The 144179-nt window shown below is 42.4% G+C and overlaps 1 protein-coding gene across 1 annotated transcript; it reads left to right on the top strand.

Annotated features, from left to right (window-relative positions):
• The first annotated feature begins 41096 nt into the window (after nt 1-41096).
• LOC126188015 (facilitated trehalose transporter Tret1-like) lies at nt 41097-137815 on the top strand. Its single transcript, XM_049929432.1, has 5 exons — nt 41097-41182; nt 75881-76266; nt 101838-102047; nt 119086-119544; nt 136066-137815. Exons 1-5 carry the CDS (start codon nt 41113-41115, stop codon nt 136411-136413), a joined length of 1473 nt encoding a protein of 490 aa, XP_049785389.1. The 5' UTR covers nt 41097-41112; the 3' UTR covers nt 136414-137815.
• Nucleotides 137816-144179: the final 6364 nt, after the last annotated feature.

The raw sequence follows: 144179 nt of genomic DNA, 5'->3' as shown, positions 1-144179 counted from the left end.
GACCGCTACGGTCGCAGGTTCGAATCCTGCCTCGTCCATAGATGTGTGTGATGTCCTTAGGTTAGTTAGGTTTAAGTAGTTCTAAGTTCTAGGGGACTGATGACCTCAGAAGTTAAGTCCCATAGTGCTCAGAGCCATTTGAACCATTTTTTTCCCCTTTAACCTTCACATGAGCTATATTATAATAAACAATACAAACAATATTGTCTACAACCTCCTTTTAACATGATCGAATCACATTACTCTATAACGGTTGTTTTCGCCTTTTCCAACGATGGTGAATCTACACTTTCTAGCTCTCGTTTGGCTCTTTTGTCTCGCTTTCGTAGTAATAAACATAGGCGTCTAAAGAGGTCGTCTGTATCGGCCTGACACACCTGCGACATTTCCGATGCTCTCTGGTGTTCGACGGGCTTTTTGAATGAGTCGATATATCTTGAAAGGTGGCTACACTGAGCCACAGCGCCAAAAAATCGCGCCAGAGAATATTGTTCCGCCGCCTCCACCGGCAGTGATTATTGAGACGCAGCGACAGGCAGTTGTTGCCGAGAAGTTGTGGTGGACACTGCTTGTAGCTGAAGTTGGAGTGAGATGGGGTAGTAGTGAGTGTTTGTTCCATGTTTTATGCAGCTATTTGATGGGAGAGATAGCAGATGTTATTCTAATGGAGACATTGTAATGATCAGAGTGCATTTCGTCAATATAAATTAAGGTAACAAACTACTTTTATTTTTCTTTCTCATTATTTCAGTGACCTAAATAATGCATCATTACAGGTTCAGTCAACAAAGCATCTGATTTGTGTTCTTGTATTAGAGTGTAATTTTGGTTTTCTTGCACAATTATAGTATTTCTAATTTTCTTTTATCACGTCAGTATAATTGGTATTTAAAAATTCTTGTCTTGTTGATGAAGAACCGTGCCAGATGTGCGTTGAGTCATACTACCACATACATAACAGCTACACTTGTGCTTGTTGTTTCGTAGGTTTTATAGTTGCTGGGGACTTAATTAATTAATTGTATTAACTGAAATTTTCATTTCATTCTTTGTGGTTGTTACATGCAGTCAGATTGCGTACGAAAACTAGTCAGGGCCAGCCGTTTACGAAACAGCGTAATCGGACATACAGCGACAGAAAATTAAAAAGTATTTGCATTGTATTCTTATATCTTTATTATAATTAAGCCCCCATGCACGTGGCGACCCTGCCAGGATTCGAACCTGGAATCTTCTGATTGTAAAAATAGTAGACAGTAGTATTGTTGTAGTAATCTGTAGTTCAGTAATTGTAGTCTATTTTGCATGTGTAGATTGGTAATTGTCATTCTTCTATTGTTCGTTAATCGTGTTTGAAGGAAGCATTTCGTGTGATTGATATTGTTGGTGATAAAGTGTCATTGTGTGTAATTTTCATATAGTGACGAGTTTTGTATATTTTGTAAATGATTACGCGATCAATGAAAAAGGCAAAAATGATGAATAGTGAGAATTACGAAATTGTTGACATGGCGAACTCGCCAACACAGGACAACAGTCTGATGGATAATGAAGTGGAAAACAATGTAATAAGTCGGGAAAATAGTCCGAAACCATTTCAAAATTTTTCGCAATCAGATAATTCACAGAATCCGAGATTAACGATAGAAGATTCTGAAATAGTATCGAACACAGATAGCTTTATGGCTACGCAGAAGGAAGTTAGTTTTGTGGGAAATGTTAGGGGCGAAAAGAATTTCGAACCGGCTGATATGGAGCAGTTGATGGGTGCTATATTAAATTTGGGAGCACGAATGGAAACACAGTTTAGATCTGAATTAAAAACACAGATGGGAACAATGGAAATACGGTTAGACTCACTGGGATCACAGTTACGGTCTGAATTAAAAACAGACAGGGAAACAATGGAAACACGGTTAGACTCACTGGGATCACAGTTAGGATCTGAATTGAAAACAATGGAAACACGGTTAGATTCACGAATAGGGACATGTTTCAAAAACATGAAAGATGAATTAAAGAAAGAAATTAGAGAAGAAGTACAACCGATTTTGAATTCTCACAATAATAGATTAGTTGCAGTAGAGATTAGACAAAGGGAACAGGATAGAGAACAGGAAGAAAGAGATCGCGTGGTAGTACAGAAATTTTCAGAGTTAAATTTACAACGTGCAAAAGATAAGGAAGAAATATTTGAGAGAATCGAGGAATCCGTACCAAATGACAGATTAAATAACTTAACACAACAATATGAACAGTTAACTACCAAATGTGTCAATACTGAAACCCGAGTCGCGACACTTACGGAAGACGTAAATAAACAGAAAGAACAAATAGGTGATATATCGGAAAGAGTTGAGGAAATTTCAGACAAATTGACAAATCTTAGTTTAAATGGGGACAGAGATTCAGATGATACAGCACCATTGCCATTTGCAGAAACCGAAGAGTACCAGAACATAAATAAGCATGTTGAAAATCAGGGAAAATTTAATGAACGCGTTAAAAGGGAAGTTGAGGCATTACGAAAGCAAGTCAAGCAAATTGAAGGCGAAATCGTAGGAAAGGATAGCAGAAGAAATTTAGAATCACAGGTAGCAGAGGGGTTTGAAGAAAGTAATTTGTTTCGTGTACGGGATGCAACAAGAGAGCGCCAGGCGCGTGAATTTAACAATAATCGACATTCGGACTGGGACAGACGCGGTAGGTCTTTGTCGCCACGAGGCGAAAACTTTGACTATAAACACTTTTTGACTGTTCGGAAATTTAAGATCTTCCGCAATTCTAAGAATGACATACATCCATGTTCATGGTTAGATCAATTTATGTACGCACTCCCACCAAATTGGCCACTAAGTCACAAACTGGAATTTATGTGTGGATATTTAGAAAACGAACCGGCGACGCGGATGCGCGCACTCATTAGAGATTGTAATAATCTGAATGATTTTTATCATGCATTTCTATCGGCATATTGGTCCGAAAACACGCAAGACAGAGTCAAACACAGTCTTATTATGCAGCGTAATTTCAAACAGTCTGAGTTCCGCACGCCAGCGGAATATTTTGAAGACATGATTCGAAAGAATCAGTTCCTTTCCAACCCTTACAGCCCGACTGAATTAATTCGCATTTGTTTAACTAAGCTGCCACAATCCATAAGACAAATTGCTTTAGCCGGACGATGTAAAGACGACATTGAGATTTTTAAGACTTTGTTGCAAGAACTTGAGTATGACAACGACGACGGGACTTCTTGTAACTTTTTCAGTAACAGTAATTACAATCGATTTTCAGAGAAAAGGGATAGTGATCGGAACGGGCGTTATATGGGTAATGTTGAGAATGACAGACGTAACAGACAGGACAATAGATACCAGCCCTATGACAATAACAGACGTTCTAACAGAAATTACACAGACAATTATAATTGCGGTAATTCGTACCGGGATGATCAATCATATGGAAACAGTAATCGGTATCATCAGGACAGAAATTATTCATACAGTAATAGAAATTCTTACTACAGAAATAACCAGGGAAGTAGATACAACAATAATTTCAGAAGTGACAGTCGAAATTACACAAGAAGTAGTTATGCAGACAGACAGGAAAATAGAAATTTTAATAACAGACACAACCAAGAATTTGCATCTAACAGACAGGAAGGACCTAATTGGCATCCTCCACGTGACAGAACTTCAGAGAGACAAGTGCAAATCGTAGAAATTGATCCGCGAAATGACGGGAACAATCAAAGACGTGACGCAAACAATCGACAATGACTTGCAGCGTCGGCTTCTGGCAGCAATATAGACGGTTCAGAAAGTAATGACACTATGGCTTTACACTACGTACGCCTGGAAGACATGAGAGACATTTTGTTAGACGAAAAGGAAAATAATGTAGACGCATTTTTACATCCTGTTATTGAAGTATGTGTGGGTAAGAATAAGTTCACTGCAGTTTTAGATTCTGGGAGCCCATTGAACGTCATTAGTGAATCAGTTTTTCGTATATGTGAAAGGACTATTGCCTGTCCTGTGTTACCTATTTCTAAAACTACAATTCGAGGAGCGATTTCTGGAAAAGGTGTAGAAGTTAAACAACAGACCAACCTAAATTTCAATTGTCAAGGATACGAATTTTCTGCTAATTTTATTATTGTTCCATTACTCAGTACACAAATTATATTAGGTATGGAGTTTCTTAACGCACATAAAGCAATTTTGAACTTTAAAGAAGGGAGTGTGAATTTGACTGTTGCCGGAATGCCGATATGTTTGAAATTTTTCGAGTGTTTAACAAGATCTGAACCAGATACAAAATGTTTAAGGTTTCTTACTTCTGATGTTTTCGTTGAGCATTATGACGACAATGTGTTTATTCATGACAATGACAACAGATACAGAGACGCGATGGATGATATAATTAATAGCGAAGAACTAATTAATGAAAAGGTTAAGAAAGCGGAAGTGCCAGATGACGTTGCAAGAGAAGAGCTACACCACATTTTGATTTCACATGCTACAGTATTTAGACATCACACAGGAACTATACAAGGCTTACAATATTTATTTAAAGTAAAAGAACACACACCATTTCGGGGGAAAACGTACGCTATTCCTTTGGCTTACAGAGACAAGGTTAAGAATGAACTTCAGTACATGTTAGATCAGGGCATTATTGAGCCTGCAGTCAGTCCTTATACTAGCCCATTACACGTTGTTCTTAAAAAGGATGGATCAATTCGTTTGGTTCTGGATTCCAGACAGATAAATAATATCATCATTCCTGAAACTGACCGTCCACAAAATTTAGATGAACTTCTTCAACATTTTCATGGAATTAAAGCTTTATCCACGATTGATATGCGCGCAAGTTTTTGGCAAATAGAACTCCACCCTGATTGTAGAAAATATACTGCCTTTTTAGCCTTTGGTAACTGTTACCAGTTCCGGAAATTACCGTTTGGAGTTAATGTATCTTCAGCAGCATTCATTCGTAGCTTAAATGAAATTTTACCTGTTTATCTTCGTGACAATATTACTTCATATGTTGACGATATTCTTATTGCTAAACATTCTTGGAGTGAGCACAACAAAATTTTGGATTCATTATTACGTATTTTTGCAAGAGTTGGCATTACGGTGAACTTAGAAAAATCCGAATTTGGTCGTTCTCAGGTGAAATTTCTCGGTCACATTATTTCTACAGAAGGTATTCTTCCTGATCCAGAAAAATTAGACGCTATTCGTAATTATGCTGTTCCTACTACAAAACGTGATGTTCGTAGTTTTCTTGGTGTCTGTAATTTTCTTAGACGCTTTGTTAGATTGGACGATTTGGCCACACCTCGTTTATGTGAACTATCCGGAAAGAAATCTAATTGGTGTTGGGATGAGGAAGCTCAGTCAGAATTTGAACAACTTCGTGATGCTTTAGTTGCTGCTCCACTTCTTTCACACCCGGATTTATCTAAAGATTTTTGTTTGGCGACGGACTCATCATACAAAGGCCTAGGTGCACATTTATTTCAAGAGATAGAAGAAAACGGAGTTGTAGTACAAAAGACTATTGCATTTGGAAGTCGTGTTCTCTCGAAATCAGAAAAGAATTATTCGATTACGGAACTTGAAGCTTTGGCTGTTGTTTGGGCTTTTACAAAATTTCGGACATTCTTGTTTGGCAGACATACTAAGGTTTACACCGATCATCGAGCTCTGGAATTTCTTATGTCAACAAAATTAACTCACGGCAGATTGTCACGATGGGCGTTGTACCTACAGGAATTTGATTTTAGTATTGTTTACATACAGGGTTCTTCAAATATTGTTGCTGATGCTTTATCACGTGCACCTATGGGTTTGAAACAAAGTGCTGAAGAGGACTGCAAGGAAAACAATTATTGTTTGATGTATATTCAAGGTGTTGCGTTTGAGAACTTTATTTCGTCTTCGCTCCAGGACATTGCTAAGGAGCAAAATAAGGATCCAATCTGGAAGGACATTAAGGAGAAGTGGAAGAGAAAGGAAAGCGTAGCGATTAGACAGCATTATTTAGTTCGCAATGACATTCTTTTTAAACGAAAATCGGTCGACAACTCTGTTTGGTTAGTTTGTATTCCTGATGAGTGGGTTAATAAGCTGATTTGGTATACGCATTTCAGTTATGCACACTTTGGTCCCAGAAAATGCTTTCATAAATTACGAGAAAATTGCTACTTCAATAATATGGAAAAACGTATTCGATTTGTTCTTGCCAAATGCAAATTATGTCAAAAGGCTAAGCCGCCGACAGTTTCTCACAGAGCACCGTTGTTTCCTATCATTCCAGCAAAATTAAAGGACATGGCTGCAGTTGATTTGTTCGGTCCAGTGGTTCGATCTACTAATGGTTTTGCGTACATTTTCGTAGCAGTGGAGTTGACATCAAAATATGTGTGTTTTACACCGTTACGCAAAGCAACAGCTCGTTCAGTATCTAATGCTTTCATTAACCATTTTCTTAAAGAAGTGGGTCATGTTGATAAGGTTATATCAGATAATGGATCACAGTTTCGTTCTAAAATTTGGCTTCGTACTCTACGGCGTAGTAAAATTAAACCAATTTTCATTTCACTTTTTCACCCTCAATCTAACGCTTCAGAGAGATGGATGAAGGAAATCAATAAATTGTGTCGTCTTTATTGTCATCAGAATCACAGAACTTGGGATCAGTATCTTCATATTTTTCAAAACATTCTGAATGAACTTCCTAACGACTCAACTTCTTTACCACCTATACTGATATTAAAAAACAAAGCACCGACAAATCGCATTTCTGAAATCGTTCCTTTTCCGCCTACACGGAAACTGCGGCATTCTGAAGTTGTGAATCTGGCTCTACAAAATATTGCATCTGCGGCTGCTAGAAGAGAGAAATCAGCTAAGCGTCCTGGTCGTTCAAAAATCTTGTCAGTTGGTCAGAAGGTGTTAATTAAGTCTCATCGTTTGTCTCACAAAGGAAAAGGCTTGTGTCGCAAATTTTTTCTGCTTTATAACGGCCCATATAGAATTCGCAAAATTATTCATGATAACACTGTAGAAGTAGAAACTCTTAAATCACGACGCTCTAAGGGAATACATCATATATCTAACGTTAAAATTTTTGTGGAATGATATACTTTTGAAAAATTTTTGTAGAATGACATACTTGTGAGAAACTAACAGCTACATGTAAACATGCGGAGAGTACAAGGATACCGCGCTGTGTTTTGGCGGCGGCATATACTCAAAGCAACAGTCAAGTCTGCGCGCCGCACAAGGCAGTCGTTGACCGCAAACAATCACTTCCTACGTCACGCGCCTACAGCTGATCGAGCGCTCAGTGCGAATGCACTGACAGCCGTAAATAAATACACAGTCTAATTTCTCCGACTAAATTCAGTATAAAGCTATAGTGACTTGATGAATTCTGTTATTAACATTCAGTATTTTTCAGGATACGGTTCAATAAAATATTTAAGAACTTCAGGTAAATTCTGTGCGTGTCCGACGTTAAGACGACTTGCTATCGAGAAAATTTCAGGAAAAATGTCATTTCGAAGAAGAAAGTAATAAACTAAAAAGGTAATTATTAATTGAGTTTATTTTTCAGGTAACATATTTCCACTTAGGTACGTACTTTAGACGTAATTTGCTGCTCGCGATTACGTGATTCATACTTTGTGCTAATTACATGTTCAATGAAATTACTTGTGAAGCGACGTGCTTGCGTACGTTAACTGATTTTGACAATGATTATTAATGAACTAGATTGTTACTTGTGTATATTATGCATCGCTTGGCTGCACTGCTTTTTCACTGATGTCATATTTTTAATTATGTGCCTGCTGTGCCTATTTATTTAAATTATAATTTTCACCTGATTAATTGTGCTGATGTGGTTAGGTATGTAAGTTATACTTTGTGATTTATCTGCTTGCGCCTTCATGTTTACTTATTAAGATACGATGCTAATGACCTGTTTAGTACGTAAGATATATGTTTACTGCTATGCGTATGGATTGCACATTTACACATTTCTGCTTGTTGTCATAACTATACTTTAATTTGGTATATAGCAATGCTGATGTACAGTGTACGGACATGGAGTGTGGGTTACGATGTGGTATGGGTTACGGATTGTTCGCTTGACGAAGCCTCGTTATAGAAATTGTGCTGCATCCACTTGTTGACATTCTGTTCACTACTGGTATATTTACTCGCTGTTGCTTGTTTTGCTTACGCTCAGTGCCTTATATTTTTAAGATAAGAAAATGAACTGCTATAATTCGACGAACGACATTAGTACAAGAAACTTCATAGAAGTCACATGAGCTGGAGGTTTTATGAAAGCTGTATAAATGTATGCCAATAGGAAGGAAGCTAACGACATGACATAACAACACAGTTATTACACTGCATTTTTCGTGAGCAATTGAAATAGGAAGTGACACTTGACACAAGAAATACTCCACATGTTTGCTTCTGTTTGCCATAATTCTTGAAGTGGTGCACACACTGTGAAATATTAGGATCATTCACACTCCGTAATCGTACTTAATTACTGAGAGTTATTCGAACTAAGTCTGTTGGAGGTCATGTATGCATTCTTTGTTTATAATTCATAATGAGTAGAAGATTTTGGTCAGATAGAATTACACAGAGGTTGTGTGTTGACAGTGTGTCTTCGGATTGTATGGGATGAGGAGGTTTGCGTTAGGATTTTACCTGTACTCGATCAAGGAGACTGACTAGAGGAAAGAGTTGTTATGGAAGTGAATTAATACTGGCAATAAGGTTTATATGTATCGACGTATTGAAGAGGTATTATGGAGGTATTGAGATTATATGAAGTTGATTGGAGTTATGGTGTATAAGAGGTAAAATAAGTGAGGTGCATATTTTTTTTTTTTTGTTGGTCTATATGGAACAAGGAGGATGAAGATAGCAGACTAGAACACTAAAATGGAAGGAAGATTGTCTACACACACTTTGTTAAATCACTAAGCAGTATGTACTTTTTTTGGAGAGAGGAAGTTGCATATCTTGGCACACTGACAGTTGTTCAGCAACCGTACATTTTGATCTGGCTTGGCAAACATTGGTCTTGACATGATGACTATGACGTTGACTTAACTATTATTGACTGTTATACATTGCTGTCACTACTACTTGATACACATGATGAACATGAAATTTTGACAGAAGTGGATTCACACAGTTAACACTATTCAATTACACAGTAGTACTTAATGTGGATGAAAGATGAGTGAGTGTGTTTTGTGTGTTTTCCTTTCCTAATCCTACCCACCTATCTCCTAAATATTATTTTATTTGTTTGTAGTGGCTTGCACTGACACCCATAAATATTATAGGTTTACTGATGTTTGTGTATTTGTAATAGTAATATGACAATTATCTGATATCATTTGTGTGTTTGTTATGATTTGTATGTTTAGTGTAAGAGCATTGTAAAAGCATTTGTATGTGCATTCAAACTATTGTTCATGCTTAAACTGTCTGATTAGTGATGGTGAAATTATGGACTGTTACTTGTACTTTTTCTACATGATTGGTGCCACTAGGACATATTTAATTTCTGCTGATGAACTGTGTGAGCAGTGATAGTGAATATTATGGACTGCTGTCTGCACCTACTCAACATTGCTGGGTGCCACTGATGGACTGCTTCTACTGAAATGATGTGACCTGTTGGAGTCTGCACCTGTTCCACAATGCTGGGTGCCACTGGTGGACTGCTTCTACTGAAATGATGTCACCTGTTGGAGTCTGCACCTACTCCACAATGCTGGGTGCCACAGATGGAGCTACTTCTATGGAAATGATGTCATTTGTCGGTGTCTGCACCTACTCAACAATGCTGGGTGCCATTGATGAACTGCTTCTACTGAGAAATGTGACTTGTTGCTGTGTGTACCTCTTCAACATTGCTGGGTACCACAAATGGAACTGCTTCTACTGAAATGATGTTACTTCTTGCTGTCTGCACCTACTCAACACTGCTGGGTGCCACTGATGGACTGATTCTACTGAGATGATGTCACCTGTTGCTGTTTGCACCTACTCAACATTGCTGTGTGCCATTGATGAACTGCTTCTACTGAGAAATGTGACTTGTTGCTGTGTGTACCTCTTCAACATAGCTGGGTACCACAAATGGAACTGCTTCTACTGAAATGATGTTACTTCTTGCTGTGTGTACCTCTTCAACATTGCTGGGTACCACAAATGGAACTGCTTCTACTGAAATGATGTTACTTCTTGCTGTGTGTACCTCTTCAACATTGCTGGGTACCACAAATGGAACTGCTTCTACTGAAATGATGTCACCTGTTGGAGTCTGCACCTACTCAACATTACTGGGTGCCACTGATGGACTGATTCTACTGAAATGATGTCACCTGTTGGAGTCTGAACCTACTCCACAATGCTGGGTGCCACTGATGAACTGCTTCTACTGAAATGATGTCACCTGTTGGAGTCTGCACCTACTCAACATTACTGGGTGCCACTGATGGACTGCTTCTACTGAAATGATGTCACCTGTTGGAGTCTGCACCTGTTCCACAATGCTGGGTGCCACTGATGGACAGCTTCTACTGAAATGATGTCACCTGTTGGAGTCTGCACCTGTTCCACAATGCTGGGTGCCATTGATGGACTGCTTCTACTGAAATGATGTCACCTGTTGGAGTCTGCACCTACTCAACATTGCTGGGTGCTACTGCTGGAACTGTCAACCACTTGTTGTGTAAACATTTTATGTGAATATTTGTATAAACTGATTTTTTGTGTATTACTGTTTGTGAAAAGTTATGAGACTCTTACCTGTACATATTCGTCATTGCTGACGCTATTGATTGAACTGTTTAACCACATAATACTTGTGTAAACTATTATGTAAAGTCACATGTATGAAAGAATTTGTATTGCTTAGTGTATTTTATATATTAGGCTATTGAAAGGTCAGTGCAAAGCCAAAATTTTATCTAGTTATATGATATTTACGTATTAATATTATCTTTTATTTTTGTCTGTATTTTTTTGGCGAATTTGGTGGTATTTTCACCACCAATGCTGGCAAAAATACCATCAAATTCTAGCCCGTGGAGGAAGGGCATATGAAAGGTGGCTACACTGAGCCACAGCGCCAAAAAATCGCGCCAGAGAGTATTGTTCCGCCGCCTCCACTACTATTTTTTGTGAATGTTGCGCCAACCTTTGTTTGCCATCACCACCACCCTCATATGTTCATCATTTTACAGTTAGTAAGCCGGATACGTTGCATTGCGTAGAATATTAAAATCTGCAAAGATTGGCTACCTACATGCTGCCTGGATTATTGTTACTCAGTAACCTTTTTTTTAATTACTTGAATCTCTGTCGATGTGCATGTGGCCTTGGTTCGAGTTTCCTCCATCACCCGGTGCGTTCGCCCTTCAATCAGATTGCTCTTAATAGTCAGTATTTGATGAAGTTGTCCACCACATATTAGCTGCTGAGTGTGGGTGTTATTTACATATTACTATCATTCAGTGGTGATTAGTAATGTTCATCTCCCATCATACTTTGTGTATCTAGCTTATTTTAGTCCAGTTGGATATTAGGGTATCAGCCGTTCTAGTATGATCTAATGCTTCCGTTTTTGTGGCGAATGTATTGAATGTGTTCCAAATCGTTGCCGCCATTTCCTTGGGTTTAATGAAATAAATATCTGCCATAAACGAGAAAGCAATGCTCTTTGTTATGTAAATCTATCACCCAAGTCGTTGTCCAATACATCCAGACACTTTTACCCCAAAAGATCAGTTGTCTGCAGAGCTGAGCCTGAATAGAACTGGAGTAACGAATGGAAAGAGGAATGTGTAGTACGATAAGAACTTGAGTGGCTTACGAAACTTTGTCTTCTCTGACTTGCTACGGTCAGATAGCTTTATCGTTGTGCTAAGAACTAATGTAATTCCTATATTGGGTCAGGTTAGTCCTATATCGTGACGTGCCTTCTACTCAGCGAATGTTACGTGTTCGGAAGCTCACTTCCAACCTTTACAAAAGACATTAGAACTACTAGCTTAGAATCAGTGTTCAGGAACTTTTCTTTTACGCCCGGCCGATGTGGCCGAGCGGTTCTAGGCGCTTCAGTCTGGAACCGCGTGACCGCTACGGTCGCAGGTTCGAATCCTGCCTCGTCCATAGATGTGTGTGATGTCCTTAGGTTAGTTAGGTTTAAGTAGTTCTAAGTTCTAGGGGACTGATGACCTCAGAAGTTAAGTCCCATAGTGCTCAGAGCCATTTGAACCATTTTTTTCCCCTTTAACCTTCACATGAGCTATATTATAATAAACAATACAAACAATATTGTCTACAACCTCCTTTTAACATGATCGAATCACATTACTCTATAACGGTTGTTTTCGCCTTTTCCAACGATGGTGAATCTACACTTTCTAGCTCTCGTTTGGCTCTTTTGTCTCGCTTTCGTAGTAATAAACATAGGCGTCTAAAGAGGTCGTCTGTATCGGCCTGACACACCTGCGACATTTCCGATGCTCTCTGGTGTTCGACGGGCTTTTTGAATGAGTCGATATATCTTGAAAGGTGGCTACACTGAGCCACAGCGCCAAAAAATCGCGCCAGAGAATATTGTTCCGCCGCCTCCACCGGCAGTGATTATTGAGACGCAGCGACAGGCAGTTGTTGCCGAGAAGTTGTGGTGGACACTGCTTGTAGCTGAAGTTGGAGTGAGATGGGGTAGTAGTGAGTGTTTGTTCCATGTTTTATGCAGCTATTTGATGGGAGAGATAGCAGATGTTATTCTAATGGAGACATTGTAATGATCAGAGTGCATTTCGTCAATATAAATTAAGGTAACAAACTACTTTTATTTTTCTTTCTCATTATTTCAGTGACCTAAACAATGCATCATTACAGGTTCAGTCAACAAAGCATCTGGCTTGTGTTCTTGTATTAGAGTGTAATTTTGGTTTTCTTGCACAATTATAGTATTTCTAATTTTCTTTTATCACGTCAGTATAATTGGTATTTAAAAATTCTTGTCTTGTTGATGAAGAACCGTGCCAGATGTGCGTTGAGTCATACTACCACATACAGAACAGCTACACTTGTGCTTGTTGTTTCGTAGGTTTTATAGTTGCTGGGGACTTAATTAATTAATTGTATTAACTGAAATTTTCATTTCATTCTTTGTGGTTGTTACATGCAGTCAGATTGCGTACGAAAACTAGTCAGGGCCAGCCGTTTACGAAACAGCGTAATCGGACATACAGCGACAGAAAATTAAAAAGTATTTGCATTGTATTCTTATATCTTTATTATAATTAAGCCCCCATGCAATCTGCAACGCTGAGACTGATAACAGTAATCATTGGGGAGAGCATTGTGTAATATGATCGCAGAACCCGACGGGTAGCGACTTACGCCAAGTTCAAAATACCGTGGAAGATGTTGAAAACTGATCCATTATTGATTTCCGCTTTTTGGAGTCTCGCCTCGACTGTGATAGACCGATGTTTCAAGCACCAGGACCGCCACTTCCCTATATTCCCGTTCCTTCACAGAGAATCGTTCGCCGTCATTCAGACTTAAGGTACGTTGTCCAAGACGCGACGCACACTAGCGACTGCGACGGGTCGCTACGTGACGTCAGAAGTTGCTTGCTGGCGCATGCGCAGTTCGAGTTTGGGATGCGACGCGCGGCTGTTGCGACAGCTGCCGCAGCACTGCACCGGTGAGCAGTGTTGCGACGGGAGTCGCACGACACAAAGACGTACGGCTGCCACAAAGATGTCGAGCCAGTCAAGGAAAACTGAAATGAGCCACCCACAGGATGTGATGCTCTGTGAGCTGGTCTCGCGACATCCTTGCCTTTACGATTTGAAGAACCCTAAATATAGAGACACTATGTTCAGAGACAGAATTTGCGAAGAAATTGGTGCACTGTTGAAACTGGCAGGTGAGTGAAATATATAATATTTTCCCATTAATGCAAATTTTTCAGGCCTGTTATGAAAATCAGTATAATCCATGCAGATGTAGAATTAGAATGATGAAAATGAACTTGAAGGTCAATTTTCGCATTACTCTTTTTTGTGACGATAAAAATTGAAAACGTCAAGTACATTATAAAATGAACAATCTAAAGAACGAGAAAGTTACATTTTACAATACCTTCACTTTGAAAGTAAACGGTAGATTGGTTTCTTGATGATACCTTCTAGTTGTGAAAATCCACCACCAGATTGTTGTACAGCTTTCTGTAATCAATAGATGCTCGTTTTTGAGGAAGGCGTTTCTCAACAGATTGCGCAAACAGTATGCTGCAATAAGTAACTTGTCACATTCGCTTCAATTCATTGGTAGAAGATGGTGCTCAAAAAAATTTTGCCAAAAGTGCACTACTGTTTTACAAGGCCCTTCTGGTCTGACACAGTTCACAATTGAAATTCGTCTTTTGTAAATCCTGGAGTCATCTTTTGAGTGCAGCTTGGCAAGATTAAATGTTCATGTCATCCATAACGATGTATGCTGTCAGAATATAAGAATATGGAAGTTCATTTGGATGGGAATAAAGAGTCAGTCGGCTATGAAAGTTGCCTTAGCTTGTTCCAAAAGTTTCTGCATGGGAGAAACTGACAAGTATAATCTGGGGAAATTTTGTGAACAAGCACGGACATTATTTCTTCCACATTTCTGCCAGTGTATACTGTAGACGTTCAGAATGAAAATTCTAGAGATGTTTAAGGTGTAACCCTATCTTGTTGCCAGGAACTTGAAACAATGCAATGACGCAAGCGTGCGGTTATTGTTAATAAACTTATCTTTCATTGGAATTTTAGGTGAAATGTGCAAAAACAGATGGAGGAATATTCGGGACTCGTATCAGAGAAATAAACGAGAAAGAAAGCTTGGAACAGGTTCAGATGCCTCAGCAAAACCACGAAAATGGGTTCTGCTTGATCACTTGGGTTTAAGAAACCTACATTTCGTGGCATTTTAAATGAAATTGTCAAGAGCATATGGAGAAATATTAGTAACTCATACCGGAGAAATATGACATAAAATGGTTTCATTAGGTCCAAATGTGTCAGCGAAACAAAACAAATGCATTATCTATCGTGTGATGACCACACGATTCTCGTTGCGCGTCGATAGAACTGGCGGCTAGTCGCGACGCTCCCGGAGATATATGAGCCCAAATCTCGGTAACGAAGTTCGATATCATTCTGATCTCAACTTTAAAAATAATTTCAATATGTTAGCTTCTTTTCATCGGCAACGATGTATGACCTAACGTAAACCATACGTAAAGTAGCCAGCGATCACATTTTTCACTGTACACAATTCAAATTTTATGCAGTAGGTTACTTGTAAATTAAGTATCGGGATAACTGTGACGAATATCGGAAAAATAGACACCTCATTATCAAGCTGTGATGTGAAACTGTAAGATACGCAAACATCAATTTTTTGTGCCTTTTACTTTCCTCACAATTGATAGAGAAGTAATATACAGCGAAAAAAACACGCAAAACCGGAAGAGATACTTTTCAATTTTTTAAAGTAAAAGGAGAATCTGTATCGAAAAACTAACTCTGGGAGCCGATGTAACTTTGTTGCATTAACATACAGTATTTTTTACAGCAAGAAAATCGGAATTCTTATTTTTCTTATGTATTTGAATCCGCCGCCGCCGGCCGCAGCTTGGGAAATGGCGACGACTCCAGTCGTCTTGCGGCCGTGCCGCCGTCTGCCAGGGTGGGAAAAGAGGAGGGGGCAGCGTCGCAGTCGCAGCCAACTGTCGCGTCTTGCACAACGTAACTTTATCTGACCTCATTGGAAGCGTCTGCGACACCTAGCCACTCTGTCATACGATGATGCATTGTTGGCGTAGACTTCCACCTACGCATGGATTGTTGCACCATTGTTTCCCTACGAGTGCTGAAAATAAATTGCCGCACCTTTATGTTTTGGCTCATCTAGAGGCATGCATCGGTACTATGACGCGGGGATTTCATTAACGAAACTAGACATGATGGTCTTATTGGGATTGCCGCGATCGTTCTTTAAATAAAAATAGGGCATTTCAGTCTTTGATCGCTATTTTTTATTTTCAATGACCGGATTCAGGCTAGCTGCCCAGCTTCAGATCTGTAAGATAAAGTTAAAAATACAATTAACAAGAGAGATATAGTTACTGGTAGAACTATCTTAGTTTCCAAAAAGAAATTTTGGAATGTATTAAATGCCAACATACCATGTACTGCAGTTACGGAGTAACCTGTCAGTACAGAACTACTGGTTCGCTGTCATAACTAAAGTAATTTCTAATCTGTTGAAATCTTATATCACAGTTTGGAGAAACCTGATTGATAAAAGTAAAAAGAGCCCTCTATCTGTAAGAATTGTACATATGTACTAAGATGTTATTTTTTCACCATACATATTAATGGCGAATATACTTTTTAAAAATAAGACAATTTTTAAAGAAATAACATATGAATAATCTTTTTTGAGTGGACCATGAACTGAAATAATTTACACTAATTTAAAAGTTTTTATAAAGAAACTTAAAAATATGATTAAAACATATACATATTCTTTCGAAAATGTGCGTCTCCTCTTCTTTGTATTTGGAGGTGGAGAGGATTTCCCTACGTCAGAACGTACACAGCGCCACACCAAGTCCTCTTCCGCCGCGCCCGATTCACCTCGCCCCCAGTACACTGAGGGCCGCCCGCTGCAGCTGCTTCTTACTGGAGCGTGCTGTTGCATTCAAGAGAAAGCCTAAAACATGTCTTTAAAAATCTCATAATAACTGCATAAATCACTTTGCTCATTAAGTAGTAGGTCTCGGTTTTTCCTTTGATGAGCGTATATTTCAGTCTCTTCGAGCACGTTGAGATAGACTTTTTGGAGCTTTATGTAGCACCTCCATTTGTTCATTTATATTGTTCACTTCCTGTTTACTATCCTTTACATGCGCTCCAAATGCTGTCCGATTGCTATGACTGCAGTGTTTCCTGTATCGAATTTTAAAATTCCTCCATGTCTGCCCTGTATAATAACTGTCACATTCAGCACATTTGATCTTATATACTCCGGAATTGTTGTATTTCATTTGTTTTGTCGTTGCTGGTTTATGTCTTAGTCTACGTGCCATATGCCCTTCATTCTGGAATGCCACAGCGATGTTTTTTGGAAAGCATTTAGCAACTCTTTCCGACACACACCCTTTGTATGTCAGATAGACAAACTTCTTAACTTTAATTTTCCTAGAATCATTACTGATACCCACGGATTTGTTTTTCAAAATGGTTCAAATGGCTCTGAGCACTATGGGACTTAACAGCTATGGTCAGCAGTCCCCTAGAACTTATAACTACTTAAACCTAACGACAGCACACAACGCCCAGTCATCACGAGGCAGAGAAAATCCCTGACCCCGCCGGGAATCGAACCCGGGAAACCGTGCGTGGGAAGCGAGAACGCTACCGCACGACCACGAGCTGCGGACAGGATTTGTTTTCGATCTAGTTAAACATACGTGTAACATCTTGTGCCTGTACCTATCAGCTACTGCTACTTGCTTAATAATTCATAGTTCTTTCTGCAACTTATTGTCCTTTAGTGGCAATCTCAGGACTCTGTTGCACATTACATGACAGTACGCTCTTTTATGCTGTGCCGGGTGGTGCGACGCCGCTGCTATGATGTTGTCGGAACATGCGTACCCCCTCCTTTCTGACAGTCAAATCTAAATAGTTAATCGCCCGATGGTTCTCCATTTCTAGCGTGAATTGAGTTTTTGGATGCTGCTCGTTTAAAAATTTAGACATTTCCTCTACTCTTTTTTCCTTTGAATAATAAAATAGTCTCAACATACTGTCTGTAATAAATTAACTTCTCCTTAATTTCTGGAAAAGAGCAGAAAACTCTGTTCTCAAAGTCATTCATAAAAATTTCCGCTAAAATTCCTGATACCGTTTCCCATAGCTAAACCTTCATCTTGAATAAAAACCTTGTCTTTAAAGACGAAACTATTAAAACTCAATGTGAACTCTAGCATATCCACGATTTCGACGATTTCACCCATGCTCATTGACCTATTTTTTGTCAGGTTTTTCCTTATAATTTGCAAAGTTTCTGCAATTGGTATATTAATGTAGAGGTTCACGACGTCCAACGAGGCTAGGAAGGCGTCCTCTGGAATTGCAACGTCCTTCACTTCGTTAGCGAAACACACTATTTTTTACGTTGTAAACTTGATGGTATTTATGTGCAGATTTAAACTTACGGTACAAAACCTTATTCAAGAGCTCATTAACGGCATCCTTCCCATTACAAATAACATGCATTGGTTTGTTCTTCTTGTGCAATTTTATCTGCGCTCTGGCTTCAGGTGTTCTTGGATTCATCTTTGCTAATCTAGCCTTTTTACTTGGAGTGAATAAAAATTGTATTGCTTCTACGTTAGCCTTTAACTCTATCTGAAACTTCTTCGTCAGATCTTTTTTGATTTAATTCCATTTTCTTGAAAAAACTGCATTCTTATCTACATAATCTTTTTCGTAAATCACAACTGAGGTACTGCCCTTATCTGACTTAATCACGATTTCGTTGTTAGAATCCAGTTTCAAGTTAATTTCTTTCACTAACCTCAGCTTGCTACATTTACCGCTACGTAATTGAATGCCTCTTTGGCTTTGATGGCGGTACATGTCTCCTAGAATTAAGTTAACTTAGCGTCCCTACAGGCCACCTTCACTTCTGCGATCATTCTCTTGACGTCTCGATCTTGCAAGTTAGTTCGCGAATTATGCTTAAGCCCCTTATCCAAAAGCTTCTGCTCTTCATTAGAAAAGACTATATCTGTTAGGTTAACGGTTATGTCATAACATTTTATGACATTTCATTTGTATCTGGACTGCAGATATGTACTTGCAAATATAAGTTCATGTTTTCGAAGTAAAAATTAAAATTTTATTGCTACCCCTCGTAGCTAACGCGTCAAAATGCAGCTTTGAGTTTTTCTGTTCATTCTGCTTTTGTTGCGCTTTCAAACGTTTGACAGTACACTAAGCCTTACAGCTTGTAGAGGTGGAATAAAAGAATAACAGGAACCTAGAAACGCGCTAGATTTTCATGCGAACCCAGTGAGGTGGTGCAGTGTTCAAAGCAATGGAACTGCATCAGGAGTGATACCCAAATCCCCGTCCAGACACCTATGAAAGGTTTCCCGTAGTTTCATAAAACAGCTTCCTTTAACTAGGACATGGCCATTTTCCTTACCCATCCTCGTCCAGCCCAAAGTTGTGGTCGATCCCTGATCATTTAACCGTCGACGAAACATGAAACTTCAGTCTTCCTTCTTCTTTTACTTTACTGGCCCATCAGAGTAATATTGAGGGGTCTCTGCATGAGCCTCTTCATGATTTTGCCATACCACACAGCTTCATCTGTTTGCCTCTGGCATCTCAATTGTTGGTGCAAATGGTCTGTTACCCTAGACGTAAAGAAGGAAAGGGAAAAGACTGAGCAGCTGAGAGTGTTTGTGGTGGCCACAGTATACTATCCATATTTAGTATTAACATTTCATTAATTATTGGTACTTGTCGGAGGCCCACACGCATGTTTGATGCATTTGTCATACTTCAATGATCTTTTCTTCCTCTTCTTGTCTGATCAGTTGAATGTATGAATGAGTGTGCAAGGATTTCAGTGTGTAGATCTGTGGGAGTGTAGTAGTCTGCCACTGTCAGAACAGCCAACTGTAGGAAACACTTACCAGGTGGCAAAGAGGTTTGTATGATTGGACGAACGTTTCGTATAGGTTGGCACCACAATAGGGGTTCCTATGGCCACTTCCGTAGGTACGGGGAGCGGTTTTGGTTGGAGAGGGAATGCTCGTGGGGTGTTCCGTGGGACGCGAGACGGGTGAGACCTACCGGCAGCAAATGTGCCTTTTCGATGAGAAGTTAATGCTGTGTTTTATGTAAGTTTTTCAAAGTTAGTCAAAGTAAATGATTCCTTTCATCGTTCATAGTTTATCGTGTTTGACAAATTTTACTTGCTAATTCGCGAGTGTTAAATGCGTCGGCCTTGACCAGTGACGTAAGACTGTTGTGGTGTGTGGCGTCATGACGGCGCGGAGTTTGGTTTTTGAGTGTGGCGTGTTTGTGGGTGTCGTTGTGTTGCGGTTCGTCGTGCCCTCTGGTAGTGTGTTTAGAGGTTTCGTGTTGTGTGCTGTAATGGGTTCAGTTTGGTCTTACTGATTATAGTGGCTGGTTCGCGTTTTGGCTGTCTCGAGCGGAATTGGTTTCAGTGAGTTAACGATTTAGTGGTTTTGTGTGAAAGTTATTGTAGTGCTGTTCGCTGTAGGTCGTATGCTAATGTGAGTAAATAAATTTGTTGTTGGTCTTGTTAGATATGGATATGACCGATAAAATAAATAGTGTGCGACTCCATGCTATGATGGGCGCGACTCAGTTGGAGCTGATCACATTTCTACAGCTTTTTGCGTTGATTGCGGAGGTGGTAAAGTGTGCTGACTGTCGGAAGAAAATTACATTGGCAAAAGTTTCGGCGTCTCGGACCAGGAACGGTCATATGTGGCGGTGCCGTAGGGATAACCAATGAACCAATGGCGCTCCATACGTCGCGGTTCCTGGTTCGAGAAGTCTAGGTTGGGCATGTGCGAGATTGTGTTGTTGACGTATTAGTTTTGTTATAGATCCTCTCGAAGATTTTGCGCGCATGAGACTGGCGTGAGTGAGAGGAGTGTGCTTGACTGGTTTTCGTTTTGCCGTGAAGTATGTTCCAAGTTTTTTAAGTACATGGGTAATTTAGGTGGGCCTGTGGTTGAGGTGGACGAGTCGCAGTTTGGGAAAAGGAAATATGGCAGGGGTAAGTCTGTGGTTGGTATCTGGGTGTGTGGGGGGGGGAGCTGTTGTATAGGGGGAGGGGGGTGTTCCGAATGTGTTTTCAGTGTTTTGGGGGTAATTGAGGAGTTTATAGAACCGGGTTCCACTGTAGTTTCAGATGCTTTTTCTTCTTAAAGGTGGTTGGGTGAGAGGGGGTATAATCATTTAGTTGTTAACCATAGTTTAGAGATTAAAAATTGAGAGGGGCTTGTACGAATACTATAGAGGGGATGTGGGGGGCCGTTAAGTCAGTTATTGGGAGGGGGAAGAGGCGCTCTTCCAACCTTCAGTCTTATTTAGATGAGTACTGTTGGCGGAAGGGCGTCCCTAAGGGCTATCGTTTTCTTTCGGATTTCTTTAACGGCTATTAGTGAAATGTACATGCCGAAGGTGGTTAGTTATGCTGAAGGTGGGTGGGTGGCTGCGGCTCGGGGGAAGAGGGGTGGTTTAGTTATTGGTACTGTTTGTGAGGGGGGGGGGAGTGTGTTGGTTTGTGATTTAGTTGTGGAGGATCTATTTTGTTGCAGTTTTTGAGTTGTATTGTGTGATCGAGATTTTTTATTTTGCGTTTGGTTTTTGTTTATGGGTATTTTATTTTGGGCTGAGGGGGAGGTTGGGTTGGGGGAGGGGGTGTGGGTGGGTTGGGTTTTTCTTTTGGTTGTGTATTTTTACGTTGGTTTGTTGTGCCTGTGTGAGATAGTGGTAGCCGACTCAGGTTGCGGCGCCACAACTTTGTTGTAAGTTTTTATTTTTCTTGTTCTTAGTGTACTTGTTGTGTGTTGGGGTCGAGGGAAGTGTTCCATTACAATGTGTGGTTGAGGCTGTGGTGTTCCGGTATCGAGAGTTGCTGTTGAACTATAAAGGTCAAGGGAAGTGTTAGATTTTAATTTGTGGTTCAAATGGCTCTGAGCACTATGGGACTCAACTGCTGAGGTCATTAGTCCCCTAGAACTTAGAACTAGTTAAACCTAACTAACCTAAGGACATCACAAACATCCATGCCCGAGGCAGGATTCGAACCTGCAACCGTAGTGGTCTTGCGGGTCCAGGCTGCAGCGCCTTTAACCGCACGGCCACTTCGGCCGGCTTTTTAATTTGTGGTTGTGGCTGTTGTTCTGGTACCCGGTGTTGCAGTTGAGCTATATAGGTCAAGGGAAGTGTTGGATTCCAATTTGTGGTTGTGGCTGTTCAGGTATTGGGAGTTGCTGTTGAGCTATATAGGTCTAGGGAAGTATTAGATTCCAATTTATGGTTGTTATGGCTGTGTGTGGTCCGGTATTGGGACTTGCTGTTCAGCTATATAAGTCAGGGGAAATGTTCGATTCCAATTTGTGGGATCGAGAGCCGCTGTTGAGCTATATAGATCAAGGGAAGTGCCAGATTCCAGAGGATATTGTGTTTAATGGAATTTGGGGAGTTTTGTGTTGTCGGTTTTTTTCGTCGTTTTGTGTGGTTTTGTGTGTCTAAATTTGTTTATATTTACTTTGTGCCCACCCAGAACCCCAAATTTCCCACTCTTGTCCCGTTAGTGTCATTAGGTTTCTTGTGGAACGTGTGTTTTGGTTTTTCGATGTATTTTCATGTTTATCATGTTTACGTAGTGACGTCATAGGCGCCATATTGGAGTCGTGGTGTATGGTCGTTTCCGCCATATTTGCGACGTCATGGGTTAAAGCAGACGGTTGGAATCGGACGCTTCTGTATTTCCGGCTATTGTTCAGTTGAACTGTTAATCAAACTCGTTGAGCTGTGTTGAGTTTATTGTTTCAGTTCATTTTGTTTAGTATCCTTTTCGCGAGAGCATGTATGTTGTGTATGATTTCCGTAATTTTATGACTGAATTTTGTGCAATTCGTCTCACTTGATAACTTCCTTTGTGCACACTTTTGTTTGTGAAGACCACGTGGTCGTGATCTAATGAGAAAGTTTACAGTGCCAAAGCCGTAGTGATCTTCAGCTGTAGAATATCTGAATTAATTATGATTCTTAATTATGCTTCATTTTTATAGCAATTCGCTTCAAATAGAAACTTTATTCATTTATCTCGTTTGTTAAAATCAAGGGAACAGCCTCTCTTGCTACCCACGTCTGCTGTGGTGAATGCTTTTAGTTCTTTTCCTTCCTGTTAGTCTTTCAAGTGCGTGTGAATGTAAGTGTTCATGATTAAAATATCCTTTGATCATAGACCTTGCAGGGACTTGCTGATCTACTATAGAAATGTCTTGTCATGCATCATATCTGCTTTACTTCTACTATTAATCATGTTATCTGCTATTTTGCTCGCTTTCTTGTCACAAATTACTTATTTAGCCGAGAAGTAGCGCTGTCTACCAAAACGCAGTGTTAGCGCAATCAGTAACAGTAACCTGGTATTAAAAGCTTTCCACTCGCTCATATATGCAAAACTGGTCAGTGACTCGACTGAATGGTTATTATTTCACTTGGCCTATCTACATCTACACTGATACTCCCCAAGCCACCGTACGGTGCGTGGCGGACAGTACCCATTTCACTACGTCATTTCCATTCCAGTTCCTCTCGCGAGGGAAAAACGACTGTTTGTACACCTCCGTGTGAACCCCAATTTCTCGTATCTTACCTCCATTGTCCTTACGCGCAATGTATAATGGCGGCAGTCGAATCGTTCGGCAGTCTGTTTCAATAGCCGGTTCTCTAAATTTTTTCACTACTATTTCTCGACAAGAACGCCGCCTTCCATCGACGGATTTCCATTTGAGCTCCAGAAGCACCTCCGTAACACATGTTGTTCGAAAGTACCGGTAACAAATCTAGCAGCCCGCCTCTGAATTCCCGCTTCCTTCAATCCGATCTGGTACAGATCCCAGACTCTCGAGCAGTAGTTAAGAATAGGTCGCACCAGCGTCCTATACGTGGCCTTCTTTACAGGTGAGACACTCTTTCCTACAATTCTCCCAATAAACCGAAGCTGACGATTCGATTTCTCTACTATAGTTCTCACATGTTCCTTCCATTTCATACCGCTTTGCAACTTTACGCCCAGATGTTTATATGACTGGACTCTCTCAGGCAGGACAGTAGTAATAATGTAACCGAAAACTGTTCTTCCTACTCATCCGCATTAACTTTTATTTTTCCACATTTAGAGGTAGCTGTCATTCATCACACTTGCTACAAATTTTGTCTAAGTCGTCTTGTATCTGTGGTGTCACCGCCAGACACCACACTTGCTAGGTGGTGGCCTTTAAATCGGCCGCGGTCCGTTAGTATGTAAGTAGGCTGTTTAGGTTTTTATATTGGTAACGCCACGTAGCGCTCTGTATGAAAATCACTGGCTGTGCTGTGTGCAGTCTGTGGCTAGTTTGCATTGTTGTCTGCCGTTGTAGTGTTGGGCAGCTGGATGTTTACAGCGCATAGCGTTGCGCAGTTGGAGGTGAGCCGCCAGCAGTGGTGGATGTGAGGAGAGAGATGGCGGAGTTTTGAAATTTGTAATACTGGATATCATGAACTGCTATATACATTATGACTATTAAGGTAAATACATTGTTTGTTCTCTATTAAAATCTTTCATTTGCTAACTATGCCTATCAGTAGTTAGTGCCTTCCGTAGTTTGAATCTTTTATTTAGCTGGCAGTAGTGGCGCTCGCTATATTGCAGTAGTTCGAGTAACGGAGATTTTTAGTGAGGTAAGTGATTTGTGAAAGGTATAGATTAATGTTAGTCAGGGCCATTCTTTTGCAGGGATTTTTGAAAGTCAGACTGCGTTGCACTAAAATATATTGTGTGTTAGTTTAAGCACAGTCATGTATAATTGTTCAAAGGGGACGTTTCAAGTACACGTCGGACCCGCGTGTCGCCACTATCAGTGATTGCAGACCGAGCGCCGCCACACGGCAGGTCTAGAGAGACTTCCTAGCACTCGCCCCAGTTGTACAGCCGACTTTGCTAGCAATGGTTCACTGACAAACTACGCTCTCATTTGCGCGAGACGATAGTTAGCATAGGCTTCAGCTACGTCATTTTCTACGACCTAGCAAGGCGCCATTACCAGTTACTATTGATGCTGTAAAAGATGTACCGTCTAGAGCGATGTTCACCAATTATGGATTAAAGTTAAGTATTCTACCAGTTACCTTCTTTTTTGCTAGTCTCATTTCCTTGTCCTGTTCCAGACCTCACGCCAGCCTGCGTGAGCTTAAACGCGTGCCTTTCGGCTTCCTTTCATAGTGGGTTGGCTATCTTGCCAATCCACAACAGTATCTTGCTACAGTCAGCCAACTACGACACTTTGCAGTACACAACAGCATCATCAGCAAACAACTGCGGACTGCCGCCCACCCTGTCCTTCAAACAATTTTGTGTATATAGAGAGCGACAGCGGTCCTATCACACTCCCATGCGTCACTCCTGGCGATACCCTTGTATGACGTACAATGTGCTCTTAGTCCGATTCGTGAACAGACTCGCAGAAGTACAATGAAAGAAAGGAATAATAATGTTAGTAAGGATGTGTAATCGCATCTACGTGGTTACTCTACAATTCACACTTAAGTGCCTGGCAGAGGGTTCATCGAACCATTTTCTTACTACTTCTCTACCATTCCACTCTCGAATGGCGCGTGGGAAAAAGAACACACAAATCTTTCCGTTCGAGCTCTGATTTCTCTTATTTTATTATGATGATCATTTCTCCCTACGTAGGTGGGTGTCAACAAAATATTTTCGCATTCGGAAGAGAAAGTTAGCGATTAAAATTTCGTAAATAGATCTCGCCGCAAAGAAAACTGCCATTGTTTCAGTGACTGCCACCCTAACTCGCGCATCATATCAGTGACACTCTTACCCCTATTGCGCGATAACACGAGAGGAGCTGCCCTTCTTTGCACTTTTTCGATGTCCTCCGTCAATCCTACCTGGTAAGGATCCCATACCGCCCAGCAATATTCCAGCAGAAGACGGACGAGTGTAATGTAGGCTGTCTCTTTAGCGGGTTTGTCGCATCTTCTAAGTGTTCTGCCAACAAAGCGCAGTCGACGATGAAATCATTAGAGGGGGAGCAAGTACTGGGATGGGAGAAGAATGATAAAAGTATAAGCTGTGTGTTTTGTAAGTAGCCCTCAGCTGTTTACTGACATCACGGAAAAACTAAATATGGATGGCTGGAAAGGGGTCTCAACAGCGGTAGCATATCGTCCGTGTAGCATAAGATCATATTATGCACTCATCACAACAAGCAGATAAGAAAGAGCTTCAGCAAGCCGCTCCTGTGCCGTGAGTCTATATATTTCAAGTCGGAGGAGAAATGATCACTCCATGTGCTAAATTGTTTGCAGATATAGCCAATCGTCTATAAAATGATCACTTCTTAAGTGATATTATTAGCTTTTTGGATTCAGTAATTATCAATTGCAGCGCGCTAAGAATGGTCTCAAGTAAGTCATTTACGAAAATGTGCCAAATAACATTTCCATGTGGAAGTTACCTACAGATAAACTACACAGGTATCTAATTCAGGGACCTTTGATGGATGTAAAGTGGCCTCAAAGTCCTTAGGGAACAAGGAATTTGATTTTTGACACTCTTCAATTCTATCCCTATGTTATTTTTTCCAAACTGTGCATCATAATTGTAGTTACTTCCTTTTACAGTAATATGAAAATTTAGTGTCGGATGTTTATGAGGACACTGAGGGCTATAGTCGAGTACAGTCAATTAGAGGTAACAAACTTCAGATTGTCTCGTTTTCTATACGAACATCAAAAAATGTAAAATCGTGTGGCATAACTGACGTCTCCAAAGCGCAGGTTCAGACGCGTAATTGGTAAGGCTTTTACTGTCGTAGCGTGTAGCCATGATTGTGTTAGGTACTGATGAGAGATGGGTGACAGTAACACCCTGTGCCAACTCCTCTCAAATAGCTCCACGGAGGCCGTTTAGCTTAAAGTCCCCATCCGAAGACCAACAAATGCCTGAATAATCCCTGTATGCCACAATTTTTAAGAAATTAATCACACTTATAGTTCAGCTTAGCCAAAAATTATGGCATGAATCAAATACTGAACATTCTATCTGAAATAACTAATGCGATACTGAGCCATGATGCGCAGATCAACACGCCCACATGTCATGAATGCTACCAACCAACTATAGATACCAACAGCAACTAACGCAAATGTTACGCCCAGCGCGAACGGCAATGACAGATCACAAACATTGCGGGCAGGAAAAGAATACTTCCTATCACAGGGCACAGACTAATCAGCTGTTGCTACATAGCTTCCCATACGTGGCGCGTCGACTTGCAGGTGCAAGAAAAAACGAACTTTATAAAAGAAATTTGACATGTGACATACAGATTTTTCAGTCTTCTTGAAAAGAATGATCTTCCATACCAACAAGGCTCAAATCGATAGACAGGAATAACTGTAGCACAGGCAGTTTTAGCCATTTAAGATAGCCAGGCTAGAACCAGTAAACTCTTTACATATGAACGGGGTTGTCTCAGATCTAACACATTTAACATAGACAGTATAAAGAGCCCTACGGCACAGTCGATAGTGTTTAGGTTCTTCAAATGGCCTAAATATTTGTAATGATCCTTATTCTCGCTGTCCCCGTGCAGCAAATATATTTTGGGGGAGGATGATTATGCATATGTCAGTAAGCTGACAAAATTAAAAGCTATACTATCAATTTTTATGTACCACTACTTTTTCACCGATCTCGGTGCTTGGCGATAAAGACGTCTGTAATTGCGCGATCCCAGTGTTGTTTTAAAAGTTATAGAATGAGGAAGTCTCAAGTTTTCATTCACCTACCGAGCTACATCCTTATCTCCACATCCCCATGCGACGACGACTTGCGCTTTCAAATGGACCTTTTCGAAGAAGTCAACGAAGGGAGAATAGCCGGCGCAGCCACGCCGGCAATGTTATACATCGTTAGGGAGACAAGGTACATATCAAGTCGTTGAGTTTAGAAGGAATTAATCTTGAATAAATGCCCCATGACTGCCAGAACGTTTCTTAACCTGCACGCATCCATGACTTCGTGCATTTCTGCACTTGCAGTTTCGGGTGCGGCTAAACGTCCATTAGCATAACTACGACAGCTCTGAACAATTCACATTATCTCTCTCCCTAATCACTATAACAACTCTTTGTACAGCCTACACAGTAAGCTGATAACCAAACAAGTCTAGCAAGCATCGATGTCCACGTCTCAGTACTCCCACCTTGCCTGTGAATTCTATAGACACAAACAGCAGAGCAATTTCCAACGCCGTCTTCAAGCAGATTCGAGAAACGTGCTTCCTGGGCATGCACGGTAGTCATAATAGAGAATAACACACCCACTCAACGAGATATTAAACTTCAAATCATCGCGTCCATATGCTATATGAGTGACACCATCTATCTTTGGATGCCATTCTGTAGTTACCGGTAAAAAAACCAATAGCGTGCTCTTGATACGTGCACGCGTGAACTCGAGTGACTTCTTTGTCGTTTTGAGCCTGTGTGTAGGTACAAGCTAAATTATAGCTTTATTTAAAGGGTAATCAGTTAGGTGCAGTTCCTTGAGGCAAATACGTGGGGGAGGGGAGGGGGGATGCTGAATGAAGACAGCAGGTGGAGTTGGCTGCCGGTTGTCTACGGCGGGCGTTGTTGTTCAATGGTCCGCGGAACTTAATATTTCTGCCTTAGTTGTGGGTGGACTGCACCGACGTGTTAAAGTTGAACAAAATCCCGTGATGCGTCAGTTCTGCAGAAGCCAGATGCGGCGTAGTGCTTTTATTCCCATGTGTCAGCAGGTTGCTATTCGAAGCATCGCCGAACCCGAGGGTGGCGTTGCAGGTACCACGCTTTCGTAACATTACAGAGGATCTTTGAGCCAAATTTCAAATTTCTACGCCGCAATGGGAGACAATTACAGCGCTGCGGAAAAGTGATGCTTTGCGTTGCGCAGTGTAGTTCAAGTAGCACAGTATGACACCTCTGTGTCATCCAAGGGTATTTCCACGCGACGCCCAATTGGGTTAGAGCCGTTGTTGCTGCCAAAAGCGGCGCTTCTGCACTTGTAACGATCACAAGTATACTTTCGCAAGTTCATGCAAGTTGTCCAAAGCAGTTACTGTTTTCATTATTTTTCTTTAGCTTGTGAAAACCAGTGTAATTGGTAAAGGAGATTAGTCATGCATAGGCAGTACAAAGCTGTAAGGTATGTACGAAGTGTGATCAAAAAGCAACGGGGATGTTGTTTTTCTTAAAGAATCTATTCATCAGTTTTTTTTCACTTCAAAGTAATCCCCTCATATATAATACACTCGTGCCAGTGCTTTCCTCATCCTGCTCCCTTAGCGATTCTGTTTTTCAGTCTCGGGAGTAATAAGAAGTCGCAGGAGGCCATGACCAACAAACGCAGTGCGGAGGCAACATAACGGTTTTGTTTTTGAAAAAAAAAAAAACACGAACAATCACTGATGTGTGAGCGGAAGCATTATCGTGATGCAATTTCCACGAGTGGTTTTGTGACAATTCTGATCGTTACCTTTGGATTGCTTCACGCATCTTCCAAGTAGTATTCCTTATTGAGCATATGACCATAAGACAAGAACTCATGATGCACCATCCCATTGTAATCGACCGAAATTGCCGAATTTTTGTCGTTGTTGGCTCTTCATGCAGTTTCCATTGAGACGATTGGGCTTTTGTTACCACTTCACACCTGTATACCCATATTTCGTCAGTATTATAACCTTCATAAATTCTGCATCGTCGCAGGCTTCGTTCAGCAGTTACTGAGCGATTTCTGCGAGTTGCCGTTTTTGGTGGAAATTCATCAGTTTACCAACAAATTCTGCTGCTACACGTTTCATACTCAAAACAGAAGAAAACTGGCACGAGCCAAAGGATATGTCGATATCATTAGCTGCCTCTCTCTGATGATCATCCGATGATTTTTCTAGAACCAGTTTCTTTACTTCTTGCACACTGTCAGTAATTGATGTGCTCGGGCGACCAGGGCGGTGATCGTCTTCAACATTTTCTCGAGCCTCTTTGAAATGTGTAAACCACACCTAAACTTTTGTCTGACTGATAGCAGATTTACCAAAAACCATAGTCAACATTTCGAATTCGGAGATGCACTTTATTCCATTTTTAAAGAGAAATTTACTGTAAATGCTTTGATCCATCATTTTCAAAAGTAAAAATCAAGAACACGTATACCAAGAAGATAAATTTTGAAAGTCGTATGTATAAAGCCTGCAAAATTAACAAAAAATCGCCTTACTTTTCGATCACACCTCGTCTACGTTGTAAGGTGAATACTATTTTAGGTTATTGGACTACCAACGCAAGCAGTATTCTGTTATAAACAAATTCATGACCAGTGATCAATTTCGTAACGCTTTAAAGATGAATAAGAAATTAGCCCAGTAGCTTACACTTCCAAGAAATCTCGCAGCTAATAAAATGCAGGCGTAGATTGTATTGCTGAACATCAACCGCTGTGAAAATAATTTGTAAAATCCAATTAGTATATTGTAATGGAGACCAGCTTACAGTTCAAGGCTATTGAATGGGTATCTTATCACCTGTTTGTAATCACCATACTTAAATATGGAAATAACTCACCACTGATAGTACGTCAGCTGTATTACATCTACAAGTTATTTGAATTCACATGAATTAATACGTAAACCTAAACACAACAGCAGTATGCTATGGAACATGAAATGACACTGTAGAAAATCTGCAACAGCAATTCTGCACTCGGCAATCAATGACAAAACTTACTTTCACAACTGAAAACTTGCGTACAGAGAGCAGGATATTTGTTACTATAAATTAAGGAAAACTGCGTGAAGTACTTCATTTACACTATTTGAAGTCATTAGTAGAGAAAAAAGGGTACCTTTTATCATATGTGCACAAGATAGCTTCAGACAAAAGCTGCAACAAAGTATATGAAAATCTTCGATAAATGATTGAGGAAAGTATAAATTAGTAACTGAAAACTCAATTAAATATTCTGTGTTGAGTAAGCAAAACACAAGTCACTTAGCTTTCAGAATATATGGGGAGCATAAGTCGAGAATTTTAGTAATCACACATATTCAAATTTGTATGTACAACTTCTAGCAAAACAAAGAATGACCTAAATTGTAGGAAATAATGACGAAATTGAATGCATAACGCTTCGCAGTAAATGAGCAGAACATGATCCTGCAAACAGCTTCAAGCTCACGAAAAACACAGACACTGAACTTCCGTAGCCCCTCGTGCCTAAATATCAGCTCGCCTTCGCAGTTCATCATAAGTTAATCATGCGAAATTAGAGAAAAATAAATCGTGCGATACAAGTACCACACGAATGAACTGACTGCAACACCCTGACTATTAGCAAATTACTTATAATAAATGGATCGTTATCACCTGATCCCCTGCATGCTGGTGCTTGTGACCTGCACCTACCCATCAAACATTCCCTGGAACCAAGTGTCTTTCAAACACATACATGAGCGAGCCCCAACTAAGACACACCCACCCGACTAGTTGGGAGAACGAGTTCGCGTGCGTAAACCACCACACGTAACAAAGTCTCAGAGAGACACAAATCAAAAAACCAGCCCTGCATATCTATACTAGTTACAGAACAGCCCGAGAGTAAATTAAAGAAACTTCCAACGTGTCTCCTTCACCACCAGAAGCGGCAATACACGCAGCCAATCTGGTATGGCACGACTGTTTCACACGTGCTAGCATTTCAGCGGAGATGTCAGAGCAGGTTGCAGTAATACGTCGTTCCATATCATCGGGTGCAGTTGGTATGCCATTGTAGATAGCGTCTTTCAGCTTTCCTCGCAGGGAGAAGTCTACAGGCATCAAATCCAGAGAACAGGCTGGCCAGGGTACAGGTCCTCTGCGTCCAATCCAACGCTTTGGAAACAACTTGTGAAGACATGCTGTAGTACTTCATGCACTATGGTCTGGACAGCCATCATTTTGGTATCACAGGTTCCTCCTAGTATGCAGAGGGACGTTTTCTAGCACCCGTGGAAGATTGTCTCTTAGAAGGCTGTGATACTTGTGCGCATTCAGTGTTTCATCTATAAAGAACAGGTCTACGACCTGATGGTTCAATATCCCACTCCACACGTTTACATTCCATGAACACTGATGCTTCAACTGACGAAGACAACTGGGATTCTCAACAGACTGATACTGAAACTTCCTGGCAGATTAAAACTGTGTTCCGGACCGAGACTCGAACTCGGGACCCGGCACACAGTTTTTATCTGCCAGGAAGTTTCATATCAGCGCACCCTCCACTACAAAGTGAATAATCTCATGCTGGAGACCAACAGTGCATGTTTCGGCTATTTAGCTGGCCATGATTGGTAAACGTAACTTCATTCGTAAACAAGATACATTATGCATCTGCACAAACGTGTGGTTTCTGAAGAGGGGCAGCCGCCTTTTCAGTAGTTGCAAGGGCAACAGTCTGGATGATTGACTGATCTGGCCTTGTAACACTAACCAAAACGGCCTTGAAGTGCTGCTGCGAACGGCTGAAAGCAAGGGGAAACTACACCCGACATTTTTCCCGACGGCATGCAGCTTTACTTTATGATTAAATCAAGATGGCGTCCTCTTGGGTAAAATATTCCGGAGGTAAAATAGTCCCCCATTCGGATCTTCGGGCGGCGACTACTCAAGAGGATGTCGTTATCAGGAGAAAGAAAACTGGCGTTCTACGGATCTGAGCGTGGAATGTCAGATCCCTTAATCGGGCAGGTAGGTTAGAAAATTAAAAAATGGAAATGGATAGATTAAAGTTATAGTGGGAATTAGTGAAGTTCGGTGGCAGGAGGGACAAGACTTTTGGTCAGGCGAATACAGGGTTATAAATACAAAATCAAATAGGGGTAATGCAGGAGTAGGTTTAATAATGAATAGGAAAAATAAGAGTGCGGGTAAGCTACTACAAACAGCATAGTGAACGCATTATTGTGGCCAAGATAGACAGGAAGCCCACGCCTACTACAGTAGTACAAGTTTATATGCCAACTAGCTCTGCAGATGACGAAGAAATTGAAGAAATGTATGATGAAATAAAAGAAATTATTCAGATAGTGAAGGGAGACGAAAATTTAATAGTCATGGGTGACTGGAATTCGGCAGTAGGAAAAGGGAGAGAAGGAAACATAGTAGGTGAATATGGATTGGGGGTAAGAAACGAGAGCAAGCCGCCTGGTAGAATTTTGCACAGAGCGTAACTTAATCATACCTAACACTTGGTTCCAGAATCATAAAAGAAGGTTGTATACATGGAAGCAGCCTGGAGATACTTTAAGATTATATAATGGTAAGACAGAGATTTAGCAACCAGGTTTTAAACTGTAAGACATTTCCAGGGGCAGATGTGGACTCTGACCACAATCTATTGGTTATGAACTGTAGATTGAAACTGAAGAAACTGCAAAAAGGTGGGAATTTTAGGAGATGAGACCTGGATAAACTGAAAGAACCAGAGGTTGTACAGAGTTTCAGGGAGAGCATAAGGGAACAAATTATAGGAATGGGGGAAAGAAATACAGTAGAAGAAAAATGGGTAGCTTTGAGGGATGAAGTACTGAAGGCAGCAGAGGATAAAGTAGGTAAAAAGACGAGGGCTAGTAGAAATCTTTCGGTAACAGAAGAAATATTGAATGTAATTGAGGAAAGGAGAAATTACAAAAATGCATTAAATGAAGCAGGCAAAAAGGAATACAAACGCCTCAAAAATGAGATCGAAAGGAAGTGCAAAATGGCTAAGCAGGGAAGGCTAGAGGACAAATGTAAGGATGTAGAGGCTTATCTCACTAGGGGTAAGATACACTCCTGGAAATTGAAATAAGAACACCGTGAATTCATTGTCCCAGGAAGGGGAAACTTTATTGACACATTCCTGGGGTCAGATACATCACATGATCACACTGACAGAACCACAGGCACATAGACACAGGCAACAGAGCATGCACAATGTCGGCACTAGTACAGTGTACATCCACCTTTCGCAGCAATGCAGCCTGCTATTCTCACATGGAGACGATCGTAGAGATGCTGGATGTAGTCCTGTGGAACGGCTTGCCATGCCATTTCCACCTGGCGCCTCAGTTGGACCAGCGTTCGTGCTGGACGTGCAGACCGCGTGAGACGACGCTTCATCCAGTCCCAAACATGCTCAATGGGGGACAGATCCGGAGATCTTGCTGGCCAGGGTAGTTGACTTACACCTTCTAGAGCACGTTGGGTGGCACGGGATACATGCGGACGTGCATTGTCCTGTTGGAACAGCAAGTTCCCTTGCCGGTCTAGGAATGGTAGAACGATGGGTTCGATGACGGTTTGGATGTACCGTGCACTATTCAGTGTCCTCTCGACGATCACCAGTGGTGTACGGCCAGTGTAGGAGATCGCTCCCCACACCATGATGCTGGGTGTTGGCCCTGTGTGCCTCGGTCGTATGCAGTCCTGATTGTGGCGCTCACCTGCACGGCGCCAAACACGCATACGACCATCATTGGCACCAAGGCAGAAGCGACTCTCATCGCTGAAGACGACACGTCTCCATTCGTCCCTCCATTCACTCCTGTCGCGACACCACTGGAGGCGGGCTGCACGATGTTGGGGCGTGAGCGGAAGACGGCCTAACGGTGTGCGGGACCGTAGCCCAGCTTCATGGAGACGGTTGCGAATGGTCCTCGCCGATACCCCAGGAGCAACAGTGTCCCTAATTTGCTGGGAAGTGGCGGTGCGGTCCCCTACGGCACTGCGTAGGATCCTACGGTCTTGGCGTGCATCCGTGCGTCGCTGCGGTCCGGTCCCAGGTCGACGGGCACGTACACCTTCCGCCGACCACTGGCGACAACATCGATGTACTGTGGAGACCTCACGCCCCACGTGTTGAGCAATTCGGCGGTACGTCCACCCGGCCTCCCGCATGCCCACTATACCCCCTCGCTCGAAGTCCGTCAACTGCACATACGGTTCACGTCCACGCTGTCGCGGCATGCTACCAGTGTTAAAGACTGCGATGGAGCTCCGTATGCCACGGCAAACTGGCTGACACTGACGGCGGCGGGGCACAAATGCTGCGCAGCTAGCGCCATTCGATGGCCAACACCGCGGTTCCTGGTGTGTCCGCTGTGCCGTGCGTGTGATCATTGCTTGTACAGCCCTCTCGCAGTGTCCTGAGCAAGTATTGTGGGTCTGACACACCGGTGTCAATGTGTTCTTTTTTCCATTTCCAGGAGTGTATTATGGAAATGGAAGAGGATGTAGATGAAGATGAAATGGGAGATATGATACTGCGTGAAGAGTTTGACAGAGCACTGAAAGATCTAAGTCGAAACAAGGCCCCAGGAGTAGACAACATTCCATTAGAACTACTGACAGCCTTGGGAGAGGCGGTCCTGACAAAACTCACCATCTGATGAGTAAGATGTATGAGACAGGCGAAATACCCTCAGACTTCAAGAACAATATAATAATTCAAATCCCAAAGAAAGCAGGTGTTGACAGATGTGAAAATTACCGAACTATCAGTTTAATAAGTCACGGCTGCAAAATACTATCACGAATTCTTTACAGACGAATGGAAAAACTAGTAGAAGCCGACCTCAGGGAAGATCAGTTTGGATTCCGTAGAAATATTGGGACACTTGAGGCAATACTGACCTTACGACTTAACTTAGAAGATAGAATAAGGAAAGGCAAACCTACATTTCTAGCATTTGCAGACTTAGAGAAAGCTTTTGACAATGTTGACTGGAATACTATCATTGAAATTCTGAAGGTGGCAGGGGTAAAATACAGGGAGCGAAAGGCTATTTACAATTTGTATAGGAACCAGATGGCAGATAAGAGTCGAGGGAACATGAAAGGAAAGCAGTGGTTGGGAAGGGACTGAGACAGGGTTGTAGCCTCTCCCCGATGTTGTTCAATCTGTCAAGGGACTGAGACAGGGTTGTAGCCTCTCCCCGATGTTGTTCAATCTGTATATTGAGCAAGCAGTAAAGGAAACAAAAGAAAAATTTGGAGTAGGTATTAAAATCGATGGAGAAGAAATAAAAACTTCGAGGTTCGCCGATGGCATTGTAATTCTGTCAGACAGTAAAGGACTGGGAAGAGCAGTTGAACGGAATGGATAGTGTCTTGAAAGGAGGATATAAGATGAACATCAACTAAAGCAAAACGAGGATAATGGAATGTAGTCGAATGAAGTCGGGTGATGCTGAGGGAATTAGACTAGGAAATGAGACACTTAAATTAGAAAAGGAATTTTGCTATTTGGGGAGCAAAATAACTGATGATGGTCGAAGTAGAGAGGATATAAAATGTAGACTGGCAATGGCAATGAAAGCGTTTCTAAAGAAGAGAAATTTAACATCGAGTATAGATTTAAGTGTCAGGGTTTCTGAACGTATTTGTATGGAGTGTAGCCATGCATGGAAGTGAAACATGGACGATAAATAGTTTGGACAAGAAGAGAATAGCTTTCGAAATGTGGTGCTACAGAAAAATGCTAAAGATTAGATGGGTAGATCACATAACTAATGAGGAGGTTGTTGTTGTTGTTGTTGTTGTTGTTGTGGTCTTCAGTCCTGAGACTGGTTTGATGCAGCTCTCCATGCTACTCTATCCTGTGCAAGCTTCTTCATCTCCCAGTACCTACTGCAACCTACATCCTTCTGAATCTGCTTAGTGTATTCATCTCTTTGTCTCCCTCTACGATTTTTACCCTCCACGCTGCCCTCCAATACTAAATTGGTGATCCCTTGATGCCTCAGAACATGTCCTACCAACCGATCCCTTCTTCTGGTCAAGTTGTGCCATAAACTTCTCTTCTCCCCAATCCTATTCAATACTTCCTCATTAGTTATGTGATCTACCCATCTAATCTTCAGCATTCTGCTGTAGCACCACATTTCGAAAGCTTCTATTCTCTTCTTGTCCAAACTATTTGCCGTCCATGTTTCCATACATGGCTACACTCCATAAAAATACTTTCAGAAATGACTTCCTGACGCTTAAATCTATACTCGATGTGAACAAATTTCTCTTTTTCAGAAACGCTTTCCTTGCCATTGCCAGTCTACATTTTATATCCTCTCTACTTCGACCATCATCAGTTATTTTGTTCCCCAAATAGCAAAACTCCTTTACTACTTTAAGTGCCTCATTTCCTAATCTAATTCCCTCAACATCACCCGACTTAATTCCACTACATTCCATTATCCTCGTTTTGCTTTAGTTGATGTTCATCTTATATCCTCACTTCAAGACACCATCCATTCCGTTCAACTGCTCTTCCAAGTCCTTTGCTGTCTCTGACAGAATTAGAATATCATCGGCGAACCTCAAAGTTTTTATTTCTTCTCCATCGATTTTAATACCTACTCCGAATTTTTCTTTTGTTTCCTTTACTGCTTGCTCAATATACAGATTGAATAACATCGGGGAGAGGCTACAACCCTGTCTTACTCCCTTCCCAACCACTGCTTCCCTTTCATGTCTCTCGACTCTTATAACTGCCATCTGGTTTCTGTACAAATTGTAAATAGCCTTTCGCTCCCTGTATTTTACCCCTGCCACCTTTAGAATTTGAAAGAGAGTATTCCAGCCAACATTGTCAAAAGCTTTCTCTAAGTCTACAAATGTTAGAAATGTAGGTTTGCCTTTCCTTAATCTTTCTCCTAAGATAAGTCGTAAGGTCAGTATTGCCTCACGTGTTCCAGTATTTCTACGGAATCCAAACTGATCTTCCCCGAGGTCGGCTTCTACTAGTTTTTCCATTCGTCTGTAAAGAATTCGTGTTAGTATTTTGCAACTGTGGCTTATTAAACTGATTGTTCGGTAATTTTCACATCTGTCAACACCTGCTTTCTTTGGGATTGGAATTATTATATTCTTCTTGAAGTCTGAGGGTATTTCGCCTGTTTCATACATCTTGCTCCCCAGATGGTAGAGTTTCGTCAGGACTGGCTCTCCCAAGGCCGTCAGCAGTTCCAATGGAATGTTGTCTACTTCGGGGGCCTTGTTTCGACTCAGGTCTTTCAGTGCTCTGTCAAACTCTTCACGCACTATCGTATCTCCCATTTCATCTTCATCTACATCCTCTTCCATTTCCATAATATTTTCCTCAAGTATATCGCCCTTGTGTAGACCCTCTATATACTCCTTCCACCTTTCTGCTTTCCCTTCTTTACTTAGAACTGGGTTTCCATCTGAGCTCTTGATATTCATACAAGTGGCTCTCATTTCTCCAAAGGTCTCTTTAATTTTCCTGTAGGTAGTATCTATCTTACCCCTAGTGAGATAAGCCTCTACATCCTTACATTTGTCCTCTAGCCATCCCTGCTTAGCCATTTTGCACTTATTGTCGATCTCATGTTTGAGACGTTTGTATTCATTTTTGCCTGCTTCATTTACTGCATTTTTATATTTTCTCCTTTCATCAATTAAATTCAATATTTCTTCTGTTACCCAGGGATTTCTACTAGCCCTCGTCTTTTTCCCTACTTGATCCTCTGCTGCCTTCAGTACTTCATCCCTCAAAGCTACCCATTCTTCTTCTACTGTATTTCTTTCCCCCATTCCTGTCAATTGTTCCCTTATGCTCTCCCTGAAACTCTGTACAACCTCTGGTTCTTTCAGTTTATCCAGGTCCCATCTCCTTAAATTCCCACCTTTTTGCAGTTTCTTCAGTTTTAATCTACAAGTCATAACCAATAGATTGTGGTCAGAGTCCACATCTGCCCCTGGAGATGTCTTACAATTTAAAACCTGGTTCCTAAATCTCTGTCTTACCATTACATAATCTATCTGATATCTTTTAGTATCTCCAGGGTTCTTCCATGTATACAACCTTCTATCATGATTCTTAAACCAAGTGTTAGCTATGATTAAGCTGTGCTCTGTGCAAAATTCTACCAGGAGGCTTCCTCTTTCATTTCTTAGCCCCAATCCATATTCACCTACTACGTTTCCTTCTCTCCCTTTTCCTACACTCGAATTCCAGTCACCCATGACTATTAAATTTTCGTCTCCCTTCACTATCTGAATAATTTCTTTTATATCATCATACATTTCTTCAATTTCTTCGTCATCTGCAGAGCTAGTTGGCATATAAACTTGTACTACTGTAGTAGGCGTGGGCTTCGTATCTATCTTGGCCACAATAATGTGTGAGGAGGTATGAGGAGGCATGAGGAGGTATTGAATAGAATTGGGGAGAAGAGGAGTTTGTGGCACAACTTGACTAGAAGAAGGGATCGGTTGGTAGGACATTTTCTGAGGTATCAAGGGATCACCAGTTTAGTATTGGAGGGCAGCGTGGAAGGTAAAAATCGTAGAAGGAGACCAAGAGATGAATACACTCAGCAGATTCAGAGGGATGTAGGTTGCAGAGAGTACTGGGAGATGAAGAAGCTTGAACAGGATAGAGTAGCATGGAGAGCTGCATCAAACCAGTCTCTGGACCGAAGACCACAACAACAAGTTACCTGTCTTGCCCAAGTACAGAAGTTATCACGATTCTCATAATCGTTACCATGCAGGTCTTGAAGGAGAAAGATGTGATACGGATGGAACATATGTTTATGGAGATTGCGTAGGACCCTTACCTGTCTCATGCTACTTCCTCGTACGATGGCGCAGAAGCTAATGTGCGGACGAACTGCAACGGCAGCAAAAACATTAGTTTTCCCCTCTTCTACCGTCACTTACTTCCTTCTGTTACGTGGTCTAGTTGTTACTCTACAACTTTCACGTAACTGGTTAAGGGCGATAAACAACTGCCAAGATGGTTGACGTCTATTGGGATATCTTGCCGCATACGTCGTACAATAACGAATTGTTATCTTTCTACATGCACCATGAGCATGTTAGCTTTTTCCGCATTGGTAAATACCATCGTCCATTTACGACCTACAGTTTGGACTGCCACACACTGCGATGCACTCAACGAACACAAAAGTACACTGTAATAAAACAGAACAATATCGTGCCCAGTAACTACGCACGCTGAATGGCACAAACAAGTGTCGGCGTCACAACTTTTAAAAATACGATATCTCGTAAACATTTCGCACGAGATTTATGCAACAAACACCACTAGCATTCTAATTTACCCTACTTTCAGTTTGCTAAAGTCTGTAGGCATTGTTCCATTTAAAAAGTATTCGTTTCCACAAAAATACGCTTTCTATGTAATATTACAGTCTGTTTATTATCTAACAATACGAGCCGCTGACTACCAACCCATTCTGTGAAAACCAAACGTCAATAGCATTTTCCATTTCCGCAATATTTGCTGTGCAAAGTTTAGGTGATTCACTCTGTATATGGAATAGAAATGGACCGAAAATTCAGCCCTGTGGGACTCCCTTTGTGATTTCTCCCCAGTCACTAAAATCTTCTATTCTTTCAATATTCTAGAATGTGATTTTCACTCTGCAGCGTAGTTTGCGCTGATATGAAACTTCCAAACAGATTAAAAATGTGTGCCACACTGAGACTCGAACTCGGGATCTTTGCCTTTCGCGGGCAAGTGCTCTACTACCTGAGCTACGCAAGCTCGACTCACGATCCCCCCCTCACAGCTTCAGTTTTTGCAGTACATCGTCTCCTACTTTACAAACTTCACAGAAACTTGGAGAACCAGCACTCCTGGAAGAAAGGATATTGCGGAGACATGGCCTAGCCCGCGAAAGGCAAAGGTCCCGAGTTCAAGTCTCGGTCCGGCACGCAGTTTTAATCTGGCAGGAAGTTTCTTTCAATATTGTTTGAATTATTCAGCCCAGCGTTATTGTATTCTATTTAAGTATGCTCCAAACTAGCTGTGTAAAGCCAATGATTCCACAAAAAGTATGTGGGTGTTGTGTCCACAGGAGAGAGGCGAGTGAGCGGAAGCGATGTTTCATACTGTTGCACAACTGTTCGCGTCCGCTTAGCCATTCGGCGATATCCCCCGCGGTGCGCTCGTGCTCAGCTGCGCGATGACCGGCGAGCTCCGGCAGGCGATAACGAGCCGCCGATGTCACTGAAGGCCGGCCGCGCCGAGGATTTGCCAGTCGCGCAGCGGGCGCCGGCGCGGCAGCATGGAGCAGCAGCAGAAGCGGCAAGCGCCCAGGGGCTCCCGGCGTCTCCAGTACGCCGCAGCCTTCTCCGGTAGGTGGCGCCGCCTTATATGCTGTCTCACTTCGTTTCGTCATTCATGTTAGATGCGCACTATTTGTGAATTGTATTTGGCACACGCAAACTTTTTAACACTGACACCTTCTATCTACCTCTACGTCTCGTAAATACTACAGACCATTGCAGAATGGATGGCAGAGGGTACGTTTACGGTGTATTAAACCTTCCCCTCGTTGCATCTACGAACGGAAGTTGAACAATGGTTGCATTTACGCTAACGTGTGTCATCGTTTTTGCAGTAAACGTGATTCAAGTGTGCATGGAATGTGCGCTTTTTGTTTGACTCGTACTTGGTTGTCAAAACACTTGCATCTGTACCTCTTTCCATCCAATCACATCCGTCTGTACCCAGATGTTTTTCGATTGCCTGTGTACATCTTTTCCACGTTGAAGAAAATGCTTCGGTTACCCCACGTGTACGTACAATAATGTCTGTATCACAGAAGTAGAATATTAGAGTAGGTTTCGAGCAAAAATTAGCGAGTGAGGTGAAGACGGCAGTTCAAATCGTCGTCTAGTAGGCCGAGGTTAGTTTCTCTGATTCGTTTAAATCACTTGAGGTGATAGGATGGTTCCTATGAAACAGCACGGATGATTTCCGTGCCCATCAAGACATTGTGCTCTGTCTCTAACGACCTCCTCGCAAAACTCTATTCTTTCCTTCCCGCGCAAAAATTAAGCAATCGTCGCGAAGAATGATTTCGGACATCGCTAATATTTAGATGTTCGAAACCAAGCAAAAATGAGTTGTCAAAGATCACATCATTCTTGATTAAGTTATCGTGGTAACACTGTGTGATAACATGAACTAGATAAGGTGTCACGTCACCACAGGGAAGACTTTTTCCTGCAACTGCATCTGATAATCGCATTAGAAGCTACTCATCCAGTCACACTGACAAAGATATGAAATAGAGACGATGGAATTTGTTCTCCAGTGACACGGTGATATCGAAGCATGTTTCCTTATTAAGCCCATTAATTTCTAACTCAGTTATCATCGTGCAAAAGTGGCAACAATGACGACACTATCATTAGTTTAATCATGCTTACAGACAGTGACCCATTATCATATCGTGGCATTTTTGATTGACCATTGTTTGAGATGTAACAAGCTTATTTTATAACTTTTTCTTATAACCAGTCAAACCATTACAGAGTGAAGAGTAATCATAACTCTGCAAATAACGAAATAAAAGTTTGTGTTGCACTAGGACTCGAATCAAGATTCCCTGCTTCCACCAACATTCACCATAACCATCACGCTAACCCGTCACAACTCCCAGTTCGACCCAAACATTCCTATCAACAATATTTTCCCACTAACATTCTGAAGAATCAGTCTGACCATCTCCATTTCGAAATTGCGCCATCAGACTAATGTACACTATCTGATCAGAAGTATCCGGACACTCCTATGCACTGTAGAATTGAGCACTAGATGTCACTAGAGGCGAGACCCAGCAGTATAAGAGGAGTCGCGGAATACTGTGTTGTCAGTAGAAAAGCAGTGACAGTAGAATGAGTCAGTTATAAGAGGTAGGTGACTTTGAACGTGGCTCAGTTGTGTGATATCATTTGAGTAACAAATCCATCAGGGACATTTCAACCATTTCGACGTCGACTGTCGACTGTTGCAGTGGAAACGTGAAGGAGCAAGCAAAGCTAAACCAGCACCACGCAGACTTCAAGTACTGATGACACGGACTATTGTTCCTTGCTGAGGGTGGTTGTAAAAATAATGTAAAATCAACTGAAGGAATGACTCTTGAGTTCCAAAGTGTTAACAGCAGTCTAGCTAGCACAATGACTATTCGTAGTAAGTTGAAAAGATCAGTAAACAATGTTCCAGTAGCTCCTCATACACTGAGGACAAGTGAAAAGGTTTCCAGCGTGATTATAGGCGCACGACGGGAATCAGGAGGCTTTGACCGCGAATTAGTAATTGGAGCTGGGACATTCCTTTTCGAAAATCGTTAGGGAATTCAGTATTCCGAGATCCACAATGTCAAGAGTGTGCCGAGAATACCACACTTTAGGTATTTACGTCTCATCACGGCCTTCAATCAAAGACCGAGAGCAGCGGCGTTTGCTTAGAGTTGTCAGAGCTAACAGAAAATTAGAAGTGCGTGAAACAATAGCAGAAATCAATGTGGGGTGTACGATGAACGTAGCTGGTAGGACAGTGCGGCGAAATTTGGCGCCAATGGCCAATGACAGCAGACGAGCAACTGAGTGCCTTTGCTAACAGCACGACATCGCCTGCAGCGCCTCTCCAAGGCTCGTCAACATATCGGTTGGGCACTAGACCACTGTAAAACCGTGACCTGGTCAGATGAGTCCCAGTTTCACTTGTTAAGAGCCGATGGTAGGGTTCGAGAGTGGCGCAGACCCCACGAAGCCATGGACACCAGTCGTCAACAAGGCATTGTGCAAGATGATGGTGGCTCCATAATGGTGTGGACTGTATTTACATGGAATTGAATGTGTCCTCTGATCCACCTAAACCGATCATTGACTGTAAATGGTTATGTTCCGCTACTTGGAGATAAGTTGTCGATATTCATGGACTTCGCATTCCCAAACAAGATGGATTTTTTATGGATCACAATGTGCCGTGTCACCTGGCCACAGTTACCCGCGGTTGGTCTGAAGAATTCTGACAATTCGAGCCAATGATTTGGCCACCTAGATTGCCAAACACGAACCCCATAAGACATATATGGGACATAAGCGATAGGAAACTTCGTACAAAATAACCTGCACCAGCAGCACTTTCGCAATTGTGGACGGCTGTAGCATGGCTCTCTATTCCTCCAGGGGACTTCCAACGACTTGCTGAGTCCATGCTACGTCGAGTTACTGACTCCGCCAGGAAAAATAAAGTGCGACGCGCTACTGGGAGGTATCCCATAACTTTTTCGCTTCAGTGTAAGGCGCACATTTCTGTAATCAATGCTTAGCGACACTTGAGATGGAGTAAAGTGTGTCACTCATGAACAGTGTATGACTAGAAACAAAGGATTTGCAGTGATTAATCATGCTACACTTTATGGAAATCCGATGGCATGTTTTTGGTTTGCGAAATGCCTGGAGCACTTTACCTGTGATCATGTGTAGAGCCAACACTGAAATACGAACCAAGTGGTATTACGGTGTTCAGATGCTTCTCGTGGTAGGATTTGGTCCTTTTATTGCGCTTCTGAAAACGCTACATGCAGAAGGGTATGAATGCATTTTACAGCACTGTGTATTGCATACAGTAGAGGAACAGTTAGGCCTAGGTGACGAAGATTATTTGCATCAGCATGGCAATGCACACTGCCATGAAGTACCATGTGTGAGGCGAAGGATAAGGTTTGTGGACAGTAACACTGCTGGACTGCCCAGAGTCCCAACATGAACCCAATCGAACATATTTCAGATGAGTTACGACGTCGATTGCGCTCCGCACCCCAGTGTCACTACCTTCTACAGCTTTTGGCCCTAGAGAAAGAATGGGCTTCCATTCATCAACAGACACCTCACTAATAGTGTCGCAATCAGTGATGGAGCCATCATAAAGGCCAAAGGTGGCCATACTCTATATTAATGTCGACTGTTAGGAGTTCATATGCTTTTCGTCAGCTAGTGTACCGCAAGACATTTCCCAATGGCAGGACATGGCACGTACCTCCATCAAATCTGTTCCCCCAGTGGTATTATTCCCATAAATCCTGTGAGAAACCTCTCTCAAATAGGTTTCATTAGTTTCTATAGCTCATAACGTTGTATATTCCTTGTTGCCGACAACATAACGATAATATTGTCATCATCACTGATTGCAGCTTGGCGTGTTTCGTCCTGTGCATTACACTGAGTAAAACACCTAACCACATCATTTTTCTGACATCCAAATAGCGTGCTAATGGTCCTTCTATCAAACGCACTGCATATCGCCGCACTGACTGGAGGACTGGGATCTAGCGAGACCTACCTGCTTATAGTCTTCGAAAGTCACTATCACGGAATATACTCTTTCCGTGACAGTTAAATGCGGGAAAAACAGCTACTTTAGTTAGGGATGCGTTTCCTTCGATGGATCAATCAGAGCAAAAGAAACATTTACTTGGAAGCATGGTCGTTTCTTGAAACAGTACATATAAGAAAGCTCTTCCCCAGTCTACACTGTGTCTGTCTTCACATAGACCTGAGGCGCGGGTCTTGCACGTTTTCTCACGACTCGCAAATGTAGGAGCATTTCACGTTAGTTATCGTAGAAACCAGATGGCAGTTAGGAGTCTAGGGGCATGAAAGGGAAGCAGTGGTTGGGAAGGGAGTGAGACAGGGTTGTAGCCTATCCCCGATGTTATTCAATCTGTATATTGAGCAAGCAGTAAAGGAAACAAAAGAAAAAATCGGAGTAGGAATTAAAATTCATGGAGAAGAAATAAAAATTTTGAGGTTCGACGATGACATTGTAATTCTGTCAGAGACAGCAAAGGACCTGGAAGAGCAGCTGAACGGAATGGACAGTGTCTTGAAAGTAGGATATAAGATGAACATCAACAAAAGCGAAACGAGGATAATAGAATGTAGTCGAATTAAATCGGGTGATGCTGAGGGTATTAACTTTGGAAATGAAAAGCTTGAAGTAGTAAATGAGTTTTGCTATTTGGGGAGCAAAATAACTTATGATGGTCGGAGTAGAGAGGATATAAAATGTAGACTGGCAATGGCAAGGAAAGTGTTTCTGAAGAAGAGAAATTTGTTAACATTGAGTATAATTTGTGTCAGGAAGTCGTTTCTGGAAGTATTTGTATGGAGTGTAGCTATGTATGGAAGTGAAATGTGGACGATAGTTTTGACAAAAAGAGAAGAGAAGCTTTCGAAATGTGGTGCTACAGAAGAATGCTGAAGACTAGATGGGTAGATCACATAACTAATGAGGTATTGAATAGAATTGGGGAGAAGAGAAATTTGTGGCACAACTTGACTAGAAGAAGGGATCGGTTGGTAGTTCTGAGGCATCAAGGGATATCCAATTTAGTACTGGAGGGCAGCGCGGAGGGTAAAAATCGTAGAGGGAGACCAAGAGATGAATACACTAAGCAGATTCAGAGGGATGTAGGTTGCAGTAAATGGTTCAAATGGCTCTGAGCACTATGGGACTCAACATCTTAGGTCATAAGTCCCCTAGAACTTTGAACTACTTAAACCTAACTAACCTAAGGACATCACACACACCCATGCCCGAGGCAGGATTCGAACCTGCGACCGTAGCAGTCCCGCGGTTCCGGACTGCAGCGCCAGAACCGCTAGACCACCGCGGCCGGCTGGGTTGCAGTAAGTACTGGGAGATGAAGAAGCTTGCACAGGATAGAGTAGCATGGAGAGCTGCTTCCAACCAGTCTCTGGACTGAAGACAACAACAACAGTCGTGACCCAGCCGCCCTCAGCGATTTCGGTTACCATCAGTAACACGCAAACATGAGCCGCTAGCTCATGAAAGCCTTAATTGAGACATAGGCTACGCTGCGCAGCGGCTTCGGCATCGTTAATAGTCCAGTCAACAGAGGAAAATTAGGAGTAAAAGTTTGTGTAGTCGCAAAGTTTTGTATAGTAGTAGGAGGGAGTGCCATGAATCACGTACTATAATTCCTTTCCTTTGCAGTGCGAACGTGGGAAGTGGGGAAAGGGGGGGTAGGGGAGTCAGAAGTCCTTTTTTGTGTTTTTCTTGACTAACTTGAAAACTACGGTTTCTAGCGAAAATGTTTCCCGATTGAACTGTATTAAATTACCTAAGAAAAATTTAGATTTATTTTCTCTAGAGCTAAGAGTTTCTGTGTTTCAGGGGACGGAAGAAACGCAGATTATTAAAAAGTGTTTTAATGGTATAAAATTAACGTTTGTTACTAAATTAAATGGATTCAGAACAAATATTAGATGTGTACCACATGTAACTGCAGTAGCGCGGTGTTAAGGGATAAATTGTCTTCTGTGGGTGTAACAAGCTAGAGGAGGGGTGGGGGGCGGTGGAGGGTAGGTAAGGGAATGTATTGTTAGTTCCCGGATTATGATCATATACTTGCTCCTTCATAGGTCGGCAAACTGAAGAGCGAGCAGGCGATTCCCCACTTACTCTTGTCCACTACGTCACAAGAAGCAACTACAGGGTGTTTCAAGAAGTTATCCTGACCCTTCCGCAGCCATTCTTATGAATCACTAGCGACGCAGTGAGTAGACGTGCCTGTGGGATAACACCTACGTGTTATGGAACTCCAAATATATCAACATAGGTCAACCAACAAATTACAGCAGATTAACGCTGTAGACTCAAACATAATCATTTCCATTGCATTTGTTCACACAGGTATGTTGTGTATTTTGGATAACTGTTTCCACTCAGCTACCAGCAAGATTTAATAATGATAGAAGTAACTTTCTGGCCATTAATTCATCACCAAGTGACAACAACACTGTTAAAAGTTTTACAATAAGCTGTGAGCGATAGACAGTAGCAAGGTACCATATTCACCAATCAAATCCATTTCCACCACGACTGCATCAGGCACTGACAACATCTCACCTAAAAATTAAACATTTATTAGCCGTTGTGTCTATGAATGTTGTTGTTGTTGTTTTGTGGTCTTAAGTCCGAAGACTGGTTTGATGCAGCTCTCCATGCTACTCTATCCTGTGCGAGCCTGTTCGTTTTCGAAAAACTACTGCAACCTTCAACTTTCTGAATCTGCTTACTGTATCGTTCTCTTGGTCTCCCTCTACAATTTTTACTCCCACCCCCCCACCCCCCCACCCCCCCACACACACACTTCCCTCAAATACTAAATACTAAATTGGTGATTCCTTGATATCTCAGAATGTGTCCTATCAATCGGTCCCTTCTTTTGGTCAAATTGTCACAAATCTCTTGTCTCCCCAATTCTGTTCAGTACTTCCTTATTATTTACGTGATCTACCCTTCTAATCCTCAGCATTATTCCGTACCACCACATTTCAAAAGCTTCTACTCTTTTTATCTAACCTGTTTATCGTCCACGTTGCACTTCCATACATTGCAACACTCCAGACAAATACCTTCATAAAAGACTTCCTAACGCTTAAATCTATATTCGATGTTAAGAAATTCACTTCTGCAGAAATTCTGCTCTTGCCATTGCCGGTCTACATTTTGTATGATCTCTACTTCGGCCATCGTGAGTTATTTTCTGCCCAAACAGCAAAACGCACCTACTATTTTAAGTGTCTCGTTTCCTAATCTAATTCCCTTAGCATACACTAATTCAGTTCAACTACATTTCATTATTCTTATTTCTTTTTTGTTTATGATCATCTTATACAAGGGTTGGAACTTTAATAGTGGCAACTATTTATTTACAGTTCGTGCAAAATAGCTAAATGTTTCAAAGTTTTACTGACCTTCAAAGTAATCACCAGCATTGTGTATAACCCGTTGCCAGCGATGTGGAAGTCGTAGGATACTCTTAGCAGTGCCAATTGGTTGACAGTTCGAGCAGCGCGGTCTATTGCCCGACGAATTTGTAGCAGTTCTGAAGCGAATGCCGTGAAGTGTTTCCTTCAGTTTAGAAATTGAGCTGAACTCACTAGGGCTCAAGTCAGGGGATTGCAGTAGTAGTGTAGCACTTAGCAGCACCGTCAGTCAAACATATCAGTAACAGCTTGCACTGTACGTGGTTGAGCATTGTCCTGCAAAATGGTCAGGTCCTGCAGAAAGTGTCATCACTTCATTTGTGGAACACAACCTACGACCAGCTTAGAGACAGAAGTGATGACACTTTCTGCAGGACCTGATCATTTTGCAGGACAATGCTCAACCACGTATAGTGCAAGCTGTTCACTGATTTGTTTGACTGATGGTCCCGCTAAGTGCTACATCACCTAGTGCACTCCCCTGACTTAAGCCCTCGTGAGTTCAACTCGATTTCTAAACTGAAGGAAACACTTCACGGCATTCGCTTCAGAACTGCTAAAATTCGTCGGGCAATAGACCGCGCTGCTCGAACTGTCAACCAATTGGCACTGCTAAGAGTATCCTACGACTTCCACATTGCTGGCAACGGGTTATACACAATGCTGGTGACTACTTTGAAGGTCAGTAAAACTTTGGAACACATACCTATTTTGTAAGAGCCATAAATAAATAGTTGGCACTATGAAAGTTCCAAACCTCATATTCTACTTTAAAGACATAGTCCAATGTTATTTTATGTGAAAGCTCACTGAACTGCAAATAAGTACTCGATAAACTGAAAAAATAATTCCACTACATAAACACGAGCTCGGCGAAGTTATTTTGTATGCTCACACAAGAGACCTGAACTGTAAACGCTTTGAAGGTATAAAGTCTGTCTGTAAATTGGAAAAACGAACAGCTCTCACCGGGGAGGAAGTCGCCCTTCCTGGGAGAACGCTACAGCTGCCGTACAGGTTGACTAAGAATCAATTTCCACTCTAACACTGTAGAACAGTGTGGGGTGACTTACCTACAATCAGTCCAGATGCATTTCTTACTTAGGTATTATCACTAATATCTATAGTCCATGTAATGTTAACGCACTTTGTGGAAAACAAACACCGCCCTCATGTCTCTGCACTGCATCGTCAGTGATAAGGTGAGTTGTGGAACGCTCGCTATAGCTTCATTGGTAAGACGGTCTTCGGAAGGGTCAATACAACTTCTTGAAACACTCTGTAGTCGCTGCTTGTGACGTAGTGAGGCAGAGGATGTGGAGGAATGGCCTGCTCACTCTTGAGTTTGCAGACCTACAAAGGAGGGAAGCGCATGACCACAATCCACCGACCTACCTTCCTTTACGCGTCTACGCTGCACTATTCTCTCCTCCAGTCCAGCACGTCTACAGAATACGTTTTACCACTTATACGGTTCAACTGCACTTAGACGTTACACACACATTGAATGCTTCCTCTTAACGCACTTCATTTAACAGTAAACATTAACATTGTACCATTAAAATACTATTTCAAGAACGTATATTTTCATCAACTGCTCCACGGAGACTACTGGTTCTAGAGAAATAATGAATACAATCTTTTTTGTAGGAAATTTAATGTATATACATCAATAAGTGTCTTGCATCACCCCGATTCCCAGAACTCCTGAAGATAGACGTGAATATTGTCACAGATACAGGCCATTTCTCTGTTCAGAGATGTCACTAAACGCGGTCAAAGATGTAAACAACCGTGGACGAGCAACGCTTATTATACGGAGGGGTCCGACAGCCGATCAGTTCGTCATTCCACCAGGAAGGAGGTACACGGCTTGTGTTGTCTGTAGTTCAACCATGCCGAGACGGTCAATACCGCGGTTCGGTCGCGTCCGCATTGTTACTTTGTGCCAGGAAGGGCTCTCAACAAGGGAAGTATCCAGACGTCTCGGAGTGAACCAAAGCGATGTTGTTCGGACATGGAGAAGATACAGAGAGACAGGAACTGTCGGTGACATGCCTCGCTCATGCCGCCCAAGGGCTACTACTGAAGTGGATGACCGCTACGGCTCGGAGGTACCCTGACAGCAACGCCACCGTGTTGGACAATGCTTTTCGTACAGCCACGCGACGTCGTGTTACGACTCACTGTGCGCAGTAGGCTGCATGATGCGCAACTTCTCACCCGACGTCCATGGCGAGGTTCATCTTTGCAACCATGACACCATGCAGCGTGTTACAGATGGGCCCAACAACATGCCGATTAGTGTCGCACATGCCTTCAACCAGGCAATCGTCGGAGACGTGTTTGGAGGCAACCCGGTAAGGCTGAAAACCTTAGACACATTATTCAGTGAGTGCAGCAAAGTGGAGGTTCCCTGATGTTTTGGGGTGGCATTATGTCAGGCCGACGTACGCTGCTGGTGTTCCTATAAGGCGCCGTAACAGCTGTACGGTAAGTGAATGCCATCCTCCGACCGATAGTGCAAGCATATCGGCGGCATTTGGCGAGGCATTCGTCTACATGGACGACAATTCGCGCTCACATCGTGCACATCTTGTGAATGACATTCTTTAGGATAACGACGTCGCTCGACTAGTGGCCAGCATATTCTCCAAACATGAACCCTTTAGAACATGCCTGGGATTGACTGAAAATGTCTGTTTATGGACGACGTGAACCAACCAACCACTATGAGGAATCGCCATTGAGGAGTGTGACAATATTGACCAACAATGCCTTGATGAATTGGTGGATAGTATGCCACTGTGAATAGAATAGTCATGCATCAATGCAAGAGGACGTGCTGCTGGGTATTAGTTACCAGTGTGTACAGCAATCTGGACAACCACCTCTGAAGATATCGCTGTATGGTGGTACAAAGTGCACTACGTGGTTTTCAAGAGCAATAAAAAGGGTGGAAATGATGTTTATGTTGATCCCTATTCCAATTTTCTGTACAGTTTCCGGAACGCTCAGAACCGAGGCGGTGCAAAACTTTTTTGATGTGTGTAGTTTACATTTTCGCTAGGAGCCGCAGGTTTCCAGTTATCGAAGAAAAACATAAAAAGTGACATAAATCGCCCTCACATCACCCAACAGACCCAAGAAACCATTGAAAAAATGTGTTGGGAGATACTACCTCATCCTCTCTACGGTTCAGATTTGGCTCCCTTGGATTTTCATTTGTTTGGTCCACTCCAGGAGGCATTACGTGGAATAAACTTCAGCAACAACCTGAAGGTCAAAAGATTTGCGGAAAAGTGGATCAGACAACAAGACAAAAATTTCTTTACATCAGACATAAAGAAACTAGTTGATATTTGGGACATGTGTTAATATTGCCGGGGATTATGTTGACAAGTAGAAAAACACATTTTGTAAAAATATGGTTTTTTGCCTACACCAATTTGTCTCTTTAATTATCGGATGTCCCTCGTATTTCACGTCATAGCATTTATTTTGTCCTAATTGATTACGTACATTTCATGCCAGTGACTGCAATTCACCTCATTTACAGATTTCTCCTAGTAATGATGGAAACCGGAAATTTGGTTTTGCGTGTGGTTTGAAGTACGAAAATCGAAAATCATAAACTGTGATCCTCTTAATTTTTCTCCGAAGTAAATGAGATATATTTATCACAGCAGGCGTAACGAGTATTAGAAATGTAGCGCCTGTGACAGAGCGAACAGAGCATGAGTCTGAAGTGCACTTAGGCACAATACACATTTCACTTTTATTTGTGACTGCAAATAAATCACGACGCTTTAAATTCTTTTGGTCTACTTAGGCACCAGTTGTCACCTAGAAGCTTTTATTTATTGCATGCTTGTTATTAGACGACTTAACCAGATGGGGAAATGTCATATGTTTTGATTACCACAGTCTAGTCATCATTAGTCGAACTACTGAGTCAAAATAACGCAACAAAGTTTGCGGCGTAGTCAAACATCACCAGAAACGAGGCATGTTATAGCATCGCTTCTTGAAAAAAAAAAAAGGAATATAAAATATAATAATCGATATTAAACGAAAATGAAAGCGATATATGCTCTCTGAGAATTATAATAAGCATGATCTTTGTCAAGCAGTATAAAAGAAAGGAACTTTGTTTCTTTGTTCTCTCTCCTGTTCTTTCGTCTCCTTGGTTCTGAAGTCCTACTGAAGGTCCTCATAGATCACGGTCTGTAATTAATGTACTCATATGAATGTATTTAGAATTTCTGCTAAATATGTATGTCAGTATCTAATGCAGTATGTGGTTTTGTTAGTAGCAAGGAAGTACTTTCCCTGTCCCCTTTATTTAATTACGTAACAATTAAATGTTGCTCTGGCCATTTGTAATTGCATTGTTGAAACTACGCCATTGCTGTTAAAATTGACAAAAACTTCTCAATAGTCGTTTAATTATGAAAGTAATGAAAGGATTTAATCTTATTAAATGGAGAACGGCGTCTCATAATCATTTCCATTCCATTTTAGGCCAGAGGTACAGTTTTTTTTTAAAGAATTGTTTTAATTGTGCACGTTGCCATTGCACATAGTCAGCTATACTGGAGCATCAAGCCTCACAGAGAAAAATAATTATTTGAGTATTATATTTAATTTGCTTACCGCTTAACACTAAAGGAAGATATTTTACCCATCGTGAGAAAGACGGATGTCTTGACGTTGGAATACGTGTGATGTTTCTGGCGATAGCGCCCTGAGAAATATAATTTAGCGGTGGCTTTTAATGAATTTAAAAGAGATTTTCTTTAACAAAACATTTTCATTCAAAATTAATGGAACATTTTTCTCTTTTCAAAAATTTACACGATAATGTTTAATTTGCTAGTCATCTTCCGCAGTTGGTGTGATATATCTATTACAGTACTATGGGGTTTATTTTTTCTTTGTCTTTAGCGTAATATAGTTTAAAAGAGTGGTTTACCAGACACACTTCACTTTTTTACGAGGCATCATCAGTAATCGTTGTGTAAATATACCACATAAAACACATTTCTACACTTTTTCCTTTTGTGACATTTTCGTTTATTGCATTTCAATGCTGCAAATCTTCACACAGTGTAATTTCTACAAAGACAACTTGTGTAAAGTTTTACAAAAGTGAAGCAAGGTGCTAAGAACGCAAATGAAACCAAAGGTAAAGCGGGTCCCTGTGAAACGTCCCCTTAGAAAAATTATATATGACTGCCCTTAAACTGACACACAATATTTTTAGCGCAACGGAATCTGACTTTCAATAATCCCTACAAACGAATGGCGCTGACTAACATTAAACTATACCTTTCACAAATCACTTACCTCACAAAAATCTTCGTTACTCAAGCTATTGCAATACAGCGAGCACCACTACTGCCAGCTAAATAAAAGATTCAAACTACTGAAGGCACTACTGATAGGCATAGTTAGCAAATGAAAGATTTTGATAGAGAAAAAACAATGTATTTACCTTGCATCCACCACTGCTGGCGGCTCACCTCCAACTGCGCAACGCTATGCACTGTTCACATCCAGCTGCCCAACACTACAATGGCAGACAACAATGCAAACTAGCCACAGACTGCACACAGCACAGCCAGTGATTTTCATACAAAGCGCTACGTGACGTTACCAATGTAAGAACCTCAACAGCCTACTTACATAGCCCCCATGCTCCACACAAAAAATTTTACAAACTGTTTTGGGCACTGGCGAATACATATTTGTTAAAATTTTTTCACAATTACAATAACAAAGAAATGAAATGCACACACTTATTGATACAATGTTGGTCAAAAGATAAAATTTTCTCACAGTCCATAAAGACAGTCCCGATCGTTCATCGCAGTAAAATAGCAGTGTTTTTCTCAAAGTCTGAGCCATAAAAGAAAATGCACACAGAAGTAGTGGATTTCCATGCAGTCTTGAAGAAGTAGTGTTGTCCTTCCAACGGAAAGACAGTGCTGACTCTTGACATGCAGACAGGTAATAGGCCACAAGAGAGGAAACCCACCGCAGAGTCAGTCTAAGTTTTGAAGAATATTGGTAGGTAGGTCATCACAGAACAGACCCACTGTAGTCCTGGTAGAGATTATGGTATTGGTGGGCCACCAGAGGTGCAGACCCACTGCAGTCCTTGTAGAAATTATGGTATTGGTGAGTCATCAAAGGTGTAGACCCACTGCAGTCCTTGTAGAGATGGCTAGCAGCCATCCGTTGCGACTGTGCAGGTGCACAATCACCATAGAAGAGTCTTGTGGACAATATAGCAAGTCCATGAACCACCACTTGTGCACTCACAAACTTCTTTTTTTTTTAATGTCCTTAGAACCAGCAATGTTGTTATCCAGACCCTTGCTGAATTATTAACACACATGCAAACACTATCAGTCCCTACTTCTCACATATTGTCCATATACTATGACCTAAAGAAACGTGTGCAGTAAAATGTAACTTACAAGTTACTTAATTTGATGAACTGGTGTCAATTACAATTTGATAACATAAGAATACAATAACAAAGGTACAAAATACATCATTAAAGAACATAACAATACAGATAACATTTGTAGTAATACAGGCTTTACAAAAGAATAGAAATATACATATACATCAGTGTTACAGGAATTATGACATAATTACATACATAAAAGATCAGAATAACTTTTGAAACATCAACTTCACACATGAGCATTAAAACAAAACAGAATAAATAATGTCTAAACATCTTTACAAGGTAAATAACATATTATCAGAAAAATTCTACAACATAAATCTTATTAGCTAGACACATACAGACAGGAAAAACACAAATTCACATAGTGTAATAACACAAAAATACAGGACAGGGTTTGTTTTAAGTGTAACATTTGTTACTGCACTCCAACCCAAAACTTCATTCCATAGATCTTTCGTCTTATTTCAACATTTGTTTCCACCAAAAAGATCCTATCCAAGCATGCTCTCTGTATTTATATGTTCACATATTTCTTACCTCATTATTTATTTTCCATTATCTTACCTCATCATTTATTTCCAAGAAAATCCTACCTTAACCTGTTGTCCCTAAACCCTACTTTTTTGTTCATATCCTCTTTTAAATACTTTTTTGGCCAAACCATTTTCTTATAGCTTCTCAATGCATTTCTTTCCACTCATCACAACTCGTTCTCTTATATAGCCTACCCCATCTTACACTAACTTAAATCTACTGAGCTCAGATGCTAAACTAAGGGATGAGGTAATGCAGCAGCAGTGCAAAACAATAAACACAAACAGCAACGATAAAAAATGCAAATTGGCAAAGCAAGCAGCATAAATTAGCAAAGCAAATGCAATATTACAACTAATATAAGGCAATGCACAGCAAACAAGAAAAATAAATCCATAGTAAAACTGGCTTAACAGAGTCAAATTCAGTAACATTATGCCTGGCAAACAGCAGGAGCAAATGCAATAACTTATACCTAAACATGACAAAGCTCAAGCAGAAAAAATATTACAGTAAAAATGGCCATGTTTAATACCTATGTCACATCTTAACCTCAAACGTACTTCAAAAATCATGATCCCTTCCCAAATACATCATTCAAAGCTCTCATAGTATCACAATGGTTCCAAAAAAATATGAACAGTTCACAAAGTACAGACAAGATACAATTTCAGAAGTGTGAAGTTACCCAACTGTGTAATTGCATAAACATGTGTCACTGATGTAGTAAAAAAATTTTGTTTCTCTGTTAAATAATCAGATAGCTGTGTAATTCTGTGTTAGAGAAATATGGTACCGATGTGTAAAGTCGTATAAGCAAATACCATATTAGCTAGGGCTCCTTGTGCTTGCCAAACACATGGTACACAAAGTAAGCATGTACCCCCCTGAAGATTAATGTAATTATACCCTCAGATGTTACAGATTACAGCAATGGAATGAAATTTATCACGGAAAAATTTCTTTGTAATTCAAAAATCTTAAAAAATAAATGGTTTAAGTACAAAATTAATCTCTCAAATGCGTGTCCTGTAGCGCTAAATGTGCGTCTTGCTGTAGGATAATTTTGTGGAAGTGTCGTAGTTATCGTCCTCTGTAAGCAAAGTTCTGCTGAAATCAATGTACTTACCTCATCATAAACGAAAATGAAATGCTTTGCGTATAGATGTTGTAGTTATTATGTACAGTACCGTATCAAGGAAGTACTATACTGTAACGTATTGTTGTGCTACGAAAAAGGCTGTCTCATTGTAGCTATACCACAAAAGTTACTACTAAAAAAGTTTTCCTTTCCAGAAGAATTCAGAAAAACTGTGCAGATATGAAACAGATACACCGCAAAAGCAACATGGTCACTCATTAGTAGCATCGTGATAAAATCGTGTAGCTGTCACATAAACTAACCACTGTGTCATCTGGTATCTCACAGAAAGTACTTTAAATCCAGAATGTATTTTCAAGTAAACCAAAATGTTGCATTAAAATCTCATTAGCAGTGCCAGTGTATGTTCTAAGTATGTGAGCCTTATAGTCGTTGCATAATCGTGCAACTAACAAGCAAGAATGTACACACAAAATAACACTGTGTCTTCTGTTCACTATAACAACGCACTCGTAAATACTGTCTAAATATGTTCCCTAGGTTCTAGACTGGATAGTTAACTTTAAAACATAGTTGCATGTTAACAGTTTCCAAGATTGAAAAAGAGTGCTAGTAACGTGAAGTGAAAAATTTTGTAGCAAAGACTAAGTTAAAAAGCAGATTATCTCTCAATAAATTGTTTTACATGTGAAATGTGGTGTAACCCTTTGCTCTTCCTAGTACGCAGAGTTTCAACTTTAACGCAATTATCATGTGGTATACATCGGTAAAGAATACTGGAATTTTTCTCTAGGTTAGCGTCTATGTTATTTTTCCCTGAGCCAGCAGGCGCACGTGGCTGCCTGCGGTGCGAGTCATTGTGTGTTTCTTTGTTGGCGTGCGTCGTTACTGGGATTAGGAGACCTAACTTCCACAAATTCACCTTGTCGAGAGGGCCCAGCCCTGTTAGAATCCCGCCAGTTCTGATGAAATTCAGGTCTGTCGTTATGATTATATCCTCTGTCGTCATGTTGGTAGTTCCTGTAGTTTCTTTCTTGTCGGTTAAGTGGTGGAGAATTTCTCCCTGAATTATCACTGCGGACCATTGCGTCTGAAGTTATTCTGTCTCCCATGATAATAATAGTTCTGGTTGCCAAATTGTCTGTTTCTATGATTATTACTGTCATATTCATTACTACATAAATGTGATCTATCTCTGTAACTATTACTCTGCCAGTGGTTGTCATACGGGTGGTGTCTGTTTTGGTCACGATTTACGTTGTAAGAATGGTCTTGTCGTGTCCAGTTATTATTTCTTTCATCATGGAATCGTGACGGATGTGACCTGTAATTGTTATGTTCCTGTTTTCGCGTCCCGCGATTGTCAGTGTCGATTTCCAATTCTTGTAAGAGTCCCTGAAAAGCTTCAATGTCATCTTTGCAACGTCCTGCCAAAATAATATGTCGTAAATGTTCAGGTAGTTTGATTAAGCAAATGTGGATGAGTTCTGAGGGGCTGTATAGGTTTGACAGGTACTGATTCTTGTGCAACATGTCTTCAAAATATTTCACAAGACTGGAAAATTCAGATTGTTCGAAATGTTTCATCATTATGATGCTATGTTTTACTCGGTGTTGTGTAGCTTGAGACCAATATGCTGAGAGGAAGGCATGATAAAATTCTCCTTCACTGTGACAATCGTGAATGACTGATCGCATTCTTTCAGCTGGTTCATTCTCTAAGTAGCCGTACATAAATTCTAATCTGTGCTCTAGTGACCAGTTGGGAGGAAAACAATGAGAGAATTGATGGAGCCACGCTTGTGGATGAATGTCGTTGCCAGAATTCGTAAATGTTTTGAATTTACATGTAGTAATGAACAGCTTATAGTCAAAATCATCCTGTCGGCGAGTAGCATATCGGTCATTATTACGTCGTGTCGGCGGTTCCATTTCAAAATTCGGTGCACCTTGCCAATTTCTTTCATAATTTCCGAAATGCCCTGTGTTATTATTTTGTGGCTTTTCCGTATTTCTAAGTCCCTCTTCCCGTGTTGGAGCGCGAGTGTCCTCTGAAATATGTAATTTTTGTATTACTTGTGCCAACTGATTTTGTACTTCCCGGATTTCTCTTTCGTACTGCGTATTAATTTGATTCTGATTTTGTTTGAATTTCTTAATTTGTTCATACTCTTCTGTCAGTGATGGCTACAGGTCTTGTGTCATTCAGATCATGTACCTTTGCAGATAAGTTAGTTAACGGATCTGAAAGTTCGGCTACTTTCTCCGACAGTGTACTTATTTCCTCAGTGTGTTTTTCTGAACCAAGTTTCAGAGTGTCCATTTTTGTTGAAAACGTATCTGCTGTGTCCTTTAAGTTTTCCTGAGTTTTTGCAAGTAGCGTAACCGAATCGGTAGATGCAACTGAGTCAATTTTAGCCCACAAGGTCTCATGATTTTCATGATCAATGGTTTGCAGTTCTTTTATGGCTGCTTCGTGATTCTGTAATACATTTTCATGCCGCGAAAAAATAGGTTGAAAATGCTCACAAATTTGTGTTTTTACGTCATTACAGACTTTTTGACATTTCGATTCAATGTTATGTAACTCAGTAGTTAAATCTTCACGTGTTTGTTCAAGTGTGGTCTCTAACTTTTGAAGCTTTTGCTGTGTTTGTCTCTGGTGTTGTTCCATTGTGTCTAACTTTTGAAGATTTTGTTCCATTGTGTCTAACTTTTGAAGCATTTGTTGCATTAATTGTAATAACAATGCTCTGGTGTCTGAAACATGTTTCTCAGTGCTATTCGGCAATGCATTTGAACCGGCAATATTCGCATTTTGAAAAGCAGGAAATGTGTCTTGACTTACTTGAGAAAACTGCAAGGACGCAAAACCTGAATCTACAGTATTTGCAGGATTGTGTCCTGTCATTTCGGATTCCTGAGGCAAGCTGTTGCCGACCGATCGATCGATAATGCTTCCCTGTTCACTAATTATTTCACTGCCTGCACCATTATTTGCAGCCCGCTCCATTTCCCTATGCACAATTGCCAAATTACTACTTTGAACATTAGTTAATTCATTACACAGTGGCGCTAACATACTGCTTTCGTCTTCACTGTCATTTCTCAGTTTGCTTTGGAGCCTAGTATTACGTTTTTCACACGCCATTATTGTCACAATATTTCCACGACAACACAGAAAAACTCAATTTGAAGAGCAAAATAAGAAAACACATTAACATAACATTGAAAATAATATCTCGTTAATTGCAAGTGCAGCTGCGAAATACTTGGTGCAAATCTACATGCATGCCACAACTGTTTTACTGTACAAGAATGAAAAACTACAACTACAAAGGAGATTCTCTCTATAATTACGCGCTGGCAATAAACAAAAGCTACACTAATTACCCAAACTACAAGAAAAAATCAGATTCCAGTGAGGTATCCTAGGCTAAGGGTCGACATATGAAACGTCCCCTTAAAAAAATTATATATGACTGTGCTTAAACTGACACACAATATTTTTAGTGCAACAGAATCTGACTTTCAATAATCCCTACAAAAGAATGGCCCTGAGTAACATTAAACTATACCTTTCACAAATCACTTACCTCACAAAAATCTTCGTTACTCAAGCTACAGCAATACAGCGAGCACCACTACTGCCAGCTAAATAAAAGATTCAAACTACTGAAGGCACTACTGATAGGCATAGTTAGCAAATGAAAGATTTTGATAGAGAAAAAACAATGTATTTACCTTAATATTGTTCAAAAGTCATATTATATATAGCAGTTCATGACATCCAGTCTTACAAAGTTACTGTCTCTGTCCAGATCATCCGTTCTCACAACTCCGCCATCTCTCTCCCCACATCCACCACTGCTGGCGGCTCACCTCCAACTGCGCAACGCTACGCGCTGTTCACATCCAGCTGCCCAACACTACAATGGCAGACAACAATGCAAACTAGCCACAGACTGCACACAGCACAGCCAGTGATTTTCATACAAAGCGCTACGTGGCGTTACCAATATAAGAACCTAAACAGCCTACTTATACCTGGAAGCCTGAAAATCGACAATGGTAAAATTCCAACCGAGAGTCTTTCGGCTGCAGTCTCTGCTAGCAACGAGGGAAAAACAAGTCGATTTTAAACATGCTGCAAGGAGTAATAAATTCCCTAAGTGAGATTCATAAGGAAAAACAATTTTTTTTCGCGCGGATGCACTGGTGGTGCTGATGTCTTGGATGTGTGCTTTCTTTCTCCTTAAAATATGTTGCGTTGGTGATATTTCCTTGTTAGGGGAACGCTCACCAAGTCTGACATTCGTCGAAAACGAAAACTATAAAAAAATCAGTTCTATATAAGCAATCAGTTCGAGCCTACTGCCCCCCCCCCCCTCCCTTTCTTCCATCGAACTGCAAGTTCAGTGGAAAGTTTACAACACTGCACTGGTGCCTGCTTTCTGGTCGCACTTTGTTTGTGGATCCCTTTGGTAAACAGTGTTCGTTATAATAGGACAGACTGATAATAAACAACAGTGTCGTAAACTATTGTATTGTCTCGCACCAGACACCATGCAAATAGATAATGAAACTGCGAGCCCACACGTGAAGCAATGTTTCCGCATTCGCAAAGCGCGTATCAGTTTGAGCTGCGTCACGTTGTCGTCTAACTAGTTAGTAAAAGGCACAAAAAAATCAACTCTGCTATAGAAATTCCAGTGAGGAAACGCAGGCAATTACTGTGTGAAACAACAAGTTTACTCTCAGTAGTCACTTTTTTCCATTATGCGTTTCAACCTTCGTCATCGTGTGGATGTATGTGTTGCGTTTATTACTTTGAGGTAACATGTGACAGCACCTAGCAAAAGCTAAAAACAAAACACTATTTCATTACATTGCTCATAGTTTTGTTAAGGTCTTTGATTGCAAAGTTGAACAAGAATATAAATTTAAAGGTAAAAATAGCTCTAGAGGTCACAGGATTTCTGTCGTACTACATCAAGTAAAATATCATAAACACTTTTGTTTTTTACAATTGCTTACTTTGGTGTTAAGAAAATGCATGTAATGTTGGGTGTGATGTAACGCGAAAGGAAGGAACCCTGTGACCACTGAAAGTATTTTTCCTTTACGTTTATATTTCTGTTCATTTCTTCAATCAAAGACCTCCACAAAATTATTAGCCATGTCCTGTAATAGTGTTTCGCTTTTGTCTTCTGCTACCAGACAGCGTCACAGGATACCCTAAAGTCGTAAACACAACATACGAATTCACCTGATCATGAAGGTTTAAACGTACGAAACCTGTAATCGAAACAAAATAAATTGTGACAGGTTAAGAGTAAACTTGATGATTCAATTGGCATCAATAACAGTAGAGCCAAAGCCTAACTTAAAACGTTCGCTCTAAAACTGGAAGCTACCTTAATGGCCGCTGGACTGTAGCATCTATCAGCCTTGATGTGGTCTGTGCGATGATTTTCGCACCCATTTTCCCACATGATCTTCGTTTAAAAGAAAACCATGCACACACAAACAAAGTACACACTTACATACATTCTCTCTCTCTTCTTCTCCTCCTCCTTCGCCTTCTCCTCCTCCTCTCTCTCTCTCCCTCTACCTCTCTCTCTCTCACGTAAGATTATTAAGTACAATAGATGAGTATTGCATTTGTAGGCGATACTAACAAATTGCTCCCGTCTTGTCCAAGGCACACAGCTGAGCTACAAGCACATATGCTCTCAGTTTGGAGATGTAAATTCAGCCGTTTGTTACAGCTTGTCAGGTTAGCCTAAATCAGTTAAATATGCCCTGGACTGATATTCCCCCTCACACATAAAGTTTTGGCCCACGAATTCATGTAATAACGGGTATGACTGCAGCGTTAACGAAGTACGACCGACAACTGGAGACACTTACTCTGCTCGAGAAACTCCTAATGTAAATAGCAAATAACTAATTGATTTGCGTGAACCCAGCAAGTTGTAATAAACAGTTGAATTTACGTACGCAATGTATAAGCAACTGTATTTTTAGTTAATTTTTGGGGATGTTGGATCTGGTTTGGTACCATAGCCTACAAAAGCAAGATGTAAATTAACCACGCATTATACACACATCAAAAAAAGTTACTTCATTTTCATGCTAATAATTATAGCTATTGTGAGTAATTTGTTTTTAATAGTTAGTACTTCCAAGCGCACATAGCACAAGTAATCCATCAACGTTTATTTTTCCATGGGTAGCAGGTCAAGTATTGCAGTGTGAACGAGTGGCCGCAAAATGGTTAGTTCATGCTGATAGCCATACTCCATGTCGCGGTGTAGTTATAACTGTGCAGAAAACATCGCGTAGTAAATTGTGCGGCGTGCCCGCAGGTAGACAGATAAAGAAAAGAAAAGAACTGACACGCTAAAGGTAGCACATATTAAGTCCCCCAATGATCACTATATATATGAGGTCGATTTTGATCCGGTGACGGCGTATACCACCTGCTGCATAGCAGATGTAATAATGGTTTCAACAGATGGTATTGTGGGATAGCTATCAGAGCGCCATCTGTATCTACCCTTTAACAGGTAATGCCCTCAGCCAGAAGGCTCAGTGTGGTTCAGACGTTTGGAGCAAGTAGCCGCCCATGCCACGAGACGCAGTTGTGCTTCCTACAGCCAACTGAACGAGAATAAATGTCTTTATTTCACGTCTATGACCACAAATATTGCAGGTCTTCAGACTACCGGTTTCGCTCAGCAATTATCTTCAGATCTTCTGGAATACCCAAATGCAGCTAGAGGATATCTACAGCTATTTGTTTTGTCGTTTTTATATTATTCTGTGTACTCCATAAGCTGGTTATTATTTATGCCTTTATATTTTCATCTAAAATTCGCCATTAGCGCATATCAGAATTATTGTCACTAAACTTTTTCCTTTTTAACAATCGAACATTTGTTGTGTCTTAATTTATAGAATTTTATTACTGTAATGCCTTTACACCTGGTAAGCCTACTACAGACTTTACCAATTTTATTCTTTTTATCTTGCATCGTATAATTAAATCGTTGAAGAATATGTGTATGCCTACAGTAGCGGCATCTGGCGAGCTTGCGACACAAACATTTCGTGGCTACTGTGTGGCAGTTTTTGAGCAGTAGCACTGTTAACAAGATGACTTTAGTGTGTTTAGCATTTGACGATGTCATTATGGCGTCAGCATATTATGAAACAGGTATGCCTTGTCATATTGAAAGGGCGTGGTTTTCACATGTATGTCAGTAATACTTTTCTTCACGGCTTATTTTTTAAGCTGCAGACATCCACTAGTTCTATTTGCGCTTTGCTGCAGATCTGAAGATGGTCATTGCTGATCGAAACCATTAGTCTGAGAACTTACAATATTTGTGATAATAGACGTGGAATAAAGAAATTTAGTCTAAATTTTCGGATCACTGCTCCATTCGCGACTACGCCGCAGCTTGTGCAGCTGAGGGAATTTGAAAGGGTCTATTTGTGGCCTTCCGAGTGATGTAATGGCCCTTTCGCAGAATCGTCACAGAAGCTGGACGTGCTGAGTCACTTGGGCGACGACGCTGGTATCTTTGGCAACGTGAACAGTCTCACAACCGTGAACGAGTTTCTAGATGACCATACAGCACAGACGCCTGCCAGGATCGTCGAATTATAAGAGCAGCAGTGGCAGATCATACAGCTACCAGAGCACAGAGAAGAAGGCTTGTAAGCCCAGACGTGTCAACACAACTGTTGCGAACAACTTGTTTGCAAAAGGACTATAGGCATGCACAACTCTAGCCAATCTCCCACTCACGCTACAGCATCGACGTGCAAGGCTCTACGGATGCAGTCATAGGATCACTTGGAAGATGGAATGGCACACCATGGTCTTACAGATGCAAAGCAGGTACTACCGGCACACAAGTGATGGTCGTTTGCGCTTATTATGTAGACCTGGAAAGTGCTGTCCCGCAGAGCGCATTCTTCCAAGACACACTGGCCCCACCTCAGTACGCTAATCTAAGATTCTCGTTGACGTTTGGTGTTTCTGGAGGAGATACTAACCAGCGCTCATTACGTACAGGCTGTTAGACTTGTTCTTGCAAGAGGAAGATGACGTGTCGTTCCTATGGGATAGTGCTCGCCCACACACTGTCCGTGAAACTCAATGTGGTCCGCAAGACGTGCAGCAACTTCCCTAGCCAGGACGAGCTCCGAACTTGTCTCCAATATGATGGGACGAGAAGTGACTCGTCGACTAACAACTCCTACAGAAATACGTGAACGGGTCGATCAGGCGTTGCATAACGTATCCCAGGAAAGTATTCGCCATCTGTGCGGTCGACTGTATGCCAGAGTCAGCGCCAGCATTGTCGCCTGTGGAAGCTGCGCCACGTACTGGTGTTTGTGTTTCAGCAGGGGTCGATACCTGGTACCTCAGAACCGCTTGAGCTATTGATCTGTAAAGGTAATCATTTCATGTACTCCATGTTCCCTGTTGCAACTCTAAATCTTGACTGAAATGGAACCTCGGAAAGGGTGCACAATTTTGTTCTGGGAGGATATACCGGGTGATCAAAAAGTCAGTATAAATTTGAAAACTGAACAAATCACAGAATAATGTAGATAGAGAGCTACAAAATGACACACATGCTTGGAATGACATGGGGTTTTATTAGAAGCAAAAAAATACAAACGTTCAAAAAATGTCAGACAGATGGCGCTTCATCTGATCAGAATAGCAATAATTAGCATAACAAAGTAAGACAAAGCAAAGATGATGTTCTTTACAGGAAATGCTCAATATGTCCACCGTCATTCCTCAACAATAGCTGTAGTCGAGGAATAATGATGTGAACAGAACTGTAAAGCATATCTGGAGTTATGGTGAGGCATTGGCGTCGGACGTTGTCTTTCAGCATCCCTAGAGATGTCGGTCGATCGCGATACACTTGCGACTTCAGGTAACCCCAAAGCCAATAATCGCACGGACTTAGGTCTGGGGACCTGGGAGGCCGAGTATGACGAAAGTGGCGGCTGAGCACACGATCATCACCAAACGACGCGCGTAAGAGATATTTCACGCGTCTAGCAATATGGGGTGGAGCGCCATCCTGCATAAACATCGTACGTTCCAGCAGGTGTTTATCAGCCAGGCTGGGGATGATGCGATTCTGTAACATATCGGCGTACCTCTCACCCGTCACGGTAGCAGTTACAAAACCAGAATCACGCATTTCCTCGAAGAAAAAAGGCCCGATAACGGTAGATGTGGTAAATCCAACCCATACCGTGACTTACTCGTCGTGCAATGGAGTTTCCACGACAGAATTGTGTAGCCCAAATTCTGCAATTGTGGGCGTTGACAGACCCTCGGAGCGTGAAATGAGCTTCGTCGGTCCACAACACGTTACTCAAGCAATCGTCATCTTCCGCCATCTTTTGAAACAACCACCGCAAATACCCTCCGCTTCACTAAATCACCAGGTAGTAGTTCATGATGCCGGTGGATTTTGTACGGATAGCATCGGAGGGTACACCTAAGTGTCAACCAAACAGTAGGGTATGGAATGCCGGTGCGACGTGCGACTGCACGAGCGCCGACTTCCCCGTGCATAGACGAACGCGCTACGGTCTCCATTTCTTCCTGAACGGTCTCGGTAGCATTACGCATTGTGCTCGGTCGGCCACTGCGGGGTCCATCGTCTAAACAACCCGTGGCTTCTAACTTCGAAATCATTCTCGCTACAGCTGCATTTGTCAGCGGACCTTTACCCATTCGAATCCCCTTCCTATGGCGATATGATCATAACGCTGAACTAGCACATTCCCCATTCTAATAATACATCTTCACTAAAAGCGCCTTTTCAGGTAGCGTCAACATGCTGCGGTTTCTGGCGCATTTGATTCTCTCTCTCATTACAGCTCCTTTTATACATGAGTGTCATGCGCAGTCACTGACGTTTTGCTGTCCAGCGCCATCTGTTGGACATTTTGTGAACTTGGTGTTTTTTTTGTTCTAGTAAAACCCCATGTCATTCCAAGCATGTGTGTCAATTTTTACCTCTCTATGTACATTATTCCGTTGTTTATTCAGTTTTCAAATTTATACTGACTTTTTGATCACCCGGCATTTACAATTTCATTTTTGCATTGTGCACCTGTAGTCATCCCAAACAGGTAGTGCCCATCACGTCTTTCATCCAATGTCCAATGTCAATGGAAAGCGCCGGGTTGTTTCCCGTTGTAAATAAAATGATTTTTAAAGCGGAATTTTACGTGTCCATTCGATAGAGCGGTTCCGCGTTAGTTTAGTCCGATACTCGTTTTGTTGATACCTATTAACAGGAACAGTAAAACTTGAATAGCTAGTATCCCAGTATCGATTGTGCAGCCCTGGCCCACGCTGACTTCTGCCGCCAGATTTGCAGCGTTATCTGAGTCTCTGCTGGATTGCTGTTTATTCTTAGTGTTTCACTGTCCCTCTTAATACAGACCGATAACACGAATATCGTGCTAGACTGGTCTGAGACCGCTCTGTCGAAAGAGCACTGTAAAATTCCGCTTTAAAAATGATTTTGTTTGTAACGGGAAACAAACCGATGCTTTCCAATGACATTCGACGATGCATGAAAGATGCGATGAAGCACTATTTGTCTGGGCTGACTCCAGCTACATAACGCAAAAACGAAATTGCAAGTGCCTGCTGAAACGCCGTAGAAAGCTAATAAATTCATAAATGCAGAACAGTCACACTCGTTCTCTACTAATTCGAATCCAAATGCCAAACAGTGTTGCAGGAAAAAGATTCCTCTCTGTGTTATTCAATTTAACAAATGATGAACGAAATTGAACCAACTACGTGACACTCGTAGGTTTCAGCAGCTACAAGACTTCAAAGAATAATGATTGAATGCCGACGTACTTCCATCCTAGAAAAATCATATTAAAGTGTTACATTCCAAATGGTTCAAATGGCTCTGAGCACTATGGGACTCAACATCATAGGTCATAAGTCCCCTAGAACTTAGAACTACTTAAACCTAAATAACCTAAGGACACCACACACACCCATGCCCGAGGCAGGATTCGAACCTGCGACCGTAGTAGTCCCGCGGTTCCGCACTGCAGCGCCAGAACCGCTAGACCACCGCGGCCGGCTTGTTACATTCCCCCTGACTTCGAGATACATTGCTGAGTAACATAATTGGTGGTGACATTGAAACATCCCCTTAGAAAAATTTATGAATGATTGTGCTGGTAAACCCCTTACGTTATTTGATTTTCAAACAGCTGAGCAAAACTGAACGTACTCAGACATTTCTCTCTTTACTTATTCTGATCATCACTAAACTGACACACAATATTTTTAGCGCAACGCAATCTGAATTTTAATAATCCCTACAAAAGAATGGCCTTGACTAACAATAACCTATACCTTTCATGAATCACCTACCTCACAAAAATCTTCGTTACTCGAACTACTGCAATACAGCGAGCGCCAATACTGCCAGCTAAATAAAAGATTCTAACTACTGAAGTCACTAACTACTGATAGGCATAGTTAGCAAATGAAAGATTTTGATAAAGAACAAACAATGTATTTACCTTAATAGTGTTCAAAAGTCATATATATCAGTTCATGACATCCAGTCTTACAAATTTACTGTCTCTGATGGACACATGTCCAGATCATCCGCTCTCAAAACTCCGCCATCTCTCTCCCCACATCCACCACTGCTGGCGGCTCACCTCCAAATTCGCAACGCCACGCGCTGTTAACAGCCAACTGCCCAACACTAAAATAGCGAATTCCAACAATGCAAAGCAGCCACAGACTGCACACAGCACAGTCAGTGATTTTCATATAGAGCGCTACGTGGCGTTGCCAACATAAAAACCTAAACAGCCTACTTACATATGCCCCTGACTTCGAGATACATTACTGTCTAACATAATGGGTGGTGACATCAATGATCAGTTATTTACAAGGTGCATTCAATTTCTAAGGCCTCCGATTTTTTTGTTTTCTAATTAACTACTCACCCGAAATCAAAGAAACTGGCGTTACTTCTCGACGTAATTGCCCTGCAGACGTACACATTTTTCACAACGCTGACGCCATGATTCCATGGTAGCGGCGAAGGCTTCTTTAGGAGTCTGTTTTGCCACTGGAAAATCGCTGAGGCAATAGCAGCACGGCTGGTGAATGTGCGGCCATGGAGAGTGTCTTTCATTGTTTGAGAAAGCCAAAAGTCACTAGGAGCCAGGTCAGGTGAGTAGGGAGCATGAGGAATCACTTCAAAGTTGTTATCACGAAGAAACTGTTGCGTAACGTTAGCTCGATGTGCGGGTGCGTTGTCTTGATGAAACAGCACACGCGCAGCCTTTCCCGGACGTTTTTGTTGCCGTGCAGGAAGGAATTTGTTCTTCAAAACATTTTCGTAGGATGCACCTGTTACCGTAGTGCCCTTTGGAACGCAATGGGTAAGGATTACGCCCTCGCTGTCCCAGAACATGGACACCATCATTTTTTCAGCACTGGCGGTTACCCGAAATTTTTTTGGTGGCGGTGAATCTGTGTGCTTCCATTGAGCTGACTGGCGCTTTGTTTCTGGATTGAAAAATGGCATCCACGTCTCATCCATTGTCACAACCGACGAAAAGAAAGTCCCATTCATGCTGTCTTTGCGAGTCAACATTGCTAGGCGACATGCCACACGGGCAGCCATGTGGTCGTCCGTCAGCATTCGTGGCACTCACCTGGATGACACTTTTCGCATTTTCAGGTCGTCGTGCAGGATTGTGTGCACAGAACCCACAGAAATGCCAACTCTGGAGGCGATCTGTTCAACAGTCATTCGGCGATCCCCCAAAACAATTCTCTCCACTTTCTCGATCATGTCGTCAGACCGGCTTGTGCGAGCCCGAGGTTGTTTCGGTTTGTTGTCACACGATGTTCTGCCTTCATTAAACTGTCGCACCCACGAACGTACTTTCGACACATCCATAACTCCATCACCACATGTCTCCTTCAACTGTCGATGAATTTCAATTAGTTTCACACCACACAAATTTAGAAAACGAATGATTGCACGGTGTTCTAGTAAGGAAAACGTCGCCATTTTAAGTATTTAAAACAGTTCTCATTCTCGCCGCTGGCGGTAAAATTCCATCTGCCGTACGATGCTGCCATCTCTGGGACGTATTGACAATGAACGTGGCCTCATTTTAAAACACTGCACATGTTTCTATCTCTTTCCAGTCCGGAGAAAAAAAATCGGAGGCCTTAGAACTTGAATGCACCTCGTACATTTTCTTGAGGAAAGCATGTCCATCAAATAATTCATATAAATGTTCAAAAATTCTTAGACAGCAGTGTTTATAAAGTGGCAGTGGACAAAATTTAGTTTCATTTAACCTTAAGCTTATCCTAAATCACACGGAATCGTGGTTTTGACTTGACATCCGTTTGTCCTTCAGGCGAATCGATGAAGTTGCATAAAACTTAAATTACTGATATTCATCTTCTTGTGTAGTCAGCGAGACACACTATAGCTATGCTCACTTATGCCACTTATACCACTTCTACACCTACATCTACATTTATACTCCGCAAGCCACCCAACGGTGTGTGGCGGAGGGCACTTTACGTGCCACTGTCATTACCTCCCTTTCCTGTTCCAGTCGCGTATGGTTCGCGGGAAGAACGACTGTCTGAAAGCCTCCGTGCGCGCTCTAATCTCTCTAATTGTACATTCGTGATCTCCTCGGGAGGTATAAGTAGGGGGAAGCAATATATTCGATACCTCATCCAGAAACGCACCCTCTCGAAACCTGGCGAGCAAGCTACACCGCGATGCAGAGCGCCTGTCTTGCAGAGTCTGCCACTTGAGTTTGTTAAACATCTCCGTAACGCTATCGCGGTTACCAAATAACCCTGTGACGAAACGCGCCGCTCTTCTTTGGATCTTCTCTATCTCCTCCGTCAACCCGATCTGGTACGGATCCCACACTGATGAGCAATACGAGTGTTTTGTAAGCCACCTCCTTTGTTGATGGACTACATTTTCTAAGGACTCTCCCAATGAATCTCAACCTGCCACTCATGCCACAGTACGTAAATTCGTCAATTTGTCTGTAGGACAGATAGACGGAAATCAACGCTTTTACTGCTGAATGTTTGAAAGTATGTGATTGTTTCTCTATCCGATGAGTCAGACACTGCAGCTACTAGGCTGAAAAAAATACTCAATGAATGCAGAGGTACTTACATTCTAGAAAAATCGCATTAAGATACTAAGCTGCTCCTCAGGTCGACATACATTATTGTTGGGGGGTTGCCCAGAAAATAATGGACCGCATTTTTTTTTCTCGGCCGAAAACAATGCTACAGATGCGAAACGTGACGTACGTATTACTTGAGGGCTCCTGAGAGAGAGCGCCACGTTTCCGTCACTTCCGACAGATAGCGTAGCTGCAAGACAGTTTCAGGATGGCGTCTGTACGTGATGTAGGCTACAAGAAACAACGTGCCGTCACTCAGTTTCTCACTGCAGAGACAGAAACTGTGGGGAATATTGACAAACGCTTATGCAAAGTCTATGGAGAGTCTGTTGTCGACAGAAGTACAATTTGTTGCTGGGCACGGAGGTCATCAGAAAGTGGTTCGGCGAAGCTCCACGATTTGCAGCGGTCGTGGAGACCATCCACGGCTGTCACAACTGACATATTGCAACGGGCTAATGTTGTCATTCACGACGAAAGACACATTACGACTCGGCAGTTGGCGCTGCACCGTCAGTCAGGAAACGAAGTTCACACAGTGAAGCACTGGCTCCGCCATCAGGACGAGGATTGGTACCGACAGGGCATACACGCCCTTGTTTCGCGCTGGAGGAAGGCCACAGAACGGTATGGAGATTACGTGTGGAAATAGGCTCTGCAGATAAAACACCATTTTTTCGTGTGTGTAATTCTCATTATGTTCAATAAAGAATGAAGAAAAAACAAGTGATTCAGCTTAGGACTGGGTGGGTGATAAGCTGGATACAGTAGAGACTCAGCTAGGAGGGTGGGAGTGTCGTCAGTGTAAGTAACGATCGTGGTACTAAGTTATATGATCTGGTTCCTTTTTTTGTATTTCCATTCATTACCGCTAATGGCTGTTAGAGTGATGACTCATTGGAGAGTCAGCGACTTTTCAGCAAAATACCAGCCAAGCCAGTAAGGGGCAAAATTGATTTTAAGTTCCAGCATTTGCCTTACAACCAAGGGAAACTTCTCGAAAACCTTGGTCAGAACGGGGATAAGAGAGTTATTCTTAATTTGATTCTGGGAAGCATGTCAAGTATTTCTTCTGTTATCCAAGGTTTCTTCGCAGGTACCTTCCTTGTACCTCTGTCTGTCCAGCCTCTGTCAGTATCCTTTTTAAAGATTTCCATTCCTCTTCAGATGAAATGCCTACTGTGGTGTTCATTACCGAAATATCTACGGCCTTAGAGAACTTCAAACGCATCTCTTTATTCCTTACTATTTCAGTATCCTGTTTCGTTCCACAGTGATTCTCCCAGACGATTCTCTTAAAGTTCTGTCTACCTTTCATCATTACTACAGTTAGATACAGCTCAAGCATGATGGGACATAATGTTGTCCTCTAAAATAATGTTCTTTGAAGGGTCACTCAGCGGGTACCTTCCGGCTTATTTCTGTCGCCGCCGAAACATCACATTTTCCAGTCAAACGTGTTCGTTACGGAGTTGCAGAGCAGTTAAATACGAATCATCCTGTGAGGTTTCAACCAGCAGCAGTGTATCTTCTTCCTCAATCTAAAAACACCATAAGCGATGTACAGTTCCTTACAAAAGCCTCGTTTCTCGGAACCAATCATTTCACCGATGTGCACACATTACAGCGGTGCGACACACTGAGAACGCAACCATTCCAAGTCACACATCCAGGCCATGTAGTGGTGTCTTTCCAACAACACAGTTATCAGTTACGGATTCCATAAAAATACGATTAAAATTCAGGGTGAAAGGATGTCAGCAATACGAGTTGCCTGCTTAGTTAGTTAGTTAAATGTTCCATAGATCATTTGAACTATATCTTTTACAGGATATGTATACGTGACAATCGTTAACGTCAATGAACATATTTTTTTAGATTTACCTTTCCAGCTATATTCAAAAACTATGCCCTTTTTTTACAGATTACCATTTCTAAATAAAAATTCGTCTGTCGAGTAGGAGTTGTCTAGGAAAAATGATTTTAGTTTAGATTTCAAACTTCCTTAGCTATCTATGAGGCACTTTATGTTATTGGACAACTTCAGCTTTGATGATATGTAATAAAGGCTATTTTTTCGTCTGTAGTTGCAGGTATGGACTTTACTATTCTTCTCATAGTGGAATGGATTAATTATGAGGAACTTCAGTAGCGAATTGATAAATTATGACGGTGTAGTTAAAATGCCTAGCTCCTCGAAGAGGTACTTAAATCTTGACCGTAGATGGATACCACTTATTATTTGTACTGCTCGTTTTTGTGCTATCAACACTTTCTTTCTAAGTGGTGAATTACCCCAGAAAATCATTCCATAGGACCTTATTTAGTGGAAATAAGCAAAATATTTCAGGAGGTTGATTCGTTTGTTTCCAAGATTAACAATTATACAAATAGCAAAAGTAACTGAACTTAATCGTTTGACAGCTCAGTAATGTGCTTCTTCCACTTCAAGTTTTCACCAACATGTGCAACCACAAATTTGGAGATTCTACTCTGTTTACCGGCTTCTGTCCATGTGCTACTTGAGTTGTTGGTACGACTCTATTTCTTGGAGAGGCTCGCTTGATAATACTTTCAGAAACATAAATAACAATCTCTCCTGTTGCTTGCTCTCTAATGGGACTTATTGTAACATTAATATCGTCTGCAAAAAGTAGCAATCCGCTTGATGAATGTTAAGTGGAAGGCCCTGTACTTATATAAGTAACAGTGGCGGATCAAAAAAATGATCGTTGTGGGATTCACTTATTGATTTACCCCGCGTCATTACATCGGTATCATTAGTGAATGTGAGAGAGAATTACAGCACCTGTTGAGTGGAATTGTCTAAAGAACACAGAATAGTGACTGACAGTAAAGAAATACCAAAGTAATGAGAAGAATGAAAAATGTCATTACCAGTAAATGTAACACCAAAACTGCAGACCATGTAATAGATGAAATAAAGGAATCCTGCTTCCTTGGAAGCAAAATAACAGAAGCAAGAAGGATATAAGCAGCAATCTAGTGCAGGTAAATAGAGCATTTCCACAAAAAAAAGTGTCTACTAGTGTCAAACACCCCTTAATTTGGGTAATAAAATTCTGAGAATATAAGTCTCGACGACAGCATTTTATAGAAGTGACTCACGAACTGCAAGAAAAACCGGAAAAGAAGAGAATCGAAGCGTTTGTGACTTGGGGTTGGAGAAAGATGTTGAAAACTTAGCAAACTGATAAGATAAAAATGAGGAGGTCCTCCACAGAGTTGACAACGAAAGGAATATGTGGAAAACACTAAAGAGATGGACTAGATGCTAGGACATATGTTGAGACATCAGCACGTAACTTCCGTGGTACTGTAGGGAAAACGTACATTGGAATATATATAGCGTATAGTCGACGGTATAAAGTGTAAGTGGTGCTCTGATACGAAGGGGCTGGCACAGGAAACTGTGACAGGTAGTATCAAAACAGTCAGAAGACGTGAGGCTAAAAATGAAAAAAAATCCATATGCAACACTAAGTTCACTTTGAAACTTCCCCTTTGAATGTAATGAATGACTGTACTGGTAAACTGTCCGCCCCAGTAGCTGAGTGGTCAGCGTGACGGATTGCCGTCCTCCGGGCCCGGGTTCGATTCCCGGCTGGGTCGGAGATTTTCTCCGCTCGGGGACTGGGTGTTGTGTTGTGTTCATCATCATTTCATCCCCATCCGGCGTGCAGGTCGCCCAATGTGGCGCCGAATGTAATAAGACCTGCGCCAAGGCGGCCGGACCTGCCCCGCGAGGGGCCTCCCGGCCAATGACGCCAAACGCTCATTTCCACTGGTAAACTTCTTACGTTATTTGATTTTCAAACACCAGAGCAAAACTGAACGTACTCAGACGGTTCTCTCTTCACTTATTCTGATCATCACTAAACTGACACAATATTCTTAGCGCAACGCAATCTCACTTTCAATATTCCCTACAAAAGAATGGCCCTGACTAACAATAACCTGTACCTTTCATGAATCACTTACCTCACAAAAATCTTTGTTACCCGAACTACTGCAATACAGCGAGCGTCAATACTGCCAGCTAAATAGAAGATTGTAACTACTGAAGGCACTAATTACTGATGGGAATAGCAAATGAAAGATTTTGATAGAGAACAATCAATTTATTTACGTTAATAGTGTTCAAAAGTCATAATATATATGTCAGTCCATGACAGCCAGTCTTAAAAATTTCCTTTTTCTGACGGACACACGTCCAGATCGTCAGCTCATAGTAACCTCTCAAAACTATGGCATTTCTCTCTCCACATGCACCACTGCTGGCGGCTCACCTCCAACTGCCCAACGCTAGGCGCTGTTCACATCAAACTGCCCAACGCTACACTAGCGAATATTCCAACAATGAGTCCAACCAGCCACAGACTGCACAGAGCGCAGTCAGCGATTTTCATACAGAGCGCTACGTGGCGTTACGAACATAAAAAGCTAAACAGCCTACTTACGTAGAAAAACCTAAACAGCCTACTTACAACTTAAGAACAGATTACGCAACAAACATAACTCACCGACGTTGCAATTGGAAAACATCGATGTACCTCTTTTCCAACAATGACACTGGCACACTGATTGAAATTGTCACGGCCTTCTAATTGTTGTTTATTTGGGCTTCTTTAACGATACATTCCCCTCTTTTTGCTGCTAGTAGCGTTTCTTTGCTTGTTCTTGGGAGTACCTGTTCGAATTCATACAGCTGTCCATCATGTCCAGTGCTGTACTAGACACTTTTCTTTTTAAGTTAAGAGTTGCAGCCTTTCATATAAGCACTTGTAACAAGGCTGTACATCCACAGCGACGCTGGGCTACGTGACGTTCGGTGCCTTCCTGGGCTGGGGAGCGCCGGTGCTGCCGCGACTCACCTCCAACTCGTCGCACATCCCTACCACCGAAGACGAGGCCTCCTGGATCATCGCGTCCAGCTCGCTCTCCATGGTGTTCCCCATGCTCTTCATCGGCCACCTAGTTGACATCGTGGGCCGCAAGCGGATGTTGCTGTTCACTGTGTTCCCCCACTCGGCACTCTGGCTGATCCAGATCTTCGCCACACAACCCTGGGAGTTGATGCTGTCCCGCGTCATCGGCGCCATCGCGCAGTGCATCGTCCTGGTCGCCTCCCCTTGCTATCTCGTCGAGATAGCCGAGCTCGAGATCCGGGGAACATTGATCACTATCTACCAGGTAAGCAAACAATAAAGCGACTTTTTTGATGCGTAATTGTTGTTGGGGTCTAGAGTGACTTGTCGTCCAGAAGCAAAGTTCACCTCAGCAGCACCTGATGTTTGAAGTGTGACTGACTATAAACGAGAGATTCCCGCTGTCACTATAGTATGAAGGAAATGGCACTTCCCATTCGCTCACAGAATTGCCGTCAAAGTAGTTATAAACGCAATTCTGATTCCTTCTCCCACCAATTTCGGGGCTGGGTTTGCAACCAAGTGTTAATATGTTCATAAGTTACAGCGCCAACAAGTCAAATGAAAACCCAACACCCGGCACAAAGTGACCATGGAATGGGTCCATTCAAAAGTAATCACCACACTTGTTAAAACATTTATCCCAATACGAGGCGAAATAATCGATCCCTGTTTCAAATGGCTCTGAGCACTATGGGACTTAACATCTTAGGTCATCAGTCCCCTAGAATTTAGAACTACTTAAACCTAACAAACCTAAGGACATCTCACACAACCATGCCCGAGGCAGGATACGAACCTGCGACCGTAGCAGTCCCGCGGTTCCGGACTGCAGCGCCTAGAACCGCACGGCCACCACGGCCGGCGATCCCTGTTTCGTAGGACGCGGTCGACTGCTGATGGATCCACAACCGCACCCTCACTTGCACTTCCTCGTCTGAATGAAATTAAAATCTTTCTTCAGTTCGTCAAGGATGTGAAAACCACACAGTGAAAGATTTGGGCTATATGGAGGATGTTGCAGTGCTTTCCGACCAAAGTGCTGAAGCGTAGCCTTTGTCAGATTGGCAATGTGGGGGCGGGCATTAGCGTGCAACAGGATGATTCCCTCCAACAGCATTCTGACAGCACAAGGGAAAATGGCAAAACCAACAGTAGAAACATGCTACATCTCCCCGCAAAGAAATCCAAAGCTCCTCACGGAAGTTCTGGTAAGTTCATGATGAAAAATGGGTCAAATGGCTCTGAGCACTATGGAACTAAACTTCTGAGGTCATCAGTCCCCTACAACGTAGAGCTACTTAAACCTAACTAACCTAAGGACATCACACACATCCATGCCCGCGGCAGGATTCAAACCTGCGACCGTAGCGGTCGCGCGGTTCCAGACTGTAGCGCCTAGAACCGCTCATCCTGCCGTCCGGCAGTTCATGATGACCTTCGACTGTAGTGACCTTTTGCTCATCTCCTCAAGCGATTTGACTTCATGGCACCTCGCAGTTTCTGCAAAGTGACTTCATAGCGCTGCACGTTGATTGTGGTTCCACGCTCGACGAACTCGACATTCAGAGGGATCCAACAATCGAAGAAGGGCGTCACGACTTTAACAGAACTTGAGTGAACAGCTTTGGATCACTTTGTTGAAGGAGATTTGGGATGTTTCCACTGGTGGCTTTGCCATTTGTTCTCAGGTTGTCGGAATTCTGTCGGACGGTATCAACCTGTTGCACGATAACACCCGTCCCCACACTTCAGTGATTTGCTTAGGAAACACTTCAGCGTCCTACGTACAGCCCGGATATTTCACACCGAATGATTTTCGCATCTGTAGCTACCCGAAGAAACACATACATGCACTTTGGTCTCAGTCGGACCAGGCAGTGCAAGAGTGGGTGTGGTTGTGGATCTGTAAGCGGACGGCCGCGTTCTACGAAACCGGAATTAACCGTCTCATCTGCCAATGGGGTAAATATCTTAATGAGTGTGATGATCACTTTGAATGGAACCATTCCATGGCCCTGTTGTGGTGGGTGTTCGATTTTCATTTGACTGCCGCTCTGACACAAATTGTTCGAAAAGCTTTTGTGCCAGTAGCAATCAATTCCGTGTGGGCTTAAATTCAAAGTGAGCAGGAATTGACAGAATAAGATTTATAAAACTAAAAAAAGAATTACTTGACTTTGAAATAAAAACAAAACAGCAACCAGACTAAAGACAGTCTGACAAAAGTGCACATCTGTAAAATTAAAATTTGCTGGGATTGTAACATTAAAAACGATGTTGCCCCACTCCGTGCATTGTAAGGTTCTTGGATCCTCCTTGACATGCCTCCCACAGGGCATAGCAAAACTCATTTACTACTTTGTCTCATTTCCTAATATGATTCCCTCAACATCACCCGATTTGATTCGACTACATTCCATTATCCTCGTTTTGCTTTTGTTGATGTTCATCTTATAACCTCCTTTCAAGACACTGTCCATTCCGTTCAGCTGCTCTTCCAGGTAGTTTGCTATCTCTGACATACGTACAATGTCATCGGCTAACCTCAAAGTTTTTATTTATTCTCAATGGATTTTAATTCCTACTCCGAATATTTCTTTTGTTTCCTTTACTGCTTGCTCAATATACAGATTGAATAACATCGGGGGTAGGCTACAGCCCTGTCTCACTCCCTTCCCAACCCCTGCTTCCCTTTCATGCCCCTCGACTCTTATAACTCCTTCTGGTTTCTGTACAAATTCTAAATAGCCTTTCGCTCCCTGTATTTTACCCCTGCCACCTTCAGAATTTGAAAGAGTATTCCAGTCACCATTGTCAAAAGCTTTCTCTAAGTCTACAAATGCTAGAAACGTAGGTTTGCCTTTCCTTAATCTATCTTCTAGATGAGTAGTAGCGTCAGTGTTGCCTAACCTGTTCCAACATTTCTACGGAACCCGAACTGATCTTCCCCAAGTTCGGCTCCTACCAGTTTTTCCATTCGTCTGTAAATAATTCTTTTTAATATTTTGCAGCCGTGATTTATTAAACTGATAGTTCGGTAATTTTCACACTTGTCAACACCTGCTTTCTATGGGATAGTAATTATTATATTCTTCTTGAAGTCCGAGGGTTTCATCTGTCCCATACATCTTGCTAACCAGATGGTAGAGTTTTGTAGGAGCTGGCTATCAGTAGTTCTAATGGAATGTTGTCTACTCCCATGGCCTTGTTTAGAGTCAGATCTTAATGTTTGGGTAGTGTGTGGTATTACCCCCCACCTCCAAGTCCCTCTCCAGAAATCTTGGTTGTGGTGACAGACTGATTTGTAATGGTACTTTCCCCAGTAGGGGAACCACGAGCCGCGCCTGATCTGAGACAAGAGCGTCGTCAGGAGGTCCCGGGAAGTGCAATTCTCTACGTACATAAATGTTTTGACGTTTAAAATGAGCAGTAGTCTCGGACTGTTTGCTGGTGATACTGTACTATATGGGAAAATACCGTCGTTGAGTGATTGTTGGAGGATACAGAACACAGATAGAATTTCTATATGGTGTGACGAATGGCAGCTTGCTGTACATGCAGCAAAATGCAGATGAGTAGGTAAAACTATCCTGCAACTTTCGAATACAGCATTAGTAGTGTGCTTCTAGACGCAGTCGCAACGATAGAATATGTAGGCATAACGTAGAAGAGGGATATCTACATATATATACTCCGCTAGCCATCAAGCAGTGTGTGGCGGAGGGCACAATTCGCCCCAAAGTCATATTCCCCCCCCCCCCCTTTCACCCGCAGTTCCACTCGCGGATCGCGCGAGAGAAAAACGACTGTCTGACCGCCTCAGTAAGAGCTCCTATTTCCCTTATCTTTGAATGATGATCATTACGCGATTTGAAAGTTGGTGGTAATAATATATGCTCTACATCCGCGGTGAAGATTGGATTTCGGAATTTAGAGAGCAGCCCCTTCTGTTTAGCGAGTCGTCTATCTGCAAGTGTGTCCCACTTCAAACTTTCTATGAGATTGGTAACGCTCTCGCGATGGCTAAATGTACCACTCACGAATCTTACCGCTCTTCTTTGGACCCTCTCAATCTCTTAAAACAGACCCAACTGGTAAGTGTCCCATACAGACGAACAATACTCCAAGACTGGACGAACTAACGTATTGTAAGCTATTTCCTTTGTTGAAGGACTGCATCGCTTCAGGATTCTACCAATAAACCGCAATCTAGAGTTCGCCTTACCCGTTAATGTGTAATCTAATCATTCCATTTGAGGTCATTTCGAATAGTCACACCCAGATACTTGATTGATGTTACCGCTTCCAAAGACTGGGAATTTATTTTGTACTCGTATATTAATGGTGATTTTCGCCTTGTTATATGCAGTACGTTGCACTTATTAATATTGAGAGATAACTGCCAGTCATTACACCACGCATTTATTTTCTGCAAATCCTCATTTATTTGTTCACAACTTTCGTGTGATACTACTTTCCTGTAGACTACAGCATCATCGGCAAACAGTCTAATGCCGCTGTCAATACAATCAACCAGATCGTTTATGTAAATCGTAAAAAGCAGAGGATCTATTCGCTATCCTGGGGCACACCTGAAGTTACTCTTGTTTCTGTTGAAGTTACCCCATACAGGACGACATACTGCACCCTGTCTGTTAGAAAACTTTCTATCCAATCGCATATGTCATTGGATAGACCGTTAGCGCGCACTTCTTATAGCTAGCGACAGTGCGGAACTGAGTCGAACGCCTTTCGAAGGTCGAGAAATATGGCAGCAACCTGGGAGCCCGTATCTAGAGCCTGTTGTTTATCATGCACAAAGAGGGCCAGCTGTGTCTCGCATGACCGCTGCTTCCTCAAACTGTGCTGGTTTCTGCAGATGAGCTTCTCAGGGTCTAGAAATGTCTGAATACAAAATATCTTCCATGATTCTACAACAAATCGATGTCAGTGAAATTGGCTGCTAATTATGTGCATCCGATTTTCTACCCTTTTTATAGATTGCTATGACCTAGGCCTTCTTCCAGTCCCGTGGAACTTTCCGCCATTCCAATGATCTCTGATAGATGATGGATAAGTATATTTGTAGCATAGTCAACATAAAATCTTATAGGAAAACCGTCTGGGCCAGACGCCTTTCTGGCGTCTAAGGATCTTAACTGTTTTATAATCACAGATACACTAAACACTATGTCAGCCCCCCCCCCCCCCAGGGGGTCCACAACTCTTTTGTGGATACTTGCGTAGTGAGCACAGGACTCCGAGCTAATGTGGCCTTCCTTCCTTTCCGGGCTGCATACCTTCCCTTTCCGCATCCTTCACCATCCCCCATCTTCGACCCCCCCTCCCACCTCCGCCTCTTTCCTTCCCTTTCTCCCCCTCTGGGAGTATGTTTTGTGCCTACGTCCAGAGACGGGCGCTCGAAAATGGAACACATTCTTTGCTTTCTCTGCTTGCAAGTCTTCGTCCTTCCTTTGTCCTTCTCTTTTCCTTACTTCTTCTCTTTGCCCTTTTCTCCGCTGCGACGTTTGAGACCTCTCTTCTTTCCTTTCCCTTTGCTTTTTCCCTTTCTCTTTTTTCCTCCCTGTGCGTGTCTGAAGGCCGACCCACGAATTTCCATGCGTAGCCGGTGACAGGGTAACGCGCAATTCCCCACCCCGGGTAGACAGGTAGGACACGTACATACCCCTTGGTAACGGCCAGGCCCAGGGAGGGGTGATTACCCAAGCTGATACCTTCCGAAAGTGCCGATTGGTCCCTCCATCCATTTCTCGGGAGGTGTGACCTGAGGTGTGAACAATCACCTAAGGCGGGAGTGCCCTCAGAGAGGGCCACCACAAGGAAGGAGCGCGCCATTGGAGACGCCGGTAATCATGGGGGATACTTTCGCAATGGTTTCTTCATCTTCTACTATGTCTGCTCACAAGCGTAAGTTCAATGAGTCTCAGCCACAGCCAGTCCTTCCATCGTTGCCACAGTTCCTTGTTGTTTCTCGGTCTGACGAAAGTCACGACTTCTCCATGGTCAACCCTTTCATTATTCAGAAAGGTGTCGACGCAATTGCAGGTCCTGTAAAGTCTTGTTCCAGATTACGAAATGGCACCTTGTTGTTAGAAAGAGTCAGTGCCCTCCAGGCACAAAAATTTCTGCGTACTTCACTGCTACACACCTTCCCTGTCCGGGTGGAAGTGCACTGCACCTTAAATTCCTAGCCGGCCGAAGTGGCCGTGCGGTTAAAGGCGCTATAGTCTGGAACCGCAAGACCGCTACGGTCGCAGGTTCGAATCCTGCCTCGGGCATGGATGTTTGTGCTGTCCTTAGGTTAGTTAGGTTTAATGAGTTCTAAGTTCTAGGGGACTAATGACCTCAGCAGTTGAGTCCCACAGTGCTCAGAGCCATTTGAACCTTAAATTCCTCACGTGGGGTCGTTTATACACGCTCCCTCGACGGATTGTCCGACGAGGAAATTCAACACTACCTGTCTGACCAGGGTTAACGGCTGTACAGAGTCATGAAAAGGGTTGACACGAACATTATTCCAACCCATACTGTCTTCTTGATATTTGACAAAGTTCAACTCCCATCGAAAATCAAAGCGGGCTATGAGATAATTTCCATTCGCCCTTACATCCCAAATGGTTCGCCCTTGATGATACACACTCGAGTGACCACTTTCCATGTGTCCTTAGACTGCAGCCTCAACTGCCATATATGCGCCCGCGACGCTGGAAGTTTGCCCAAGCCGATTGGACACTTTTTTCGTCTCTAGCGACATTCGATGACCATCACTTTCCTAGCGTCGACGATGAGGTCACACATATTACAGACGTTATTCTTACAGCTGCGGAACGTTCAATACCACGCACCTCCGAATTGCCGCGGTGCCCCCCAGTTCCTTGGTTAAACGAGGCATGCCGTGACACAATACGGGGGCGGCGACGTGCTCTTCGCGTTTTCCGCCACCATCCTACTTTGGCCAACTGTATCCGCTATAAGCAGTTCCGTGCGCGATGCCGTCGCGTCATCCGCGATAGCAAGAAGGCAAGCTGGGACTTCTTTACTAGCTCATTTAACACCTTCACTCCCTCCTCGGAATTTGGAGTCGGATTCGACGGATATTTGGCGCGTCTAGTTTCTCCCCGGTCTCTGGGCTCACTGTCGCGCATGATACGTTAGTGGACCCCGTCGCAATTTCTAACTCATGGGGTCAACACTTTGCTGAGATTTCGAGCTCTTCAAATTACCCTCCAGCGTTTTTCCCGAAGAAACGTGCAGCGGAAGTGCAACCTCTTGCTGTCTCCTCTCAAAATCGCGAAAGCTATAATACTGTTTTCTCCACGCGGGAACTCCAACATGCACTCTCTTCTTCTCGCTCCTCCGCCCCAGGACCGGATGGTATCCACATCCAAATGTTGCTGCATTTATCAACCCATAGTCTGCGTTACCTCCTTCGCCTTTATAATCGAATTTGGACCGACAGTACTTTTCCCAGACGATGGCGGGAAGCTATCGTCGTTCCTGTTCCGAAACCTGGAAAGGACAATCTCCCCTCTAGCTATCGCCCCATTTCTCTCACGAGTAGTGTATGTAAGGTTTTGGAGCGTATGGTGAATAGCCATTTAGCTTGGTGGCTGGAGTCCCGCAGTCGCAGTCTTCTAACACCTGCCCAATGCGGTTTCCGAAAGCATCGTTCTGCAGTTGACCATCTTGTTGCTCTCTCCACTTATATCATGAACAATTTTCTCAGGAAACGCCAAACGGTAGCAATATTTTTTGATCTGGAGAGAGCATACGATACCTGTTGGAGGACAGGCATCCTCCGCACACTGTTCTCTTGGGGCTTTCGAGGTCGGATGCCCATTTTTCTTCGCGAATTTATGGCAGAGCGCACATTCAGAGTGCGGGTGAACACTACTCTCTCCCGTACTTTCTCCCAAGAAAACGGGGTACCCCAGGGCTCCGTGCTAAGTGTTGTACTGTTTGCCATTGCCATAAATCCAATTATGGACTGTCTCCTTCCTGCTGTCTTGGGCTCCCTCTTTGTGGACGATTTTACGATCTACTACAGCTCTCAACGGACCAGCCTTCTTGCACGACGTCTTCAAGGATGTCTCGATCGCCTCCACTCTTGAAGCATCGCAACAGGCTTCCGCTTTTCTCCCAGTAAGACCGTTTGTGTTAATTTTTGGCGTCGTACGGAGTTTCTTCCACCTTCCTTACATCTAGGACCTGTCAACCTTCAGTTTTCGGACGTCGCTAAGTTCTTGGCTCTTATGTTTGACAGGAAACTGTGCTGGTCCTCCCACGTTTCCTATCTTTCGGCTCGCTGTCTGCGATCTCTCAACACCCTCCGTGTCCTGAATGGTATCTCCTGGGGAGCGGACCGAGTGGTCCTTCTCTGCCTCTATCGCACCTTAGTGCGCTCGAAATTGGTCTATGGAAGTATAGTTTACTCCTCTGCTCGGCCGTCTATTCTTCGGCGTCTCGGATCTATCCACCACCGTGGATTACGTTTAGTGTCTGGAGCTTTTTACACCAGCCCTGTGGAAAGCCTTTATGCTGAGACTGCTGAACCTCCGCTGTCCAATCGGCGAGCAGTCCTTCTGAGTCGTTATGCTAGCCATCTGTCTTCCATGCCTGCTAATCTGGCCCATGACATTTTTTTCGACGCCTCCTTGGATTTAGGGTATGCAGACCGCCCTTCCTCCCTACTACCAGCGGGAGTCCGCTTCCGTCAACTGCTCCATTCTCTTTCCTTCCGCTTTCCTAAAACCTTCTTGACAGCTTGGGGTACAGCGCCGCCTTGGCTCCGTCCCCGGACCTGCCTGCTCCGTGACCTTTGTCAATTTCCCAAGGATGGTACCCCTTCACTTGTTTATCGTCGGGAATTTGCTGCTCTATGCGCACAAATGAAGGAAGCCATATTTATTTACACTGATGGCTCGAAATCATCGTTAGGTGTAGGGAGTGCCAATATTGTTGGTGACACCCCAAATCGATTTCGGCTTCCCGACCAGTGTTCGCTTTATACTGCGGAGCTTTACGCTGTTCTACAGGCTGTCCAATACATCCGTCACCATCAGCGGATACAGTATGTTATCTGTTCATATTCTCTCAGCTCTTCCCTCAGTCTCCAAGCTATGTACCCTGTCCACCCTCTGGTCCACCGGATTCAGGACTGCCTCCACTTGCTCCACTTGGGGGGGCGTCTCTGTGGGGTTCCTCTGGATCCCAGGACACGTTGGTATCTGTGGAAATGAGGCGGCCGATATAGCGGCCAAGGCTGCAGTCTCTCTTCTTCAGCCAGCTATTCGCACGATTCCCTTCGCCTATCTACGGAGTGTTTTATGTCGTCGTGTTACTCTTTTATGGCACGCACATTGGTCGACACTTCCCAATAATAAATTGCGGGACGTGAAAGCTCTTCCCTGTGCTTGGACCTCTTCCTCCCGAACGCGTCGTCGGGAGGAGGTAATTTTAACTAGACTGTCTTTTTAGCCATAAACATCTTTTAAGTGGTGATCCTCCCCCACTCTCTCCCCACTGCTCTCAGCTGTGGACAGTAAGACACCTTTTACTTGAGTGCCTCTATTTTACTCCGTTACGCGTCCGTCTACAGCTGTCGCCTGATATATCTTCCATTTTAGCAGATGACACGCGCTCAGCCGATCGCGTTCTCGAGTGTATTAGTGCCAGTGAGATGACGTCAGTCATTTGAAACTCTTTTTGGGGACCACAAACCCCCTTCTATAGTGGTTTTTTAAGCTTTCCTTCTATTTTTAGTTTCTCCAATTTTTTGAGTTTCGTTCCCATTTCTGCCTTTTTCTAAGTCACAGACTGGGCGCTAATGACCGTAGCAGTTTTGCGCCCTAAAACCATAACCAAAAAAAAAACTATGTCAACCATCCTTTCGTTTGTCCGATAATTGAAACGGGGAATGGTGCTGCAGTCCTCTATCGTAAACGAGTTTTTGAAAGCTAGGTTTAGAATTTCGGCCTTCTGTTTATCATCAGTAACATTTCCCGTACTGTCAGCTAGAGAAGGTATTGAATTATTTGTAGCGTTCATAGACATGAAGTAGAATGAATGCGTTAGGTTGGTGGGAAGGCGAATGTATGACTTACTTTTATTGGGAGAATTTTGGGAATGTGTAGCTCACCTGTAAAGGAGACAGCGTATAGAACACTGGTGCGACCCATTCTTGAATACCCGCTCAAGTGTTTGGAATTCCCATCAGGTCGGTTTCAACGAATATATCAGAGCGATTCAGAGGCGTGCATCTAGATTTGTTAGTTACGTTCCATCAGCGTGCAAGTACTATAGGAATGCTTTGGGGCTTCCCTGGAGGGGAAGACGTCGTTTTCTTCGCGAGATATTATTGAGAAAATTTAGATATCTGACATTTGAAGCCGACTGCGGAACAATTATACTACTGCCAATATACATTTCGCGCAAGGACAACGAAGATCATGTTGGAACGAAATGGTGTCCATCCATTGTCCAAGTAGGATGGTCACAAATGCTTGTCTGCTCTTTCCAGCATAAATGCTCGCCTAGACTTCTTGATGGATTTATTAACTTTAATAACGATCGCTAGCTTTCTACCGAGCTCTCCTCAGCCGTTGTCAAGTAGTAAATGAATGCCGTCTCGCCGTGGCCTCGCCGTTTTGTAGCCTCGCTGTTGTCTGTGACGTCACTGGTGCTCTCTTCGAGACCCACGAGAAACACAGGTCGTGGCGCGAACGTCACGAAGTTAGGCCTGAGCTCGCTCGCTCGCTCAATTCGGCAGACAAACTACGATCCTACACCTGTTAACTCGCAACTAGGTGTGTTCGTACAAACGAGAACTGCATCTTCTACTGGAATCCGATATTATTGAATCTCACTGTTATTAGTCCTACAATGATTGGAATTCCATAGGCCTACTTATGATTTGTTACGACTGTACTGGGATACAATAAAATTAAATCATGCCAAAATGATCATCAGTTGCATAAGGCACCTCTTCTTCTATTAAATGATGACTGTTACGCAGAAGATACTAAATGCTGTAAACAGGCAGTTATACCATTTATATCGAGTATTGATCTTAAATGAAAATTTGTTGTTGTACTGTTTATCAGCAATATTTCATAATAGCAGATTCCAGTAGAAGATGCAATTCTCTTTAGTACGTACACGCCCAGTTGCGAATTAACAGGTCGAGAAATGCATTTTGTCTGCTGAGCTAAGCGAGTGAGGGAGTTCAGGTCTACCTTCGTGGTGTAACCGCCGCGGCCTGTCTTTCTCGTGGGCCTCGTGCTCTCTTCCTCGCCATATTTTCGTCACGCCTCCATCGCGCCCGCTTCAACCTCGCGATGTCCAGGTCTCAGGCTATGCTTAGCTGCAAACCGCCGTCCTTATTGAGAGTGTTTTTTTTTTATTTTTATTTCTATAGATTGCTTTATATCACTATCCCAAAATCCCTTCGTCCTCATAACGACAGATGTTTCTCGAACAGAATTCAGTGTCGATTTTCTAAAGCGTGTCCTGCCATGGCTGATTTTTCAGACTGCGTAGGCGTTGCTCCACAGTGCGTACGTACTGTTTGGGCAACGTAGTAGCAGCCACACTGATATGGCGGTTGCAGCGATCTGCAGCTCAGAAAAGCCTGGTACCCGGTCATCGCGAGGGACGAAAACATTAACACATGCGTCGAGGAAGGGGCACCAATGACGTACAGACATCAGTGCGACCATATAACGGCGAGGTAACGGCGACGCAGCAAATCATTTACCACTTGACAATGGCCGAGGAGAGCTCTTTCCTAAGCTCGTGGATATTGGCCACATGACGCGGCTGGAAGCCTTAGAAGATTTTATTACAAAGTTTGTGACTGTTGATTTCGTAGTAGCTACAATTCTTTTGATAAAATATATACGTTTTTATGCGTGCACAGCCGCAAACCACACATTCTACAATATCCGTGGACGGAAAAACGTATGCAAATTACGTTTAAATACTGATTTTTATTACCCGTTATCGGTCATTATACTTCCTGCAAATCAGTTTTAGTCCGAGGCTTTAGTATATTTTCATATGCTTTTTTCTCCTTTATGTTATACGACTGGCCGATGAACCATGGACCTTACCGTTCGTGAGGAAGCTTGCGTGCCTCAGCGATGCAGATAGCCGTTCTGTAGGTGCAACCACAAAAGAGGGGTAACTGTTGAGAGGCCAGACTAACGTGTGGTTCCTGAAGAGGGGCAGCTGCCTTTTCAGTAGTTACAGGGGCAACAGTTTGGATGATTGACTGATCTGCTCGCATTCGGAAGGACGACGGTTCAATCCCGCTGCCGGCCATCCTGATTTAGGTTTTCCGTGATTTCTCTAAATCGCTCGAGGCAAATGCCGGGATGGTTCCTTTGTAAGGGCACGGCCGACTTCCTTCCCCATCCTTGCCTAATCCTATGAGACCGATAACCTCGCTGTTTGGTCTCCTCCCCCAAACAACCAACCAACCATGACTGATCTGGCCTTGTAACATTAACCAAAGCGGCCTTGCTGTGCTGGTACTGCGAACGGCTGAAAGCAAGGAGAAACTACAGCCGTAATTTTTCCCGAGGGCATGTAGCTTTACTGTATGATTAAATGATGGTGTCCTTCTGGGTAAAATATTCCTGAAGTAAAATAATCCCCCATTCGGATCTCCGGGAGGGGAGTACTCAGGAGGATGTCGTTATCACGAGAAACAAAATTGTCATTCTACGGATCGGAGCGTGGAATGTCAGATCCCTTAACCGGGTAGGTAGGTTAGAAAATTTAAAAACGGGAATGGATAGGAAAAAAATAAAGTGTGAATTAATGCAGTTCGGTGGCAGGGGGAATAAGAATACAGAGTTATAACTGCAAAATCATTTAAAGCTAATGCAGGAGTGGGTTTAATAATGAATAAAAAATAGAAGCACGGGTAAGCTACTACTAACAGCATAGTGAACGCATTATTGTAGCCAAGATAGACACGAAGCCCACGCCTATCATAATAGTACAAATTTACATACCAACTAGCTCCGCAGATGACGAAGAGAATAAAGAAATGTACGAAGAGATAAAAAAATTATTCAAGTAGTGAAGGTAAACGAAAATTTAATAGTCATGGGTCACTGGAATTAGATAGTACGAAACAGAAGAGGAGGAAAAGTAGTAGGTCAATATGGAATGGGGGTAAGGAATGAAAGAGGAAACCACCTGGTAGAATTTGGCACAGGGAATAACTTAAGCATAGCTAAAACTTGGTTTAAGAATCATGAAAGAAGGTTATATACGTGGAAGAGGCCTGGAGACTGAAAGGTTTCAGACAGGTTATATAATGGTAAGACAGAGATTTAGGAACAAGGTTTTAAATTGTAAGACATTTCCAGGGTCAGTTGTGGACTCTGACCACAATCTATTGGTTATGAACTGTAGATTAAAACTGAAGAAACTGCAAAAAGGTGGGAATTTAAGGAGATGGGACCTGGATAAACTGTAGTAACCAGAGGCTGTAGAGAGTTTCACAAAGAGCATTACGGAACGATTGACAAGAACAGGGGAAAGAAATACAGTAGAAGACGAATAGGTAGCCTGAGAGATCAATTATGTAAAAAGACGAGGGCTAGTAGAAAAATGGCTCTGAGCACTATGGGACATAACAGCTATGGTCATCAGTTCCCTAGAACTTAGAACTACTTAAACCTAACTAACCTAAGGACATCACACAACACCCAGTAGGGCTAGTAGAAATCATTGGGCAGCAGAAGAGATATTGAACTTAATCGCTAAAAGGAGACACTATAAAGATGCAGTAAATGAAGCAGGCAAGAAGGAATACAAACGTCTCAAACATGAGATCGACAGTAAGTGCAAAATGGCTAAGCAGGGATGGCTAGAGGACAAATGTAAGGATGTAGAGGCATATCTCACTAGGGGTAAGATAGACACTTCCTACAGGTAAATTAGAGAGACCTTTGAAGAAACCAGAACCACTTGTATGAATATCACGATCTCAGATGGAAAAACCGGTTCCAAGCAAAGAAGGGAAAGCAGAAAGGTGGAAGGAATATACAGGGTGGTTCATTGATCGTGACCGGGCCAAATATCTCACGAAATAAGCGTCAAACGAAAAAACTACAAAGAACGAAACTTGTCTAGCTTGAAGGGGGAAACCAGTAGTTTTTTCGTTTGATGTTTATTTCGTGTGATATTTGGCCCGCTCACTATCAATGGACCACCCTGTATAGAGGGTGTGTACAAGGGCGATGTACTCGAGGGCAATATTATGAAAATGGAAGAGGACGTAGGTGAAGATGAAATTAGAGATATGATACTGTGTGAAGAATTTGACTGAAAGACCTAACTCGAAACAAGGCCCCCGGAGTAGATAACATTCCATTAGAACTACTGGTAGCCTTGGGAGAGCCAGCCCTGACAAAACTCTACCATCTGGTGAGCAAGATGTTTGGGACAGGAGAAATACCTGCAGACATCAAGAATATAATAATTCCAATCCCAAAGAAAGCAAGTGCTGGCAGGTGTGAAAATTTCCGAGCTATCAGTTTCATATGTCACGGTTGCAAAATACTGACACTAATTCTTTACAGACGAATGGAAAAACTGGTAGAAGCCGACCTAGGGGAACATCGGTTTGGATTCCGTGGAAATTTTGGAACACGTGAGGCAATAATGACCCTACGACTTATCTTAGGAGATTAAGGCAGCATTTGTCGACTTAGAGACAATTTTTGACAATGTAGACTGAATTCTCTTTCAAATTCTGAAGGTGGCAGGGGTAAAACACAGGGAGCGAAAGGCTATTTACATTTTGTACAACCCTCAGGGGGCTCAGCATTTAGTTGCTGGGTATGGGCTTGGCGACCCCAGGGTCTCTGAGCTGGGGACCGGGAAGCGTGACCAGTCCTCAATACTGTAAGCTCTGAGCGTGCTTCAACGACCACTGTAAGGCGCGACGGTGGAACGTTGTATGGTACAGAGCCCGGGGGTCTTGACTTAATTGACTGGGTCGCGAGGATGGTATAAACTTCTATAAAAAAAAAACCTCAATCTCAAGGTGTGCTGCGCGCCGAGGAGATGCATGGCTGTTGAGATAGAACAGTTGCTAGCGGGCGACCTCTGGGGAACTTGCCGCCCCCCAGTTGTATTAGGCATAGCCAGGCAAGTGGGGCTCTGTCTGGGTAGACATTCCTTTCCCTAGCTGCTCGTGGGACCACCATGAAAAGAAATACGAATAGTGCACAAGCACGAGTCTCTAAGAAAGGAAAGATCAATGCTTTAAAGTATGATCCCCAATTGTTCCCTTCCCTGCCCACACCAGGGGAGGAACGGGAAATTACCTGGTGAGAAGTATTCCCCTCGATTTCTGGTTTGCAGCTGAACAGATGGGGACTCATTTCTGACCACAAAGCCTCAGTTTGTTGTGGAAAATTTAGAGGACAAGTTTGGAGAAGTTGGGGGCATGTCTAAAATATGGTCTGGAGCAGTTCTCATACAGATAGCATCCCCAGCACAGTCACGGGCATTGCTTGCTTGTGACAAGCTCGGTGATGTTGCAGTCTCCATTATGCCTCATTAGAGCCTCAAATGGTTCAGGGACTTATTTTTCATTGTGACCTGTTGTTGCAGTCTGACGACGAGCTCCGTGCAAATCTGGAACGCCGCAGTGCCCACTTTGTACGACATGTCTTCAAGGGACCTAAAGATAGTAGGGTCATTACCGGCGCCTTCATCTTGGCTTTCGAGGGTGACACCCTACCCGAGAAGGTCAAGGTGATGATATTTCGATGTGATGTTAGGCCTTATGTCCCTCCTCCCATGCGCTGCTTTAAGTGCTGTAGGTTTGGGCATATGTCATCGAGATGTGACGCCAACCTTACCTGTCGGGATTGTGGCTGTGCCTCCCACCCCAACGTCCCATGTTCGCCTCCCCCTGTTTGTGTCAACTGCGGACAGAAACATTCACCTTGCTTGTCAGACTGCACGGTTTATCAAAAAGAACGGAAGATTATTGAGTATAAGACCTTGGACAGGCAGACTTACACAGAGGCTAAACGCAAGTACGACCGACTTCACCCTGTGCACATTTCATCAACATATGCTGCAGCAGCTTCGATGTCGCCATCCCTGGCAATGAGCCCCCAAGCTCAGCCGCTTTTTGTGGGCCCTCCAGCCTGGCCGTCTATTCTTGCCCCCCCTGGTAGTTGGAACACCTTCTTCCATTGCTCCCCCATTATCAACATCAGGAGTGACAACCCCTCCACTGGAGAAGTGCCCACCACCTCAAGCTCCCCTCACGCGGAAGGGATCGCTTGGTGCCCTCCCTTCCACAGTTACTGCCCCTCCAGATGTCATCCAGTGGCTGAAAAAGCCACCACCTGAGGGCCGTAGGGCTTCCAGGTCTTCCTCGGTCCATGAGACTGGGTTGCAAATGCCCACCCAGCCTGATAAACCGAAGGACAAATGGGACCTTACCAAAAAGAAGAAAAAGCAAAAGGAGGAGGACATAGAAAAGGAGTTCACCACTGCACCTGAAGATGATGTGGAGCATCTAGTGTCCACTCAGGAGCTAGATGTTGCTCGACCCACAGCTCCTATGGAAGTTGATCAGTGGCGGCAAGCGCTTCTAAGGCGTGACTTATCCCCCCCCCCCCCCAGGTTCTTTCATGTCTTCAGTCAGATACCATTATCCATCAACTGAATTGCTGTGTTTTTTCCACCACCTTGCTGAGTTGAAACAGCTTTTGTGCATCTTCTCTGCCACTTGTCTGGCCCTACAGGAAACCTGGTTTCCTGTGCGGCGGACCCCCTCCCTCTGTGGCTATCGGGGTTGCTATAAGAACCGTGTAGAATACGACATGGTGTCTGGCGGTGTCTGTGTTTATGTTCTTGCCACTTCACATGGCTCTCGAGGCTGTGGCTGTTAGAATCTGGGCAGGAATGGAGCTTATAATCGGTTCCCTCTACCTTCCCCCAGATGTGATTGTCCCTCTTGCTGACCTAGCTGCCTTGTTCTCCCAGCTCCCCCCGCCATTCTTCCTTTTGAGGGACTTTAATGCCCACCACCCTCTATGGGGTGGGGCCCAGATCTCGGTTCCAGGGTAGGAATGTTGAGGCTCTCTTGGCACAGCAGGACATTTGTCTCCTTAACACTGGTGCTCCCACATATTTTAGCTTGACTCATGGCACATACTTGGCCATTCACCTCTCTCTTAGTAGCCCAGGTCTTCTTCCATACTTCAGTTGGAGGGTCCACGACGACCTATGTGATAGCGACCACTTTCTTATCCCGGTTTCTCTTCTTTATTCCCAACCCCCTGACCAGCTGCCACGATGTTCGTGGAGCTGATTGGGCAGCCTACACTTCAGCTACTATGACCATTGCTCCGCTTCCTGGTGACATTGATTTGGCAGTGGACGAGGTCATTATGGCCATTGTTTCTGCTGCTGAGGCAACTGTCCCCCGTTCTTCAAGTACCCTAAGAATCTGGTTGCCTTTAAACAGCTGCGGGCGTGGGCTAGGCGGTTAATCCGGCGGAGCAAACAAGACTGCTGGGAATGATACGTTGCCATCATAGGTTCTCGCACCTCCCCATCTCAGGTGTGGCCGCGGGTTCGGCGCATTTTTGGCTTTCGCCCTCATGCGTCTGTCCTTTGCCTTTCTCTTCGGGGTACACATTGTACTGACCCACTCGCCATCGCCGAACATCTGGCAGAGTGCTTCGCTCGTAGTTCCGTGACAGCAGGCTACAGCACAGAATTCCGCGCCATTAAAGAGCAGGCTGAGCGTATGATGTTGTCGTTTCGCAAGCACCGTTGGGAACGATACAACGCCCCATTTAGTAAATGGGAGTTCCAAAGTGCCCTTACAGGTTGACCCGTGCCTCTCCAAGGCCAGACCAAATTCACAACCAGTTTCTTCGCCATCTCTCAGTGCACTGTCAGGGTGAATTACTCGCCCTGTTTAACCGCATCTGGACGGAGGGCGTTTTCCCAATTCGTTGGCAGGATAGCGTTACCATCCCGGTGCTGAAAACTGGTGCAGATCAGTTGGTGGTTGATAGCTATCGCCCTATCAGCCTTATCAACGTTATGTGCGAACTCCTGGAACAGATGGTGAGTCGGCGGCTCATGTGGATCCTCGAAGCTCGGGGCCTCCTGGCCCAGCAACAGGAGGGGCTTCTGTTAGGGCCACTCAGCGATCGACAATTTAGAGTCGGCTATTTGTACAGCTTTTACTCGGCGTTAAAATATTGTTGCTGTTTTCTTTGATCTTTGGAAGGTGTACGATACTACCTGGCGCCATCATATCCTTGCTACACTGCATAAATGGGGCTTACAGGGTCCACTTCCGATTTTTTCGGAATTTTCTCTCCAATCGCTCCTTTCAGGTTAGAGTTGGCACTTATTTGAGCTCTGCTCATATTCAGGAGAATGGTGTCCCACAGGGCTCAGTTCTCAGTGTTCGCATCTTTTGGTGGCGATTAATGCTCTTGCGGCTGCAGTGGGCTCATTGGTCTGTTCCTCTCTATATGCCGATGACTTTTGTCTTTATTACAGTGCCCCAAGCATCAGTGTCACTAAACGGCGACTGCAGTGAGCTATCCATAAGGCACATTTTTGGGCATCCAACCATGGTTTTCAGGTCTCAGCCTCTAAGACCAGAGTGATGCATTTCTGCTGTCATCGAACGGTCCACCTCCATCCAGAGCTCTACCTTGCCAATGAACTCCTTCGTATTGAGGAGACGCATCACTTTCTTGGCATGCTGTTTGATGCCCAGCTCACTTGGACACCTCATCTTCGTGAGCTTAAATAACGGTGCTGGCAGCACCTTAACATCCTTGGCTGCCTCAGCCACACTGTTTGGGGGCTGCACGAACAGCCCTCCTACAGCTCTATAAGGCCTTAGTCCAGTCCTGTCTCGACTACGGAAGCGTGGTGTACGACTCAGCAGCACCTTCAACGTTGCAGATACTCGACCCGATTCTCCGTTGTAGCGTCAGACTGGCGACAGGTGCCTTCCACACTAGTCCGGTGACTATTGTAGAAGCTGGAATCCCTCCCCTATGATTCCGCCGACAACAGTTGCTTGCGTCATACATCGCCCACGTCCATGCCTCGCCTGACCACCCAAACCACAGGCTCCTTTTTCCACCTTCTGCACTCCCATCCCCACGACAACGGCCTCGGTCGGGTCTTCCGATCGCGGTCCGCGTACGTTCCCTTATCTCGTCACTCGAGTCCTTTCCCCTTCCTCCATCCTTCTGGCCCTCTTCTTCTACCCCTCCTTGGTCCGTCCCTCGCTTGCCGCTTTGCTTGTATTTGTCCTGCGACTCCAAGTCCTCCGTTCCACCTGCCAGTCTTCGTCAACAATTCCTGGCTCTTCTTGCCTCATTTCGCGATGCAGATGTAGTCTACACCGATGGTTCTGTGGTCGATGGACGCACTGGGTTTGCTTTCATCCACGCACTGGGTTTGCTTTCATCCACGGCGACTACATTGAGCAGCATTCCCTGCCTTGTGGGACCAGTGTTTTCACTGCAGGGCTGGTTGCTCTTTATCGTGCACTCGTTCACCTTTCCTCCTACCCTGGGGAGTCATTTGTCATATGCAGTGACTCCCTGAGTGGATTGCAAGCACTCGACCAGTGTTTTTCTCGGGATCCTTTGGTGCGCGGTATTCAAGATGCTGTTTTTGCTCTCGCCGAGTGTGGTCGTTCAGCGACGTTTGTGTGGACCCCGGGCCACATCGGCATTCCAGGAAACGAACGTGTCGATCCGTTGGGCAAGCAGGCCACCACTTCGCCACCCCTGGAGCTTGGTCTCGTGGAAAGAGACCTCCAGTCAGCCCTACATTGCAAGGTCCGCGATATCTGGAGCTCTGAATGGTCTATCTTGAACACGCATGGTAAAGTCATCCACAGCCATATTGAACTCATCCTTGAGGAGCACGCGTAGGGACTCAGTTTTTCTCTGCCATCTCCGAATTGGACATACGCAGTTGACCCACAGCTATCTTCTTCGCCATGAGAACCCGCCCAAGTGTCGCTGTGATGCAGGGCTGACAGTGGTCCATCTTCTGATGGACTGCTCCCTTTTAGACCCCTTGGCAGTCCTTTAATTTACCAGCTGCACTTCCTTTAATTCTAGGTGACGATGCCTCTATAGCTGACTCAGCTTTACGTTTTATCCGTGCAGCTGGGTTTTATCACTCTGTCTAGTGGGGGGGGGGGGGGGCGGGAGCTCCGCATGATTTTTTAGGCTACACCCACTCCAGTGACTTTTAATTGTGACGTGGATACCAAAATAGTGTCTTTTATGGTAACGAGTTGTGTTGGTACCTCTATCAACGCTTTCCAGCTGGAGGTTCTTCGTTTGTAGTTGAGTGGTTGACCTTTTGCCTGATCCATCAACCTCTGTAGTCTGTTTTACTCTAGTCAACTATTTGCTCTGCTCCTTTTAAGTGTCCTCTATTTTGTGTTATTGCGGTGTTCATTTTAGCTCTGTACCCCTTGGTGTTCCCTCCCTCTGAGTACAGAGGTTACACTTTTACTGTATACGCCTTTTACAAGTATGTCTGTTGGAAACAGGGGACTGATGACCTCGATGTTTAGCCCCCATCAAACCCTAAAACCAACCAACCAACAAATTTGTACATAAATCAGAAGGCAGTTGTGAGTCGAGGGCCATAAAAGGGAAGCAATGGTTGGGAAGGGAGTGAGATAGGGTTGTAGCCTATCCCCAATGTTATTCAATCTATATATTCAGCAAGAAGTAAAGGAAACAAAAGAAAAATTTGGAGTAGGAATTAAAAAACGTGTGAAGAAATAAAAACTTAGACTTTAGCCGATGACATTCTAATTCTGTCGGAGACAGCAAAGGACCTGGATAAGCAGTTGAACGGAATGGACAGTGTCTTCAAAGGAGGATATAAGATGAACATCAAAAAAAGCAAAACGAGGATAATGGAATGTAGTCTAATTAAACCAGGTGATGCTGAGGGAATTGAATTAGGAAATGAGAAAGTACTAGATGAGTGTTGGTATTTAGGGAACAAGATAACGGATGATGGTCGAAGTGGAGAGAATATAAAATGTAGACTGGCAATGGCAAGAAATTTGTTAACATCGAGTATACTTTTTCTAAAAGTATTTGTATGGATGTGAGACATGGACGATAAATAGTTTAGACAAGAAGGGAATAGAAGCTTTCGAAATGTGGTGCTACAGAAGAATGCTGAAGACTAGATGGGTAGATCATGTAACTAATGAAGATTTACTGAAGAGAACTGGGAAGAAGAGGAATTTCTGGTACAACTTGAGTAGTAAAAGGGATCGGTTGGTAGGACATGTTCTGAGGCAGCAAGGGATCTCCAAGTTAGTATCGGAGGGCAGCGTGGACGGTAAAAATCGTTGATGGAGACCTAGAGATGAATACACTAATCAGATTCAGAGAGATGTTGGGTGCAGTAGTTACCTGGAAATGAAGAAGCTTGCACAGGATAGAGTAGCATGGAGAGCTGCATCAAACCAGTCTCCAGACTGAAGGCAACAACAATAACAACAACATGTAATATGAAGTGTCTCTTCTACCCTGATCGTTCCATTATCTTTTCCATGTTGCGTCAATATTTTCATTTCAGAATGCCACCTAGAGCCAACAACGTTAACCGTGACAAGTAAATAATTAACCCCCCCCACGGCCCGTCTTTTTTTCGGTTTCACATTTTCTCGCGTTTAGGAAGTTCCTATTGCGATACTATTGATGGCTGTTTCCTCCGTCGAGGGGCGTTTTGTCATACCTGTCAGGTGTATGTGGTAACGTTTATCTTCCTATAGTCAGGTAGCTCAAGAATGTATCAATTGCACACGGTATCTGTCGTCAGGATGATTTTTATGTAAACCTGTTACATGGTATTATTTTGAATCTTATTTGATAAGGTTTCCTTTCTTCCAACATTAGTGAGGTTCGCTGTTGCCCAGTCACATTAACCCTTCCAATGGTTCTACGTATTTCGTCAAACGCAGTTTGTTCCATAAACATGCAAATCCACGAAGTACGTGTGTATTCCAAGGCTCGAAATAGAGATCTGCTATTTTCACAAGCTGTTCCTTTCTTACCTTGAAACATTGTGGTTACATAAAGGGATGTACTTGATTACCCGACGATAAAGAATCCGAACATGAGACGGTCACGCAAACCACTATAGAACATGCTGTGATCGCGGTCGCTTATCGGTATGTGGACTGTGTGCAAAGCTGATAAGTAGTGTTCTGTCAGGGAGATGACAGAGTTCTTGATAAGCGATGAGAACGCTTTTCATTATCCATAGAATGATGCACCTCTGTAATGAAGTAATCATTGTAATCCGCATGCCACAGGCAGGCATATCTTCTTTGGAGCGTGTAGTAACGTCTCCCCACGTTGTATCGCGATTTCTGGCTGTGTACAACGCCTGTTCGTCCTTCAATCTTTCCACTGTTGTCTGTATTTACTTTCACAAGCCTTAAGAAAGCTACGTGCCGAACTAGAATGAATCGCTAGTGACATGGTGGGAAGTTGAATTGTATAATAACAGGATCATTATATATATAGCACATAAATTAACTTCTAATGAATTAATCAACTTAGACATAATTTGTAAAAAAATACTAATAAGGAACTAGATTATAAAAGTGGGAAAAATGGGAATCATCTAATTGCAAGGAAATATCGAGCAGATTATTGTTAATATAGGAGGTAAATACCAACTATGCTGACATAAATAAATCTAAAAATATTTACAAAATAATTAGTAACAAAACAGAATATAATAGTGGAAGAAAACTCATACAACGAACAAACCTTTAATATGTCTTGCATTTCACTGATGTTCATCACTGATTTCCTTACTTCTGCTTTTCCCACTATGACAGTGCTATCCTGAGTGCATAAACTTTGTAAACTAAACGAGAGATGGCGCTAGTTAACAGTTTTAGTCTCTCATGTGGAAAATCTACACTGACTGTTAATTTATTTCAGGAGAAAAAATGTTTAAGGTGTTGCAGAAGACCTGGAATTTACTTGCGGATCTATCTATTTTTCAGTATAAAGCGAATGTTATTGGTAAAGATTTTATTATTCGCAAATAAGTATCGCATTCACATTACAAAGCACTTGTTTGCCGATTTATACATAGCAGTTAGTTAGCAGTGCGGTGCATTCGCATTACAAAACACTCTTTTGCCGAGTTTATTCTTTACAATTAGTTAGCTATGCGATGTCACGTGGACCGTGAGTTTACGACAGTGTGTGGTGGCACCAAAACTCCAAAGAGGACAGAGATGGATCACCCTTCTTGGCAAGTTTCCCCCTTTTAACTGAACTCTTCTGCTCTTTTTTGATATAATGTTATGCTTATGAGCCTAGGTTTCATGACACCTGGCAGCCTCCGACCACCGTGATGGCTTCTGTCAATGTCCACTACATTTATCTGTAGGCCAAGCTTCTAACAGACAATCACAACAAATAAATCATTCATGTTTCCCCAGTCACCCCCCCCCCCCCCCCCCCGAGCAAGACGAAGTTATTCATTCTCTATATTGCATCAGTCTGTCAACATCCACGATCATTTTATTCTCAACACCTGAGGACCTTCTCTTTCATTTTTGGTTAAAGAAATGCTTACAGATATGCTATGATTTTTGCCGTGTCGTCGTTGCGTGGGTGCCTGCCTGCCTGAGACCAGACGAATCACTGACGCCACGAAGTGAAGCCTTACCCTGTGAGTTTACGACCCTGGCTGACTCCTGGCTTCATCTTGGAGGCGAGTGTACTGGTGATGAACAAAGCAGGGCGATGAATGCTGTAGGTTATAACTAGAAAGCCCTGAAAGTTTGTTGGTTCTGAAGCTGTCTGTAGATGAAGGCCGACGGTCTGAATGTCAGTTCTCTGTTACGAAACATTACTCGTCAATACCACACAGAAATTACTAAAACTGAAGCCAAACAACTTACACAATAAATGAGGACCTCAAATTGTCACAAGTTTGATGCAGTGTTCGACGCCACTGTAAGAACGCCAGTCTTTTCGCATGGTTGGGTCTGACGGACAGTTGCTGGTGAGTCTGGGCGGTGTTCAACAGGGTTTGAACTTAATCTACGAGCTGTAATCCAGGTGAGCCATTTCAACACTTAAAATTTTGAAAGGAATGTTTTCGACTGTAAGATTTTAACTTTGCGTGACTGATAGTTCTATTTGGTGCTGAAGTTTAACAGACAGTGAAGCAGATCAGTGACAGAATTTCACATAACACATGGTCGGGGCCTAGATTTAGGTTCAGCTTTCACACAGGCGAACTAACTAGGAAATCTGTCAAATTTTATTGACTATTCCAGCAATCATAACCACATTCACCTAGAATACTAAATTTTTAACCTTGCCGTCGAACCTACATGCATTTAATGATTTTATGTAAGAGCATTATGTTTATTTTTGTGTTTTTACGAACACTTTATAGCATTCAACTCAACTTCCCTACAGTGTTGATTATGTTTCTTATTATTTATTTCCCTCTGAATTTTCATTACTTTATTAACTTATTTAATTATTCATTAATTGTTTCAATATATGCCAAAATTCATGTGTGTGTTATCAGTGCTTGTCTAACGAAACGTATTGCAGACACCGGATGCCGTTATTAGGACATATGAACAGCACTGGACGCACCATCCCTGTGACTGTAGAGCCCTTATTCCTCGTCAGGGTCGTTCACTTACCTGCACCTCAATAAATTTCAGATCCTGTCCGACACCTTTGATGTAACACGTCGTAATCCGTCTTCTCAGCTTGAAGGAAGGAGGAGGGAGGGGGGGGGGGGGAAGGGGTTGAGGGGAGGGAGCCGGCTTGCAACCCGTAGCCTGGGATTGGGCACTCATTTTGTGCAGTTGAACACAATAGTGGGATGTCAAGTGTAGTTTTGCACATATATTGAACAATATCATATATTGCACATACCGGGTGATCAAAAAGTCAGTATAAATTTGAAAACTTAATAATCCACGGAATAATGTAGATAGAGAGGTAAAAATTGACACACATGCTTGGAATGACATGGGGTTTATTAGAACAAAAAAAAAACCATATTGCTAGACGCTTGAAAGATCTCTTGCGCGCGTCGTTTGGTGATGATCGTGTGCTCAGCCGCCACTTTCGTCATGTTTGGCCTCCCAGATCCCCAAACCTGAGTCCGTGCGATTATTGGCTTTGGAGTTACCTGAAGTCGCAAGTGTATCGTGATCGACCGACATCTTTAGGGATGCTGAAAGACAAAATCCGATGCCAATGCCTCACCACAACTCCGGACATGCTTTACAGTGCTGTTCACAACATTATTCCTCGACTACAGCTATTGTTGAGGAATGATGGTGGACATATTGAGCATTTCCTGTAAAGAACATCATCTTTGCTTTGTCTTACTTTATGCTAATTATTGCTATTCTGATCAGATGAAGCGCCATCTGTCGGACATTTTTTGAACGTTTGTAATTTATTTTATTTTCTTGGTTCTAATGAAACCCCATGTCATTCCAAGCATGTGTGTCAATTTGTACCTCTCTATCTACATTATTCCGTGATTTATTCAGTTTTCAAATTTATGCTGACTTTTTGATCACCCCGTATATTGGACAACACGCACGTTTTTCAGTAACTGCCGTGACACTTTTCACTGATTCATAGTATTATCTTTTGATTCGTCAGACACTGGAAGTCTTAGTGGACGTCTGTTGCTGGGTGGGTGTGCTGACTTTGGCGTACTGTGCAGGTGATGCAGAACCTGGGCACGCTGGTGGTGTTCTGCGTGGCGCCGTACGTGCACTTCCGCACTCTGGCCGGCATCCTGCTGGCGTTCCCCCTGCTGCTGGTGGCCACCCTCTCGTGGATGCCGGAGTCCCCCACCTACCTGCTGCTCAGGGGGCGCAACAAGGAGGCCCAGCAGTCGCTCGTCAGGCTGCGCGGCATGAAGAACTTCGAGGTAGAGCGCATTGTGTCTGGCTTCAGTAGCAGTTCTCAATGCTTGTTTACATCCATTCATCCGCCTTTCAACATGTATGACGTAGTCATTTACTTCCGCTTTGTCTGACAGGTGCTAAGGAACGAAAGGAATTGTTGGATTGGAATAATCACAGGCAATGAGGGACGACAGAAACAATACATACGTAATAGGGGTGGAGTGATATATTTAAAACGAAAAATGATACCGTATTTAACCACATGAGAAAGCAGAGTAACAGGCATATATAACGTTCATTCTTGAGATAGATCAGACTCCCAATGTAAATGTTGATATGAGGCTCTCAGTAAGGAGTATGTCCTCCCTGGGTGCACATTTTTCACCTTTTTTTCATACATCGTCCCACTACCCTCTCAAGGGGTTTTTTCTTTCTTGCCCTTTTCGGGGAGGCAGTGTTCCGTTCAGAATCACGTCTTCCAAGAGTTTCCCAGGCACGCTCTATACTGTTTAGGTCAAGGGAACACGCATGCCATTCCATGCGTTCAATATCTTGACTTTCCAGGGTGTCCGGCACTTCAGCGGTCCTGTGTCGGCGGCCATTGTCGTCTATAAACAGAAAATCGAAACCTACCGCCGGCCGATGTGGCCGTGCGGTTCTAGGCGCTTCACTCTGGAACCGCGCGACCGCTACCGTCGCAGGTTCGAATCCTGCCTCGGGCATGGATGTGTGTGATGTCCTTAGGTTAGTTAGGTTTAAGTAGTTCTAAGTTCTAGGGGACTGATGACCACAGATGTTAAGTCCCATAGTGCTCAGAGCCATTTGAACCATTTGAAACCTACCGCACCCCTAAACAGACGGAGGTGATCCAGAATAATCTCGCCGTAATACCGCTGTGCTGTAACAGTACCTCGAACAAAGATAAGCAGCGCTGTTTGGCCATTGTGTATAATGCTTGCTCACACCGTAATGCCTAGGCCATTCCGATGATGTTCATGAACATTCTGTGGTCGGTAACGTGTTCCCGTTGTAGCGATGCAAAGGGCACCAAATTTGTTATAAAAGTCAATAAATTACTCAACGGACAGTATTTTTCAGTACAGGTATTTCGTTCATTCCAAGCAAGTGTCGATTCGTGACGTCATCGTCCAGACACGACAGTAACCTGAATCCGTTTTAGCAAACTAATAATTTTTCTCAGGTGATAAAATTTTATTGGTTATGAAATAAAAGTTCTTAAAGTTTATAGAGAATCGGAAATGTTTAATTAGTAATTACTTGCCATAATTTATTTGTTTGATATAATGGAGTTTTGAACTTTGTATGCATAAAAAAAAGTGTGAATTTATGTGCGGCTTTTAGCCTGAGACGAGTTATCACTTAGAGTGCTAAAAGTGAGCGTGTTCAGTTCGCTGACCTATGTGGTGAATTTTATTTTGTGATCTTGACCCGAATAGAGAGTAAATCCAGCTTCGTTTAAACTTTACGTGAGTACACATCACATTATTACAAAAGAGTCGTTTAGCCCATTAGGGAAAACTGAAACCTGCGCACTCGATTTGAAATACGTTACACGCCAGTGCGTGATCGAGCTGTCCAGTAAATCGAGTACAATAGTTGCAAAATGCGTTTGGACTTAATGCACGAAGTTGGAAATTAATTTTGAGACAAGTGCTGATTTTTACAAAAATAAATGAACCGAAAGTTTATTCAAAATATCGAGGTCCAGTTTTGAGACACGTATCACTTTGTTGATTACGTTGCCTAGCAACACTGTAAAGCAGCTTAGTTAATTCATTAGACCGATTTGCGACGTAGTAAGGCCCATTACACACAGAAAATATTACACGAAATTTGCTGACCGCCTGAGAGTATGAGAGTGCTTTTCTTTCCATTAATGCCAATAAACCAGCAGTTTCAAAAGTTAAATTATTAAGTGTTGTATAATTTCATTGATTCTCCTACACCACTACGGAACTTGTATCGCGTCTCTTCACAAGAGATCTCAAGAAGCGGGGATAAACAAGAAGAAGAAACAGACTAAAGAAGAGGCACCGGTATACCGTCTCTCTTTACACTAACTGGTGGCCCGAATCACTAGACACAGTATAGCGGGATACATCGGAGACCATCATTCTGGACCACTGTTTCTGACCACAACCAACATGCTCCCTACACCAACGAAATCTTTCAGTAGTGGCGTAGTAGGAGACAGACGAATTCAACAGGCTTCCAAGCATACACACCAGCCTGATATAATCACCGCGAAATGTTTCTGGCAGAGATATGTATACGAGTAGCGGTTCTAACATGTGCAGCGATCTGCCTAGGAGTGAGATACACTTGTCTTCACTAGGGCTACGTATCGATCCTCTTGCGGTATGGTAGGCCGTCTGCGACTAGGCTTTCGCGTATCACTAACTCCTTCAGTGGCCTTTTTAAATTGTGATATGATTCTTTTGGACACACCTATTACTTTAGTCACAGGAGTAGCACTTTGATCGGCTTCGAGCTGTCAAACTGCTCGTCCACGATCGTAAACAGTAAAATGATGTCTTGCAAACAAGTCGCCGTACCACACAGAATGTCGCACTATTTGGTTCCACAGCAACCTTCGTCTAACACCCTACTCCAGGAAATGTCGAAGGCATACAAAGCGTTCGTGCACAGGCTTCGCTGCAGTTGTTCTGCCCTCTATAGATCCTTTTACTATCATTGGTCGTGTGTTCCACAGCAATTGCCGGTTGTTCCGTAGCAAATGGCATTTTTTCCTATCGACCACAAATAACATAGACTGCGCACGTCACTATCTCTGCCGTGTTGTGATTTGAAACCAATATCTAAGCCACGTGGCGCGGGGTAGGAAACTGGGTTTCCATCATTACGAGCTATATGGAGTTCACAAATACAGTTTTTCTCATTTAGTTAATCAGGCATTGATTTTAACAATAAAACAACGCGCCTTATTTACATTAAATATGTAGTAGCGCGGTTAACCTATTTCTCCGAAATTCCTAATATTAATGAGACGGTTAGCGTCTTTACATGTGGCCGGGTCAAACGTACTGACAGCTCTGTTTACAAGCAGCAGAACTACACTTCTTCAATGAATACCTGTTCTTGTTGCACTGTCAGTCTTTTGCTCATCGTTTCCACAGGAGAAACAAACAAAATGATGACTACTCAACAATACGTTCGAAATGTTTTGTTATGATTTGTTAAGAAATTAAATCCTTTTATATCCATAATGCCTATTTTTACGCAAAGTAAGCCTATACCGAAACTATATATTACAAAACGTTAATTATAGAGAAAACCCCTGGGGTAGTTGGATATTAACGTTACTTCTTATTAAAATCCTTTCATAAAAGTTTTACTTCCAAAGACTAACGTACATCCTAACTTTAAACTCATGGAAACATCTCTACAAGGTTTGTGAAACAGTAGATTTTTACAACTGAGATTTTCGTCGATTTGCCTCATCTGTAGGCTGCAAAACAATACTTCTCTGAGTATATATTTAGGCCATCTCTTCTGTTTGCAGTACAAAGCATAAAATCTGATCTGAGACAAAATCCTATGAAGGAGAAACACCAAGGATGAGTCGAGATTTACATTAACAAAATACAAGCAAAAATTGTAGACCTTATCTGTCCCGGTGTTAACATTAATCTACTTATCATTGTAGCGCCTCGCTATGGAGTCTCACTTCATGATGTAGCCTTATTTTACTGTACTCAATGCGTACAGCTTTTTTCGGTTGATGAATGTGATTGTCAAGGGGAGAACTGTTGAAAACACGTTTATTCAGGTGAAGGAAAAAATCATTCCTTATGTCCTGCAAAGCTGAGGTATCTAATTTCTTCAAAGGGGTTTCCACATTAAAAATGAGCATCTGTCCAATAATTTTTGGCCCATTTTGCACAGATAAATATGATCACTGCATATAACAGACAAGCCACCTCAGTCTTTTCTGTTCAAGATACCGATAGTAGAAACTTTAGAACACGGTGAAATTTGTTTTGTTCAGCTTCCTAGACAAATATACATCAAAAAACTTTTCCATCGGCCTGGTTCCCAGAACTCCTGAAGATAGACGTTGACTGAATATTGTACCGCAGGCACAGTCCCTTTAACTGTTCAGAGATGTCAGTAACCCGCCCAAAGATGTAAACAACCATTCACGAGCAGCTCCTATTAGACGGAGGGGGTCCCGCAACTGATCGATTCGTCATTCCACCAGGAAGGAGGTACACAGTTGTCTGTAGTTCAACCATGCCTAGACGGTCAATACCGCGGTTCGATCGCATTGTTACTTTCTTCCAGGTAGGACTCTCAACAAGGGAAGTGTCCAGGCGTCTCGAAGTGAACCAAAGCAATGTTGTTCTGATATGGATGGGAGAGAGAGAGAGACAGGAACTATCGGTGACATGCCTCGCTCAAGCCCCAAAGGGCTACTACAGCAGTGGATGACCGATATCTACGGATTATGGCTCGGAGGAACCCTGACAGCAATGCCACCATGTTGAATAATTCTTTTCATGCAGCCACAGGACGTCGTGTTAGACTCAAACTGTGCGCAATACGCTGCATGATGCGCAACTTCACTCCCGACGACGTCCATAGCGAGGTCCATCTTGCAACCACGACACCGTGCAGCGCGGTAGAGATTGGCCCAACAACATGCCGAATGGACCGCTCAGAAGTGGCATCACGTTCTCATCACCGATCGGTGTCGCATATGCCTGAAACCAGACAATCGTCGGAGACGTTTTGGAGGCAACCCAGTTAGGTTGAACGCCTTAGACACACTGTCCATCGAATGCAGCAACGTGGAGGTTCCCTGCTTTTTTGGGATGGCGTACGCCGCCGGTGGTCATGGAAGGCGCCGTAACGGCTGTACGATACGTGAATGCCATCCTCCGAGCGATAATGCAACCATATCGGCAGCATGTTGGTGAGGCACTCGTCTTTATGGACGATAATTCGCGTCCCCAACGTGCATCTCTTGAGAATGATTTCCTTCAGAACGACATCGTTCGACTAGAGCGGCCAGTATGTTCTCCAGACATGAACCCTATCAAACATGCCTTACATGGATTGAAAAGGGTTATTTATGAGCGACGTGATCTACCATCTACTCTGAGGTATCTAGGCCGAATCGCCGTTGTGGAGTGGGACAATCTGGACCAACAATGCCTTGATGAACTTGTGGATAATATGCCACGACGAATACAGGCATGCATCAATGCAAGAGGACGTGCTACTGCGTGTTAGAGGTAACGGTGCGTGCAGCAATCTCGATCACCGCCTCTGAAGGTGTCGCTGTATGGTGGTTCAACATGCAATGTGTAGTTTTCATGAGCAATAAAAAGGGCGGAAATGATGTTAACGTAGATCTCAGTTCCAGTTTTCTGTACAGGTTCCGGAACTCTCGGAACCGAGGTGATGCAAAACTTTTTGTTGTGTGTGTAAGGTGTGAAAATTGGATGAGGTATGTCATCATAATCGTTATTACAATGGCAGAGCAATTAGCAGTACTAGATTTACCAATTTGAATGAATGTCAAAAATCTCTTGGAGGCAGCTTCAGACTGCTGGACTGATATTCTGTTGATTCCGACTTACCAGAGCACTGAAATCATTTCCAGCATGTCTTGATTGAGTTTATATGGCATCAGGAAAGTACTTCGTGGTGCAAAGCTGCTTATGACAGCGTCATACACAACAGAAGATGAATATAGACTGTTCTTATAGCAATAAAACCAATCCTTCTTGAGTGAGAAGTAAAGTTCCCTTAATGTAAACTGGCAATCTTTGGATTGCTTTACATACTGGCATCAGTGGCAAAAATCATAAAATTTTAACTCCTTTTTGCGTAAAAGCCGGACATTATGGATATGCATGGATTTCATTTCTTATAAAAGCATAACCAAACATTTCACGTGTTTTGTTCAAGTAAAGTTATAAAAATAACGCTGCCTTCCAAACTGATGTTTTCTCTTCTCCTACGGAAGCAGTTGCGTAAAAGAATCACAGTGTAAGAAAAAGTGTTCACAGAACTGTAATTCTGTTGCTTGTAAACATAACTGTCAGTACGTTTCATACGTTTCAAATGGCTCTGAGCCCTATGGGACTTAACATCTGTGGTCATCAGTCCCCTAGAACTTAGAACTACTTAAATCTAACTAACCTAAGGACATCACACTCATCCATGCCCGAGGCAGGATTCGAACCTGCGACCGTAGCGGTCACGCGGTTCCAGACTGAAGCGCCTAGAACCGCACGGCCACACCGGCGGACCATACGTTTCACTTGGCCACATGTAAGGATGATAACCACTGCATTAATATTAGTAACTTCGGATGAAATTAGGTTAAATGCAGTTATACATGAAAATATAAATAAGGCACGTTGTTTTATCCTTATTCCAGTCATAAATGAGAAACTGTAATAATCAACTCCACTCCACGTAACTAGTAATGATGAAAACTCGGCTCCGTACCCCAGGTCACTTGACTTAAAAGTTGGTTTCAGTGTAAAGACGTCACGCATAGTCTATATTATCTATAGTCTATGTTCGTTCCATAACAAGAGCCAGTATTTCTTTTAGCAATTGACAAGTAGCACAGCATCCAGCGCCCACAATAACTGTTATCAATACTCTTTACTGTATTTTCAAAAAATGGTTCAAATGGCTCCGAGCACTGTGGGACTCAACATCTTAGGTCATAAGTCCCCTAGAACTTAGAACTACTTAAACCTAACTAACCTAAGGACATCACACACACCCATGCCCGAGGCAGGATTCGAACCTGCGACCGTAGCAGTCCCGCGGTTCGGGACTGCAGCGCCAGAACCGCACGGCCACCGCGGCCGGCTGTATTTTCAAGGTTATGATGGAACACATTGCAAAAATTTCTAAGTCATTCACAACAGTCTTGTTGCACATTGAGATATTTATTTGCAGAATCTCTAATTGTCTACCTTCCTCAAAAGAAATACAGTAAAATATTAGTAAGGAACTATTATACACCTCCAAAGACGAGTTCGCTAGCGCACGCCTCTGCGGTAGCCCGCCGCTCTGAATTCTGCAAATGAAAGAAATCTGAAACCAGTTGTACTTGGGAAGAGACGTACTGACGTTATGTTCCTGCACTGGTGCCCTGGATTAAATTCCATACTTCTCTGCAGCATCTCATCAAGTGAGGGCGTGTGACACCGTCTTTAACTTCACCGCCCGTTAATTGGGATTTAATTATTTTACTTGCAATTAATATTGGAGACAATTACGGTTATGAATTACTTTTGTGTTAAAATGAAAAGCATTGGTGACAACGTTAAAAGAAACTGGGGCCACTTTCATTAAATGACTAACGTAATTCTGAACTTCTACGAGAGTTAATGCAATTTCTTCTGAAAGTAGCAACGGCCCACAGTTTTGGCTTTGAGAGCAAATCTCTTGTTAAAATTCGTTACTGACCCTGAATTTAAATATGTTTCCTTATGGAAATAAGTATTAAACTGATTATTGGGCTTCCTAATATTAAAATTATTGCAGATTCTATAGTATTTCACAAACAAAAGACTATGGCGCGTCAAATGGCGCACGCAGACTATAATAACCAAATGAAATGCTACCGTATTTACGAAAACACACAAAATTATGAATCTGTAAAGGAAGGACAGGTTTGCAAATGAAATATGGTTAAACTATAACAGTATATCTTAAAGAAATAAAAGTCAACTTTCGCGATTCCACACGGCAAACATTCTATGCTTAATATTTAAAACAAAAGTATTTCCAACTACGATTCTTCAACCTGGTACCTATTGCACCTATAACTCTACAGTTCTGGACTGGTAAAAAAAAAAAAGGTTCAAAAATGGCTCTGAGCACTATGGGACTTAACATCTATAGTCATCAGTCCCCTAGGACTTAGAACTACTTAAACCTAACTAACCTAAGGACATCACACAACACCGTCATCTCAAGGCAGAGAAAAATCCCTGACCCCGCCGGGAATCGAACTCGGGAACCGGGCGCGGGAACCGAGAACGCTACCGCACGACCACGAGCTGCGGACTCTGGACTGGTAATGTGGGAGGCGTTCCCATCTCACATATTTGTTTAAACGAATTATAAGAAATAACGTTCGCCGATGCACCGGTGTCAGTTGTTACTACTGTAGGTACTTTACCTACCTCATCTTCAAATGCAGCCTGCACAACTGTATTGTATTCCTCTATGCAGGAATTTTCCTCAGAGAACAATTCATCACGTATAACGGATCAGACTGATCTGTTTTTGCGTATGACCCCCCTACACCATTCCTGGCCACTATTCGAGGGCTCTAAGTGATTGAAATCAGTTTCTTGGCAGGCTGTTTGAAGGTTGATTACTTTCCATCACTTCAGTTAACCTCACGGTATGGTGTTGTATCTGCCAGTCCGCTGTATTATTACTCTTATTCTGCTTGTGATTACTTTGCCTTTGGTTGTTATTTTGAATCGAAGGCTGTTGCTCACTGCTTCGTGGTGAAGTATTTGACTGCAAGTTCGCTTGTTAGTTTTTTGGCCATGTTTGTGGCATTATGTTGTTGGCCTCATTATTCCTGCGGTTGTCATTCGGATAACCGGGATTACACCGATTATCATACTTTTTTTTTCCCGACGTCCTGTCCGTTGTTACCTTCCTGTGCATGGTTATTTCTATAACCTCGCTCGGGTGCATTTTGGTTATTTCCATTCCTATTATCGTTACTGTTACTGTTTTCTTTTCGGTTCTTTTTCTCGTTACCACATTATGGTATGCATTGCCTTTACTATTAGTATTCCTGTCGTCTTGAGTCAGCGTCTTCGTGTCCTCTTATAACAAGTCTATCGAGTCAACAACAGACATGAACTGCTCAATGTCATTTTCAGAAGCATGCGATAGCATTTCTCTTAAATTTAAAGGTAATTTTGCCTTGAAAATTCGCATAGCATCTTTTACTGACATGGTATCATCCCAGTACCGAGCCGGCCGCGATGGCCGAGCGGTTCTAGGCGCTTCAGTCCGGAACCGCGCGACTGCTACGGTCGCAGGTTCGAATCCTGCCTCGGGCATGGATGTGTGTGATGTCCTTAGGTTAGTTAGGTTTAAGTAGTTCTAAGTTCTAGGGGACTGATGACCTCAGATGTTAAGTCTCATACTGCTCAGAGCCATTTTGAACCATCCCAGTACCTCGTCTTATTGGTATATTTCTCAAAATACTTGTTTATTGTTGTAAACCTCTTAATCTCTGTTGCTGGCCTGGAAACGTATTTCTCTGTAATTTCTAATGCGCACAGTGCACCTTCGCCTTGTACATGTGAGACAGCAAATTGTATTCTTTGGGTGTCTGTCCAGGATCTGGGCACTATGCTTCTCAAACTATGAAAACAACGTGGTGTTGACCCCCTTTCTTGTCTGGGATGTACGTCTGAAATTGATGATGCTTGAGCAAACTATTTGGGAACAAGGTGTTCCTCAAAGCATTTTCCGCCCCCGTGTCACACGAGGAATATCACTCATTCGTGTAAGTGTTATACGGTGTTTCTCTGTCAGCACACCCGACTGTGGAGACGGTAAGTGCACGAGAGGATTGTTTCTTGCCGCTGCTGCTGGGCTTCCGCCTGCATTATTGCCCGCAACTGACAACTCACGGTGCAATTTGCCTACGTGTTCTTCCATGTCGTGCTTCCATTTAGGAAGATCACGTTTTAGCATCGTTTTAATTTGTTCTAATTCTGTTTTTACGTCTATATTCTCCTTGTCGTGCTGAGATAGCGCTTCAGCACTAGAATTTTGAATTACAATCTGTAATTCAGTCCTAAGCGCTTAGTTAACCTGTGAATCATTTTGATGCAGCCCGTTAACGAAGTCGATATTAATTGTCACTTCGTGCTCTTAAACACTCGCTAACCTGCTTCCCTTTGTCATGCAAGTAGGTAACGAACTCTTCATTCCGCTGGTCACTTTGAAGTGCATTCTGTTATACTGTATTTTGCAGTTCAGATTGCGTTTCTTTTAGTTCGCTCACTGCCTTAGCGACTCTGATATGTTTTTACATGCAAGTTGTAACTCGTCAGAATCATTAGCAACAATTTCTATCTAAGAATTTTTCTTATTGCGGCACACTGCTCTTCGGCTAACCGCCGCCGAAAATCTGCTCTTAAATTTTCCTCTAAACGTTCGAAATTAACATTCATCTGGTGTTGAATTTTGCCGCTTATTTGTTCCTCCTGCTGATCTGCAAATTGCTTAAAATTTCCGTTCATTTTATTCTGAATACCGGTACTAATTTGTACGGTCTGCTCTCGCACAAGGTGTATGTAATTTTCATTCATCTGCGCAGTTTGTTTTTTCGCTAGTTGTTCGAAATTTTGCTGTTTAAGAAATGCTAGCCCCTTATACAATTCGGTAAAAGGACCAGATTCAGGAGTTGGTAACTCAGTGCTGGCTTCTAATTCTGCCAGCATATGAGCATTGTTTGCGACAGAGCTTGAAGCTTCTGATTCAACGTCCGGAATTTGCCGATGGTCTGCATTTAATTTCGAATCGTGTTCATTCTCCTCGTCCTCAACTGTCGGATTCATTCCAATTTCTTCATTATCCATGAGTTATACAGACCAAAATCGTAAACACCAAAAATACATTTTCCAACAGACACGTAAGCTACATGCGAAAATCACTTTCAGATATAATAATTACCAACAAAACTAAATAATCTAACCATGCGTAGCCATTACGCTAATCCACCAATAAATTCCGCCAGCCGGCCGGGGTCGCCTAGCGGTTCTAGGGGCTCCAGTCTGGAACCGCGCGACCGCTACGGTCACAGGTTCGAGTCCTGCCTCGGGCATGGATGTGTCTGATATCCTTAGGTCAGTTAGGTTTAAATAGTTCTACGTTCTAGGGGAATGATGACCTCAGAAGTTAAGTCCCATAGAGCGTTAGTTATGTGTTTCATACATGAAACAGAAATACACATAATTACAAACAGGAAATTGTAACAATTATATACACAATAAAATATCATTTATTATTTATTCCATGGCAGTCCTCGCCTGAGGTCGCCAATTTAACACCACGACCCGTTAATTTGGATTTAATTATTTTCCTTGCAATTAATATGGAAGGCAATTTCGGGTTCTGAATTATTTTTCTATTAAAATGAAAATCATTGGCGGCAACGTCAAAAGAAACTGGGGCCTCTTTCATTAAACGACTAACTTAATTCTGAACTTTTACGAAAGTCAATGCAGTTTCTTCTGAAAGTAGCAGCGGCCCACAGTTTTGACTTTGAGAGCATATCTTTTGGTAAAATTTGTTACTGAAGGTGAATTTCAATATGTTTCCTTACGGAAATAGTATTAAACTGAATATCGCACTTCGCAATGTTAAAATGATTGCAGGTTCTATCGCATTTCACAAACAAAAGGCCACGGCGCATGAAATGGCGCACGCAAAGTATGATAACCAAAAGAAATGTTACCGTCTTTAAGAAAACACACAAAATTATGAATTTGTAAAGGAAGGACGGGTTTTTAAATGAAATATGCTTAAACTATAAGAGTATATTTCAAAGAAATAGAAGTCAACTTTCACGATTCCACACGGCAAACATTTTATGCCTAATATTTGAAACAAAAGATCCTCTTCATGAAACGCGTGATATTTGAATGCACGCGTTTGATATTCTGATTTCTAATAACAGTTCCAGTTGAAAATAATTAAGTAACAGTCCAAAAAAGATCTCCTGTGACCATTTCATTGAACTGTTTATTCTTACCTTACAGTTACCATTTTTTATCGCGTTATTGTTTTTATTATTACTTTTCTTGGTTCACTCGCTTGATGTTTCTCAATTGCAGACGTTAGTCGCAGAATTAATTGCGTAACACGAATCAAACTAACCGGGAGAGACAAGCACAATGGCGAAAATAAAAAGCAAAATAGAACAGCAAAAAAGGAAAAGAGAGCGGTACCCTTGTTTCACTGATATTTATAATTATTACACATTATGATCTTCGTACGATTATCGATATATTATCCAGAGGTGTCTAGCATAGTCACATTACTTTGAGTAAATTTCGTGTAAAAGTTGGGGACGTTATACATCGAGAGTGGTCTGTCCATTGGATGCGTGTGTTAATCTTGCCGAATCACTGATAGTAATTCCGAATATGCCCTGTTTTGCAAAATATGCGCTCTCACACAAAAAATTCGGACCCAAGAATCAGTATTAATACTGCGACATGAGAGCAAGATTTTACAGGAAACTGCCTAGGCAGCGAACACTTACTTTATAAGCGGAACTGTTTACAGTGGGCATAGCGAAAGAAAAATCGACGCGGGCAGTTGTACCAAACAAGTCAAAATTCATACTCGCGTTTAAACAACGTGTCACACTACTACTTGCAAAGCAATGGTAATGTACTCCCAGTTTGTTGTAATGTTACACAAAACGTAAAACATCGAATACTCACACTTTCTGTGGAACAAAGCACTGCGTCTATGCTGCCTGCGTCGACACCAAAACCAAAAGAAAGATCAAAGGCAATGGAATAAGAATACAAACTTTGGGTTGGCACAGGAAGTCAGGGAAATCAGCAAAATTTCAGGGATATTTGGAAAAAGACTGTAAAACTCTTTTTTTGTCTTTGTAGATGAAATGGTTTGTTTACTGACCTATTCCCTCATCCCTACTGCTTCTCCCCTTCCTACCACGCCCCTCAGCTTGCAGTCAGTGGTGTCTCAACGTCTTGCGACTAGCCTAGCAGCTGCCTACGGGAGGCAAGGAGACATGAGGAGTGGTTGGTCTGGATCTGATTCTCAGAGACTGTAGATGCAGCGGCCGGAGGCGGCGATCATGTGTGCATGAGTTGTATTTGAGTGATTGTGTGTGTGCCCTCCCGTTTTCTGACAAAAGCTGTGGCTGAAAATTTAGTTGAGTGTGATTCTTTTCTACATGCCTGTCTGCGGCTCAGTGCCGGCCGAAGTGGCCGTGCGGTTAAAGGCGCTGCAGTCTGGAACCGCAAGACCGCTACGGTCGCAGGTTCGAATCCTGCCTCGGGCATGGATGTTTGTGATGTGCTTAGGTTAGTTAGGTTTAACTAGTTCTAAGTTCTAGGGGACTAATGACCTCAGCAGTTGAGTCCCATAGTGCTCAGAGCCATTTGAACCATTTTTTGCGGCTCAGTAATCATCTTTATAGTGAGTTGCTCCCTATCCTCATTATTATTGATTCTCAGAGTATTTGAACACGTAATCTGTTCTATAGATTGATCACCATGGTCTGATTTCATTAACATGTTGTGGCTCGTGAATAGCTGGCCACACGACTATATTTCCACGATGGGCCAAACCTGGAGGGATTGGGTCTGCCAATCTGAAGACATTTGGTTCCCGCTAATGTGCAGGCCCTGCCCGTTGGATCTAGTCTCACCGATCTGCTCGCAGGCCGGGTCTGTTTGTGTCTGGCGTAGTGCAGCGGAATTTCATGGTTTATCCACGGACCCAGGACAACGGCGCTCCTCAGCAGGCCAGAGGCGATGGCCGATGGATTTCAGGAATTGCGACTGTCTCACCGCAAGCACGCTGTACATTGTGGCGTTTTACAAACATTTGATTTGTTCTAGCACATTTTGACACTTCAGAAAAAGTTTGTGTTACAAAGTATGGACGATAAGAAGAACAAAATTGTCAGTCGCTTTGCGGTTTGTATGCTATGTACTCATATATTTCTCGGAAGAAAAATCACATAACACCTGTAAAAAAAATAGATATAACACAACGGGTAATAACCGACAATAACGAACATAGTAGAACCAACAATTTTTTGGCAGTACCCTACAGTGTTGGTTTACACACTTCTTCCCCGCGTTATACACTTCTTTCAAGAGGCCTACTTTTTTCTGAGGTTATTTCTGAAACCAGTCAAGGTCTTTTAAATCTTCCTTGCGACTCCAAGGAAATGCGTATTTTTCCTACCAAATGTGTTTCGTTTTATTGAAATAGAATACATCAGTCGTCTTAATGAAACACACATACCATTTAGCTTGTGTGGTGTGTGGTGTAAATGGCTCTAAGCACTATTGGACTTAACATCTGAGGTCATCAGTCTCCTAGACTTAGAACTACTTAAATCTAACTAACCTAAGGATATCACACACATCCATGCCCGAGGCAGGATTCAAACCTGCGACCGTAGTAATCGCGCGATTCCAGACTGAAGCGCCTAGAACCGCTAGGCCACAGCGGCCGGCAGCGTGGTCCAGAATAGTGCAATAAACAAGTAGCATGTGTGATGAACAGATATCTATAAGTCAGACGACCAAATGGTAGTATGTAGACCTTTCCTAGTGTTTTTTGTTATTTGTTTCTTTTATGTTGATATTCTAAGTAGATGTTTTTCCTGTCTCAAATAGCATAATGCTTAGTTGTTACTAAAATATTTGAAATTATGCTAAAATATTATGTGCTATATTCATGTTAACTCATATGCAGCATTCGGTCTGTTCTTTTATTTACATAAGACTAAAGGAAAACAGCAAATAAAATAAAAAATTTAAAAAGTGTATAATACAGTCCGTGTCGTCTACACATTATGATATATGGTGAGTCTTTATGGGGCTTGCCTTGCACGTGTAGTCTTCTCGGTGTATGGCTGTCTTGCATCTTCTGGTGGACACAGCAAGGTTACTTTTCTCCATCTGTAAACGCACACTCCGCCTCCAAAGCTGGGTGGTGGTGGTTAGTGTTTAACGTCCCGTCGACAACGAGGTCATTAGAGACGGAGCGCAAGCTCGGGTTAGGGAAGGATTGGGAAGGAAATCGGCCGTGCCCTTTCAAAGGATCCATCCCGGCATTTGCCTGAAACGATTTAGGGAAATCACGGAAAACCTAAATCAGGATGGCCGGAGACGGGATTGAACCGTCGTCCTCCCGAATGCGAGTCCAGTGTGCTAACCACTGCGCCACCTCGCTCGGTCCAAAGCTGGGTGGTCAGCTTAGATGGGTGTCATGTGGAGGACTCGGGTTCGACACCCGGTACTGCCAAGGAGTTTTCCTTAGTTAGGGAACTGGTATAGGGTGCACTCAGCCTCATAACAACTGAGTTGCTTGTTGACCCAGCAGTATCGGCTGCACGGCCTGCAAAGTCTGTAAAACGCCCGAGAGAGTGGTGTCCTGACCCCACGCCCTTCTACATCACATCTGCATGACGCTGCAAGGCGGAGGGTGATACGGCGGCCGGTAGACAACCCTTGTGTCTCTTCGGCTAGACGAGGAGCTCGTTGTAAACACAACCTTGATAGTCAACCGCACCCAACAGATACACATACAGCCCTCATGCCCCGTGAGGAAAGAAATCATTGTGTACGGGGGTGACGCACACACAGTGCCTACGGTTACTACAAGCCACACCACAAGTTGGGAAACGGGGCCAAATTTCTAGTAGTTTACTGTCGAGTTGAGATTTTCACACACAAATGTTTTATTCATATCTTACAGAAACTAGCAGTACGGCAATAAACAGCGTTTTAAACACGCCGCTAACGGCAATCGAGTAATTTATAGCAATGCAACAGTTTAAAAAATTAAAGAACGTTAGTAAACAGGCTACTAAAGTAAATACAGAACTTTGTTAATGAAGTACGGTGAGATAGCGAAGCTACCAACACCGCCATTAAAAAAAATCAAAGGTCTCAGCAAACACACGATTAATGGCAATAAAGGAATGGAGGAATTTAAAAAGTTTTGAAACAAAAGTGTCCTGGAATATCATTAGAACGTAACAGATATGACGGACCCGTGTAAGGCGGCCACAAATCACCCAGGGAAACTCAGGCTAGGCAGAATACTCACCAATTTAAATACGCCCATAAACACAATTGCCACTCTCAGGCTGGTCACTGCACCGACTTTTAGCCAGCGAAAACTTGTAATAAGATAGCTTAACTTGCTGACAGAATTAGATCTAACCTCGAGCAAGAAAACATTACACCCCACAGTCCTGAATGAGCGACCACATGATCAACCAATAAGAAGCATGAATTTACTCATAACACACGACAGAATATCGAAACAACTAAACTGCCAAAACTACACCTCTCACCGGGCAGTAACGAGAGGAGGAGAAGGAGGAGGAGGAGGAAAGATCACTGTCTTCAATTACACCGGTGCCGGGGACAGGAAACCCGATCACCGGAGGCCACAAGGCAGAAGAGACACTGGTTACGCAAACTTATTACTTGATGATTAAACCTTCCACTAACTTAACTTGCAATTATGCTCGAACAGGCAGTACACGACCTCCGATGGCAAGGATCCACACATCCGACCGCGCACGCATCGCCAGTGTACCCAACACGCCACGGTCACGCGACAACACGCTCTGTCACCGGAGTTCACGTCTTCTCTGCAACGTTGACGGGTAGTGACCGCTCCTTCATGTTAGGTGGCTTCTTTTTAAACTCCAGTGTTGAAACGGAGGACTTAAAGAAGCTTGTTAACGTCCAGCCAAGTTGAAATGAACAGCAACTACTCGTGGGGCGATTCTGTATACAACCAACCCGCGGGGAGCTCTTCCGTCAACTCCACCCGCTCGTTACACACAACCGACATACATCACGTGGCGACTCAGTACAACCGGCCATGCCTGGTCCGCGCTGGCGAGCCACACTGCCCTCCAGTGTCCACCAGACTCTCTGAGCGCACAACGCCCCTACTTCCGCGCCACCACACAAGGTTACAACCGGTCAAAGACCTCACTTCCTCCATAGCAGTTTCCTACAAGCAAACGCAGATGTCTATAGCAGAGGGAAAAGACAACCAAGCAGCCACTTAATGACAGACAACATAACAAACAAACACGTCAGGGGAAGAAAATGAAAACCAATGCAATCTAAATACAAGGTGTAGCACGACTCGATACAGGGCTCAGGGGGAGAAAACATTTTCCGTTTAGGTGGCTGAACCTACCCCTCAGTGCCTCCTCGGAAGCACTGACATATGACAGTTGATTCCTTTGTGCAGGATGTGGAGGAGGAGTTCGCGGCGATGCGCCGCGCGGTGGAGGAGCGCAACAGCGACCCGCTGGCGCGCGGCGGCTACGCGGCGACGATGCGCGAGCTGGTGTGCGACCCGGTGAACCGGCGCACGCTGCTGCTGGCGTCGGCGCTGCAGGCGCTGCTGCTGTGGTGCGGCTTCCTCGTCATGATGACGTACGCCACCTTCTTCTTCAAGCTGTCCGGCAGCTCGCTCGATCCCGACCTCTCGTCCATCTCGCTCGCCGTCATCCAGCTCATCATGAGCGTCGTCGCTTCCGTCGCCGTGGAGCGCTTCCGCACGCGCAAGATACCGCTCATGGTGTGCTTCTCGGGAGCCTGCCTGGCGCTCATTTCAGAAGGCTTCTACTTCTACATGAAGGACGCTCTCCACGCCGACGTGTCGTCCATCGGCTGGCTTCCACTCTCGGCCCATATCGCTTTCTTGGTAAGCGCGCTGGCCTGAGTTTCAGCTTTAATGTTATGTTGTCATTAGCGACTGACTTACCTCAGTTACAGTGATCAGTTTCACCTAGGTAGCATTTCACCAGTAGTCCATTCCTCAAGGAATTCGTTACACTATTTCTTACATGTACTACTCCAACAAATCGCTTACAAATGTTATATATATATGTGGTGTCTGTTCTTTCGGACAACTAAGATGAAGACGGACAATGATCTCTTCAGTGCAGATGCACACCTAGCTTGAACTCTAACGAGAATCGCAAAATCCCGCGAGTAAAGAGAGTATTGGGCAGGGGCATTACATTAGAAGTGGTGATGATGATGGTGGTGATCTTTGGTTTGTGGGGGCGGTCAACTCCGCGGTTATGAGAGCCTGTACAAATTCGCAATCTTTTCACAGTCCGGTCATGCCACTTTTCCCGAATGATGATGGAATGATGATGGAATGATGATGGAATGATGATGGAATGATGATGGAATGATGATGGAATGATGATGGAATGGTGATAACACAAATACCCAGTCCCAGGGCGGAGAAAAGCCTCTAAACCGAGGCCCTGTGATCCAGAGGCTTATTTTTTTTTTTGTGATCGTCATTATCCTGACTGTTTTGATGCGGCCCGCCACGAATTCCTCTCCTGCGCTCACCTCTTCATCTCAGAGTAGCACTTGCAACCTACGTCCTCAGTTATTTGCAGAATTTATTCCAATCTCTGTCTTCCTCTACAGTTTTTGCCCTCTACAGTTCCCTCTAGTATCATGGAAGTCATTCCCTCATATCTTAACAGATGTCCTATCATCCTGTCTCTTCTCCTTGTCAGTGTTTCCCACATATTCCTCTCTGATTCCGCGCAGAATCTCCTCATTCCGCACCTTATCACTCCACCTAATTTTCAACATTCGCGTGTAGCACCCCATCTCAAATACTTCGACTCTCTTCTGTTACGGTTTCCTCACAGTCCATGTTTCACTACCATGCCATGCTGTACGCCAGACGTACGTTCTCAGAAATTTCTTCCTCAAATTAAGGTCTATATATGATTCTAGTAGCCTTCTCTTGGACAGGAATGACCTTTTTGCCATTGCTACTCTGCTTTTGATGTCCTCCTTCCTCCGTCCGTCATTGGTTATTTTACTGCCTAGGTAACTAAATTACTTAACTTTATCTGCAACGTGATCATAAATCCTGATGTTAAGTTTCTTGCTCTTCTAATATCTACTATTTCTCATTACCTTCGTCTTTCTTCGATTTACTCTCAATCCAAACTCTGTACTCATTAGACCGTTCATTCCGTTCAGCAGATCATGTAATTCTTATTCACTTTCAGTCAGGATAGCAATGTCTTTAGCGAATCGTACCACTGATATCCTTTCACCTTGAATTTTAATACCACTCTTGAACCTTTCTTTTATTTCCATCGTTGCTTCTTTCATGTACGGAACGAACGTTCGGAATGAAAAAGTACATTCCTGTTTTGCACCCTTTTTAATCCGAGTGCTTTATTCTTGATCGTCCACTCTTATTATTCCCTCTTGGCTCTTGTAAATATTTTATATTGCCCATTTTCCCTATAGCTTACGCCTATTTTTCTCAGAATTTCGAACATCTTGCACCATTTTGCAATGTCGAACGCTTTTTCCAGGTCATCAAATCCTATGATCGTGTCTAGATTTTTCTTTGCTCTTTCTTCCATTATCAACCGCAACATCAGAATTGTCTCTCTGGTTCCTATAGCTTTCCTAAAGCCAAACTGATCATCTAACACATTCTCAATTTTCTTTTCCATTCTTCCGTATATTATCCTTGTAAGCAACTTGGATTCATTAGCCGTTAAATTGATTGTGCGATAATTCTCACAGTTGTCGGCTCTTGCAATGCTCTGAATTGTGTCGATGATCTTTTTCCGAAAGTCAGGTGGTGTATCGCCAGACTCATACATTCTACATAATAACGTAAATAGCCGTTTTGTTGCCACCTTCCCCAATGATTTTAGAAATTCTGATGGAATGTTATCACTTCTGCCTTATTTCATCTTAAATGCTTCAAAGCTCTTCCAAATTCTGATTCGAGTACTGGATCCCCTGCCTCTTCCCTATCGACTCCTTTTCCTTCTTCTACAACATCAATCTTCCCCCTCGTAGAGGCTATCAATGTACTTGTTCCATCTATCCGCTTTCTCATCTTTATTTAGTAGTAGAATTCCCGTTTCACTATTAATGTTACCAGTTTGGCTTTCATAATTTCACAGGTTATTTTGGCTTTGTTATAAGCTGAGTCAGTGCTTCTGACAATCCTTTCTTTTTCGATTTCTTCACATTTTTCATGCAGCCATTTCGTCTTAGCTTCACTGCACTTCCTATTTATTTCATTCCTCAGTGGCTTGTATTTCTGTATTCCTGAATTTCCCTGAACGTTTACGTACTTCCTTCTTTCATCGATACTGAAGTATTTTTTCTGTTGCCCAAGTTTCTTCGCAGTTACCTTATTTGTAATTAAGTTTTTCTTTCCAACTCCTGTATTTGCACTTGTTAGAGATGTCCATTCCTCTTCAACTTTACTGTCTACTGAGCTATTCCTTATTGCTGTATCTATAGCCTTAGAGAACTTCAAGGGTATCTCGTCATTCCGTAGTACTTCTGTATCGCACTTGTTTGCGAATTGGTTCTTCCTGACTAATCTCTTGAACTTCAGTCTACTCTTCATAACTACTACACTACTGCTCATTAAAATCGCTTCACCACAAAGTTGACGTGTTACAGACGCGAAATTTAACCGACAGGGAGAAGATGCTGTGATATGCAAATGATTAGCTTTTCAGAGCATTCACACAAGATTGGCGCCTGTGGCGACACCTACAACATGCTGACATGAGGAAAGTTGCCAACCGATTCCTCATACACAAATAGCAGTTGACCGGCGTTGCCTGGTGAAACGTTGTTGTGATGCCTCGTGTAAGGAGGAGAAATGCGTACCATCACGTTTCCGACTTTGATAAAGATCGAATTGTAGCCTATCGCGATTGCGGTTTATCGTATCGCGACATTACTGCTCGCTTTGGTCGAGATCCAATGACTGTTAGCAGAATATGGAATCGGTGGGTTCAGGAGGGTAATACGGAACGCCGTGCTGGATCCCAACGGCCTCGTATCACTAACAGTCGAGATGAATGTCATCTTATCCGCATGGCTGTAACGGATCGTGCAGCCACGTCTCGATCCCTGAGTCAACGGATGGGGACATTTGCAAGACAACAACCATCTGCACAAACAGTTTGACGACGTTTGCAGCAGCATGGACTATCAGATCGGAGACCATGGCTGCGGCTACCCTTGACGCTGCATCACAGCCTGCGATGGTGTACTCAGTGACGAACCTGGGTGCACGAATGGCAAAACGCCATTTTTTCGGTTGAATCCAGGTTCTGTTTACAGCATCATGTTGGTCGCATCCATGTTTGGTGACATCGTGGTGAACGCACATTGGAAGCGTGTATTCGTCATCGCCATACTGGCGTATCACCCGGCGTGATGGTATGGGGTGCCATTGGTTACACGTCTCGATCACCTCTTGTTCGCACTGACGGCACTTTGAACAGTGGACGTTACATTTAAGATGTGTTACGACCCGTGGCTCTACCCTTCATTAGATCCCTGCCAAACCCTACATTTCAGCAGAATAATGCACTACCGCATGTTGTAGGTCCTGTATGGCCTTTCTGGATACAGGAAATGTTCGACTGCTGCCCTGGCCAGCACATTCTACAGATCTCTCAACAATTGAAAACGTCTGGTCAATGGTGCCCGAGCAACTGGCTCGTCACAATACGCCAGTCACTACTCTTGATGAACGATGGTATCGTGTTGAAGCTGTATGGGCAGCTGTACCTGTACACACCATCCTAGCTCTGTTTGACTAAATGCCCAGGCGTATCAAGGGCGTTATTACGGCCAGAGGTGGTTGTTCTGGGTACTGATTTCTCAGGATCTATGCACCCAAACTGCGTGAAAATGTAATCACATGTCAGTTCTACTGTAATATATTTGTCCAGTGAATACCCGTTTATCATCTGCAATTCTTCTTGGTGTAGCAATTTTAATGGCCAGTAGTGTACATTGTGATCTGAGTCTATATCTGCCCTTGGGTACGCCTTACAATCCAGTATCTGATTACGAAATCTCTGTCTGATCAAAACGTAATATAACTGAAATCTTTCCGTATCACCCGGCCTTTCCCAGCTAGTAGGTCGTAAATACAGGTGACACTGTCTTGATTAACGATATATGCTGTGACGGAGCGGGAAAGCGTGGATCCAAAAAATGGAAGTCTCCAATTTTCTCCACTTTCTTGGTGAAACAAATGCTAGGTTGGAGAGAGTTTAGATGTTCTAAAACCCAGGTAACTGCGAGGAGTACATGTGGTCTGATAATTCGTAAAAACTTATTTATGTACAGTTCATCTATAAGTTTTGATGAACTTTTTGTATCATAAAATGTGACATAAATACGTATCTGAATCTTTTGATGTCATTGACTTAGAAGATTAAATTTTTTTACAGAAATTTCAGCTCGATACCTCTAACCGTTTCTGAGAATAAGGGGTCTTAAAAGACGGACAGGCAGGACAACACAGTGATCCTATAAGGGTTCCATTTTTTTTTTTTACCGATTGAGGTACAGAACTGTGTGACCATATCATATGACAGATGTACCGTCTACACATCTCCAAAAAGATTTCGGTTGTTCGGTTGTTGTTAAAAGAGAATTATCCTCTACGTTTTCCATAAAAAGCTTAGCTGCTACTTGTATTTTGGCGATACAATTTTTGCAATAAATTTCCAAGATTTTTTTCGGCAGAGTATTGAGGCAGTTTAATGTTAGTTAAAGCCCTTACGTAGATCTATTATCGATTGCTGTATAATGTGATCTTACTCAAAACTTGAAGTGGGATGGAATATAGGCTATCTGGGCGTTTTCTAATACACTACCTAACAAAAAGGTTCAGCACCCAAAAGAGAAAGGGAAACAAAATTAAACTTCACGGGCTGAGAGAGTATTTGATACTATGTCAGTGATTAGAGAAACGAGTCAATTTTACAAAGAACTTAGTCGTATGAGTTCATTCATCCCCTCTGGCCTGGATGCATGCTCTAACTCGGTTGGAAACGGGGTCGTAAAGCCGTTGCATCCTCTCCTGAGGCCAGCTAACCCATAAATGTTGCAATTGGCCATTGATATCCTGGCTAGTAGCACAGTGACGACGTTCAAGTTGGTCTTACACGTTTTATCGATGACAGATCTTGAGATCTTGCAGACTATAGGAGTCACTCAGCAACACATAGACAGTTCATAGAGGCTTGTGCCATGTTTGGCGAAAATTTTCCTATTGAAATGGGGCACAGCCGCGTGAGAAGTAGCACTGAAGACATAGAATGTCCGTGAAGTGCAGTTGTGCCGTCATAACTACGTGATCAAAAGTACCTGGACACCCCGAAAAACATACGTTTTTCATATTAGGTGCATTGTGCTGCCACCTACTGCCAGGTACTCCATATCAGCGACATCAGAAGTCTCATTCTGCTCTCTCACGACCTCTTGGTCGTGAGAGAGCAGAATGAGGCGCTCCGGACTTCGAACGTGATCGGGTGATTGGGTGACATGTGTGTCATACGTCTGTACGCGAGATTTCGACAGTCCTAAACATCCCTAGGTCCACTGTTTTCGATGTGATAGTGAAGTGGAAACGTGAAGGGACACCTACAGCACAAAAGCGTACAGGCCGACCTCGTCTGTTGACTGACAGAGGCCGCCGACAGTTGAAGAGTGTCGTAATGTGTAATAGGCAGACATCTATCCATACCATCACACAGGGATTACAAACTGCATCACGATCCACTGCAAGTACCATGGCACTTAGGCGACAGGTGAGAAAACTTGGATTTCATGGTCGAGACGCTGTTTATAAGCCACACATCATCCCGGTGAATGCCAAACGACACCTCGTTTGGTATAAGGAGCTAAACATTGGACGATTGAACAGTGGAAAAACGTTGTGTAGAGTGATGAATCACGGTACACAGTGTGGCGATCCGATGGCCGATCCGATGGCAGGATGTGGGTATGGCGAATGCCCGGTGAACGTCATCTGCCAGCATGTGTAGCGCCAACAGTAAAATTTGGATGCTTTGTTGTTATTGTGTGGTCGTGTTTTTCATGGAGGAGGCTTCAACCCCTTGTTTTGCGTGGCACTACCACAGCACAGGCATACTTCGGTGTTTTAAGCACTGTCTTGCTTCTCACTGTTGAAGAGAAATTCGGGGACAGCGATTGCATCTTTCAGTATGATCGAGCACCTGTTCAAAATGTACGGCCTGTGGCGGAGTGGTTACACGACAATAACGTCCATGTAATGGATTGGCCTGCACAGAGTCCTGATTTGAATACTATAGAACACCTTTGGGATGTTTTGGAATCCGACTTCGTGACACGCCTCGCCGACCGACTTGCATCTTGCGCATCTCGTGGTCGTGCGGTAGCGTTCTAGCTTCCCACGCCCGGGTTCCCGGGTTCGATTCCCGGCGGGGTTTGGGATTTTCTCTGCCTCGTGATGACTGGGTGTTGTGTGCTGTCCTTAGGTTAGTTAGGTTTTAGTAGTTCTAAGTTCTAGGGGACTGATGACCATAGATGTTAAGTCCCATAGTGCTCAGAGCCATTTGAACCCGATTTGCATACTTATCCACAGTGCAGCACTCCGTGAAGAATGGACTGCCATTCCCCAAGAAACATTCCAGCACCTGATTGAACGTATCCCTGCGAGTGGAAGCTGTTATCAAGGCTAAGGGTGGTCGAAAACCATACTGAATTCCAGCATTACCCATAGAGGGCGCCAGGAACTTTTAAGTCTTTTTCATCCAGGTAGCACTCTCAATTACTACCAGACATGGCCTGAAGTCGTATCCAGGGTTTCCCCATAGCATTACATCTCAAGTAACACCATTGTGCCTCTTTGTAGCATTGGAAGATTAGGTCTGCTCCCCATATTGTAGCCATACTCGCCGATGATAGTCATCGAGAGTGGTGCAGACATCGCTGAGACAATGTGACGTCATTCATCAGCCATCCATGCTTCCTAGTCACACCACCACTCAAATGCAGCCGTTTGTGATGTGTTAACTACAGCTTATGTATGAGACGGTTATTTCCTTGTCCAGCTGCCGGCCGCGGTGGTCTCGCGGTTCTAGGCGCGCAGTCCGGAACCGCGCGACTGCTACGGTCGCAGGTTCGACTCCTGCCTCGGGCATGGATGTGTGTGATGTCCTTAGGTTAGTTAGGTTTAAGTAGTTCTAAGTTCTAGGGGACTGATGACCACAGCTGTTAAGTCCCATAGTGCTCAGAGCCCTTTGAACCTTGTCCAGCTGCTACTATCAATTGTGCGGGATGATATGGGATGTTGCAGGTAATCCATTACTCGCTCTCGGATGGCAGACGCAGATGTGAAGGTGTCAAGATGTGCTTGGCACATAATATGGTGAATCTTCCTTGTAGTGGTCAGACTTGGTTGACCAGAACCTTGACAGAGTGTGCCTTCCCTCACTTTCCTACTCAGTCCAACATTGGGCCTCTGTCACATCTGAATAAACAAAAATCTGGATATTGCACAATTCGATAAGTCGTCCAAACGTATACCAACAATGAGGCTCCTTTCAAACTCTGTCTAGTGCTGATAACGCTGTCTCATGTGATTACGCAATCTCTCTGTGACTTTCACAGCGGTCAATCAACATTTGACGCCGTTCACGCCGCTTATATACCCTACAAGGTCTGGTAACAACAAAATTGACATCGGACCATATCTTCTGGGTGCTTCACTTTTTGACAGGCAGTGTCATTTTTCATCACACACAAAAAATTTGCTGGAGGATTTGTCTTTCTCAAATCTCATTTTGTTCACTACATTAGTCTAACAAACTAGCGTCATGTCCATCGCAAGTAAAATTTTCTATAAATGACATTATAATATCCTCAGTCGTAATTTCCACTTGCCTTTACGACGGTCATTCCCATATTGTAACGTATAAAACAGGATATCCGACAAATTTCGTGTTTTCTAGTTCTGGATTACATTACCTCTAATAGTGAACGTAGTGGGGTATGCATTCTTTGCACAGTCGTCTGCTCTTTCTCAAGCAAGCTGCTTAGGGTTCAGTATTTGATTGTCGTAGTAAGTTGGATAATAATTGCGATTTGGTTGGTGATGACCGCACTTGATATTGTATTATCACTTTGTTTGCGCTGTCCAGGTTGAGTATCAGTGCAATCATAATTTATATATAACCTATTTCGATTTTTTCTATTTTTATTCTCTTCCACACGATGCATTCTGCTTGCCAATAACACACCTTTAGGGTGGGCGGTGGAGGCATTCTCATGAATAAAACGTTGGCAGGTGATAAAATGGGTCATCTGATATGACTGCCACCACGACTCATTGGAAAATTATGCGAGAACTCATTTTCCAATCACATTCATCTATTTTTACGTCAACAGCACTTCTCAAACTATCCATATCTTCACTAATGTGTCGCGCTATGGGTTCTGGATATTGTTGAAATGTTCAGAAATATTATAGATGTGTGCTGAGCGATCCATCATACCACAAGATCTCAGTCTTACTGGACACATTTGGGATGACACAAAGAAGTCTGCACTCCTTGGACCACGGTCTGAACAGTGAGTTGTGGCTGGCACTTGAAGGGTTGTCTATCACAGCGGTCTCCAAACTACAGCCCGCTGATCAACACCGGCCCGCAAGCACCATCAATCCGGTCCGCGGTAACGGGTCGGATATCCATGATATCCGGCTCACTGCATTTTTTATATTTTTTAACGAACGATGATTCGCATGAAGACAGTTTAGTATTATTCTTTTCGATCTTTTATAACTATTCCAGCCACCGCTTTCTGGCGTGGTTCGGTCCCTTTGGCCACTATAAATGAACACTGTATTAGTCAAGTGTTCTCCTGTAAACTACTGCTCCTTATGGTAGAGGCTCCAACAATGCTGTATTCAGTTAGCTGTACTGCTCGCAATGCGCCTCGTGCTGCAATTGTTGTAAGCCATATCACTGCCCGGGCTTCCGCGCTGATGTTGCAAATTCACTGCAACGATGTCGCAAGATCTTTCCTTCACCGGCGCATGTTAATCCTTTACTTAGCAGTATCTATTTATGAATCCCAATTTTGATTTGTTGTAGTCAGCTAACACGAATTCATAGAAACGCCGACATGGCAGAAGTTATGCACGTTGCGAATTCCATTAACAGTAATGCTACGTCTCTTATTTTCGACTAATTTTGAAGCACAGGCATAAACAAATATCTTTAGACGATTTCTTCTAAAATAAGATGTAGTCTGCTATAAATAAAAGATAACAATACTGTATCATAAATTTGTTTGAGTACCTACTTTGTCGGAAAGAAGCGCATTTACCCATTCTACATGGATTCCTACCGAAAAAAGGGTTTCAGTTAACGAGTGTTAATTACGAGTAAGATTCAGGAACAAATCACGATCATCAAACAAACGTACAACAATCAGTTCTCTTTATTTTATGACGAATTAAGATACACATTAACTGGCCTATACAATGCAACTGAACATTTTAACCATAATTATATGAAATTTCCTAAAAATATGCCGTACGTGACATACGTAGGCAATTCACATAATTAAATTAAGCAATGTAATTATAATTAATTAGATTTACGAAATTGTAACTTCTCACATACAATTGTTTGGAGTTGTTGATCAAGTTTACTGGTGGAATTTAGCAGCAGAGATCTCAAATGCTCATCAATTAGTTTAGATCTGTAAAAACTTTCGTATATTGCATTTTGGGGAACGTTTCTTCACAGAGATACGCACTACCGAAAGTTAAAAAAACTACGAGAAAAATTATGTAACTGTTCAAACGGTGTCAGTTGAAGACTCTTACAAAATTCCCGCAACGAGAAATATAAATATTTACCTTTATAAACATCGCTACCTTGTAAATCAGCCATTTTTAAGAAATTCTGGGGCAATACTTTCGATATCGGCTTTAAAAGGATTTAGCACAATGTTGATACCCTTTGCAATTACATCAAAATCTGTGAAGAGAGACTCAAAATTTATTTTTGAAGTACTCAAACCTTCAGCTGCGAAATATAAAGGAAATGGAGTCTCTGGTTGCTGACTGAAAGTTTGACGTGTATTGAAATGCATGAAATATTTTTTTTCGGTTGAGACTCAAATAAAATGTTTTGAAGAAAGGATTTAGTATGAGTGCACAAATCATGCAGTCGCTGGTTCTTTCCTTGTGATTTTAAATTAAGGTCATTGGCATGTTCAGTTAAATCTGTATAAAATAATGACCTCCACAAGCACTCATTCTTTTGTATGTCAGAGGACGATTCCTTTCATGCAAGAAAATTTCGATTAGTGTTTGGAGCTGGAAACATCTCATCAGAGCTTTCCCACAGCTACGTCATCGTACTGTTGTTCATTACAATACCATTGTCTTCAGTCTCTTCAATAAAAGCGCGGGATTGGCAAGGTTGGAATATTGTGACTTTGTATAATTAATAGCTGCAAAAAGACTGTTGATAAATGATGCAATGTATAATCCATGGCTTTGATCCACCGTCACTTTGTTTCTTTATTTCTTCCACACTTGTTTTTACTACCATCAGTTGTGATGCACCTTAAGTTTTTCCACTAAAATTTGTTTTTATGAATAGCATTTTCCACTCCTTTAAAAATTTCTTCTCCAGGAATGCTACGAACTTCAAGATTATCTTCATGCACTTCATATTTTTTGTTTACCCTCGAATAAAAATTAACGCCTATGCAGTGTCTCAAACATCTGGTGACTCTTACACAGCTAAATAGAACCACTCTTCAATACTAAATTTTCTGAGACAGTTGAGTCAATATATTTTCAGCAATAACATTTTCTCTTCAAGCCACCATGTTTGCTGTATTTGCTGACAAACTGATATTTTTAAATAAATTAGTTGTTTGCGGGTACTGCTTCAACTGGTGCAGTTATACAGTCCTGTATTAATTTGGCGTCAGTAAATTATTATCCATGTTTTGCTATTGAGTAAGCCAAGTGAAAGCTAGCACGAGTTGTTGCATCTTGTTTAACATTTACTTTCTTAACCAATATTTTCTAAGATTTCAAACTTCATTTCAAAGGTGTATATGTCTCTAACCCTTGGCTACTGGTAAATTTGGAATAACTCTGAGAATGTTTAGTCCTATAATTATGTTTTATATTGTACCTATTCTCTGATAACTGACACTCTTTCAATACAAATTATACACCTTTCTACTCACTCAGTCACGGAACACTGATGTCCCCATTGCTCTTTAAAATTTATGCACTCGCTATCTATCTTCCGTTTCTTTTCCATATTTACACAAATCCACACAAAAGGGATGTAGCTGCAAAACACGATAGCAATTAATAGTATTAAGCGCAAGGATCCTGGGTAAAGAATTGCGTTGGATTTGTCTTTAAGGCAATTTCAATTAATTTAAATACTGTTTCTTCACCAAGAAATTGTAGTCACAAAACAGGCTAGTCCCAACATATTTTGCTTTCGAGATGCCGCCAACCACAATATGGTGCTGTACTACTGCACTTGATTTCTCTACCTCCGGAAGGTTTCACTGCTATACATTTAGCATTGCAAGAAGTAGTCCCAACAATACGTAAAGTGCAGTACACGCATCTATCACCGTAGCAATGAATTTACCTGGACGCTTTCCCGTAACTACCAACAGAAATTGCGGAGTGAAATCCACCCCCGCTCCCTGTGCCGTAGATACGATGGTTACCCCCCAAAAAAATCGGAGTAACTTTGCCGTGGGCGGAGCTTGTGTAGTGAGCATTTCTGCGGCCAAGCGTGTATAGCGCAACTCATTGCCAGTTCAGTGCCGCCTGTGTTGTCCAACTGTCTTGTCCAACTGTCTTGTTCTGTTCATATGATGTGATTGTTTTTGCTAGAACTGTCTTGTTCTTGTTTCATTTTTTTTATGATGGAAAGTTTAGGTGAACAACTTGCAGCTGTGAAATTTTGTTTTTCTACTCCTTAAAAATGATGCTGAAACCGTTTCAGTGTTGGAAACAACTTACCAAGATGACGCTATGGGAAAAACTCATGAGTGGTCTGCTAGATTTGAAACAGGCGACATGTCGATTGATGACAAACCTCGTTCTGGACGTCCATCAACTGCCCGAATGGATGAAAATACTGAAAAAATTCGAGATATTATGCTCACAGACAGTCGACAGTCAATTGATCAACTGCCAGAGATTAGCGTGTTATCTTGGGGCTCGGTTGAGCGAATTTTAACGGAAGATTTGGAAATGAAAAGGGTTGCTGACAAGTTCGTTCCTTGGGTTTTGCCTGACAATCAAAAGGACAGTCGAGATGAAACATGTCATCTTTGAAACAACAGCTTGAAACTGATCCAGAACTTCTGGTGGAGAGTGATGATGCTATGGTTACGACCCAGAACCAAAGCAACAGTCAAAGCCAAAAAAAAAATGGTTCAAATGGCTATAAGCACTATGGGACTTAACATCTGAGGTCATCAGTCCCCTAGACTTAGAACTACTTACACCTAAGTAACCTAAGGATATCACACATTCATGCCCGAGGCAGGATTGGAACCTGCGACCGTAGCAGCAGCGCGGTTCCGGACTGAAGCGGCTAAAACCGCTCGGCCATAGCGGCCGGCAGTCAAAACCAACGGAAGACCTCATCGTCACCCCGTCCAAAGAAATGTCGCCAAACCAAACATGAAAACAATGCTGATTTGCTTTTTTGATGCCAAGGGCGTAGTTCATTCAAAGTTTGTTCCTCCAGGTCAGACCTTCAATCAAACCTTTTATTTGGAAGTTTTAAAAAGATTGTGCAACAGTGTTCATCAAAAAAGATCAGATTTGTTGCAGACAGGAGACTGGTTCCTCCACCATGACAAGGCACCTGCACACACAGCCATCTCTCTTAGACACTTTTTGGCTAAAAATGCCATGGTTCCGCTGCTCCACGAACCTTATTCTCCTGACCTAGCTCTGTGCGACCTTTTCTTCATTCCTTGGATAAAAAGTGGCATGAAAGGACACCGATTTGACAACACTGAAGAATTCGAGAAAAAAAATGTTTTGAACAGTGGAAGCACCAATGGGACAAATGTATTAGCATTTTTTAATGTTATTATTATTACCTTTCCTTTCTCAGACGTTATGTCTGGTTAAAAATGGAAAGTGACGCGGACCTTGATCAAGCGTGACTTCATTTTAACTGTACGGTATATATTACACTGCATTTAGGAACTTTCGGGTAATTTAACATGTATCAATAATTACAGATTTCTTTAGTTGTATATACGTTTGGATGTAGCTGTATTGCGTTGATGTACTGGTGGATATTGCGTGGTATGACTCCTGTAGTTGATAGTACAATTAGTATACTGTCAACTTTATCCTGATGCCACATGTCCTTGATTTCCTCAGCCAGTTGGATGTATTTTTCAATTTTTTCTCCTGTTTTCTTCTGTATATTTGTTGTATTGGGTATGGATATTTCGATTAGTTAATTTCTTCTTTTTATTGGTAAGTATGATGTCAGGTTTCTTATGTGGTGTGTTTTATCTGTTGTAATAGTTCTGTTCCAGTATAATTTGTATTCATCATTCTCCAGTACAGTTTGTGGTGCATACTTGTATGTGGGAACGTGTTGTTTTACTAGTTTATGTTGTATGGCAAGTCGTTGATGTATTATTTTTGCTACATTGTCATGTCTTCTGGTGTATTCTGTATTTGCTAGTATTGTACATCCGCTTGTGATGTGATCTACTGTTTCTATTTGTTGTTTGCAAAGTCTGCATTTATCTGTTGTGGTATTGGGATCTTTAATAGTATGCTTGCTGTAATATCTGGTGTTTATTGTTTGATCCTGAATTGCAATCATGAATCCTTCCGTCTCACTATATATATTGCCTTTTCTTAACCATGTGTTTGATGCGTCTTGATCGATGTGTGGCTGTGTTAGATGATACGGGTGCTTGCCATGTAGTGTTTTCTTTTTCCAATTTACTTTCTTCGTATCTGTTGATGTTATGTGATCTAAAGGGTTGCAGAAGTGGTTATGAAATTGCAATGGTGTAGCCGATGTATTTATATGAGTGATTGCTTTGTGTATCATCATTATTATTATTATTATTATTATTATTATTTTGTACCCACTCACCTCACCTCAACCACGGTGTAGTCTTCAAACGAAAATTTGCGCGTAATTCAACACTACAGTATGTTGGTATAATGTATTGTCTGTCCAACTTTTCCTGAGCCATACCAACGGTGACCGCAGGGAATGAAAGAGTAAGCACTATTTCCTCAGCGTGGCGAGGAATGTTGCGGTGGGAAAGTATCCCGCAGTGCTGACACCTTATGCTAAGTTCTGAACGCTTAGTGTGATGTTAATGAAGCGAGGAAGTAACAAGGTTCGTGAAAGCACTTTACAACTACCTTCATGAGTGGCATTTAATTATAACAATGTATATAAAATGAACTTAAAGTCACAGCTCAAGATCAAACAATAAGCACTTCACTGGGTAATGTCTACTGCAGTGTCATTCAATGTCAGTTCGTAAAGACAGGCAGTAGTGGTAAGGGTCACAAAAAATTCTGAGCTGTACAGAGGAGTTCTGAGCAATGCTAGGGTATCGGGCCACAAGAAAACTTGGACACACTGAAGGTAGGCCTTGGCCGCGCGGAATGGCCGCGTGGTTTGAGGCACTATGTCACGGATTGCGCGGCCTCTCCCGCCGGAGGTTAGAGTCCTCCCTCAGGTATGAATGTATGTGTTGTTCTTAGCGTAAGTTAGTTTAAGTAGTATGTAAGTCTAGGGACCGATGGCCTCAGCTGTTTGGTCCCTTAGAAATTCACACACATTTAAACATTTCTTGGCCTTGGGAACAGCCAGTGTGGCCGTTAAGCTGAAATGTTTGGAGACACCTTATCTGTAAGATTGGGTCCCTAACACATTTATTTTCAGTGAAGTCCATGTCCCGAGCTGTAGCCTCCATCATATGTGTGAAAAGTGATGCTACACAAAATTCCAAGCGTAATGTAATAGCCTAAGGCTATGATGCTGAAATTATTTTTCCAAACCTGCAAGAACTGAAGATATCTCACCGTGGTGTTTGATCTGTCTCTCTCTATCTCTCACCGCTTCTGTAATTTCTTTTCAAATAAAGTTTGATCTGAAGCTACAGAAGGAAATTTAAATCCTCCAGTGTTAACTAAGCTATTTAAGTTCTACAAATGCAAAAATTTACCGTCTGGAATTTTTTCTGAAACAGCTCATAAGTTGCTATGGTTCAGAACTTTTGAACTTTCTGTAAAGAAAATGCGTCTGGAGTACCCTGTTTAGTAGCTGCGCCATACAGAGAAAAGAAAAATAAACAGAACCTTATTCCTTACGAATGTTTTACGACCTGTGACTACGAATCCAATGTAAATACAGAAAACTGCGAGCAATCATTTTTTGAACTATTCGTTTACTTATGAACTAGTTTTATTACCTTTCCAGACTCATCTTTGTATGGTGCACATGGAAGTTTCATGTTTATTACCGTAGCGTGATGTTGAGTACTGGGTCTTAGACAAGAAGCTAGATAAAAAGGTTGTAATCTATCGCCATGAGTAATGCTTATACAGTGAGTTCTATTGAAAGATGAAATGCGTTACTTACTGTGACAATATGGGCGGCTTTGTAATTAGTATCCATCTGATAGTCTTCATAGAGTTCGCCAATTGGCCGCAGTTTGACAAGCTTTGTCAGTCAGCATCTCTAACCAGAACAAACCCCTTTTATGCTGATGTGATGGTTGGATCCGGCACAGAGAGAATGTACCGAATTATTGTTTTGAATTTAAATGTGAACAAAAATTTTTGGATTATGAATAAAATACTCCAGATGTCGCCTAAACTGGCTTGTATAATACGTATTTGCCAAGAAATTATTTTACAATGTAAGAAACTAGTCCTACGCTGCCCATTCATTTATCTACACCAGACACCGTATGCCCTGCATGTCTCTATACACACTATTTCGTAATGTAAAGTTTAGTTCTGTCAAAGGAGATAGTACATATCTATAAACAAACTATTAGCTAAAACCTGTGTCTTCATCCCTCCAAAAAGATTGAGATATTGACTGTCGGAAACAGGATAAAACGTTATTGTTATCGATGGCGAAAGTTAGGTTTAAAGTTTCCCAGAACAAAAACACTATAGAGCGAAAGTTTGTAGTAAAGAGGCAGTGATGTTTTGCTATTACTTAAGAGTAAGATAACAATATCAAATTTCAAATGCAATTAAATAGTGTGTTATTCGGCATATCGAGAACGGTAAGTGTTTTACCTATAATGCTATATCTTGTGTCGACAGATCTTCAACACATTGGGCCCAGGAGCCCTCATATGGACTGTGTGCGGTGAGGTGTTCAGGCCGCGTGTCAAGGGCGTCGCCATGTCGGTGTTATCCATCGTCAACTGCGGATCGGCGTTCGCCACACTCAAAACCTACCACCTCATGTACACCTATTTTGACCTGTACTACTCCTTCTGGATGTTCGCCACCATCTGCTTGGTGGGAATGGTGTTCGTGTGGCAGCTTGTTCCCGAGACAAAGGGCAGGCACCCAGAGGAGGTGGCACTCGAGATAGCGGGACTCAAACCCGGCCGAACTGTCGACGTGTCCGCCACGGCAGAGGAGATGCAGAAGATCAAGGTGTAGCCCACACACGGAGACACAGAGGATGGACGCTGCTAGCCCTTACACAATTATGGTGCACCATGGGACACCCTCTGCGTTGTGTATTGTGCTGATCGCTCTTGGATGAGCTCGAGATTTCAAGTGTATCCATGTTGACTGAACGACTATGGCCATCTCTTCGACCCACTGTATTCAACATTACGCTTCCCAAGGTGCTACTACGTCAGTTGCCTGGCTAAACACAAAGAATTTTTGCAACTTCCTCGGCTGATATCTTTCTCATCACCAGGAAGGAAAATCTGAAGTCCTGTGGCATCATTTCGATTAATCCAGCCAACTGCGAACTGGACAACATCTGTACTTCGTTATACATAAAGCTGGGCTCCGTATAATGGATGGGAAACTCATTTACAATGCATTGTATGTGGACATACTTCATAGGATTCAGTTACGACGTGTCTACCACATTTACTCAGACAGAAATAGGGGACGTGCGTTCGGTTCGTTATATGGGCGGAACAAATTAAATACCCCGTTCTTTTCTTCTGTTGTGCTAAGAATTTTCTCTCCCAAGACATCGATAACAAATACCGCCTCTACTAGCTCCAATTGTTTCTGGCGTCCTGATGATTCGAATAAGCCATGACGCCGAGAAAACCTTGTAAATGTAGTTTCTAGTCCTGTAGTTTATGAAAGAAAAAACAGCGTCGGCGCACCTTATAAATTACCACTGGGTGGGCTTTTGGAATCCACGTCTCACGTGCAACTTGTTTAATCCTGATTTTCCACCTTAACTAGTGTGAGCCGAATTTTGTTGAATATTTAGCCATTTCTACGGAAATTAAATATGAACTAAGAGTTGAAAACACTGGACAGAAATGGAACTAAAATTTGGTACTTCAGTTAAAATCTGAATATCGAACTGAACACTTCTCCTACCAATGTTACAGATTTCTTACAGTTTTCCACTACATGCTTCTTATAAGAGAGATCGACTTTAACAATTTTTAAGTTTTTATTGCATAAAGGCCGATAGAAACTAAAAATCATGAGTGTTCAACAAAACTAAGAATCGTGTTATGAATCTTATAAGTGAGTCGAGGAAGACAGCGCACTCACTGCATATCCTGATTACTTTACCCTGATTTCAATAAAGGAATTCCTGCAGGATTGTTTTGTAAGCAGTTCTCTTAAGTACAACAGTGGTACCGCCTTGTGTGATATTGACGGAAAATCCAGCACAGCGACCATAGTACAGCACTAGCCACGAGTCTCCAAGTCAACAATACGTCTCGCCACAGGCCTGAAGATTTCGTTAGAAACGGAAGACTTCGATTCATTGTGAAAGTTCCTTAAAACTGTTACCAATGTGATAGTATTTAATTGTGTTAAATTATTAAATTAAAAGAGACTTTCGCATTATTGTTCAGTGTTGTACTTCAGTTTTTCATTTACCTCAACCAGCATCCCAAAATTTACGCTGTCCGTCCAAGAAGATACGAGACTGATTTTATTTCTGGTGTATAAGCGACGTCAGTGCAGTAACTACGTTGGCACCTTAAACCAGCAACTGTGAGCAACAGACGCGTATTCGACCAGACAATTGCGAGCAGGCAGTGTTAAACAGTGCACGTGTGGCGACACTGTGTCACAAATCGCAATGTAGCAAATTCTCTAAATCGAGTGAACAAAACATTCTCCAGAAGGAAAGAAAACTGTGTACAAAGTTTGTCCTGCACACCTTGACTACTGAACAAAAACGACGCACGGATGCTTTCTGCGTACTGATTGAAATGCGAAGCGCTGAAAATTCTCCCCTGGAAGAAAAACACGGGTGGGTGCCTAGACTTGGTGTTATCAATATGAACCTACCACAAAACGAAAAGTGTAGAAATCCACATGAAGGGTCAACGCTTTGCCGACATAACCGACATTCAAGCCAATCAGACTCTCGAGTTGAACAACATCCCAAAGAAATATTTTTCTGACATTGTCACACGGTTGTATGAACGTTATGTGCATTCTAATCTGGAGGGGGATGGGAGCAATGTAGATACCTGAAGAATTGAACCCTCAGTCTCGAAATTTTTCTCTCTGACGAGGCATAATAACGATTATAAAACTGGTGAGTCCTGAAACCTTACCTAAGTCACGCCATGGTCGCTGTCGATTACAGTACAACTAGTTACAACTAGGGCAGAGGCTGCCTTCAAGTATTGTAAACTGCAAATGTTCTTTAATAAGTACCACAAATCACTATGTGACATGACAGAGCTATTTTTTTCTAGACTACGAACATTTTAGCGAATCTATAATGGATGTACATGGCATACAGAGATAATGAAAAATACATATTTTGTGAATGAAACTCCGTCCATTGTCTGTACCTCGATTTTTTAGGTTTTCATTTCCGTTCCTTATTTTGGAGTGAAAGCTCCTTTAGCAGGGTTTCCAACCCTCACTTGGGGCTTTTCTTCGTGATCTAGTGAAGCAGTACATACGAGCGGTGTTATATTGTTATATAAACGAAAAAACGTGAGCATTAGTTAAAAATCTAGAGCTTTATGAAATACCTGCACATTGCCGGAATCTTCTTCACTGGGTGGTCCCTGATGAAATTCTTCAACTTTGAAAAACAACGTCCATCCCTCAAGTTCGACTGCTTCGGCAGATCTTGGTGAGACCCAGGTGATGGAGAGTTGGTTCTGAAACACGTACCGGGTATAAAAACCTGAAAAAAATCAACATACGAACAGTCGACGGACTTTTTTTCATAAAAAAACAGTACTGATTCAGAAGAGAGCATCGTCGCTATTTTTCAATAGAGATTTAACTGTGTCATATCTACTTTACAAAGTAAAATATTCAGTGACAACGAAGTAGTGATTCTATCGTTCAGAGAGGATTTTTCAGAGATGGATAACTCATTTCAGACAGACAGTTGCAAATGGTTCCTTTATGCAGTAATTATGGACGCCCCGCAAAATTAGTTAAATGAAAAGAGATAGTTAGGATGGAAAGAAAAGTAAATGTAAGACAATTCTAACGTAAATACATGTGCTCTGTATGTCTCAACTGCTGACTGACTATCGTTCACTCAGAAACGAACTCTGTGTTCGAGCTGTTCCTATATCAAACTACTGTAGCACTGTCTTTGCTGCGATTTGACTGTTTACCTGTGGAGATACTATTTGAATGATAATTGTATACTACTACTGTCAACAAAAATCGTTATTACTCTGCTTTCGCAAAAGCAGTCTACACACAATATAAACTGATAAGCAGCCTTCCTTGAAACTGCACTGCATCTGAGTCGAACACACACACACACACACACACACACACACACACACACACACAGTCTCAAACATACCAAGGAGACAAACAGAATATAAAATAAACAGCAATGAACTACAATGATGATTGACTATTTCATACATTTAACAAGTTAGTGTCCACATCTACTATGATATGCCGAATAATGTTAATGTTGCACTGTCTTTGATTATTATAACGTATTTGCACAAAATCTGTAGTCCTGTGGATAAGTCTTACACCGCTTACTGAATTTAATCTACTTTTTTGAAACTCATCGCAAAGTGATAATCCCACAGGCTTAAGTTTCACTCGAGCAACCATACTTTATCTAGCTGCAACCAAGAGTTTGGTTTCTACTGTAACACACGAATATTTCTGTTGTTGATAAATTGCTCACTATCTTTAAAATTTTGCCCTTCAGAATGTTATCAACCGAGCTGAAAGCTTCTTTGCAGTTCTATAGCGTTCGTATAGCTGTGTAAGTGATCTCTACTACCTGGATGTAGATTTTAGATCTCAGTGCATTAAACTCTCTACAATCTAGTCGTCTGAATGTGCGGCAGACTCTTGTCGTCTGCATAATCCGCCATGTTATAGTTAAGCTTAAACGTTTTCATCGGCCTTTACATGATAAACAACTCTTTACTTCTTTCTGTATTTGAACATTATATCAACATGCGATGTAATAGGCTGATGTGAGAACAGAACCGAAAAGTATTTTCATTTTGTGTTCTCGTGACATTTCCTGGCAACCATATTGTAATTAGGCAAGAAACGAAATACGAGCTTCTTTGGCCGGCACATTCAGACAGTTCGACATCCATATCGTAGAAAGACCGCTGGCTGTGTACTGGCAGTCTGTTTATTTTGATTCGAGGACAAAAGTGTGAAATCAGAAAGTTCTGTAGTTGCGCTGTCGAGCTTCCATTGTCTTCAGCTGCTGGCGAGAAGATCTCTGGACCAATACTCCGCTCTGACAATTAATATGGCGACGTCCCGTCTCGAGAAATTAAATAAGTTAACCGAAAATTTCTTCAACTGAAGAATATAACTTTGGAACACTGGTCGGTGGCAAGAAATACTTTAAATTACTTCAGGTGAGGTATCTGGACGGGATGTAGTGAGTTATTTCGTAGAACACACACAGCTATTACAGGCGGCAACTGACAACCATGCGATTATTTATTCCAAGTGGCATGGCGTCAATTAATTCAAAGTTTCCACTCTCGAGTACATGCGATGCTCTTACAAACATAATATAGCTCAAAGTGCTATGCAAATAACAAGTTTTACAAATTCGCTCACTGCTAAATCACAGTCCAGGCACTTAACCAATGTTCATATCCACGTCTTGATTTAGGCCCACAAATAATAGAGTTCACACCCAGTCTTCACTCCCTCCATCCACACATTACCAAAATGGTCTGGGTAGTTAACTAGTTTTCTTCAAGATAACGTAATATCTGACTACTAAGTCCACGTATTATCGATGAAAGTCTGAGAAGTTACTAATTGTCTGCAAGATAACTTAATTGCCGTCTTTCTTGCGATGTCTCCTTTTCTTCTATTTTGTGTTCTTTGTTCCTTCTGCGGCGACTTCAGTTTGTTTTTCTTCTTTCTCCGTCCAATACTTTAGAAACCTGATGTTCTGTCGAAAAGTTAATTGAGCCATTGAGTAATTAAAACGTGAAGCCATTCTTCTTCGTAACGTTCATTGCTAATCCTCCAAAGTGCTTCAATTTAACCACTTCTCATAATCGTTGCTTTTTTTTCTGCTTCGTACAGGTCACAGTACGAAATTAACTCGAAAAAAATTTCTTCCCACAACAATCGGGATCGTCCTTTCGCTAACGCTCTCCATTAAAACTCTCTTTACGCCACTCTTCAACTGTCTCCTTACTCATTACAAAGACATTAATACAAGGTATTTAGCCTACTGCCAAAGAACTTGTTTCACATCAAGCACAATGTTTTCATTGACGTTACATAAAATAAACGACTAAACATTCATTTACAAACGTGGTTACATACTGAAACACAGCATTCAAATTTCTTCACTGGAATTTAGGAGTGCACTCACATGCGACGAGGTTGGAACTTCAAACTTCATTACCGCAAGATAGATGAATGGAGCTAGATCGAAATATTAGTACTTATCTTTCTTTGAGTTGGTGTCTTCTAAATGGAAACTTTGCCTAGTGTGTTCCCCGGTCCTGGAATTCGTGTAGCAAGGTTTGGTGTTCTCCGCTGCTTGTCAACGAAAACTACAGAAAGTGTAAACTGCTATAAGTGTATCTCCATTAATTCACTGGTAGCCAAATCTCTACTCGGCATAATTCATTGCACAATCCACGACATCGTTGCGCAATAAGTACAATTACAGAGCGTTTGAAATTTATTTTCTTATCAGGACATTCACATCACAAGTAAGTTTCGCGTCAGAAATAAGTAAAGTCTTTGGCAAAGGCCCTGCACCAAAGTATCAACTATAACGTAATTTCGTTACACCATGTTTATTAGGAAAAAATGCTAGTGTTAAAATAGGTCAGATATTAATGTTTTATTTAATAAAAAGTAGTGTTGTATCGACGATTAATAACGAAAACATACTTTTACAATTTCGGTAATTAATAGTACAGCTAATTTGACGAGAAAGTGAATCTGGCGTCTTCTCGTCAAAAATGTATTTCGATGATAATTTTCATTAAGATGTGACTTTTTCTTTGTTGTTCAATTTATTTGGCAGTGCAAAAATAGGATATAAATTCTTATAAAGGTAATCACGAAATTTAATAAATTATGTACTTCATGGATTTCTGTGTTGCTTCCATTATGTGGCAGTTACCAATGTTATTTACTAACAGGCTACATTGAGAAACTTGGTGTTTTAACTGCTTCGCTAGTCATTAGTCTTGATTTATTGTTTCTTCTCAACTGTGCTAGTAATTTTGATATGTAATAAAATATTGTTAATTGGGAGAAAATAATTCGACTGATTTGCTGTAAAGTACATGTCAGTATCAAGGTTGGCGTATAGAAGGTTGTCATTCCACCTGGAAGTGTTATTCGTTAAACTATAGCGTAAAAATATCAACTGAACCGTTCTATGTCAAGCATCTTGAATTGGTGCTCGACAAAAGAACATTTTTACAAAATGAATTTATCGACCTCACCTTTAAAGTGTTACAATACATTTAATATAAATTTCATTTTAGCCTTAGTAAAAAGAAATCAATAAAATATGTATAAGGCCCTACATCAACATCACCTCCATAAACAAAAACTGAGAAGATTTTGCCGGCCGAAGTGGCCGAGCGGCTCTAGGCGCTTCAGTCTGGAACCACGCGACCGCTATGGTCGCAGGTTCGAATCCTGCCTCGGGCATGGATGTGTGTGATGTCCTTAGGTTAGTTAGGTTTAAGTAGTTCTAAGTTCTAGGGGACTGATGACCTCAGCTGTTAAGTTCCATAGTGCTCAGAGCGATTTGAACCATCTTTTGAGAAGATTTTACTGGAATGGATTTTACGGAGTACAAAAATCTCAGTCGCAACTGCACTCATACGCTGTCGAGATATTAACGCATGTTGTTCTTCTGTGTCGGGGCCAATTCGAAATGTTGCAGTAATGCGTAAATAGCACATTCAGGGTTAGCGTCTTCGAACCCTGGCGGCGTAAGAATTTGGCGAGCAACGGGAGAAGACGCAACAGCATAATCTCAAAACAGTATTGAAATATCCTGGTCTGAATCCTAACTTTGTCCTCAGTGTCTCACGGAGTGATGACATGCATCAGTGTTGTGGTAATCCATCCCTCCCATAAGACTGCTGGATCCTGAGACCTGCTCAGTGCGTTTTAAGGAAAGTGGACTAAGTGGTAGCACCGATTTTCAGTCACTGTTTTCGCCTCATTCCGCACTCATCCACAACACATCATATCAGTTCACAAGAAGTCATTCCAGCCATCATCATGAAGCTATTAGACCGTCTCATTGTGGTCACAGATACAGTTCCTTCTAGGGAGTAACTTTTTGAACGCCGTTTAGCTATATGCCCATACTCCGAGACATATCACGCGCTCTCAACAGTATCCCACCGTATTCCTTGTATTGAGCAATACAGAATCTGGAACCTGTAATATTTCTTCCCAGACGAGAAACACAACTGTAATATTCCTTCCCACATCAATAAGCCATAAAGTCGTACATCAGTCAAAGTAAGTGCATTTTAGATTTTGGAATTCACCATCCTTGCACTACATAACTAACACTCTGAGGAAATCGTTACAAACAAAGCAATTATTATTTATAATTTATTCTTGTTTCCAGCTCATTATTGAGGGTCAATATTATGACTAAAACGTTTTTTCTTGGTTTTTCTTCCTTTACATACGTCGAAACAGCGTTTCACACACGTCTTTCATAATATGTTTATAAAATTAGAACAAAATAATGAGACGAGACATTACAATCT

This window comes from Schistocerca cancellata, chromosome 5, assembly GCF_023864275.1.
Source record: "Schistocerca cancellata isolate TAMUIC-IGC-003103 chromosome 5, iqSchCanc2.1, whole genome shotgun sequence".
Classification (NCBI taxonomy): domain Eukaryota; kingdom Metazoa; phylum Arthropoda; class Insecta; order Orthoptera; family Acrididae; genus Schistocerca; species Schistocerca cancellata.
This window is presented reverse-complemented; position numbering and strand designations above follow the sequence as displayed.

What these genes read in the sequence shown, in the direction of transcription:
- LOC126188015 (XM_049929432.1), top strand. Translation starts at nt 41,113, where the DNA reads ATGGAGCAGCAGCAGAAGCGGCAAGCGCCCAGGGGCTCCCGGCGTCTC. An exon ending in GTACGCCGCAGCCTTCTCCG is followed by an intron (nt 41,183 to 75,880) that starts GTAGGTGGCGCC and finishes GTACATCCACAG; the next exon opens with CGACGCTGGGCTACGTGACG. An exon ending in CGGCCCATATCGCTTTCTTG is followed by an intron (nt 119,545 to 136,065) that starts GTAAGCGCGCTG and finishes TTGTGTCGACAG; the next exon opens with ATCTTCAACACATTGGGCCC.